Source organism: Poecile atricapillus, chromosome 2 (assembly GCF_030490865.1).
Source record: "Poecile atricapillus isolate bPoeAtr1 chromosome 2, bPoeAtr1.hap1, whole genome shotgun sequence".
NCBI classification, from domain to species: Eukaryota; Metazoa; Chordata; class Aves; order Passeriformes; family Paridae; genus Poecile; species Poecile atricapillus.
In genome coordinates, this window is record NC_081250.1 from 57,367,636 (window position 1) to 57,468,822 (window position 101,187).

Consider the following 101,187-nt stretch of genomic DNA (forward strand, 5'->3'; position numbering starts at 1 on the left):
ATCCATATCTCTAGCAAGAAATAAGTAGTTTTTGTTACTAGCTTAAAACCACAACAAATGTCAAGACTAATTCTCCAAGAAGTTTCTGATTAAAATAGACACAAGAATTATTTTCCAACTATTGTAAAATACTTGCTGGTCTCTATCATGGATACAGAAACAAAATATTTTGCATTAATCTGTAATTGTAAAGCCCAAATTTTATCTGATGAGTATAACTTGCATTTGTATTAGGGTTTATATTCAGGTAAATTGCCCTTAAGTATAGCTAGAGAGACAGGTAAGCTCTGCATGTGGTGGGAAGGATCACAGCGTGGCTCTTCTGCTCATTTTGCCATTTACAAAACTCAAAAAGAATGTGCATATTTAAGAGAACAGGTACTTTAGATTTTAGCACTTGCTACTCCAAGAGCAGTGGTTACTTCTCCACACCAAATTTTTCTCCCCAATGTAGTAAGAAAAACCACATTCAGCTCTTCAGGACATTTGGACAGGTTTCCACTTCAGCTCTGGCTAGTCCTTTGCCTGTAACAAGGGCAATCATGCCTCATTGTAGTCCAACAGTCTTCACTCTGAAATATTTGCATTTGCTAGCACTGAAAATTTTTCCAGCCTTTCAACTCCTTAGTTTTCTTCCACATTTGCTCTCATATCTCAACACCCATAGGTGCAATGACTTACGCTGGCACATGTCTGCAGGGACTGGCAGGTGACTTTGAAATATGTCTCCCCATCCCTGAGAAGGATTTGCTTTCCATGAGTGAACATGATTTTATAAGGACTCTAACTGTGAATATCTCCTGAAAACATTTAAATTGAAATAATGTTTCCCTTTTATGTTTTTAAGTTTTAGCTTTTGGCAGTTTAAGTATTTGAACCAAGCCAGATGTTAAATACTCTCAAAGGGACATAACCACATTACCTTGGATCTGGATTTTCTGAGAGAAAATATTTTACTGGACCAAGACCATAAAGAGGGACTTAAAGCTAAACTTCAAATATGAAATATGCAGTACAGATGTAAGTGGTGTTCTGATTTTCAGACAGATTTTGTAGTTATGTTATTGATTTGACTGCGTTGTTCTAACAAGACTGATTCTGGGTTTGTGTGCAATTGGAGGGCATATTTCACACAATTCTAACACTTCCTAGATAATAGAAAATTATAGAAATTCTGGCCTTTATTAAATTGTTTCTTGAATAACATCCATAGATGCGACCCAGGAGGAAGATATTAATGAAAATTCTTCTTACTAGAGGAAAGGAGGTAATTTCTAGAAAGTAACAAAGGAGTCAAACAGCTAAAAAATTCTCAGTTATACAACATACCTATTTTAAAACTAGGTAAAGGTATAATGTGACCACACTACATGTGAAATAGTTTCATAGGTATTGTATACCAACACAAATTTCTTCGATTACTTTTAATAATTTTAAGTTTTCTTTTTCTAAATAATCCTTCCTTCCCACATTGTTGATGATTTCTCTTTTTTATAGGTCCATTTAAAAAGCCTGAAAAAAGAGAAATAAAATTAACCAATTCATTTTGTTCCAGATTTTTCCTAAACAAATCTAATTGGGGGTAGCTATATCATTTGCATATATCTGATTTTAAGTGAAAGCTTACAGTTGAAATGAGGAGCAGAATCAAAGAATCAGTGCACCACCATGGTTGGAAGGTACCTCTGGATACTCTCTGGTCCAAACTTCTAGTTCAAAACTTGATCACCAGGTTACTGAGGACGAAGCACATAATCAGATTGTTTGATAACTATTTAGTTGTAGTTACTTGTAAGTCTTGCTTAACAGCAGACCAGAATTTACAGCTAAAAAGCTGATCCTTTCTAAAGAGTATAATCCTGAAATTAAAACATGGATACTGAAAATAGGAATTTGTTTTACTTTTTATAATCACCACAGTTGTTAAATGGAATACATGAATGCTCAAGAAGTACTAACTGGAAAGCACAAAGTAAATAGTCATGATTTCTTACATTTTAAAATGTGTTTACATATTAAAATCAGTTTTTAATGTGCCCATGATTTCGTTTTACCAAACACAAGGCAAGCTTCAAGCTGCAAACAGGAGAGAATCTGTATTTATTTTCATAGCCATAGCCAGATTATTATATTCACACTCATATATTTGCTGACAGTCAAAGTAACAGGTAATTCTCACCACAGAATCCATAGGCTAAATCAATCTATTAATCCATAAGGTATTGCTCTTTAAGTGGATCCCATTTATGAACATTTTGCATATCAAAACCCAGAGATTGTGCTGTATTTTGTAGCACGTGTACCCAGGCCATGGCAGTAGCAGGAGTGCTGTACTTGGGCAAAGAGCTGCCTGTAAGCACTCTCCATGCACTACTCAAAGAGCAAGCATTACTTACAGCAGCTGTACAATACAGCCATGGAGGAGCAGGAAGACTGTTTCTAATTTTAAAGACTGGAAATTTGGAGCTATAAACAATAAATGCAACAAATCTGGCCAACTCCTTGATTAGGAGAGGCTATGTAATTTAGACAGAACATACACTTGGATCTGTTGTTACTCAGGAAAAAAGAAGTCATCCTATTCCAGTTTAATTTCTGTACTAATCTTAAGTAGTAACAGCCATCTAAGATGAGGATATACAGGCAATCTATACAGCCAATATATGTAGAATCTAAATAATAAGGCCTCAAAATAGCCTTGTTTTGAATGCATTATATGTTTTGATACAGGGAGCTGACTTCATATACTGCTACAATAAGGCTAATCTGATTTCCACCACAGCACAAAAGTTATATCAGGTTGGAACCATTACAGAGTCTAATGATATCCTGGAACATCTACATTTACTGTAAAATCTGTTTTCACCTACAACAGAACAATTTTATGCTGTCACAGCTCTACTGGAAAAAGGAAAAAAATAAAAAAGACTGCAAGTGCAGCCATATGAAATCATGCTACTTAGGAAGAAACAGGATGGAAACCTCTAGAGATGTAGCTGAAAGTGCAGGGGTTTGTATTGTAAGAAAGTGAATTGAATCTTCTTATACAGCTTACTCTTCACCTAACTCAGAATAAATCAGCTTGTTCTGAGGGGCTGGGCCAAATTATCAAAATGCAATTTGGTCTTCTGCATACTCTTGTTTGCTGATCACCTCCTATAAACAAACTCAGTAAAATGGAAAAACCCTCTTGCCTACAATTAGTATTTTCTTTCACGAGTTCTCCTATTCATATTTTCACCTCCTGTTTTGCAAGGAGATTTGTTGTGTATTTAAAGAAAAAGAGAGACACAGAATACATATGTGTCTGGCACTGCTTCGCTTCCAGCAGTAAAAACAATAACTACAATTCTCTGTTACACGTTACAACAGAATTGTAGTCATTACATCATTTCATTATTCCATATCCAGTGATGTCTGATAAAGAATGATTTTTCCCACTCTATGAATCAAACATTGATTTAGGTCAGAAGAATTTGTTCTTGTTTGCATGTGTTTTTGAACAGAACAACAGCATGGCAATTGCTTATCTTTGCAACATTTGTTCAAGAGAACAATGGTCTTGGAGGTAATGCACAATCTATCTAACTTGGTTATACTGCAGGGAGCACTAAAAAAGAAAGTAGTTGTTTGAGTCTGATGAAGGAGATAATACATTGACATAATGGTTCTTTTGTTTCCTTACTTCCCTGCTAATTCAATTAGAATGTAAACTTCCCCTAGTAGTAACCTAGCACAGGCTCCAGTACCAGCAGCAAGTCTGGCTTTTCGAAGACACCATGTTGTCAGACACACAGAAAAACTGAGTATTACAGACAGGGATTCAATCCAACTGGATGTTTCTATCCTTATCTGTAAAACCAAAGATACTAAAATGATTCCATTTTGCAGAAGGTTTAATCCCTTTGGAATTAGTTTTCATACTGAGATAGGGACCTTATTTCTTTTCTAACTTTGTGCTAAAAGGAAACACCTAAGTTTGTTAGTCGTCTAAGAAGTATTGATTTTCTTCTCTTTTTGACAAGTTTCCTTACAACCACAAAGCTGTCCTTCCCATTTTAATAAAACCCATTGGAAATGTTATTCTGGCAATGCTATTGTACCACTACACATAAGAATTTTCCTGTGCTATTGTTCTGAACCTCTGGGATTAATAGGTCAGTTATAAACATTTGTTGTCAACCCCCACAGTCCTTAAAGTGGCTAAATAAATATGGGATACTGTCTGTTCCTGTGCTGGAGTTAAGCGCACACAAAAAATCTGGATGGTTGACAATGGATGAATGTATGAGCATGTCTCCTTTTGGGAACAAAACTAAACAACTCAAGAAGACTGAAGTTCAGAGAGATCAGAGATCACCGCTTTGTATCTACATAAGAGGAACAGCATCTTTATCATGCAGTAAACATAAAGTATTTTCATACAATCAGATTTTTCAGTTATTTAAATACACGTTTTTCCCTTAGATAAGGGAGAATAAAGGAGAAACTGTCCTATTCAGGATCATCCATTAATTGGGAAACTTTTGTATAATCTTCTTGCAACCTACTGAATCAATTTTAATTTCACTGACATCGTAAAATTCTATAAATTACAATACTTCCCCTTTATTCTTTACTATATTTTTTAATTGCTTTTACATTTTTGCCATATGGTCTTATACTCCGTATTGTGATGGCATGTACTGTGTTCTTTATTACCTCTATAATCCAATGCGTTTGATTTTGGTTTCTGTTCTGTTTTTAACTTGGGCTGTTTCCATTGCTCTTCGAATATGGCAGTATTTTGTATGTGTATTAAATACGATAATGTCATCACTTATACCTATACATTTGCAATGTAACCAAACATTCCCCATTCCTTATATGTTGCTGAATCGTTTGTTTTTGATTAGAAAAGTTTATTCTAAAGCAAGAGACAGGAATTCGTGATAAGGGTACATATGTCTATGGCCTCTACATCTGTTCTGACTTAATATCTACCCCTCAGGGAATCACAGACGTAATCAATTCTAAAGACTGTCCTGCCTAAAGATTAGATAGTGATGTAGTAATACAATGAGAATCAAAATATTATTCTAGAACACCTAAGTATCACTCAACCAAGAAAACTCAATGATTTTTATTGACTGGTACAGTCAGATACATTTTAATCCTGCAATTGAAATAAATTGAATTGAAGATACTAATATATCTTTTTCCCAACTTTACCCTGTAAAATGCTGTGCTTTAGTAGATGTCATATAGTAGAATGTTTTTCTAAGGCCAGATGAAATTGAGATAACTCATTAGTTCACAGAACTGACCTTTAAGACAGATCTTACCCTAAACTTATGATTCCTGCATTCAGCCTTTGTTTGTGAATTTTTAAAACTGAAATATTTTCCTGTTTCTGGAAAATCAGGATGTGATTCACAAACAAAAGTGCAACATTTCCACTCCTCATGTGATAGCTAAGAACTATACTTGGCCTCTTCAGTCTCACATAAAATGAACAGAACCCAAAGCCAAACATATGCTTGGATCCACATACTGGGCGAGCTGCTGAAAACCTTTCCAGAACGTAATGCTGTTCCTTGCAGACTCTATGACAAAATTGAAGTTGATCTATACAGCAGTTTTTCTATCCCCATGCAGCAGTCTGAGTAGAGGATTTAAAGCTTATTTTACAGCTACTTCTGGTCAACTATGAACTGAAAAAATAAAACAGCTGTTCTGTAGCATTTTCTAAAAGAGAATGGGTTCCAAAGCAAAGATACGGTAAACTCCCTGAGAACAGTAAAATATAGTCAAATTACATTTGGATCCAGCTTTTCCATTACAAATCCCATAGGAAATTATAGTTTGCAAATGGAAACTAAATGTCTCAATGAGATGTGATCTAAGTGGTCCAGAGAGGGGTTTTTATGAAAAGAGCAACTAAAAGAAATAACAAAGATATTATTGATTTTCTCTTCATTCCTGTTTCTCTCTCACACTCATTCAAAGTCTTATTCTAATTTATAAAGCAACCATTACTTTCCAGAGATGTTCTAATTACTATTTTATAAAACAAATGCAGTATTTTTTTATTAATGTGATATCCTTAGAACATGCCAAATAATATGCTTCATTTAACAAACTAAAATCCAGATGTGGAATGAATCTTTTTTAAAAGATTGCTCTACTGCTGTCTTCACAGATCCAGAAAAATCATCTTTTGTTGTTGGAGAAGTCATTGCGCACACCCAGCCACAGCAGTCAGCCAAGTCATGTGCTAGAATCCCAATCAAGTTGTCAAGAACTTGCATCAAAAATACATCAGGATTATTGTATGTGGAAGACCTTCAAATATTTCCTTCAAAAACATTTATAGGACTTTGAATAAATCAGATCTCTGCAAAGATCTGCTTTATTCAAAGTCCTTTAAATGCTTTTGCTCATGAATACCCAAACTTACTTCCTTTTGGTACCACCAATGATAAGAGTGGCAACAACTTCACTTTCCTTAACTATGCTCTTTATAATTTCTCAAACCATAAGCTCATGTTCAATGGCAGTTGTTGTATTCTATCTCCAGAGTTTCCAAACAACAACTTTTCTCTGCTAAATCAACATTTCTACAAATGTATATATCACTGCTCTTTGTTCATCACTTAGCTTCTCTTGATTATTGCAGCAATAGAGCAAGTACGTGTTTTTCCACACAATTACTCACAGTTATAATTCAATCACCATCCTAGGTATGCAACAAAGACACATTCATGAGCTTTTCCATGGGAAAAAAAAATAGATCAGGCAGATACAGATAAAGAATTCACCTCAGAAACTTCTAGACCCGACATGTCCTTATTACAGGAAGTCTATTGCCTTGCTTTGCTACAAGAGGAAGAGAGCACATGGAAGACTATAACATGGAGTAACTCATTGGTACACAGCATACTATATTCGCAGTCCCCTACCCAGGGTTTATCTGATGCAAGGAAAAGTCACAGTTTGCATACCAAACACGTTTTTCCAAAGTCCAGATAAATTTTGGATTATATGTCTTTCAGGATGAAGAAGCTGGCCATGTCTGTGCCCTTGTCAGGAAAAGGACTGCAACCCAAAACTCTGCTATCCAGGGAAGACAAAATTCGGTTCTGCCATTGACTGCAAACTGTAAATATCAGGATTCTGCACCACACACAAGTATAAAATGCTGAAGGATGGATTGCTCAACAGGTAACTAAAATGCTATAAAGAACTGGAACATGAACAAACCCATAAAAATCTTCAGCATGCAACAGAAGGGGGCATATTGTAGTCTAAATATTAATACAAAAACAGGATACATGCCCTGTAAGACTTACATTTTTAATTTTTGACACAAGACACTAATATTTTCCCTGTACAGCTTGCAACATAGATGTGGATGTTAGTAGTTCTATGTGTAGCAACGGAAAATATCCATTGAATTTTCCATCCAAGTCATTATAACTGTTGTTATCTGTACACAACACTTATAATTAATTATCTGGCACTATTAGCTTGACTTAAGTTTTCATATCTTTACTGATTCCCAGAAGATTACGCTGGTGAAACGAGACATATCAGAGTTCCTCCTCATACATGGCTATGGCAAAGAAGAGAATGTTTTGTTAAAACCATGCAAATATTATTGTTTTTTCCTTTTAATAATGTAGCACAGTTTGTTAACAGTCCAAAGGACTTTTTATGTTCCTTACATAACTGAATCCATACAGACAACTAGTAAAATACAGCTGTCCTCATTTGGGGGGCCACCTCAGTAGACAGGCCTACAAAATTACAGTGTGCTCTTTGGGTAAGCAGTGTAGAAGCCAAATGAGTGTCTCAGTTATTAAAAACACAAAATATCAGCAAGAGTCAATTGTCTTAAGTTTATTTGCAAAATAAAATTAGTTTTCCAATTGAAAACTAATTCAGAGAGGAAGCTGAGAAGTTGGTCAATTTAAGATAATAGGAAATCACAGATCACATCAGTTGATTCTGGAAGTTTCCTCTTTGCTTATGGGAACAAAGTATACCCAAGATACAGCTCTGAATTTATTAAATGTACCTCTTTCCCAAAAGATATATTCATTTATTTCCAAAGGGATCCAGAGGGAGGCAAGAACGTCAACAGCAGTACTGCAAAGCAAATAATTCACTGAGCTATCCAATCCAACCCATTACACTCTAATGCTTTTATTTTAACTGCTGCCAGGTTTGCATCTTTTACATTCATGGAAAGCATGTTTCCCCACATAACTACTCTGTGAAGAGCAAACTTTATTTACTATAAAACTTTTATATTCAGAAAATAAATTTAAAAAAAAATAATAATAAAAAAACCAATAATTCACCACCACTTATTTTTATTTCAGAGCTGCTCAGTCAAATCAGTGCAGAATATAATTGGCATATTTTGATGATGAATTAAACTCTTAGTCTCTGATAATTTCAGGTTATTTGTGCCCAGTGAAATGGCAACTGCTTACAAAATCACTGTAGCAATCAGTTTTTGACCTTGGTTTCTCTATAATTTGTAGCATGATTTAGAAGAAAAATCACAAGGAAATTTAGGCAGGTATTAATCTACTGGGAAATGAGAGTCTTGTAGATTAGGTTCTGTAAGCAATCCTGTGACCAGGCAACAAAGAAACAATCCTCACAATTCATGACAAAAAGAAATCAGTTGCCTTATTGAGTTTTGAAAATGGTAAATAAAAACCTTAAAAGGAAAGTCAATACCTGGCCCACAGTTACACAGGGTTTGCATTCCTTTAAAATTGTAAGCATGTTACCTTTGTAAGCGTTTTACAAACAGAGTATCAGCATAAATATCTTGGGGAATTTGGGAGTCTGCTGAAACCAACTCAGTCCAAGAACATAAATATAAAATATCAAACCACGTGATACACACACACCAAAAAAAAAAAAAAAAAAAAAAAAAAAAAAAAAAAAAAAATTAAGCCCGAAGAGACATAGAAACATAGAATCACAGGATGGTTTGGGTTGGAAGGGACAATCAAAGATCACCTAGTCCCATTTCTCTGACAGGTGAAGGGGTATCTCATCCTAGATCCAGCTTCTCAAAGCCCCATCCAACAAGACACTGAAAACTTACAATGATGGGGATGCACAATTTCTCTGCACTACCTGTTCCAGGGTCCCACCAGCCTCACCACAAAAAATTTCTTCCTTATATCCAATCTAAACCCACTTGCCCTACATGTAATTTCAAGTCCTCTCAAAGGCCAAAACACATTTTGTTTCCAGAGAACAAAGCGTATTTCTTAATGCAGAAAGTACTTCAGATTTACAGATCTAAGTGAGCAGTAGCTACTGGTCAGCAGAGCCACTCCATCCCCATCCTAGGGATACTTCACATACTCTGCAAACATGTAAAATGTTTCTTGAAATTAGCTCATTTGTAACCTGATTCTTCTGTAAGAATAAGCATTAAATGTCTGGCAAAGCAGACTTACACTAAAATACCTCAGCCAGCTACTTCACAGACAGACCAGGCTTGGATGTGTCCAGACGTCTTTTTGGTTTTGTTGTTGTTTTACTCTCAGTAGCTTTTCTTTTGGAAAAGCAGGGGAATGTTTGAGATTGTATTTGTTAAGAACTCTTTTCCCCTTCCCTAATCCTTCCTTTTACACCCACAGAAATCTGCTATGGCCAACGAGCTAAAAGAGTTCTTTTAGGGAAAATTTCACTTTGGTTTCAGGTACAATTTTCTCTAGACTAAATAACAGTTTATTATTTTCTTCTCTGAGGTCATGCTCAGGAAAGCTAGTACTTCTCCTAAAATGCCTTATCAATCACCAGCAGTGAATATATTTATTTGACTAGGTAAAAAACCCAAATATATTGTGTATTAGAAAGACCAAATGAAAGTTGAAAGTTATAAATTAATTACACAAACCATCCACACAATTATTTACTTTGATTTCAAATCCACTTTGCATTATGACTTTTTTTTATTTAGATTTTGGAGGTAGAAACCCACTTGGACTCGAAAATTACCAATGACTCTTGTATACTTTGGTAAAATTAATATTCTTGATTTCCATACAGTAAGTCAGTTTTGTTTTTGCTGCTGTTGTCTACATCAACAATAAGTTCCCACTTGGGACAGTAAGTTCCACAGATTAATCATAATTTTGTGTGAAGAAGCCCACTAGATTAGAATTTTGTATCTATTAAATCTATTTATATTTCCAGAGCTGATGTTACACACCAGGGAAAATGGTGTGATTAATTAAAAAAAAAAATCAGAAAACCAAAGACTCTTCACAGCATCTACTGTATTTCATATAAAATTATGATGTATTCTTTGGCACCACTCTGACATTAGTGGTTTAAGAAAACTTGGGCAGAAACATGAAAAGATATTTTTTTCTATCAGCAACATGAATATACTTCCTTCTAACTGAAAATAACTTCGTTTTGAACAAAATCAAGCAAATTATGACTAATTACTGCCATATCTACTGTGTGTTTTGTTTCCATTCAGCTAAGCTTACTGATCTATAACATCTCCATAATTCATCAAGAATAATTCCCAAAGACTACGACTGTGTAGTTCTCATCTTTTCTTCACCAATAAACTATCCCCAGAAAAACAAAATTTTGTTTTATTTTCATTCTACTGTGCCACTCTGGTACAACTGCTTATGTATTTGGTAAGTGGCAAATTACTTACTTCTGCAGACCTTTATTTTAAAATAATTATCATAGGCACACAAATAATTAATTTATTATTTAGGGGGTTTGGTGCAAATTTCCATCCCCTTACAGCTGTGTTTCATTAATGGATTATCTTTGTTCATCTCAAAATTCTCCAGTATTCATAACTGTGAGATTGTTTCACACACATACACATATAGGACACCAGGACTCTACTGCTCAACTTTTCAACCTTGGTTTTCAGCTAAATAATAGCAGTTCATTCTTTGTAGTAGCCATACCAGTTTACATGCATGATGTGAAAGCAGGTGAGCATGAGAAATGTTCCATGGCCACTTTTCTTTTTTTCCCTTATGTAAGAAATAATTTTGGAAGAGTATATAACCAGGGATTTAATTAGTTATCTTCACAGAGCATCCAAAAGAATTTGTGTGGCTCTCATAACATATGTACAGCTGCAGGACTCCCACTGTCCAGACCTATAAAGCCAATAGAAATGGGTAGGCTCCTCTATTCTATTCATTTGCCATGAGTTTATAACCTGGGTTCCACCCTTAATGTCCTTGATACTGACTGTATCAGCAGAATACCAAAACATGGTACCTTATTGAAAAGGATCAAACCACTCCCCTGACCTCAATAGTTCTATAACACACCTTAAAGCAAAGTACTTTTCAGGCACCACAGTGAATAAAGGGCCAAACATAGCCACCAGCCCAATATTCCCAACCCAGTCCACATGGACAAACTGGTGCATGGGAAACCTGGGGAGTGCCTGGTTTGAACTCAAACATCAGTGAAAAGAATCTACACCAAGGAAGGACTTTCACATTAAGTATTAGTGGAGTCTCTTATGTATGATATGGTCAGAACAACCTTTGCCTGGGATTCTTCTTCTTCTTCTTTGAAATCTCCCCCGGAATATAAGCCAATTCAAATAAAAATGACTTAACTTTCTTCTGCATTACAATTATAAACCAGCTGCAGTAAAAGTGACCCAATGCCATCATGTAGGTTTCTTATGAGCTGCACTGTCCTTGTCAAATGCTTGACTTCTTGTCAATCTATCCCAGTCTCAAAGGAGGACTATAAATAGAGAGCAGTTACTCCACACTTCTGATCCACTGCAGCAGCCAGGAACCCTGCAGTTTCTTAAGAGACAAACACATAACATAGGCACTTTTTCTCAGGCACTTTTTTCACCCCAGAGAGTGGAAATAAACTGAGGAAGCTGATCATATGATCCTGGGAGAACTGAAATTATTGCTCTGATATGAATAGTCTTTGGTGATATCCTAAGGAAGAGTATGCACTGGTGACATTAGCAGCAGTCATTAACTTTTGGTCTTGGTCATCGTCCCAGGAAATGTATGGTTTGCAGCATGCCTCATTTTTACTGCTGTTGGTCTGATATATGGTTTACCACTACAAGAAATCTTCCATTTTGGAAAGCCTGTGGCTGTTTCAGATACACCGTGTTTAGTGGGAGAATTTAACAGGAACTTGTACTCAGTTTTCAAAAGGGAGAAATGTTTGACACAGGTTTCTGTGATTTCAGGTGTATTTTCTGTTACTATCTGCAAAGCTATAAGACAAGGACAAGGACAATTATATTGTAAGGGACAATATAATTTCAGGGGGGTTTTTCAGGCCTTTTTTTTTTTCTATTACTTTAAATCTTATGTATTTTTTCTTTCAAAAACAGAACTTTTTAATAGGCTAGTGTCTACATAATGACAACCAGCACACAGACTAATAATTTCCACAGCGACTGATGACTAATGCAAGAAGGTATCTGGTTGAAAGTTCTTCTGCAGCTGGAAATATTCCCTTGCAATTCCCTTCAGTCACCAAAAAGGGCAAAATTTCTTCACAATATTTGGGGCTGAATTTGTGATGGCACTCAAAAGACCAAGTCTGGGTTACTAATGTTGAATCAAAAAATTCAACATCAGTCAAAGTCAAACCTTGTTTTGGCATTGCTCTTTCTCTTCCATCAGTTTCAGAGCTGGATCCAAATTTTGCTCATAGTTCTGGTATGATCCAGCCAAAGGCAGGTCAGCAGATCAACTCAACCGACTTCACTGGTAGATAAGTAGATTCTGAAGTCATTTAAGACCAAGTCTGGAAAGAACCATGGAAATGCACAAGCTTACAAGTAACTGAATCTAACAGAGATGCTAAAAGTGTGAGCAAAAATAAACAACTTCCCGGGTCAAGGATTATATGCCAGCCTAGAGTAGTAACTGATGGATTGCATTGTAATAGATTGTGCTTTAATGCAAGTTTGCTTTCTGGCTTCTATTCAATTAAAACACTCCCAGGTTAACCAGGCAATTTAGCTCTACTGCTCTTATTACCATTAACTTATAAACATTAAGTGACATTTGCCCTGGAGACTGTTCTTATGTTACACACTGCTAATGCATTCTTTCACTCAGATTTGTAGGAGTTTATTTCATGGAATGGAATGAGACAGAAGCGTCCCACTGTTGTTGGTAATCACAGGCTTGTGAGAACGTCATCATGCCCTTTTGAGGTATGAAAGTGTGTATAAAAAGTTAATCAGTGTTTCCCTGGTGTCCAGGTGTCAGGGAGCAAGGGCAAGGCAGTGCACCCTCATCCCTGTGGCACATAACAGGGTGTGGTGGCAGGGACATGCCTGGGATGTGACCTGGCTGGCAAGCTACGGTGGCAGGAAAGACCTTCTAGAGAAAACTTTACTCTTAATGTCATACTTGGTTTTTATCAAGGATGTATATTCTCTAGCCTGTCTATCAGTGAAAGGTGAAACTCCCCAGAAGTCATATTTTAAAAAATTACTTGGAAGCCCTAGTGCATGAATTTCAAGTGATAATCATCTACCCTAAGAAGCAGATTCATTCTCCATAAATAAAGTGCATTGCACAAGTGCAAAACAGAGCCAACTTTTGTTGGTTGCTCACCACAGTGTATTGTCTGGCCATTTTCAAATTCCACCAGACAGCTAAGCATCAATTCCCTTGCCTGTATCCTTGAGTACTGAAATAATGCTTCAAAAGAGACACCATGAACTGTAGTTTTTTTATTCCAAGGGTTTTACTTTGGATAGTACTTTACAGAAGGGTAAATGGTGCATTCCATTTATAACAAATATTTGGAAGAACAACAGCCACATTTTTCCCTCCAACTGCATATCCCCATGAGCAAGAATAGCATATATTCAACAAAGAGAACTATGCTCTATTTTTGTCTGTGAGCTGGGTGGTCCAATTGGTTACTGCATTGGCCTTTCTTCTCTGAACACTTTGATTTTAATAATAGCTTTGGGCACAACCGAATATGAGTATGACAAATTGATCCTACTTGTCCTGACTTCTGTTACAAAACCCCTGTAAAAATATACTTTAATACACTAGAGAAATTTAGAAACCAAGGGAAAACATCAGTCTATAACTTTTGTATAAATTAATTTCACAAATATAATAAAAATTTAAATAAATACTTACATGACTGTATTATTTTTGATGCCACAGTTGTTACAAGTACTGTAAAATGTCTGTCATGTGTTACATCACCTGGAAACTTTGTCCTTTTTCTCAAGAAAATATGTCTGTTACTTTTTACTTCTCCTTACATACATTTTTCTTACCTATCTAGAAGTCAAGATAAAGGGGAATAAATAATATTTTTCATTTGCTAGCATTTATAAATACCAGAAACATTTTAAAGGAACCTTAAATGCTGCTTGGTGTATTTCTGAAGGGCAAAAATTTTTAAGACTCTGTAGACTGCTCAAAAAATGAAAGAAATGCAGTGGTGGAGATAATGTTTGACAGCCATTTGTTGAAAGCCATTGAGCTAAAATGAAGGTTAACCTCATTAAAGGAGACTTAAGACAGGCACATTCTGTGGTCCAAAAGGCGAGTTCTTGTTCTTTGAATTCTCCAGACTGCAGCACATCCTTGTCACTGGACTCAAAGAAATTTGAGCCCAACAGAAAGGATGTACTGCTCTACATCTTGCCACAGTTCCCCCTGAAACTTCTCAATCTGGCAACTGGAGTGATAATAATTGCACAAAAAAGGACACCTTGTGTCTCCAGACAGAGAGCTGACCCTTTTTGTCACTCCTCTGAGAGCCAAGGAGTCCAACTCTGATTTACTACCATAAAGTACACTGGCAGAAAATTATCATGTTCATAACATTCTATAAATATTACACAATTACTACTTACAATTAGAGAATGTAAAGCAGAGTTTGGACCTATACAATTAATCCACCTCTAACCAAATGAAATCAAAACTTTCACATTTGCGAGCCTAAAGTGAGACACCAACATTAAAGGTAACTTGATTTTTAAGTACAAAGAAACTGCAATTCTTAACCAACCTCTGCTTCAACTGCTGATGGTGGTGTGCTCCTGACACAAAAATGCATCATCTTTCAATTGTATTACTCTAGACTTTAGATTTCACTTCAATTCAATATACATTCTGTGGTTAAAACTGTATTACAATAGATAACACTAGAATGTGACTGGCAATATACGTGAAAAAAATAAAAAATAAAAAACCCTAAATAAATAAAAAAAAAAAAAAAAGAAGAAAGAAAATTTAAAAATAGAAAAGACCCAAAAACATCCCAAAATCCAAAAAGTACCAACAAGCAATGTGGGTTTTTCAACACAGAATTGACTATCTTATAGTCTCTGGAATGCACATTATTTAAGTTGCACTGTTTTATAAATTTTACTTATTAGCTGAGTTTCTTCAATTTAATGTTTTTAAAACTTCTGGAACCCAGGACAATTAATCATAGCAATCCACAGCAGGGCAAAAACATTTGACAGACTCAAATCAAACACTGTTTACATTTGGGAAACTTCAGCAGCTGATGCATATCAGATTTGCTTTCCAAGCATTTATCTAATTGCTCTTTACCAGGGTTTGGGTTTCATTTTTTAATGAAAGCCTCAACTGGCATCATAGACTATATCATATTGCAACCTTTATGTAAGTAAATACTATAATGTTGATTTCTCCTCAGCAAAACACTCCTGTTTCATTACTACACCTTTGCAGTATTAGAAATATTTGTGACCTATTGCTGCCCTTGATTTGTATTTCTAAACTGTTACCCTAGAGTATACATTGACAGTACTGCATATTACACAAAACACCGTATCTTTCAGTCTTATAATCTACCACAGTATGCAGCCAGAGGCAGAAGCATTTTCCCTCACTTTTTTTACAGCTAAATAAAAATAATTTCATAATTATTTCAGATTATATACAGCATACAGATGAAGGGGATCCAGTGATCAATCACCACATCTCAAGTACTGAAATTATGCTTAATGGTTTGATTTTCTTATGCTCTTTTCAGGAAAACAAAGTGTATGTAGTAGATTTATCCAAGTATTTTGCATTAAGTATTAAGGCTTTAGTTATTAAAAAGGACTGCCAGTTCTGCCCCTTTGTTCAAGAAAGTACTCCTAAAACATTATTTTTGCTAGCAAAACCAAATTGTTGAAAGAGAAAAAAACAGATAGTCTGCAGATATTCTGCCAACATGATTGTCAAATACTGGTGTTTCTCCAAATGTTTTTAAAAGTTGTTTTAATGCCCAGATTAATTCCTAAAAAGGATAAAATTTGCTGGCACCGCTCTTCACTTTAAAATAAACGGGGATAAATTAGGCATCCCAAGAGAACTGGGATTCACTCCCCGTTGACAGAAAAATTCATTGCAACCACCTCATAAATGTTATACCCTAAGCAAATCTCTTTCCTTAGACACTCAAACTCGTGGGAATGAGTTCATTCCAAATCCCAGCATGGGGATCCCAGTACACAGGTCTCTAAGATGCTGGTTCTATAAATTCTCTATAAACTGTGACCTCGATTACTAATAGTTCTACTTAAAAATTATTCCCTTTGTCAAAACACAGCCAACTCAAGTCTTTCCAAGTGAGGCTTTTCAGTCTGCAGAACACTACTGCAGTGCCCCACTAGGACTAAGAAGGTTTCCTTTATAATCTGACTTGGCTATTCCTTCCGGTCTGCTGGCTCAGACCGTGACCCTGACACAACTGTGTCCAATATTTTCATCAAAAACAAAACACAAAGCAAAGCACCAGTTGTCTGCGTTAATTCCTTCATGCCTTTGAAAAATAATCCATGTTGACCTTAATAAAAGTAATGTACTTTTATACAAAGTCAAAATTTCAAAATAAACCACAGAAATAAACAATAATTTATTTAAATAAATTAGAAAAATCATTGATACTTCATAAAATAGTTTGGCAATTTAATTTTTTTTTCCTTACCCTTCTCTCTCATTCAGGTTAAAATTCATGCAAAGGGCAACTTAAAAATCAAAGTGTAACTCCACATGCATTATTTTATCAACAAATGAACACTTAGTTTAATTTGATTTCTACAACATTACAGTCATTTGAAATAAGAATGACTGAATGTGCTATTGTGTTCAAATCTAGTTCCTATCCAAATTCCTAACAAAACAACCTTTTTATTCAATTCTTGTAAAATACGTATCTTTGTTTTTACAACAATTGACCATTATCTATCAAAATCTGAATACTTTGGTGTTACAGGAGTATGATCAGACACAGGCACGCTCCAAAAGTGATGATCAGCTGGTCTCCCCAAGGGTCTTGGCTCTAATGAAACTTGGCTCTGTGCTCTCATGTACTCCAATGGCTTCTCATGCACATAAACCAATGGGATTTCCTCTTTGAAGTGACAGGCACCCACATAACTTTTTCTTGTTTATATAGAATTTCTTTACGCCTCAAATGTTGAGCAGATATACTCCTCACACTCAGTCATGGAGTTTCCATAATGTATACAACTATTAGCTGGAAAATAGTGGCACATTCCCCTTGCAGTTATGTTACAGTCTTATGGAAGAGTAGGGAGAAGAAAGGTACTTATTTGCATGTGAAATCAGGGTTTCTCCAGTTGTTTTTGAATTACAAGTGAAGGTTGTTTTTATGAGGTGAGCAATTAAATGTTATCATAATTTCCTAGGATCTAAAGTGATTTGTGTCAGTGGAATTATCTGTGTTCCCACTCACTGGTCTACACCTATGCAGTTCCCTGGTGTGTGCTCCAAGAATAGCTCAGTTAGTTTCCAAGTCACTCAACATATTTCACTTTTAAGCAGCTATGTGCTAAATAGCTTCCACTGTTGTCATTCTGAATCTTTAATGGTATTGAAACTGTCAGGCAAAAATTGCATTCTCCTGCTGTTCTGAGCAGCAGGAGAATGAAGACGACAAAAGACCCATGTTAACGTTAATCACAGATGAGAAATACAATGGCACTTTTCAGAAACAGGGCTCTGCTTTAAAAGGCACAGGCTCCTTATTTCCCTCTTCTAGCCCATTAATTTTTTTAAAAAATAATAACTTCAAATTTAAAAAATAACAAGAAAAACAATTAGCTAAATGGACTCAATCAGGAAAATTCTTCCTGTATGTATTTCCCAATGGTTTTCTAATTGCTGTGGTTTCGAATAATTAGATTGTTGTAAGTATGTTCTATAACTCAGTATTCTTTAAGCAACTGGTAATCAATCACTTTCTCATGCCCATAGCATCCTTCCAAGATTATTCCCTACTCAGGGCACTGAGGAACAGAGGTCTAAGGTACTTGAGAGCATGATTAACATCCTCTATAATTCAGATGTCTACTGCATCGTAGCTGAGGCTACAGTGAAACTGTCACTAGGATCCATTTGATGATTCTTTGAGAGCATTTCTGACCATTAATCTCACCAAAACTAAGAATGTCCCTTAGAATGTGATGAAAAGGAAGAATGAGACCCTATTCTCATGTAGATATCTACACCCCACATATAAAAACTTAAAAAGATATCCCCCCATGAAGGATTTAGACAGAACTCAGTTATATCTGAATGTCAAATCTTAAGGAGCAACTCCAGCTATGCTGCCGCCATCCCTGCAACTTCCAAAAAAAACCCCAATAGCGTGGTATATTGTCTGTATACACACACTTCCAGGAAACTCTACAAAGGCACATCTTCTACAAACTCATTTGAAGCTGTCTCCACTCCAGCAGTCAGGCCATCACATTAGCAATGGTTTCTGCCTAAGGCAAAAGAAGCACATCCCTCAAAGCCGAGTACAGCACCACGTTGATGTGTCTCCAGACACTTCCAAGCACAGTCAGCTCTCACAGCCAGCTCTAATCAGGGCAGTACCTCTGTACTGTCTGTGACCACCTGCCTTTGCCTCCACCCCTTGAGTGTTTTGGTACAGTTGGTGTTGACAGATTATGCCTATTATGCACCATTACTATCTGTGTCCTTTCAAAATGTTCTGCTGAGAGTTTAGCCAAAGACAAGGTAGTAGCCTCAATGCTCCTCAGGTTTCCTACTGTGCAGAAAATTTGCTTTTCTTATCAAATCCATAGAGCTATTTCAGGGTCTCAGCTTCTTATTTCAAAATTCTGTTAGAGTAGCAGAAACAGACACTTTCACTAAAATTCAATGGCTTTTTCTATATCCACTTGTGAGTATTAAAACACCACTGCATGCTTGTAGGTATTTCTATCAAAGCACATAGAGAGCTCCATTCTTCTTGTATTCAGAAGCAATGACAGTCACCAATTGTCCTTATCCTTCCAAACCACCCATGAGTTAAAAAAATGTTTTCTTTTTCTCCTATGGAACTCAGACTTTATAAATACAGCTCAGGACCTTTCATTTTCTGAAATGCCCTCTTGCTTTTGATGATCAAGGCTTAAGAAAATAATGTCCAGCACTGCAGCATTACATCTTGCTGCCTTACAAAATTCATACTTTGCCTAAGTTTCCAGAAGAGCCAATGCATTGGAGCAGGTGGACACCTGCTTCCAGGATCCACATGACATTTAGACAGGAAGAGACACCACCTACACCAGACAAAAAAAGGGGCACACCTGTTGAGCATTCCTATAAATTCATCTGGATGCTTAGTTGGTGTAGAAGGGCATTTACATCATTTACGTTCACTTAATTGTGGGAATGCCAGAAATGAAAGAGGCTGTTGATTGCCTCTGCATGAACGTTGGACAGATGCAGACATCACGCAGGATTTCCTCCCCATTCCTTACCAATGCCCCAAGGGACATTTGCTACCAACCTGCTTATGGTAAGGTCATACTCCTGGAAGAATGTAATGAAATTTTTTGTGTTCTTGACCATCTTTGTCCCTGCCCTGAAGGAGCTCTGTCCCTCCTCTGGCCTCCTGCTATTTATCTTCAAAGAGATGACAGTCCTCTCTGCCTTTGTCTTGGTCCTGCTAGTCATCATCTTCTTCTGTTAACTCTCTGATGAAGCTCTTATACCCCATGGAAATACATACTTCCAAAGTTATGAATGCAAAAAATCCCACAACTCGCAGCAATCAGCAATGTCGGCTAGCTGTCACTTCTCAATTGGCCTAAATATTGCTGAGGATCAGCCACTGTTCCAGTTCTAGGAAGGATTTTAAACAAATTGTTTTCTTTCCTTTTGAATATCTTTTTTCCTGAGACTCTGTTGTGATATCAAATTAATTTGCAATTAATAAATGAGCCAGATTCTTGGTACCAATGTGATTTTCTTGCCAGTGGAAACAGACTTTGGGGGAGAGATAGCAAGGTCCATGCAGCAGAAAACAACAACTAACTCTCAACACCACATAGTACAACCTGTGTCAAAAGATTCAACAATTGTCATTCTAGGTCTTTATTAGTGTTAAGACATGATGTAACAGTTAAGAACTAACAACTGCAGCTGCTTTTTTCCTAAAAACACTATAAATATTTACCAGATTTAAACCACTGAGACTTCATTAAATAATCAGTGTTGTTTCCCATGTTTCAACCTCTCTGCCCTTCTTCAGCTATATAAAAAGTAATAGATCACACTTGGATGTGGGAGGATACACAACAATGATTAAATTTTCACCTCCAAAGCACAGACTAGCATCAGAGCAGACTACTAGCAGACTACTCCTGCTCCATGGCACATGAAGTAAAATCTACTATTTCTATTTCTTTGGATTTTACATTTTTAAAGACTCTTTGAACTACTGATTTTAAACATGGCATTCTTTAAAAGACCACAATACACATCTGGTGGTATGAAGTCATCAAGCTTTCTTCTTCTTTACTTAGTACCCCAGCCAATCCATTTTATAAATTAAGTTTATGAATTAAGCTGACTTATATCTCTTAGGCAACCTGTTCATTAGGTGAGCATGATTTCAAATGAGTCAGAAACAGTCCAGAATTTGCCCCAAACATGACAATTATGTTGAAATGAATGTGTTTTATTAAAAGTCAGAATTTTTGTTATGTGGTTTCCAAACCAAAGTTTTGAAACTTGCCCTGAAGCTTGCTGAAGTTTAAGTCAATGAGGATCAAAATGAAACTCCATGCAGAATATAAGATTGTTTGATTTTGGCCAAACAAAATGCTTAACCAAACAATATTTTCAATAAAATGAATGGGGGGGGGGGGGGGGGGCATTTTAACTGACCACTAGTTTTGGTGGTCCAATGTATTTTAATATTGAAAATCAGATTGAAATAGAAAATTAAACAGAATTGTTTAATACATTATTTCATTCTCATTTTTTACAAAGAGGAATTTCAGCAAGCATATAGAGAACTAGAAAGAATCTTTTGAAAAACACAAAAACACACAGGAAACACTTTAGAAATTCAATCATTCCAACATCAGAGTAATGAAAAAAAAGTTGGTGCCTTCAACCCTTGTGAAAGGATGTGAAAATAAACCAGTACATCTTATAGGGGTTATTTATTTATCTATATACATACAATGTATGTAGATAAATAATCTAGTAAATTGAGCACTTCTAATTTGATTCAAGCATAGAACTGCTTCTCATATTCACAGACCTGAGTCTCAGACACAGAGCCAGAATCTTATAGGAGAAAAATCTAACTATAAAATATATAAAACACAATTACTTGTCCATTCAACTGTATTTTATTTGTGTGCATAAGGTATGATAAAATAAAAAGTCACTTGTAACAGACATTGCACACTTGTCATAGAAGAGCACTGGACTGAAATACATGTTGTGAAAGGAAGGTTTGCAACACAGAGAAGTTCTTTTGTTTTGAGCATATGATCTTTATTTCAACCATTACATAACTTTATAGAGTAAGACTTCTGAGTTGAATTTTTTCTCTTTCCTCTTACTTCTTCTTCCTTACTTCTATTCCAAGTTTTGACGTTCATACTTTAGTTCCCACACTCTTCACAGGACAAAGAACTATTTATGTACAATACTCTGAAAGGCACCTCAATCAACATGACACCTTTATATTTATTTGTAGGATATCACTTGCACAAATCGAAGTGAGAGTGGAGAATATGCAGTGAACACAAGTCATCAAGAATAGTAATTATAAAAGAGGAAAAATAAAGAGTCTGGCATATGAAAAGTTTCTTCATTACTCCATAGTATATTTATAATCAATCAATTTCCTCTCACATTTTCCAGCTCTGTAAAGTAAGACCTGTACATCCTCCCAGAGCTTGTTTGTAAGACATACAATTCCAAGCAGCAATGCTTAAAGGAATTTTATAAACTATTTTATAATGTGGCATGATAATTCCCCTGTACAAATAGACATTGGATACACAAATTGCTTCTTTGCCAGAAAAATACTTCCCAGTTTTGATAATGATGATTTTGATTAGCTTCTAGGAAAAGCTGCCATCTGGTTACATACATAATCAGTTTCTTTGCCAGTGATCTCTCCAAGTCACAGGGTTAACAGATGAAAGCCTTGAATGTCCTGCAGAAAACCTCAAGAGATATCACTTCCCCCACAGTCAATATTACCCACAATATTACCACAGCTTTGCAAAACTTTACCAACCACCTTTACCCACAGGAAAGTTACTTTATCCCTTTTGCAGACAAGGGGTCCATTTGCATGGGAACTCATTTTTTCTGGGAGTTGCCTGTGAATTCCATGCTGATGAGGCTCACTGAAAGTACCGTTTTCCACCAGCAAGGCTCATGGTCAAGACAGAAGCAGTGACTTGTAGCAGCAGCAGGCAGCTCTTCATCCACAGGAGCATCTCAGTATCTCACTGGTTCCATTTCAGCAGATCTGAAATCTTTATGCCACGTTCCTCTCTCTGTCCTCCTTTCTTAGTGTTTAGGGAAGAAAGAAATGAAGAAAAAGAAAGCCCAGAGGAAGAACTTACACCAGGATATCACTTCTCTTGCTGCACCATACTACCAGTGTTATCATGGCACATGTCAACATGACTGGGATCAAGATCAGTGTTATGAGAATTTCATCCGGCGGATCTTCCCAGTGAACCTTTTCTGAAGTACAGTTTGAAAAGAATTGTTTATGAATTCCAGTGATAAAGCCTTCTGCAAGGGGGTTTGGCCAAAAGCAACTTGCATTGTTGGCTTCACGTTCTGTGCACTGGGTAAAGTTGTCATAATACCTGGGAGTAGAAGAAAATTAAGAGAAGTTGAAATAGAATGTATATGCATATTACACTTAGAGAAAGCTACAGAGGGCACCATACGAAATCTCTAAGAGTGTGTCTATCATGTAGATACTCCGCTGAAGAACCCCTAATGGAAGCTGTGGCTACTCACTACACAGTGAGGCAGAAGGAGAACTGACTCACTCATACTAAGGCAACTGAGAGACGTCATGTGAAGTTCTGAGATCCCATACGGACAACAGTCAAACCTGACTACAGCCTGGACCTCCTAATGCCACTTAAATACAAACAGAACTCCCGTGCTAGAGACATCTACAGATTCTTTAAGAAACACACAAGCAAATGTGGGAGTTGGGCGGGCTGGGATGGACAGAGGGCTGGCCTCAACTGATCACACGGGAGACATCTTAGGCCGTGGGAAGCAGGATGCCAAGAGGGAAAACATCTAGCTAGGTTACAGTGAGAAGAACAGGATCATGGGAGTTATTATGCTAATGTTGTTGTTCCATATTAAGCAATGTTTCTAGTTCTTGTTTCTTACTGGCTGGTAATGTTCTACATATATGATAATGTAGTTGTTCATTGGTTCATGGTTCTGTTCCAAAGGTTATACATTGTTATGTTTCTCCCATTTTGGAGTCTTTGAGGATCACCCCATACCATATATGGCTTTTACCCCTTCGTTATTTTTGTTCCATTATTAAAGTCTTTATTTTCCGAGTAACCCTCGTCAAACCTGTCCCCATTTTAATTTTGCCATGCAACTCCCGACTGGTCTGGTCCTAATGTCGCAAACATCGAATCGCGACACAAAAATGTGCCAAGAACAGGATACTTCGAACAAAGTATGGATATCTCATGCCTCAACTGCCACTAGACATGATGTTCTGGGGAAAATTATGATGTGACACTAGGACTGAATCACAACATGCAGAACTGTGTAAAAACTTTGGTTCTGTTGCATCCCCATGCAGTAAGAAAATAATGAGAAAATAAACACACAGAAAGTTAGCTTTTGACAAAATTCCTCTTCTCTCCAACTCCAGCAAATACCTAGCAGGGAATAAATAAATAATTTCTAATTACATGTTTGCTTATGAAAGGCTGGGAATTCCTTGTAATATCTAACATGTGATTTCAGTGCTGCATGTGCTAAAATTTACCTGTCCAGGAATAGCTTATATTTGTGAGAATTGGTTACCCTTCAAGAAAAAATAATGAAACAATAAGCCTAAATAAGTAATCATATGTGTTTTCTGGTGTTAGAATAAGCCAAAGAAATTCAGGAAGTGAATGGATATGGGGGAGGAGATTAGAAATAAGGAAGGTGAAGAGTGTCTGGTCAGTGCATGAATAGGGCAAGAAAAAAGGAAGCTGAATTATTGTCTGTTGTGTTGATTTTAGTCCTGTGTGACTCAATAAACTCACTTCAAAGGAGAATTAAAAATAGAAAGGAGAGAGAAAAAATCCACACGACACCTTCAGGGACAGCATCCTATTATAGCATCTGAAGACCCTACTCTTCCTTACAGTCCATAAAAATATGGTAGCTCCTGATGGATGACTCGTTCTGACACTAAGTCCCTGAGAGGAAAAATATTTACTCAATCCTTTACTGTTAAAGACGAGGAGACGAGACATTCAGTGTTTGGGCCAAGACTGAAGTCTACTGTCTGCTGTCTGTCTGTCTGTCAGGGGGAATGTCTGCTACAGGCACAGAGGTTAGCAACACAGCCTGCTGAGCATCAAAATTCCCAGAGCTGTGCTCACAGAAGAAGAAAAAGCCTGACAGAAAGACCCTTCTACAAGTTCCTTGCAGTTCTCATTCCCAAGGAGTTTGAGCCAATAAGCAAACACATGCACAATCTAACACCAAACTCCGCCATGAAGATGCATACATGCACAATGTATGTGTATTTTAAGCAAAGCAACTAGAAAGGAAGCTTTTGTGACAACAGCATCCACAGGAAAACAACAGGAAATAAGCTAAAAATAAAATACAACTATCAGCTGTTTGCTATTTTAATAGTGTCATTCTTCTGTGTGACCTGACGGCATCCAGTCTTTATGTCCTTGGACTAAATTAGAAGCTGGAGATGTCTAGTTGAATGTGGGAGATACAGTCTCAGAGGACCTGAAGAGCAACGCATCTGAAGGCAAGGCTACAAGGTTCAGCAGGCTACAATGCAGAGATGGAGGAGCACCCAGCTGCCCCGACAGGTCAGTGCTCCACCTGGCACAGACTCCAGAATGCTGCATTCTGCTTCAAACTGCTCTGGGCCATGATCTCATGGGCACCCTTGTGCCATCAATAGCTGCTGTTACAGCCACCTCAGTAAGAAAACCAACAACAAATCCAGGTGATTTCTGCATGAAAATTCCCTAAGCTCAAAATTTGATGGTATAATTTTTTTCCCCCTCTATGTTTAAAATCCTATAGAAAATTCAGCATGATACCAAGAATTCTATATATATTTTTCTTAAATGTTAGATGGTGTGAACAAAAATATTTCCGACTGATTTTTGATTGCAAATACAACATAGCTAGAAAAAGCTGATTAAGTGTTGTCAAAAGTCCAGATAAAAGTAATTTGTGACATACAATGTATTTGAAATACTAAATCCCTAAGATCCAAAGTAGAAAAAAATGTTATCTTTAATAGTTGGAATGACATACAATTTTTCCTTAAAACCTTCTCTCATTAAAAAAAAAGGGAAAAAATTTCCACCTGCACTATAGTCTCAGTTCACACAATTTGAGAAGGTACATAAAGGAAAATCTCAGCTGCTGGAGAATTGCATGTCAGCCAGTAAAGCTGAATTCACTTAAATATTTATGTAGTTTAGTAATTTAGAGTTTATGCACTGCAACAGAAAGTTCACGTAACAAAAAAAAGATCCTCTGCATGGCACTGTGGAACAGCTGCCTCAGATGGGAGCAACTGCATCCTCATTTCTACAGCATGGATGTTTTTGTAGCTGATCAATTGGTTTGCAAGTTGTTGGCTTTTTCTAAGAGGGAGATGGGGGTTAATAGATATTTAATTCCAGTTCCATTTTCCTATGCTTAGTTATTTTATGCCTTATGTAATTCTCTTTATTTGAATGGTAAAGCCTGGAATAGGAAACTTTTTCACTCTGTATAATAAAATGGCTCTGACAAAGATGTCCTGGCCTCTGACTGGAGATACTTTAAAAGAAGTCCATTAAAGTTACACAACTTGTGAAAGGCAAGAATAAGAAATGATAGTTTCTACTTATTCCCAGAACAAGTAACTGGAGAGCACATTGGAGCTCAAGCTCCTTCACCTCTCAGATTATAAAAGGGTGTGGGAACATTATTATTCTTTGTGCTGAGACACATTTTCATCTCTTTCAGACTAGCTACAAGGGCCCTAGGTAGTACTCAGGAAAGGGATATGCACTGGGAGTCAGGCTGCAAGCTTTGTGACAAAGGGGCCAAAAAATTATTAGGAGTTTCAACTCAGCCAAGTGGTCCAATAGGAAAAAAAAGCATAGTTTGAGTAGCAGACTCAGCAAAATTCATATAAAGATGTGCTTTACACTGATAGGCTCAGGACAACTGTAGTTTCTATTGAAGAACCAACTCTTTGGTCACACTATACATTATTGAAAATACTTTCAGAGAACACAAAAAATAATTCAGAGCAATCTCTGAGCTATAACACATTTGTCATGAAAGACGATTTTCAATATTCTAGAACAATACTTCATTTTCAGAGCACACACACCTTTTCTTCTGTACTTTATCTTTCCACTAAACCAGCTAATAACAACCATGTCACTGGTTTGTTTTTTTTGTTGTTTGGGGGTTTTTTGTTTGTTTGTTTTTTATTGAAACTGTGGAAGATTTTACTTTGTATTTTACCCATGAAAAAACATATTTTTACATATTACCTATAACCAAGAACCTGGACAGTAGGCAGTTACTATGAGGCATGGTAGTGGACACATTTGCCTTAATGGGACAGTGTTTCATGGAGTGTCCACTCAAACCATTTAAATACACAGCTGGGTTTTTTACATCTCATCTGTCTTAGGGAATGCAGTTGCCTCTCACTCAGGGCACTTCTCAGTCTAAGTGGGGTTTGAATCTCATCAGTAGTTTTCCACATCTGCAGGGAGGAATATGGAGAATTCTTGCTCTTTCTTCCTCAATATCCCTGCACAGGAAAACTGCAGAGGTGATTTGTTTACAAAAACACAAAACCCACAACCTCCTCCTCACATTTTTGTGAGACTAAGAAAATAAATAGATTGTTTAACTAGGAGTTTTAACAAATAAGCATTTTCCAATGCAAAACTGTTATTTGAAAGAATCCCAAACAATTCTCAGAAAGCCTAATACCATACATATGCTACCTAAGACAAACATTTGAGGGCATTTTCTGTCTGCAGCCAGTAGACCCACTGTCAGTTCCAAAAGGAGAATCTTTCCACCTCTCCAGCACTCATGGACAGACCACCACAGAGACATACAGCACATAAGCAGTCAGGAATGTTTTGCAATTGCTTAATGAGGAGAGCCAGGATTTAAAAACCAAACTTTCACTACCCCATTTTAAATAAAACAGTTTCATGATTACTGATACAATTATAGAAGGGTAGTACAAGATACATATAATACACTGTAATTTTTGTTCTTTTGAGTCCACTAAATACTCAGAATACAGTGAAAAATCTCTCTAGCATAACTGAGTCTTGATGCAAACTAGCTAATAGATACACCAGGGACACTCACTCCTGCTGTTCTACAATCCCAGACAGAAGTCTAGAGACACTGTTCCAGGAAAGTACAAGTCATGTGGTGTATTTTAATAAAGATGCTTTAAAACTATTTGCTTTCCCCCAGATTATTAAACCAAAAATTTCTTCATACACAGTCAAATATTAAATTGAATTATCATCCTTGTAACCTCCACCCAGACTAGAATAACAAGAAATCCCACATGATGAGAAAGGGTTTTCTTACAGCATTTCCAGATGAAGTGGAGGCAGGAAGCAGCAAAAAAATCTCACAAAAATAAAAAGCCTATTCTTACGTGAGATGCAGCCAGACTTCAGGGTGCAACAGTCTGGATGAACTTCAAATAAGGATCCAAACCTTAAGATGATTATTTCCTGATGTTTCACCACTATGTTAAAAGGACAGCTTTAATTTCATAGTTTGTAGGAGCCTATAAATATGGTGGAATATTTCTGAGATTTTCTCACTCAACATCTCTCCAAACAGATTTGTGTCAGCATCTCACCATTCTTTTAATCACATATCTTCTGCCAAGATGAGTATTCTCACAGTCCCATTTTTACCTCCCTAATCAGATCAGCTCTACTGCTGTGCAGCTCCGATACAGAATTCAGCCTCAAGAAAATAATGTGCTACAAAAACATAAGGAAGGAAATTAATGGGGGATGGGGGAAACTGGTTTAATGACAAAGTTATGAAGTATAGTTTACTCTCATGCCACTAAATAATGGACATTGTGACAGACATACTCACTTGGGTCGAAAATAATTAAGAGATTCTGGTATCCTTTGAAGTAATTACAGATCTCCACCCTTAGTTTCACATCAACAGCTGTCTGGAAAATGCAGAATGGTTGAATAAACCTAAGTAAATACCCAATAATGCACAACTATTACTACACTGTTGTTAATTCCCTAAAGATACCACCAGAAAATATAAAGAGCAACGGTAGCAGTTACTTTATACACTTAATATCCATGTCTAATGAGCAACAGAAACCACTACATTATGCAAATGTAGAACAAGGAGGTAAACATAGCCTGACATCAGGTACTACATCATTAAAATCAAATATTTAGTAGCAACAGAATTTTACCAAGCCAGAAACTTCGACTGGCAAGCAGGCTTTACCTTCCACCACTCCTGACTCAGATTTTAGTGACTATTTAGTTGTATACTCAGCCCATTTTTGGAGAACACCTAGTAAGAGGGGAAGTAGTGTCTCTGAAGCCATCACTACATCATGTCTTCAGAAGCCAATCCTGTAACTCCCTTGAATTAGACAAAAATCAAAAGAGTAAGTGAAGGCAAATCCTAAGCCCACGAACACATAAGCATACATATCCACCGGCTTATAAGCACAGTATCTCATAAGTAACCGTCACTGACAATGTGTGGAAGATGTCCTTAATAGCGTGAATAGAATCATTACACACCTATCCTTTACAGTCAAATACATCATACTTTTGATTCTGTCAGGGAAATGCAAATTTTAAAACCTCTTCAGGTTTTGAAGCTTTTGTCAAGTTGGTCAACTAGTGAAAGCCCTTCATTTTCTTAGGCTTCTCACCAAAAGAGACAGTATGCTTCTGGGTGCAAGCATTGAAACATGCCACATGTTTTTGTGGACATCAATATTTGAAATTTCACAAGTAAAATCTTAAACCTTGTACTATAACTTGTGAAGGGAAGCAGGAAGCATTCCAAAATTCAAATCCAAATTGTAAGACCATCTTTTGATTTTCAGTAAGCACTTCTCAGTGCTGAAATTGGCAGATGCACGTCTGCTACCTCATCTACTTTTTCTATTATAGTCAGTTATTTCTCTATTCAATTCAGATTACTTCACAATGACAGGGCAACGGCAATACCTGACTAAGATCAGGATTTTTTTCTTTCCCATCAGCTGTGCATCTCCCCTCAGTGTCATCAGGAAAACCATTAGCATTTTCTGGTGCATATCCTCCTTCAAAGGCCAAGCATGAAAGAGATGAGAGCCCTGAAAGCATATTCCTACTATTTATGGTCATCAAAGTTCAATCAAAGTTCTCCATACTTGGGAACAGTCAGTGGAAACACTGGAATAATTGTAGGGCACGATGCACAAGACAGCTTCCTTCGAGACTCCCCTGCCAAGGAAGGGAGTCCAGAACAACTAGCACCTTGTACAGACAAGTCCCACACCTCTTCTGCCCAGCAAACAAAAAAATGCATCACAAAAAAAAAGGAAGCTAGTAGAGCATTACACTCAAATCTGCCACAGCAATGATGGAGAAACATGCGAGCAGTACACTATCCTTGTATCTATCTCAGCTTGACTCCCTCCCAAAAGCATTTCCACCTGAGTCACCATGGATATGCACAATCCTCCCTCCAGTCAGTGAGAGTGCAAGTGCTCATGGTGCATGCAGGCATTTGGCTCAGACACTGACACAGCCATCTGTTGAGGTGGTTCTGCTTTTTCCCAAATACATCAGTCACCTTTTCATTCACCTTGTGAAGTTTGCTACAAATAACAGCTTATCTGTCTCCACTCTTCGCATAATGTTCCAACTCCATAATAAAACCATCATTCCGCCACTGCTTCCAAAATTAAATGCTCTGCCAGCTTCAATCCAATCTTCCAACACCTGGGGAGGAGCCAGAGTAAGGAGGGAAGGTGCTGGCTAAGAACCATTCTGAGCTCATGCCACATTTCAGGAGCTCAGACTTTTCTTTCCATCTCAATAAACGAAGCTGACAGGTGAACAGAGAAAATGTGGCTCAAATTCAGACTGGTCCTCCACAGCTGGGCCTCCAGACAGCCACTCAAAACAAGCAACCATGAAGATAATCATTTTTCTGACCAACAGACAAAGACTCACAGGAAACGAAAGAACAGAGGGCCCTTCTCCATTCCAGCTGACATCTACAAACAACTGCTTCATATTCCATTTTTATGAGGATATTAAAGAGTATTAAAGTGTCACCTGCTGAGTGGAAGCTGTCATTAGATTCCACTTAGTCTGAAGCAGCACAAGCCTTCTATAATACCACAGCACTATTTCTTCAAGTGGAAAGAAGGGAGAGAAATATCTGCTAATAAGCAGCTGTGAAATAGAAATCATCAGTCTATCAGGCTTACACTTTGAGAAACACCCACTGTAGCATCTCCACAGATTGAAAAAATTAAAAAAACCCCAAACCCAACAAATAATCTGCTTCTAAGTTGAACTTTTCATGATCATCATCTTCATAACCCTCATACCATTTTTATGAGCATGTAAAGAATGTACACTTTTCCTGATTATTTACTGAAAATGGGTTTTACATAAACTTTAAAATATTCCTGTAATTAAAAAAGCCACTTGCCTTTTTAGTGGAGGAGAGTGGCTGTTGTGTTCTGCTCCAAGCAGAGCGCAAATAGTGGGAGTCAAAAATCAGTCGACTAATTACAGATCTTAAGCTTCACATTATGTCAGCTACTGGATTAGTTAAAGAATAAATCCTTTTTGCAGTCTTGCATAATAAATTATATGAAATTACAATCTAGGCATGGACAGTTCACAAACGAGACCAAAATTGATGAAAAAATAACCACAAAATCAGAGGAACAGTAACAAACTTAGATTTAAATTTTTTGGTTTAAAATTAAGCATAAAGATGGTTAGGGAAGAAGCCTGATATTCTGCTTATCTACTATTCAAGTACATGATTATGCTTCAGCATGGCTTTGACAGCACAGCATGCTCACCATTGAATGTGGGGTTTCTTCCTTTCTTATGTGTTCTCCTCTTACTTGTGATGGAAAAGACAGATTCCCTCTCCTTATGTAACTTCTTGTTCTGCTTCATGGCTTCCCAAGACTGTTCCAGCTTCTCATACACACAAACAGAAGCAAATGGTGGACCAAAGGGTCTTACTCCTTATCCACAACTGTGTGTGAAAGACTTGAGTGTTCCAACACTCCCTGAAGCTGCTTAGGGGTGAGCCAGCAACCTCCCAAGCAGGTGCTTGACAGCACTGTGTGAGGGGATTTTGGACAATGTCCGGCCAAACTGTCTGCAGATCAGAAGCAGAGGGACCCAGCATCCTGAGACTGTCACCTGGGAAAGGTAACTGCTTCTCAGCTCCTGGATCTGCTAAGTTTACTCATCTTCTGCTTGGGACCAGCTAAATTCTGCCTCAGTTTGAGGAGGGACAATATAACATGGCACATCCCCCATAAAATGTTACAAACCCTTGATATAAGAAAGCTGTTATGGGGTCTGATAATACTTAAGCACTGTGAGTAGCCAAGTAGTAGGGTATTTTCTGAGTCTTTATCAAATTCCTCTTTGGCTGATGAAAACAAGACTTATTTTCACAGTGATGGTTAAAAACCAATCTGTTTCCCTGCATAGAAATAGCCAACAGCAGAAAGAACCTCACATTTTTGCAAGTAGTAATACTAATAGTAATATCTTACCCCTGCATACTACATCCTAGACAGATATTTATACTTCCCAGTAACAGGAAGCAAAAATCCATGGCAGATTACAGTGAAACGTGATAAATTATACACAACATAGATCATTGTGCTTCTTAAGCTACCTTCCTGTAGGTAAAAATTGGACTCACTGATAACTCCCAGTCCCACAGGCAGACATAGAACCCAATTCTAGATGCCAGAACACCCAATTTAACATTTCTATGTTTATTTCATAATGATACCTTAATATGAAATGGCACATTTTAGCAGTCAGTGAAATGTATGAAAGATATTTGTGTATCTGAGAGAAAGGCAAAGCATCAGTTCCTTGAAAGCTGCGAAGAATTGTGCTCATAATTGTGCATCAGTGCACTATGCCTTGACAACCTCTGGATTCCACTCCTTCTATACTCAGCATTTATCTTAAAGAAAATTTTTAATTTTACAAAGCTGCCATATCTCTAGTATTTTTTATATGCACTACAGGCATCTCATACATTGCCTTCAAGTTTGTCAATGCAGCCAGCAACATGCATCTGCCTTTTGCAGATTATACAACAGGCTGAAGAAGGTGCTTAAGAGTGCAGAAGACTGCATTTCTTGTCTTGGAACTACTTTCCAACACTGAATTATATACTATTTTGTAAAGATAAATAGAAATCCCAGAGTCTTGGAAATTAACCATGTAAAATACTATTTTTTTATTTTGAAGTATTATTACATAATAAACTTCTGTAATTGAAACAAGACCCTGTGTACAAAGCAAATTAGTATTCATTCATACCTATTGTGTTGCCAACAGTTAACCACATGAATAATACCACATGTAGCCTGGAGCAAGAAAATCTATTTTATTTTCTCTGCTGAGTTAATCTCCATTATTTTATGTTCATGGTTGATCCATTTAGAAAACAAGAATGTAGAAACAGTTTTGCAAACCAGAAGTACCAGAAAAGTTTGCATTAACTTTTCCTTTTCATAATACATTTATATTTTCATTTTCACTGCCTCTAAAAATGTCCATTATATATGCATTGCATATATATGCCTCTCTACAGTCCACTATATATTCATTGCATAATTCATACCAGTCTATCAAGTCATACCATATTATTTTGCCACCAAGCAACTTTATGCAGAAATCTTATGCAATGTTGTTTTGTTTTTTTTAAATGCAGCCTTTAATAATAAGCTCCATGAAGACTGTTCTCAATTATTGATCTTACCACAATAGAATTCAAAAAGGTCATGAAAGGTGTTGAAAGGCATATCAGCTGACAGTCCTGAGATTTAACAGCAGACTTTCTAACATCACCTCTAAATTGCTTACATATTTTTTTTTTATAAGTGACTTAGAATTATTATATTTTTATATCTTTTACTATTTGTTAGTTGACTTGGAAATATGAGCACTGACATACTGATGCCACCATGTGAGTGTAAGCTACCACCGTTAGTCCAAGGCATCAACTGAAGTACACATCAATTTGACTCACAGCACCCTTGCTAAAATACTGTTCCTGGGGTCTTCAGGTGGCATCAACCTCACCAATGTTGAAAACTCTTCCAGAACTTTAAGGAAATACTGATATGTATATCAGTGACCTCTTGGCAAATTCCAGATTTCACTCCCTTTTTTTTTTTTGTTTTTCCAAAAGACTCAGGACAAATAAATGTAACAGGTGCTAAAACTTCCTGAAAAAAGCACTTGAGAGGCTGAAATCTGACATTAAAAACTGAAAAGTTTTTGGGTCTTGATAATAAATCTCTTCCTACTTAGCAGCAGATGCAGAAGAGCCTTCTCTTTTTTCATACTAACAGAACTTCCACAAAGATTTCCAAAATTATTGATAAATTGAAGAACAGAAAGATTTGATCTCTTAAAAACCTTGAAAAGATGGATAATAGGTTGAAAAAGCACATTATTTTGGCATGATAAAGTCATGAAACATTTTCTGTGGGAAAACCCAATGTCTCCTGTGGCTTAACAAAGAAAGAAATAGTTACCAATGACAAATAAATTATTGTTGTTTTATCTTCTTCCTATTCCAATGCACTGGTATCCCTGAATAGTGGCTCTCATAGACTGTAATTACAACATGTTTTGTGGTATAAATAACATAGTTTTAGTTCATCAAATCTGAGTCCTTGGTAGTCAGTATACATAATTCAGCAGCCTCCCAAAATACTGGCAAATTTCTCCTAATCCATTACAATAAACCCATTTACCAGTGTCAAGTGAGCTCTTCAAAGCAAGATTTTGTTGCAAAAAGCAATTTTTTTCAGTGTCTAAAATGAAAACACAAGAAATCTCATCAGATGAAAAACTGATAAGGCTTTGCTAGTTTGTAGCATAGCTACGTGTTATATGCTGCAGAACAAACTCAACAAACTGATGGCTTTGCATTTATAAGCAAAGTGGTCTGCAGGTCATCACAGAATTTATAAATGCCAATGTTCTTAATTTAGCATTACAATTCAGAAGTCAGAGTAACTCACTAAAAAATTCAACATTCATGAATGTTTTTCACCACCCTTCTGCATCATGTAAGACGGCCACAGCCAACAGTTTTAAAATGCATTTCTGTAATTCTGCACTCAAGAGAAAAAAATTATTAGAAATTAGTATCCAAAGCATTTCCAATACCTTACTTGTAATTATCAAATACAGACTTTATTTTCACAGCCATGTATTATATAAAATGTCTGTGCCTCTTCCTTATAGTAAAGGTGCTAATTATAACTGCACTGAAGAACCATATTGCAGCCTCTGCATCCATCAGAAGGAAAGCAGTTATAAGGGAATGAAGTAGTCCTGCCTCATGTAGAACCCTGGTGTATGATTTTAAACTAAACCACTTTATTCATATTCATCAGGACATATTCTTATCTACACAATATAAAAATAAAGCCAGTACATTTCATATGAAAGTATGAGCTGAAATACAGATCCTATGGAAGATATTCTACTATAGCCCCATTAAGGGACCAACTGTGCCTCTGCATTAACTTCAGAGCAACTAGGATGGCTGATCAAAAAACAGCATGTTTGTACACATTCAGCACAATCCTGTACCTGGCTACTCCATGAGATTTTACAAATTTTAGATTTCTTTCATTCCCAATGTTTTAAATAATAGATGGCAAGCATTATTATTTCTCCAATGAAAAATTGCTATTGCCAGCTACCAGCATGATGGCAACACAAGTGCTCAAACACAACATTCTTTTCCATTATCTTACTTCCTCACACCTAACTGATTTATAGGCTGCTTTGCTTTGCTTTTGAAAAGAAAGCCATGAGTCACAGAAGGAAAATAGTATGCTCTTGGGGTAACAATTACCAGCCTGGTTTTGTCATTGCTGCCATGACCTCTAGGAGTTTTAAGATGGCTTTTTTAGCACAAAATTACTGAAAGTTTTGATATGTAAAGAGATGAAAGAAATATACAGGTAAAAAAGATTAAATATCAGCATCGTCTTCTCAGCTTTCACTCAGAGCTTAATAAAAAGCAGTAACTGTATCTGTATGAGAAGCTCAAAAGAAGACAATCCTACCAATGAAGACCAAATGCTGGCGTCTACCACACCAGTCCTTTTTTCATACTCCACTGAATACTAAACTGTAAATCAGCTATACTGACACAATGAGGCAACACAAAGTGCACGTTTACTCAACCTTCCTTCACAGAGACACTAAACTGACAAAGAATATTTTCTTCTATAAAATCTGTACTAACAAAACTGGGAGGACTTACAGCTGGCTAACTGTGGGATTTTTATCTCCCTTCTCGTTTTGATCTTCAGGGAAAATAAATCTTACTCTTCAGACGCATACAGAACTTTAGGCAACACCACTGCAGAAAATTACCCAAAGACCAGGCAATACAATGGCCTTTTGCTGTGCAAACACATTTGTGATTTGCAGCATTCTTATCATGCTTTGCCCAAGGTAAACCATAACCAATGTACAAGTCTGTCTATAGGGATATGAATCCCAACACAAATACAGACTCCCCCTTCCTACATGACACAAATGAGGAAGGGTGGGACTCCCTTTGATCAGTACTGTTCTGGATCTAAAATTACATGTGCTAGTCACTCAAACATCCAGTTTCCAGCAGTCCCAGATTGCCCTTCACATGAGAAAATCACATGCAAAAATCCAGAATCAAGACTTCTGATAATATTTATAAGAATGAACTAAATGTTGCTTTTCTAATTGCAAGACCATTACCATGGGAACATTAGCTCACACGAATCAGTGGCTCACCTCAGCTGCAAAACAAACCCAGCAATTTGTCTGAGATTTTCACTAGGTATTTGTACTGAGATTTGATACTAGGGAATATGCTGACCCTATCTGGAAGGAAGCAGAAGAGGTGGTTACCCAAGAAATGAGAAGGCTTTTTTTTGCCTTGGTCTTCACTGCCAAATGCTCCAGTCAGACCCCTCAACTTACAGCAGGCAAAGCAGGAATTTGGAGAATGAAGAACTACCCACAGTAGGAGATCAGTTTCAAAAATATGTAAGGAACCTGAAGGTCCACAGGTCCTGATGAGAGACATTTGCAAGTCCTGAAAGAACCAGCAGAGGAAGTAGCTAAGTCACTATCCATCACATTTGAGGAGTCACAACAACTCAGTAAAGTTCTCATTGGAAAAGAAGAAACAATCCCCATTTTGCAAAAAGAAAATTAAAAGAAGCACCTCTCCTCTGAAGACAGGCTAAGATGTTTAGGGTTGTTAAGCCTGTAAAAGAGAATTTGTAAAGTTCTTACAGCACCTTTCAGCACCCAAAGGGGACTAAAGAGTGCTGAGAGGGACAGTAGTGACAGAACAAGGGGGAATGGCTCTAAACTGAAAAAGAGAAGGTTTGGATTAGACATTGGAAAGAAATTTTTTACTATCTAAAACAGGTTTCCCAGAAAAGCTGTGGATGCCCCATCTCTGGAAGTGTTCAGGGACAGGTTGCATGAGGCTTTGAGCAATCTTGTCTAGCAGAGGATATCCCTGTCCACAGCTTGGAACCAAATGATCTTTAAGGTCCCTTCCAACCCAAACCACTCAGCAATTCTAAGGTTTTCACAGTTCATTTCTCTTCTGTAGAAGTTTTGTCATCAGCAGCTGGATGCAATCGCTGATCCGTGTCTATATCAGGCTTCCTGTAGCAGTCAGTGGGGAAGATGAAAAAACCTAGATAACCAACCAAGAAAATTACTCCATTTGGAGGGTTTTAAATGCACACTTACCCAGGAGAGGTTCTTAGTTCCAAGCTTCACAAAGTGTGGACATATAATTTCATTTTGGGCTGCACAGGTTTCTTCCAGAGTTTGCCTTCCCATTGATCCTAATGTGGTCTGGCTTTCTTACACTTAATATTTTACTAAGTTTCTTTAAAAACTAGGCACTTTTACAGTTAGCTTAGTTGGGCCAAATTTTAACAGGCAAAACTCCCACTGACTTTAAAATTGAGCAACAAGATCACTTTTCCAAATTACATCAAATTTAGTCATAGATTTTTTTCTTTAAAACTTTTTTCAAATTCTCAGCATCTGTACAGAACATGGGTGGACTCCCTCATCATCTTCAATGGGACTGAAACTGTTTATAGAATTAATATTTCATGTAAAGTGATATGGGAAAACTACACTAAGGCTGAACAGAAAAAGAAAATTATTATTTACAGTGGCACAGACCTTGGACCTTGCACTCAGCAAAGCAGGGAATTTTGTCATGTACACACATACCTGCAATGAATCTGCTGCAGATGTAGTATTACAGAAAAAAATCACCCTCTCCTATTCTGCTATGAACTGAAATTTAAAGCATCTGAAAATTTAGACTTTTAACATCTTCCAGGTGCTGTAGAGCAATGTCACACAGCCACTGCCCCACAGCAAATTAGGGACTCCTAGAGCTGTGAAAACAGGTAAAAAAAAATGTTGGGATTGGAGGAAGAAGCTTGTTACAATCAGTTCTTTTTCTCAAACAGAAAATCTAGATCTGATATGTGTTAAATGCACTACTTTGCTAGAAGTCTCTTCCAAAACAAATTGCTATTTCACCCTTGGACTCTAAACCCACAGCTATTCTTTGGCTGGTAAAAACAGAATGACTGGCTGGGAGCTCCCAAAGTAGCAAGTATGCAACCCTAGACAGTTGTGAGACGAGTGCTTCAACACTACTATTGGCCTGAAGTAAGAGTGCCTCACCTGTACCAGGTGACACAATCTGTTTATAGACATAATGGATCAATACCCATCTTTTAAATGAAGCTTTGATGCCTTTCCATAATATACTCACTCACTCTTACAGGGTTTAGAATAGTGACTACTGGGCAGATTGCATGGCCTGTGCTACGCAACAGTGCAGACATGGCCACAGCCATCTCTCTGGCCTCAAAATTACTGAAATGCTGGTAACTACACTCAGAAATATTTGGAAAATGGTCATGCAGAAGAGAGAAGACTGGTGCTTGGGAGCAGGCCAAAAGCTTAACCAGACACTAAAAATCATCTTTAGTACATTTTGGCCCCACATTTCCATAGGGGTTAGGCCTAGGAGACACACACAGATTTGTTTAGAGACTGTTTGTTCTAGCTAAATTGTTTCCAGGATCCAGTTAGAAGTATTTGAAAAACTGTTTCATGAACTAAGAATAGAAAGTAATCTAAGCAATGACAATAAAGAACATTTTTCCAGGTTCATGTAAGACAGCTCTGGGCACTCCCATCTTCATCTGGCCACTTGCTTCAGGAATTAGTCATACCTGGCCTCTCAACTGCAGTCCTACATCAGGATTTATCACAGCACACTAAAAAAAAGTCTGACTGTTAATAATGAATTTTGGCTTGTGGACAGTAGTCGATCTTACATATTCAGCTGTAGTTGCTAAATATTAAGAAGACAATACAGAAATATAATGCATAGTTATTATATGTAATGCAGCACTATTAACATGCATGTTACTATAAGTAGACATAACAGAAATATTACATGAAAAATAAAACCTTTCCTGCAATTTCCAGTCTTCTGGCAGATGAGAAGCATATTTGCTTTTGTTAATTCCCCATATAGCTTTCACCCACACTTTAGTCTCTGCTTAATCACTTGCCATGTACCATAACTTTGGATCTTTTAAACAACCTCATTGTATTTTCATCTTCAGAGCTCTCTCTTAATAATCTAAAGGTCTCACCAAAACTGTGACTAGGTAAACTCCTGCTCTTCTGTCAATGAATACCCATGGCTGTATACTGAAGGTTTTGCCTTTCTTGTAAGATGTTTGTGGTTGGCCTACACATTCTGATGTCCAAGCTAGAACCACTGAAACCCACTACATAAACCCTCATCGTATTTAAGCTTTCAAATACCTTTGGACAATTTGACCCAGAGTACTTGTACCCTAACTAACAGTGAATCCTCACAGAAATATGCAAAAAATTAAACTTCCATCTAATAGTGCTTCTATTAAAAAAAAATAAATTAAAACTTCATTAAAACTTCATCTGAAAATTTACTGTTTATATGTGATCCTCTAACATTCCCAGCAAGATCAATATCAACTGTGGAGGCTAAAACTCTCATATTGGTTTGCAGAACCAGCTGCCACACACAGAAGCCTGGTCTGTTCAAAATCAGTGAAAAGGCTGCTTTTTAAAGAACACAAGTTTGTTAAGAATATCAGCAATGTCAGAAAATCTTTCAGTTTAATTAGGTTACAGCAAATTGGAGTCACTGCAAATTCTCTCACAAATGCCCAGCCAAATGGTGAAGCACTACAGATAATTGCTATTTACAATCCTATAACCAAAGGACAGCCATTTACAATCAAGTGCTAAAATGCCTCCACGAAACAAGGAATTTAGAAAATTAGCAGATTTCCATTAAGTGCTACATTTCAATATAAATTACAAAGATTTATTTATAAGAGCACCATGTAGAAGTTACTCCGTGAAGAAACAGTTTCCTTCATTCAAAACTCACAGTTTTAACCCACTACCTGGTCCAGGCTGATTAACTGTTACTGGTGGAGGCTAGATATAAAAGCAGCACAAACTAATACTACCAGGTTTGAACATCTGAATTTTAAGTGCTCATGGCTAGATATACCAGTTTTTCATTAATTTGTCAGATTACTCCAAAGTAAGAAGTGTTTCTGTCCCATCTCCCAGGGCTCCTCTAATGAGCTGGACTAAATCAGCCTGTAGGTGTCCCTGAGCACGGCAGGGGGGCTGGAACTAGGGGATCTTTACAGCCACTTCCAACCCCGGACATTCTGTGATGTTATATGCTTCTTGCAGAATGCATGACATCAAATAACAATGTCTACTCTCAAAAGAGTAAAAATCTTAAAGGTAGATGCACATTTGCTATTTGCTGCTTCTTCAGTGCAATGAACCCTTATAATAAGTTTGCAATCAGACATCTAATGCTTGATTAATTCTTGATTCAGGAGATAAATTTCAAAACAAATTCCTCCTGCTACTCTCTTCTGAAGTAGAACTTGATGCATAAAAAATAAGTTTTTTTTTAGAAAATGTGTATTATGTAAAAATGTAGAATTTTCTTTTGGAAGAGCCTTCAATTCTTCTGGTACTGCTTTTGAGGAAAAACAAGCAAAGCCTCAGACTGACCAACTTCTTCAGAAAAATTGTCTTGTACAGGGAATGAAAACGAAACCAAATAAAGTGCACAACTGGAAAGGATAATATCAAAGTGGATTCTTAACTCTAATTAACAGTCAGGAAAAGGTCTTGCAAAAAGCTGCCTGTTTTTTCACCTGCATTAATAAAGGCACAGTCTTATATTTTGGCTTCTATACATACTTTTCACTTCACTTTTCAAGTAATCCCATTAGTAGAGGTCACTTATCAATTCAAACAAGATATCAGCAAAGAAATCTTATAATTCTAAAACAACTGTAATGAAGATAAAATGGAGAAAAAATACAGCGTTTCCTTCAAAACAAATAGAACATCTTGTACCTAGATGAGTTATAAAATTAAATTTATTGCTCCATAACGTACAGGTATTTGTAAAATTTAGCAGTACCAGCACTGCAAAGATTTTGTTTTTCTTTGTATACACAGAGTATATAGAGAAGTGTTTCTCTGTCAGATTTGACTACAATTTCTGCAAGCTCGTTTAGGAGAGCTAGCCTTCTCTTGCTCTTCCCCACAGCTCGAGAGAGCTGCATGAGTGCATCTTTCACTCCAATGCCATACGATTTAAGCATCTACCTTTTAACAGATTGGATGCTTTTAAAGTCATCAAGGTTTGCCAATAAATGTGCTAAGAAGGAATAGCACAATAATAATAATAATAATAATAAATAGCTAAATTGATAACATGCTGTCAGATTATGAAACATTATCAAAAGGCGGGGCATTTCAACACAGCTGTTGGCACTAAGGGAGTCATGGGGAACTGCTGCAACACAGCACTGCAGTCCAACATTACATTATCTGCTGATAACATTGGTAAGGAGCTAGTTAAAGTCTTGTACCCCATGACACAACACTAAACAGAACACAAGACCAATGATCCTAAGAGAAGATACCTGGGGCTCAATGACACTGTAACATAACAGGTGTAGTGACAGCTGGCTTGGGGCTACTCTGCCTCCACAGCAGCCTCCAGAAACAGCACCAGCACAGTTTCAAACGCAGGAAGACGCTCTGCTTCAGGCTGGCTTGCACCATACCAGCTCTAGCTCACTTGAGTCTCGTTTCCTGAAGTGCTGAACACCTGCAGTTTCCTCTGATTTCAGTTGATGTAGAGGGTACTCAGCGCTTCCGAAAACCAGGCATTATGCATGAGCAGACATGGTCTTAAGAAGCAGATGCTCCATAAAGCCAAAAATGCCACCAATTTCACAAACCCTGTGAATTTTCTCCAGATCAGAATTTGAAGTGTGCAGCTTTATAGAGAGATGTTTAAATATCTCCAGTAACTACAGAACAGGAAAAGAGATTAGAGAATAATAATGCCACCCTCACTGCTGTCAGTCTTGCCGTATTTTAGACATCCAAACAGAATGGGTGGTGCTCACTCTCTCCATGCTAGCTGGCAGGCAAAGAAACATATGACAGCAGGTTCAATAGGACAAATCACTTTAAATCTGGATTTCACGTGAGGTGAATTTCTGAAACAGTGTCATCTTACTGAAGAGAAGGAAATCAGAGGAGAGAACTGCACTGCTGTCAAGAGAGAGAACAGCATGACTCTGAAAGCATTATCGCTTTTGTGGTTCCACAAAAAAATAAATTACTTAGGGAACATTTGCTTAAAAGGCACAGAAATATAGATTAAATGTAAACACAACTGTCTGAGGTAACACAATAGCAGCTAGTATTAAATAGCCCATTGGTTAGTTTTCATTAAAGTGGACTATTTTGCACTCTGTTTGAGTTAAGAGCTGGGTGTCTCTGTGTGCACATGGCCTTACTGCAAGGCTTAACAGCTTAGCCCTCTGCCAGTGGCAACAAAATACACAGGGTTTTTATTTTCTGGAACAGAAATATTTTTATGTATTATGGGAGAACTGTTAAAACCAAAACTAACTCTTACATGATAAATTCTGTCAGGTTGCACCACTTTTTTGAGTCCACTTTCTTCATCATCTCTTCAAAGGATTTTCCACAGGCAGGCAACTTTTCTAACATGAGAGATTCATTGCACAGCTCAGTCTGTTGACGTGCACCTAGGAAACGTCAGAAGCACCTTTAATCACAAACACTGAAATAGAAGCACAAACACATCACTCAAATTTGTTCACGGAGTCAAACTTGCCACTTACATTCTCATAAGGTTAGCATTTAATTTTCTAAGCAACTTTAGAAAACAGACAAAACACATATGTACATAAATAATTTAAAAACATAACTTGGTATAAAAAACTAAAGGCTACCGTATATAGTACTGCCTTTTAAACTAGCATAGAGGAACCTATCTAATCACTTTTCTAATCTTACTCATGCTAACTCATTACCACCCATTTGCATTGTTAGTTAAAAGCTACCTGGATCTCCAAATCCCACATTTCAGTGTAGAAAGCACTTTTCAAGCTTACACAGATACATCACATTCAACTAATTATACTACTGTGAAATTACTTTAACATTGGAAATATCTGTATGTCTTACCAGCTAAAGGGGGTGGATTTCTACAATCGCAGCTTTTTGTTCAGTATAGCCACTAATGGAATTGTCTAGAGATCAGGTCCTATGAGGAGTGGCTGAGGGACCTTGGGGTTGTTTAGTGCGGAGAAAAGAAGGCTCAGGGGAGACCTTATTGCTCTCTAGAACTTCCTGAAAGGACGCTGTAGTGGGGGTTGGTCTCTTCTCCCAAGTAACAAGTGGCAGAACCGCTCAAAGTTGTGACAGTAAAGGTTTAGATTGGATATTAGGAAAAATTTCTTCACCAAGAGGGGTGCAACTATCTACAATTATCAAATACTGCAATTACAGCATATAGCTACTTGCAAAGAGTTAACCTTGATTTGAGCAAGCCTGTAACTTTTTCAACCTATAATGGCAACTTCCAGTATATTTAGTCAGTCAAATGTTTTTCTCACCCAGCACATGCCTGCGTTGGAGTACAAAGATAATATTTTGATATTTCTTATAAAACTGAAATTCTGAAAAAATTCTCTTCAGACTAATGTGATTGATTTTGATAAGCCTGAAACATTTTGTTTTGATCAAGCCATTAAACATTTCTTGCTTTACCTCTATAGATGCCACTATTTTGACCATTCTTCTGTATAAAAAAATTACTGAATATTACCAGTAAATATATGTATATAAACATCTTTAATATAAATGCCGAAATTAAATTAATCAGAAAAAAAAACTATGGCCATTTTTCCCTTCACAGAAGTTGAAATCCAAGAAATGTATTTACCTGAACAAAACTGCAACCCTAATAAAACTGGTATATCAGGGAATCCCCCGAGAACTCTGGAGGAAGAGTTTTTTAAGAATAAATCCACGGAGAACAGATAATTTAATTCTAAAAAAAAATTCACTGAGACCATATTTACACCAGGAAGAGGAGGTATTTCTTTTGCTTCTATTAGTTACTTTGAAAGCAGGATCCTATCACTGCTGAAAAGATCTGGTGGTTCTAATTTTATGTGGTGACAGCCAAACATATTTTCCATGGCCAACTGAGGTCAAAATAGTGCAGGACTTGGCTTGGTAAGAAGAGAAGTCCTCATGGCCCCATCTCTTACTATCTAGTAAAGAAAACCCAAACTCTAAGGCAAGATGACTGGTCTCAGGCTTCACTTCATAAACCGGCCATCACTCAGAAGTTTGAGAATCTCCATTTGGAATAAGGCATGTGATTGTAAAACAGGCTTGAGTGAAGATCATTTCACCCAGGAAGGAGCTGGCTCCTTTGGAGCCTGGGCAGTAGCACCTTGTAATTTTAACTCTAGCCATCACAGCTGACTCCTTAGCTGGTGGTCACTCTCTCTGTGATGCTGTATGACAAATAACTATCTCATCTGGCCAAATAAACACTTTGCTTTCACATATTTGCCAAGAGCATCAGGGCCATAATGGGACAGCCTATGCTGCACCTGAAACCATAAGTCTACAACTTTCTACAAACCACAAACCTCTCCAGGTGTATGGCTCATTCACTGGGACGTAATCCTTACTCCTTCATCATGTCTGACTCTCAGTTTTCTTACAGCTGACATGAAGCCTTCATCCATGTTGGCAAAAAGTCAGAACAACAATTAATCACCAGTGATAGAAATGGTGAAGATTACCAGCATAATTTTATCCATGGCAAATTAACACGGTCACATGGATCCTGCCTACTTAAGTGTTCTGTCAATTGATCTGGCAGCTACAGCAGTTACCAGTTACACGTTCCACAGCTAAACCTGCAGATGAATGCTAAAACTGTGCAGAATTCAAAACCAGATATGAAAGTTGCATAGCTCGCGACTTAAATCCTGCACTGATGCTTTAACAAAAGTTACACAAAGCTGCTTTTTCTGACAGGGTATTCTAAACAGCCAGTCATCATTTGATTTATAACCAAATCCAACAGAGTGTAAGTTTTTCTTCCACTACATCACGTGTGCTGACAATTTACTCCAGCCCCTTTCCAGCAAAGTGTTTGAACGGATTTTCCATGCCCTTGGTATTTTTGGTTGTCTGTATTTAAAACTTCAATGTTTTGCATGGTCATAGAAAAAAAACCTCTATCAGAGTCACTTGAGCACAATCTGATGACACGAGAGTTTCTGTCTAAATCCCTGACCAAAGAGTTCAAAATCATGGATAATTCTGCAGTTTCACCATCACTATCGAGAACGACCTTTACAAAACACTACAACACTCTCTTTGCATACAGCCAAAGACAAAAACCAGTTGAGAAAAACGCATGACAGTTGACTAAATGAGATGAGATAGGATGGAAGTGTTTCTCAAATGCCAACCATTAGCAAAACAGAAACAGCAGTTTGAATTTTTGAAGTAAAACTCACCTGCAAATCCAAGCGTCATCAGACCATTAACTAGGAGGGAAAAAAAAAAAAAAAAGAGATTAATTACAAACCTTCACAGTCTTATATAAAAGGATTAGTGCAACTACGAGCCAAGCAGACAACAACTACGTTTCAACAGAATATTCAAAATGCTTATTCAAACATTAGTTCCAGTTTTCTTAAAGAGTGTGTCTGAATGAAATAATGAGCATTTAGAGAACATTGTTTTTCAATCGCTTTTTATCTATCCTTTAAACGGCTGAGTCAGACTTGTTATGGGTCTGTATCTACCACTCCTTCCTCTCATTTCTAATATTAAGGATTAGGGACAAGGCAATTTTTACTTCAAGCTTCTTAAGGGTGAAAAAGTTCAATCAGATAACACATACACTCAAAATATAGGTGTACTGCACATTCTAACAGTAGAGAAATAAAATCCTTCCATTGAAAAAAATCCAACTATAAGTGTGCACTCTCCTCATTAAAAGTATATTTGTGTTTAAGTCTCCAGCTTTTGCACAGTGAAGTCACACATTTTTGAAAAACATTACAATCAAAACTTACAAGCTTCTTACGCAGAAGTTACACTAACACAAGTATGTCGGAAGAGCATCTAAATGGAAACAGACTATACCAATGGAAGAAGCCTTCTGATTAGTGATTTGCAGTATATCCAGATGGATGAAATTAACAGAAGTCCACTGTGTTTGCACAGCTCCAGCCCCACCCAGGATTTTTTAACAGCTAATGGGGACATGGCTTCAATTATTTTTGATGTCCCATTGAAAAACAAAAATTGCTGACAAATCTTTATAGAGTTAACCTCACATCAGAAATTAAATGAATGATTTCACACAGATGGGTGCCTCCCTGTTTGTACATAGCACCCCAGTAAAATGAATCAAGATATACATAGCAGAGTATCAGTGCCAATCATTAATCTAGACCATGGTCACTGGGATGTACCAAGCTGTCAGCAGAGTTAACTGAAAATTACTGTGTACATGCATGCAAGAAGAATTTAGATCCTTCTAAGGAACATATTTTTCTTCCAGAAAAGCATTAATCTCTGTCTTATTTACTAACGAGCCAGAATGTACTGTGAAGAGCAGGAATCCACACATCGGAAAATTGTCCTGCATCCAAACACACAGAGATGAAACTCCATAGCACACTATGATGGCTGTATCTCTTTCACAAATAGAGCATTTTTCTTTCCAGGCTATTAGCAGATGGACTAATAAATATACTTGATTCCCTGGGTAGGTTTTTCTTGAATCCTTATTTGAAAATGTGCCTTACTGACCGCAGAAGGCTGAAGATCACATTAAAAGAACCCAAACCCACCCACTCTGGGTAAACAGTGTAGAGCGCACATAGTTACTCCAGGTACTACCCTGGAAGATCACAGACTGCACCTCCAGTTCTTATTCTATCAATTCCTATCACTATGCTCTAGATCTTTCATAGTTATGGCTGCAGTAATCCTCACAAAACCACAGCAATACAAATACAGGGTTTACAACTAGAAGGAACCAGACTGCCCCAAGTGTCAATGAGGAAGTCAGTGAAAAACCAACTACTGAAAAAAAGGCTTACAGGTTAGCCCTCACAAATCCTCCTACCCACAAGAAAATGTGTTTTTGCAATTTTTGATCTGTTCATAGCAAAGTAACACAGGATGTTTTTCACCTATTCTCAACCAAAAGAGCCCACATACCTTCAGAGAAGGGTAAAACAGCCATTCAGATTACCATGCACCACCCAAGTATTTTCTTTCCTCTGAGATACTCAATTCATAACAAAGATTTAATCAGGAGACTACAGAATGCTGGCCATGATCGTTTCCATAAAAATGTACCAGTAGCTCTCTTAAGATGGGGAAAGCTTAGCTTTTTTCTGGAAAGGCTGATGTAATGACACCTCTCATTAGAAGATTCACAGAAGAAGCAAAATGGGTCAGTGTTGAAAGGTGTTACAAAGACCCCAAAATAAAACAGTTGGCATACTCTCCTACCTCAACTAACATTTATGGAGAGAAAAGGGGGTTCAGCTTAACTGTACTAGCTGCCTGAACTAGCTGCTCACTTTTTTGTCTCCATACACAGTAGCAACATGTGTAATCATCCCTAGCATCAGCTGAATCAGACAGGAAGGGAACAACCAGGTTAGAGCCAGAGCAAGAGGTGAAGCAAAGTATCATCAAATGAAGGATGAGGAAAAATAGCACTGAAGAGCTTTTGGAAAGAAAGATAATATAAAGTAGGAGAGAGTAATAGAAAATAAGAAAACTGAGGAAAAAAAAACATTTTTTTATTCACAACCTTCTTCAAGATTTTGTATATGAAAAATCTCACCCTAGACCTTCACTATAACCTCTCATTATCTACTCTCATTTTGCAAAAAGACATCATTCTGACACTAAGAAGAGAGCTCGAAATGAGATTCACAGCCATATGTTAATTCACAACTGGGATACATGACAGGGTAACTGTCCTGTAATTTTGTATATAAGCTTTTTCTGTGAAATGGAAAAATATTTCTCAATGTTTATTTTCCTTCTATACTGTTATTATTCACTGATATTTTTCCTGGAGGCTTAAAAGAAGCACTAAATGTCTGTCTTGAAACTAATAAATCTGAAGCGGCATATGAATTGCTATGTGTTCTCTCTACTCCACCTTTCTCCAAATATGTTTTAGGAATGATTCTGAAAATCTTGTGTAAATGTACGACTGAACTGTTACAATTTTCTCTTGTCTGAATGTTTCTTCAAGATGCTATTACTGATAGTATAGTAAGATATTTTGAGTGGCTCCCATACTTTCTCAGAATAATTCTTATTTTAACAGATAAAACTGCTGTACGCACCTTTTAACCAGCAATTACAGCAATGTAATACTGTGCATATTCTTCAAAATTTGTGATGTTTATTCAAAACATCATTTGTATCAATCATAACTTTCAGAAGTAAAAAGAACATATAAGGACCTCGAGTTAAACCTCATGTAAAGAACCTACCTCTGTATCTCTTTAAAGGCAATCCTGCCAATTACCATCATCTAATCTTTATCTACATCAGGATGGATCTCCATTGGAAGCTTTGTACTAACCAAACAGCTGCCCCTCTGCAGAACTTGAAGTTCCACTGACAGCAGCACATTACTGTGCAAGAAATGTCCTGACATACAGTCCATAAAGGCAAGTAAAACCAAAGTCTGAAATGGGAACTGCTGCTCTGCAATCATGCACATATGATTTGTGCACAGGTGAGAGATAAATACACTTATTAATATAATCTATATATATATCTATATAATTTTGTCATACTGATCAAATCTCAATACCCACATTTTTTTTATAAACCTGATTTTAAATACTGAATAAGCCAATCTTACAGCAGTCTAGTGTTTCTCCTTGTATTTAGATGCTGAATAAAGCTACTTGTTGCACAGGTACTGTTAAAGATCATGTTAAATTCAACAATCTTTTATGCAAACCCCAAGTCATACATTACAGGGGCTCTAGCAGGAATGCAGACACAACAGGGTATCTAATGCAAAAGAAATTCTCTGTGGAAATTACTTCTCCCATGCTCTCACACAATGTCAAGAGGCATCGTACTACATCAAAAAAAATAATTGGTGTAGAGTCTCTTTATTATCTGTTTCCTGGGCATTCACAGTTTTAAGAGATTCATTTCACTAGGGTCTGTCTGAATACAGAAGGACAAGATGAGCTAACACAAGCATCACATGGCTGCCTTTCAAAGCCTTTTCTAAAACTCCCCTACTGGGGTCAAGTCAAATGTACATGGCCAAAACATGACTGAATAGGCTAAGAAATCCTACAACTTGATGGGAAAGCCCAGAGGCCACTATAAAAGTGGAAGGAAAGGAAAAATAACACTATTGGTTCAAAAACTAAACCACCTGTCACTCTTTAAATAACCCTCTGCACAAGATACATGTCTCAGAAAGTCGTCTTTTGTTCTTGGCTACCAACTGTCCTTTTGACACTTCTTCTTAAGAGGAGTGGGATGGGGAGAGGGGGACACAAGAATAACATCACACAGTGTGAAGGCAACCAAGGAAATGAGGCAACTAAAGTTCACAGAGACAGGAACTCAGCACAAAGGAAGGATGCCAGGAATAAACAGAAGCTTGCAATAAATATAGTACTTGAAAGAAGTGTTACACTTGCATTCAAAACTGGCCCAGAAAAAAATGTGTCTCAGCATATGGAGTGGCAGGAGCAAGGTAAACCTGTTGGCAGGGTGCACTGATCTGTCTCTGGGTTCAAGAAGTTTTCTTGAGAGCTAGCGTAACATGGAACTCAGCTTTGCATTATCTCCTGTTTCGATGCTGAATCCTTTTTAATGCTCTTTTTCTTCCCCTGTATCAATGGTATGGAAGATGCATATATAGTCATATAATATCCAAAACTAAAAGGTCAGCTCAGTGCTTATTTTATGACAGTTTGAGACACTACATTATTGTTTTTAAATTGTGAAGGTAATTTCAGACTGTTAACTATTTTGGACATTAGAGTCTTCCTCCTGCAGAGCCAGAGTTCCCGAGTTGAGTGACTGCAAGAAAATGTGACCATTATTCAGAACTCACGCTTCAACTAAGAATCTTTCAGACTAGCAATAAAAATTGTATAGGACAATGTAGAGGACAATTCCTTTACATTATTTTTTGAAGTTCTTAAATCACTGCTGGCAGCATATTAATAATGTAACAGAATTCCTGAACAGTCCGTCTACTTCCAGAAGTGTTGGATGGGTTTTCTACTGCTTTGAAACAGATATGCTCTATTTAAATAAACATATAACCAGTATTTTAAATATAATATTTCTTTATTATTAATTAATCATTTATCAAGTAAATAATTAAATTAAACATACCAGTTCAACAACTAACTTGTGAAGGGATTTCTCAGCTGTACAATAAGTTCTGCACTGGAACTTGCATGACTCAGCCTGAAATTAAACAGTGTTTTCTTCAAGCCTTTTCTGTCCCATTACATTTTTGACGAAGCAGTATGTAACTGAAATGTAAAATACTTTTTTTTTATAGCCAGTGACTTTCAGACAGTGAATAAACTAAATATTGCAAGAGCAGAATTAATTGCTTGAAGTAAACTTTTTTTGCACTTTTACAAAAGTGGCATACACAAATGTGATCCTTGACTCGAGATCTATTCTTCCAGAAAGTAAAACCAAGGAAGGGTAAGAGCAATACATTTGTTTCTAGGCTAGAAAAAACAATCTGTGTCATTAGAAACAGTTTAAAGATGATATTTAGCAACAAGCATAGCATCACCAGCCGGTCCAGGGGGGTGATTGTTCCACTCTACTCTGTGCTGCTGTGGCCTCATCTCAGGTCCCGTGCATAGCTTTGAGTGCCGCAACATAAAAAATACATTAGCTATTAGAAAGCATCCAAAGAAAGGCTGCAAATATCATAGAATCAGTTAGATTGGAAAAGACCTCTGAGATTATTGAGTACACCCTATGACCTTGTCAACTATACCACAGCACTTAATGCCACATCCAGTCTTTTCCCAAACTCTTCCAGGGACAGAAGACTGTGACTCCACCATCTCCCTGAGCAGCCCATTCCAATATCAAATCACCTTTGCTGTGAAGAAATTCTTCCTAACATCCAACCTCAGCCTCCCCAGTGCAGCTGAAGACTGTGTCCTCTTGTCCTGTCACTGATTACCTGGGAGAAGAGAGTGCCCCTCCTGGCTACATCCTCCTTTCAGGCAGCTGCAGAGAGTGGTATGGTCTCTCTTGAGCCTCCCTTTCTCAAGGCTCAACACCCCAGCAACTTCAGCCAGTCCACCCAGGACTTACCCTCTAGACCCTTCATCAGCTCCACTACACTTCTCTGGACTCATTCTAGCTCTTCAATGTCCTTGAAGTGAGAGGCCCAAAACTGCACACAGCACTCAAGGTGTGGCCTCAACAGTGCTGAATACAGGGGGAGAATTGTTCCCCTACTCCTGCTGGCCACACCCCTTTTGATGAAGGCCAGGATGCTACTGGCCTTCTCAGCCATTCTGGCTCATGTTCAGCTGCTGGCCAGCACCCCTGGGTTCTTTTCCACCAGGCAGTTTACCAACCTCTCTGCCCCCGCCCTGCAGTGCTGCATGAGATTGTCATGGCCAAAGTGTAGGACACTTGGCCTTGTTGAACCTCAGACTTATTAATCCACCCAGTCCAGATCCCTCTGCAGAGCCTTTCTGTCCTCCAGCAGATCAACATTTGCACCCAACTTGGTGTCATCCACAAATTCACTAAGTGTGGACTTGATCACCTCATCCAGATCATCATTAAAGATATTAAACTGGGCCAAACACTGATCCCTGGGGAATCCCACTAGAACCAGATACCAACTGGCTGCAACACTGTTCACCACCACTCTCTGGGCCCAGCCATCCTTAACCCAGCAAAGTGTGCTCCTGTTCAAGCTTTGGGCTGCCAGCTTCTCTGGGAGCAATCTATGGGAGTCAGCGTCAAGGGCTTTGCTGAAGTCCAGATGGTGAGGTGAAGCCACATGAGGAGCTGCTTAGGTCACCTGGCTTGCTCAGCCTGGAGGAGAATGAGAAGAGAGCTCACTGTGGACTACAACTTCTTCATTAGTGAAAACGGAAGGTCTGGCACTGATCTCTTCTCTGTGGTGCCCAGTGACAGGACCTGAGGGAATGGCCTGAAGCTGTGTTAGGGAAGGTTTAGGTTGGTCATTAAGAAAAGGTTCTTTACCTAGAGGATGGCTGGGCACTGAAACAGGCTCACCCAGGAAGTGGTCACAGTATCAAGGCTAAAAGAGTTCAATAAGCATTTGGGCAATACCCTCAGGTACATAGTGTGATTCTTGGGGCTGTCCTATGCAAGGCCAGGAGTTGGATTTCAATGATCCTTGTGAGTCCCTTCCAGCTCAGGTTATTCTGTGATGTAAGGTGGAAGGAAGAGAGTTCCAGATGACTGCACACATCAGGAGGTGCCTGTGGTTAGCAGAGGCAAGCACTACATTCCTAACAAACCCAAATTCACTGAATTACCTTCTGTGTGTGTTACCTAGGACATAAGGCAAAGACCATGTATCTATGGGCCTGCCGAAGGCTTTGTGCTCTTTGTTTTCATCTAACTTCTGCCTGCAAGACCTGGTCTTCTGGCCCTCTGCACACAGTACTTGCCACAGAAGTGTGTAGCATCTAGAACAACCAGACCATAGCTCTTCATGATTTATGACTACAGATAAATACACTTCAAGCAAATGGAAGTGAAAAATCTTTTTTTCACTCCCTAAACATCTCTACTTCAGGTTCACTACAGCCTTGTGGTACTGCTACTGAGGCCTCCATTTAACATGAGCTATGGAAATAATGACAGAACTCGTGAGAAGTCTAAGGTCACAAGCAGAAACCAGCAGAAGTCTTAACTAAAGTGTGAGCTAGCAGCACTCTGGTGCCAGTACCTATTTCACCATTACCAAAGCAACTGAGGAACATAATCTCTCTGCCCAAAAGATAATTGTGAAATGTGTTGGCTGTGCAATTTATGGGAAAGGTACGTCACCTAATGAAACAACATAATTCTGATTCACTGCCCTCAACAGTGAGATAGCTTGCAATTACTGTTGAGAAACACACACCCCAGACCACATGAGAACTGTGACAGCCCCTGAAGTTGGCCATCTGCATCCAGGTCCTCAGCTTGACACTGTATCACCTGATTACCAGGAAGCACATATTTGATCTAATGGCTAATTGCATTATTGCAACCCAGATGCTTGTCATTAGCTGAAAAGGCAGGAAAACACAAAATCTGATGTCACGTAAGGCTTCCCTACAATAAGGAAAAAAGTCAGCACAATACAGACATTATTCCACCTGTGAAAGAGTGTGAAACACCAGTCCCTCAAGACCAATAGAGGGTCCAGTTTGCTCCTGTGAGGTAGCCTGAAAGAGCTTTCTTTTTTTCTTCCTTTTCTATTTTTTTTAATAACTTTGGGAAGGGGAAATGACCCATGAAGATTTCACAGACAAGGGTCACTGCACACTCCCTCCTGAGGAAGTGTTTAAAACCATGGGATGCTTGAAGACATTTCAAGTTCCTTCTTCCCTTGACAGGCAGAACATTTAAATCAAGATACTACACTCATAGAAGGCCTGGGAAAATTATTTTTTTCCTTTTCTGACCAGATGACAAAAATTCCCATCCTGCACATCCAACTTCTCTTGATGCTGCATGTAGTCCTCTCACAGATTCCTAATGCTGTTACATACAATGTGGAGGCATTACACCAAAGGGATTCCAGTGAAGTCATGTCTTCTTTCAATTCTATGCCTACTATGAAATATTAAGTTGGCCTGACCATGCAAATGTGGGTTGTTTTTCTTCAGCATCCCAGCTTGACTACCAGGGTTCCAGAGCCCTGGATACCCTACCTACATAATCACAGAATACTTTAAATGACATGTTGCATGAAAAACTCACAAGAACAATGAAACACTAACAAAATTTCAGAGCTCCATATGTCTACTTACACTGCTGTATATGTACCTGCTCACAGGTGTGCTCACAGGTGTGAGCAGCTTTTTACAACATTACCCTTGCTCCAAGGAATAAGACACTAAAAACAGATCCTTACATGGCACCATGATCCCTGCACATCATGACTTTTCCTAGGTGTGTATATAGGAAACTGAAAAGCCATGGATTCTGACACAGGAAATTACTTAATTCATTCCACCAGGTACCTATCAAGCCACTCCATTACAGCCCTCCTCAGCTGGACAGGAGGATAGAAAACGTAATGAAAAGCTCATGGGTCAAGGACAGGGAGAAATCACTTAACAGCTCCTATCATATGCTTTGAGACTCAATGTGGTAAAATTAATTTAATTTATTGCCAATAAAAATGAGAATAAGGTAATGAGAAATAAAACCAATTCTTAACATACCTTTCCCCTACCTCTCTCTTCTTCCCAAGCTTAATTTCACTTCTAATTTCTCTACCTCCTCCTCCTGGAGCAGTGCAGGGGGATGGGGAATGGGGGCTGCAGTCAGTTCATCATACATGGTTTCTGTTACTCCTCCCTCCTCAGGAGAATGACTCCTCACACTCTTCCCCTACTCCAGTGCTGTATCCCTTCCACAGGATACAGCCCTCCACAAACTTATCCAACATTAGTCATCCCCACAGGCTGCAGCTCTTCATGAACTGCACCAGCATGGGTGCTTCCACTGGGCCTCAGGTCCTGCCAGGAGCCTGCAAACTTCCCATAAGGTCACAGCCTCCTTTGGGCATCCACATGTTTGGGAATGGGGTGAAACTCTGCTGTCACATGGTCTTCCATAGGCTGCAGGGGCACAGCTGCCTCACCCTGGTCCTCAGCACAGGCTGCAGGGGAATTTCAGCTCTGGCTCCTGCAACACCGCCTCCCCCGCCTTCCGCACCCACCAGAGTTGCTTCTCACACATGTTCTCACTCCACACTTGCAGCTGCTGTTATGCTGCAGGCTTTTTTCCCCCATCTCAACTATGTAATCCCAGAAGTGTTCCCACTGCCACTGATGGGCCAGGCCTTGGCCAACAGCAGATTGAACAATATTGGTTATTCTCTATTCATCTACAGATCAGGGTTTGTTTAGCTCCAACACTATCAGTGGGCCTGCAAAACAGGTTAGCTAAATCTGCCTGTTTTCACAGTCTCAGAGATGTTCTAAGGCTGGTATTTTCTGTGGCTTTGCTCCCATATGGCAGCCAAACTTTTTTGCCTAAAGCCTGAGGAAAATCCTCATGCAAGAAATAAGTAGAAAGGAGAGTAGCTCAAGAATGAAGTACTCCTGGCCCTCTAGTTTTGCAAATGTGTCAACAATACTTTTACTCATGAAGTTACAGAGAGTTTAATTTATTTATAGAGCTGAGGAGTGGTACACTGACACCAGAAGGAATCCCTCACATCTTCCAGATCTTTTGTAGAATGAGGTAAAGAAGGTCTTACAATAATTTCTGGACCAAGCCTGGAACATCTACTCAAAGACAGATATTCTTCATAAAGATTTCCAGTGTACATTTCAAGACTGCAAGAATCCCCCATTTCCTACAAGAGGTGTTTCTTTAACACTGTTCCTACCAGCACTTTTTATTTCTTTGACAAGTTTTTGTTTTATAATCACTGCATGATAAAGTATGAAGTATCTGGAAGGAAAATTTTGCACAGGCATATTTGGCATGGAACAGCATAAGCCATTTATCATCAAGCACCCTTATGGTGTTGCAGTGCACATTCCACCTGTTCTGTACTGCTCCATCAGAACGGTAAGACAAAGAGGACTTAGAATCTACTTTAACTAAAACTTACTGAAAATAAGAAGTCTAAAATGTCACATTACTTCACAGAGATTCCTCTCCCCATTTTGAAAAATATTTAAATCTAAGAAAAGAGATTTCCTTCCAAAAATCTTAAAATACAGAAAGAAAACATTTTACAATACAAACAAGTATTTTGAGGAGCTTAATTTTCTTTTGACCTTTACTTTGCAATGCTCTGGTTTTTTTGCTGCTTCTGGTTTTACACTGGAGCCAGTTAAATAGAAACTGGACCAATGGCTATTCCAGCAATATTATCTCTACTTAATTGTGCATCACTGTTTCATGGTAAAAAATTCCCACCCCAAACATAGCCCTGCAAGTATGTTCAGCAGCCACATTTACTAATGACAAACATTACCACTCCTGAATGCAAATTTATCTAGGTTTACTGGTCAAAAATAAGAGATTTACATTATTTTTTAACACGATACAGTAAGTTCTGACTCTGCATTAGCTTGAAATACAGACATAGCTTATAAAAAAACTAAATATTGATCTGCTTTCTAAATATGAAAAAGGAATAAAGGAGGTTTCACACATATTGAATGACAGTTGATGACTCCATGGAAATAAAGGCTTTGAGCATCTCTTCACTGAAAGCCAAAACAAATCTACTTTTCCTATTTCTCTTGAAAACACAAGCTTAATTCTTTTTTGTTGTAAGTTTACAATGCACATTGCTAAATATATTTAGAGAAACCTCTTCTAATATTAAATAGGACAAGTCATGTTCTTGGTACATGTTGATGCTTGAGGAGTAAAGCTGGAACAGCTCATGAACTCGAAGAAGACATGTGGAAAGACACTTGTAGTCATTTGTCAAAAACAATTATGAAGAGAAAATCTCTCCCACAGCCCTATGTGGCTACCAGACAGCAAAGCCCTGACATGAAGGCTGAGGTCCCCTTCAAGCAAAGGGCCACCTCCACCCCAGAGCTACAGAGGGTATATCTGGGTATCCCAGAGACAGCCACAGCTCTTCAGACACCACCAAGTGCAAGCATCCACACGCCCTTCATACTCTCCATCAGGAGAACAGCCCTGAGGACACTCTCCAGTCACAGAGCGCGAGCAAAAGAGATGATTACAGATCAAAGCTTAAGTCCAAGTGCTGAAGTCTGAGAAGAAACCTGAGCTTTGTGTCCTATTGATGACCACTTGAATGACTTCCACAAGTTTCCATTTCCTATTCCAGTATTGTCCCATCTCCTCAAAACATTTTATAGCTGTGAAATCTCTTCCCCTTTCTGCTTACAGAAAAAGGCTGCACACCCTGCCAAATCTCAAACTACATATTTTGAGACAACAACAATGTAATAGTATTTCATAACAATTAGAGTCTCTAGAATGAGACACAAAAGGATGCAAAAGGAATCTCTGGACACAAAAGGAAGCTGTCAGTTGTGATGTTTGGAAACAAATAATTTCACACAATAAGTGACAGTCATTACAGGCCAGTGTTAATTACACTACTTATTCTGACACTGCCCACAGATAATGCTCTGCAAAATAGAAGCAAATTAGTCACATTTATTAGAGTGTGAAAATCTTAAGACAGATGCTTTATTGTAGGCCCCAGTGCTTCTGCACAGTCCTTTGCTTAGCCAGCTTAATCTGGTCAGATGCAAAATAGATGTGCTTTCATCAGCCTGGTGCTCTGCTAGGATCTCAGCAGTGCCTAACACATCTTCCTCTTCAGGTGAGAGTCCTCCTGGCTCAGAGCATGGCGGAGAAAGTGACACCCCATCTGCAGAAGGCCATCAATCTGTCTCCATACAGGCAAAATTCTGTATTCCTGGAGACAAACTGAGGCCAAGGGCTGTTATGCAGGCATGCCCCTTGTCCAAGACAATATGATAGATCATGTTAAGCTGCTCTGTAGACAACAAGGGATCCTCTCTATCCTTTGGATCATTTCTAACAGTGCCACTGGATTTTCTTTTGAGGTTTTTAGCAAGGAAAAAAAGCTGTCTCCTCTTTTCAGACTGGTTTCAAGGAAGCCAACATATGAAAGGAGATTAAGCCTATAAACTTCTGAAAGGGTGCCTTTCTCCTATTCTACTTTGCTTCTCCTTTCTTTCCTCATACTTGCACATTTCCACAGAAGACCTAAGACTCCTTCAAGCAGCTTTCAGGTTGCTCTACATATATATTCATATTAAAATAATGTCACTTTTTTCCATTTATATTCTCCAGTTTATCTCAATGCAAGCCTGACTCTGAAGAGATTCTTATTTTAGAAGAGACAGGCTGTTTCCATAAAACACAAAATAATACACTTCTAAAATTCTGTTCTGAAATAAAATGGTTCATGTGACAGCTTTCATGAAACTAAAAGGGTGCGAATTGAAACAGGTTTCATTATGGTTGTGAAAATTAATCTCTCTGAGCCCTAAATGAAAGCACAGTTTGCTTTCTTCATGCGTCTCTCAAGTACTAATTTCAATAGCCGAGACACAGATGGTAGCAAATGGTGTTTTGTAAGGGACCACTCCTTGCATTTTTTCCCTTGGTAAGGCAAACTGGAAATTGATTCATTTGTCTGCAATTCAAGCCATGAATCATCTCAGTTACCAGCAGATAGGTGGGAGAAACTGAAACACAAACGGTACAAAAGCTACTGGTGGTGCAATGCTTAAACACAACTCAACTGACAAAACCTCCCATAGCTCCCCTTGAGCTCAGCTCAAGACCCTGTCCTTCAAACCATGCAGTTTCTGTGTATCTGCACCTACAGCAGTACCTGTCTATCTCAACGTAAAATTCTGGCTCCACTTCATAGTCTCTTGTGATTTGCCTCACAGGCAAAATAAACCTATAGGGAAAGCCCTGAGACACCAAAGGTATTTAAAACCTTAATGAGGATGTAGATAGCGAGATCTTACTAATTTAGAAGCAAGAGTTTACTAGCTAAATGGTTTCAGGGTTAGATCTCATTACTGTAAATCAGGGTTTAAAAGCCTGTTTTCTCCTCTATACTTTCAGCCTGGAGCTACCTTCAAGAACGGAATGCCATTCCTCCCGAGGGCTGGGACCAAACATTCGATGTTCTGTGCTACCACCTGCAGTCCACTTGCCTCCACAGGGACAGTCCTGCCATTCACCCTCTCAAGGGAGCTGGCATGAACCTGTCCCCTGTTGCACGTGTAGATCAAAGGAAAGAAGTGACACCTTCCCGAATAAAAGAATCAGGAGACACAAACAGGGTGAAGGGAGGTAGGAAGAATGCCTGGATCCTACAGCAAATGGGAACACAGGCTGCATTTACACCAGATGCTTTGCTTTCAGAATGGATGTTGGTGGGGTCTGCTGCCTATTTTCCCGCTTGCCTAGTGTGGAAAATCCTTAGAAAATGAGGCATCATTTCGGTAGAGAAGTGTTTTAGTTAGAACTCTGTGGTCTGTCTCAGAATAAGATGTTCTGTTTTGCAAAGGTTTATTTGTTTTACACACACACACGCTCGCCTGGGTCTATTAAACTCAGAACTCCTACGACAGTATTCCCTTTCTTTGTTCCACCCTTTGCAGCTGCAGAACAGCATGATATTCATAAGAAAATAATGGGAAAAAAAAAAACCTTGATTTGGTTTTCAAACTTTAACCCGCTAAAATTGTTTCCTGTTGGGTATTTTTTTTTTCCCATCATTGGAATCCAAACTCTCCAGGACTTACATATGCCATGTTTCACACAAGGGGAGCTCAGGACCTTACAGAATTTGGACTTTTATACACAGCTTTCTCATTACTGTTTGCAGATGAGCTGTAGTCTTTAAAACAGAAAGTAAAAATATAATTGGGACCCAGGTGTTTCCAACTGTCCAGCTGCTCACTTCTGACCAAAGCACTAAGCTTGGCTAACCCCTAGGAAAACAAGATTATGAAATGCAAAAGCCAACTAACAATCTTTGAAATCTGTATACAAGAGCTGCTCCAGATAAGGATCACACCATCTCTCTTGATATGGGTATTTAAAAGTACCCAGCTTTACTCTGGTATAGTCTTTTAACGCAAATATAAATAGTACCACTGAAATGCAGATGTTATGTAAATAATGAAGGAGAAACGTTTGGGCAGAGACTCCAAAACAATGACCTGTGTAAAAACCCACTTTGTCTGCTGAAAGTCTTGGTCAGGCCCTAATGTTTCTTCTTACCTCAGTTTCCATACACAGAGGTAAAATAAGAGAATTTAGCATGATGGTAAATACAACATTATTTCTTGGATTATTTCTTAGGTGTTTTGATTCCACAGTCGGTGTCTTCTAAGTATCTACAGTTGTGCTAGGCAAATCAGAGGGATTCACCTGACAGCTGGTGTTTCCAGCTCTTCTTTCCCACCTGGATGCTTATCAGCACTTCATAGCAATAAGCACATGCTTGTGTACGAAGTACCTCAGCTGATGCACTCTGTGATACACTCCACACTCGGCAAATCCAACCTTTTCTACAATCACTGAGTGAACACACTGCCTTTTTTGCCATCCTCGCTAAGGACAGGCAACACAACAGGTAGTTATGCATAGAGACAATGTGTGAAGAGTCCTAGGCAGAAAGAGACAGAAAGGAGTAGTCTGAGGTTACAGAAGTACAGTCCCACACCCCACCCAGATGGGCTTCCCACTGCCTTCAGTGAGCTCAACACTGAGGATTGGTGGTTTCACCTTAATGACAGAGGTCACAGCTCTCTGCCTAATCAAACGAAGCCATTAGGAATGACCATTCAATTAAAGAAAAAATTCTTCCAAAATAACTGGTTTTAAACTGTGTTTGTATTCCCAAGGAACAAATTTAGTTTTCTACCACTTTAGGCTTTTCTCATTAAAAAAATTGATTTCACATCCTAGAACTCTACGGTTTTTCTACTAGGAAATTAGTCTCATTTCATCAGTGCTTGATTATACCCTTTCCAATTTCAAGCAAAAGTAATGGATTATCAGTTAACAGATATTCTTAAAATATTTTGTCTGTGTGTTATTCTATTAGGAATGGAACTAGCACAGTTAAAATGTCTAGCATAATTCATTTATCTGTACCTCTCTGGTAAAAAATGTCCTTCTGTAGCTTCCTGAGTCACAGGGACACTGTCCTTCACTCTAGTAAATCCCTGAAAATAAATGTCCAGTGGGCAATTTTGCTTTGCAAAAATCACAGTAACATTAAGATACCTTCCCATACAGAAAGATTATTGTCTAGTTCCCTAAGCTCAAGACTGCATAAATCTTTCATGTGTCAAGACAAGTGTTGGCCACCTTTTTATTCCTTTTCAGCTGAGGAATAGCAGAAACCTGAGCAGCTGAGGTAAAATTTTAGAAGTCCACAAGCCACAGAGAATCAGAAGCTTGTGCATGTGACATTCTTTTGACAGACCAGCTAATGATGATGCTACTGAACACTGTCCATTTGTTTGTGGGTCTTTCCCCAGAAATAAGTGCAGTGTTTACCAGCTTTTTACTTTGGAAGGGGTCTAAAATAGCAAACAAAGTTCTGAAGTCCTCAGATACATCTTCTAAAGGCCTTAATTTTTGTCCCTTAAGTGTGACTCACAAAGAAATCAACTACATCTCTTAGTTTACTATTGAGTGAAGACGATCAGAGCCGACCTCTGGCAACTTTAGATGACTGCAACACATTAAATCTGAGAGCCCTAAAACAATCTACCTGACAAGGAACAATAAAACAGCTTTTCTAGCAGCCGAGGCACTCTAAGTGAAAGATCTGAAGGATACCTGTGCTTGATAACTACGTGCTTGGAACTCAACTACTCTAACAGCAATCAGCCTTTCAGTCTTCAGGGAAAAAACCTTCCCCAACAGCCAAATACACCTCCCCAGAATCCATGTGGGATCCAAGAGGGAAAGCCTACATAACGCTCGAAGTTTGAGATCGTTTTCCCCGGGGCCTGGGCGCCCTGTTCGGGGACTCCCCTCGGCGATGTGGGCGCGATGCTGAAGGGCACCACCAGCCGCCCCGAGGCTGCGCCCGCCCGGCGCGCCCGGAACGCTCTCGCTGCGAAGCCGCCGCTCTGCTCGGGATGGAGAGCCGCGGAGGGAAGGCGATCCCTGCTGTGTCACCCGCCGGCAAGGGACGCCCGGAGACCCCCTCCCAAAGGGATGCTCCGGCCACAGTGAGGGCGCTCCCACCTTCCCCGAACTTCGGCCCCACGCCCCGGCAGAAAGCAGCGCCCTCGGGGACGGCGCACACAGCAGGATGCTCGGCCGCTCCCGGTGCAGCAGTCCCGGGGCGGTAGCGGCGAGCCCCACCGCACAGCGCCGGGACGCCCCCGGCCAGCCCCGCCAGCCACTTACCCCAGAGCAGCAGGACCGGGAGCTGCCGCCGGCGGCTACCCTGCGCCTCCATCCCGGAGCGGGCGGCAGCGGCGGCGAGCGGCCGCGGGGGACGGAGCCCGCATGGGGCGGCCGGTCCGCAGCCGCACAGGGCCCGAAGCCGCCTCAGCCCGCCCGCCGGGGACGCTCCTCTTCATGCCTCGGCGTCCAGCGGCGGGGGCGGGCGCGCAGGGGAGCAGCTCGCCCGCCCCCGGGTGCTCCCAGCGCCGGAGGGGCGGACCCGGGCCAGGCACGTGTGAGAGCGCTCCGTGTGCGGCCGTGCCGCCCGCTCCTCCGGCAGCCGCGCCGGGAGCCAGCCCACCGGGCTGTGTGGCTTCCGAGCGGGAAGGCACCTACCCCGAACCCCTACCTTAGGTGTCCGAGGGATTCAGGGACTCTTTACCCCTTGCCCCGGGAGCCAGAGCAGCTTCTCCCCTCCTATCACAACATCCTGGTGGTGGGGGTGAAGGCATGAGGAGCTGGAGGGCCACCTGTGTTAGCCCACCTGCAGCCCTTGCAGGGCACCGGCGTGTTGGCGTGCTCAATATTTACAGCTGAACATGGGCAGCGAGCTGGACTGAGCCCACACGGACCCAGAGCAGCCTGAGTTCTCAAATGCTAAGTGTATTTTTATGTTGCCGTTTCATCTTTGCTTGTCTCTTTTCAGAGACGGTACAGCTCCTGATTTTCATCAATATTTAAAGGCTGTTTTCGTGGAGCTCTCTCTAGGAAATTAGCATCTCCATCAAGAAACACCAGACTGGGAAGCTGCTAAAGGCAACTTTTCTTACCTAAAAATAATAGTATTGCTCAATAACAAAGACCCAGAGTCTTCTAGGTACATGGACACACCACCCCAATAACTGCGTTTTAGTAGAACAGTAAATCACTGCCATTATTGAAGGTCAAATGTACCATAAAATTTCAAGAGATTTTCTAGCCACACACAAGAACAAAGGGTATTCTTAGGTATCAGTCAGGTTGTACACATTGACTTTGATTACTTGCCTAGTTTGTATGCTTCCAAACACTTTTGGAGAGTGGGACCCCAGCACAGGAGCAGAGTTATGCATTGCATGTGCCTTTGTAACCACTGTTTTCAGTACACAACCTTTGTCTGATTTGTGCTGTTATGGAGGCTGGAGGAAATGGAAAACTTTGGAAACCACAGAGAAGGCTGGGAATCCAGTGCTGAAGCAGCTCTGCAGACATTTGAGTGTGTCAGTTAGAATGAACCTCCTATCACTTTTGTGCTGCTTCTTCCACTTAGCTGGAAGCAAATCTTGTAAAATACCATAAACCATAAATAAACCATAGCTCAGGGAGATCATCCTTCAGCAGAGGGGCTGCCATTTCTGCTTTGTAAGGAGAGTTTGCAAGCTGCCCCTGCCAGAAGGAACTGCAGCGAAGTGACAAGCGTGAAGGCACACACACACCACAGACTTGTTATACCATCTATAGCATCTTTCCTAAGAGTAAGATCTTGATTCCCATCACAAATTCTGTTTCTTGCAAATCTAAAAATACAGTTAGTATTTTCAATAATTTAGACTGATCTCCAGGAGGCTAGGAATCATGCTTTACGTGCAATATTATATGTTCAAAATGTTTCAAAAGTACTGTATATTATACAGTATAAAGGCAACATTTTTTTGTAACACACATGGAGACAATGCTGACAGGTATTTTACATCAATTAATTTGTCTTCTTCACCTGTTTCAGATGAAAAACTAGCAAAGTGAATGTCACTTCTTCCAAGTCTCAAGATTCAGCAAGCACTTCCCATTTTGTGCTTGCAGCACATAGTTTGAAGGTGCAGTATATCTCAGGTAGAACAAATAGACAGAATTTATAGGTAAATGCAGTAATGCAGCATCTTGCATTGGATCAGAAGCCAGCTATGCTAGGTGATACCTTCAGCAATGTGGTCTAAAATGAGTAAGTCTGATTCACATTTGAACAAAACTGTTATTAAAACTGTCAGCAAGATGGTTCAAATACTTAGGCTGTTTGCAGTTTTTCAGTAAGACTGCCCCCTCCCCCCACCCCCCTTGTATTTCAGTAATGCAGAGTCACTCCAGAATGACTGCAACCAACCTTTTTTATTCTGCAAGTCTGCCTCAGTAGCATCATATACCTACACCAGCAACAGAAATCCAATTCACCTTCAAATAAGAAATATTATAAATGCCCTTTGCTGTACAAAACTCTGAACCCTATCCCCAACACACACACTAATAGTGACTTCAGAACCATAGTCTCTTTTAATTTTCAGACATACAACCTCCAGAGATCACACTGACACCTTCTCAGGTACCCTGAAGACAGTGCTGCAATCACATTACTTCAGGTATTTTTTAAAATTATTAAACCTGCTAACAAAACACTGAGTAAAAGAAAGTATAGGTACATGTGGTGACATGTATGTAGTTGTTTTAGTATGGAAAGTTCCTGAGGAGTCCATGGTGAGAAGAGATGGAAGAAGACAAGCTGCCCAGGACAGGTATTATTAAGTGTTCAGAATGGTAAGATAATAAACTTTCCTGCTCCAGAGTTCAACTGATTCAACAGAAACTGAAAAAATAATAAAATAAATTAAGAAAAAGCTGAGGACATTACACTACGGAAAACAACATTGTCTTTCCTTGTCACCTCAAGAACTGGCCCAGAGAGAGAGGCTGCTTGCCTGTATGGAGAGACTTTGCCCAGTGTCAGATGAAAGCTTTCTTCACCTCTTCCTAGCACAGCAATTTTGTATAAAAGACACATTAAGATTTCAAGACCACGTTTTAATGGGATTGCTTGCTGGACTGAAGTTTGAAAAAGTAGGTTCAGTTCGCCTGTGGTTTTAAACTAAAGTAGGTCATCCTTCCTATTTAGTGCTCCTAGAAGAATGCCATTCCAGCTCCAGATATTAAAAATAAAAAAGGATCTGCAGGTTATTAAAATAATTCCTCTCTTTTTACCATCAATAGGGGAAATGTAAAAACATGATAAACCACACCCACCCCAGTTAAAAAACACCTTCTTCCTATGAATCAAAGGCCCCACTGTGGTTTATTGACTGCACATAATACCCAAATTTAGTTTAAATCAGTCAGATCTCATGAGCTGAAACTCTTTATGCCTATATTACTTGACGCGAAGGAGGAGAAAAAGAACAATTTTTTTATGTAAAGATCTTAGACTTTTTTACACAACAACACTCATGGAATACAGAAGCACTCAAATATCTTGCCAGCCTTCTAAAGCTTAAAATTTAAGCCATGTATGGATGTGCTCTGTGATTTCAGCAGGGTTTCCATGTTCAGAGCAAAAAATCTAGGGAGTGTTAACATGTTCCAGATTGCACTCTATTTCAAAAGTGCTGAGCTGTGAATATTTAGCACCACTAAGACCTCTAAGCACCTCTTATTTTGCTCTGACATGACAGCCTTCCCACGGCACAGCATGTGGACTTTGTTTGAAGGAAGTGGAATTCAATTACTTTGTTTCCATACTAGTTTCTAGTACAGTAAATTGGCATGATTAACAAAAAAAAAAAAAAAAAAAAAAAAAAAAAAAAAAAAACCAAGGAACTTCTGTACCCTATGACATCAATACCAACACCTACCAAATCAAAATCGAAAATTTCACAAGTGTCATGATGCATGTCAAGGGAAAGCAGAAAGGTTTTATGGAGTGATGGCAAATGCCTCTTCCCTCTCTCTCTGGAGGGAAGCTCCCCAGTCATGGATCCTCCACCAAGGCACCCACCCCTTGTTTACAGACAGCGTTGCAAAATGCTCCCATCAAAGGAACCGAGTGCAAATCTGTAGGAATTGGGATGTCTAGCTCATTCTTATCTGTTGTTCTTTTACCAAAAAGAGTATCCCAAGACCACTGGTGACTGTATGTCATGCACACTGCAATCTTCTCTTCCTGTTGTGAACAGCTATTCTTTTTCAACACCAGCCAGAAGCTTTGTTATAACAGACTATCTTTGTAATTTGGCTCAGGAATGGGAAACAAATCATGCCTTCATTTTTAATGTGAATATAAACATAAGCAAAAGGCACGCAATGCTCTATTCCTTCAAGACTAAATAAAGCCAAAACTAATTTAAAGGATTTTAAGCACTTCACTGTCAGTTATGTTCTAGCGGCCCTGATTTTCTACTCAGAAATTAATTTTGTTTTTCTTGACAGGCTGGCTGAGCAGTTTGGAAAATGCCAGGAAAGAATATATAGACTGTCTCCCATAGATGGTTGTGTCTCTGAGAAATAACTCAGCTTGGGAAATCAGGGAGAAAGATACAAGAAGAGAAGTGGAAACACACACCATTAGGTTTTGGAGGGTTTTTTTTTCCCTTTTAGAAATAATAACACTGTTAGAATTTATTTGCATACAAAATCATGCAGAGCTGAAGGCTGACATATATCTGAAGGAACATTCAAGGATCACTTCATAACCATCAGAACTCAGCTGACTCCATGGAGATTGGTGAGATAGCAACATAAACCTACTGCAAGAGAAAGCAGCAAAGCCTCTTTGAGTTCAGTCTGAGCACAGGATATCTGATTCCACAGGTGGGCTCTGATCAATGCAGATCTGAACCAGCATCTCCTAACATGAAAAAAGACTAATTGTCCTTCCCAGGTGCATGAATGACTGAGCAAAGGCTGAGCAAGACAGATCCTAGGACACTTCTTAAATGAGAAATTCCATAAATCTCCATTCCATGGGAAAATGCAGCATTATATAAAATGGAAGATATTACTATAGTAAATAGAATGTTATTTGGTGGCACAAACTGAGTGCTAATTCATTTGTTTCTAATTATCCAGTCCTAATTCTTAGTATAGTTGTCCCTCTAAAGTAGAATCGAAAATAAAAAAATAAGTTATAACATGTTTTCATTAAGGCTGAGTTCAACCTGCTATTGCATTCACACATCTTCCTAACATAGCAAATCATCCTATTTTAATCTTGTCATCTTTACAGGCCCAAGGCAACCCCATTTCATGCACAGAACACTCACACCTCTTTCACTGACACATCTCACAGCATTTGCTACAAATTGCATAAAATGTGAAAGCAAGCACAAACATTGCCTCGCACAGTTCTACTAGACCAATTTCCCTCGGAGTGCCATGGTACAGAGCCTCAGCGTCCATTACTTGAGGAGAAGACCCAGAGAGCTCCCCATTCATCATGCATTCACTTTATTAGTACTACCTCCCTTACTCCCGACTGGGAAGAAATTCACAGTAAATACTTTCACTTATTAATGAGAAATCTGGAGATAATTTGTTGGCAGCGTGCCTGAAGAGCTGATCGCTGATTGTCACTGCCATTTAAAAAGGAGAAGGGAGGAAAGAAAGGTGGTGTTTTAGAGACACCGTTGCTTGTGTTTTCCATCTCTTTCATAAATCTGTCCAGGGTTTGTAAATGTGTCCATTCACAAAGGCTATCTCACTATTTGACCACATACTTTCATGTCTTGGGATTCCCTTCAAATGATCTCAGTAAAGAAGAGCAATTATTTCCCCCACAAAGGAATGAAACTACTGTTTGCATTTGCAAGTGCATCAATTAAAGGTTTATTTGAGTTTATTGCACTTGCAGAAAGGAGAGCATCTGCTTAGGTTCTGCTGACCTCAAATGACAGGGAGTATCTCAGTGTGACAAGTGACTGTAGCTCTCATTTGAAAAAAAATGATGTTTCTCAAACATCTGGGGAGAGAAAATAATAAGAAGGAGAAAAATAATAACAGGACACAGGTGGGAAAAGTGGGTTGATGATTTATCCTGGTAGCACTCACTATCTTTGCCCTATATCAAACAGCTGTGTAGGCTGCAGGGACAGGTGTGCTCAATCTCTGATTCACAGAGAACCAACTTGAATTTTAAGGAAATTCCTATTATTAAGGAAAGTAAAGTGTATATGTTTATGCCTTAGTTAACATGAAATAATATCAATCCTCAAATGAAAGTATAAATTATAGAAGAAAGGAAATATTATCTTTTCAAATGTTTACTTTTTATGAAAGGCTTTGTTCATCAAAAATTTCACTTTACAGAATATATAGCCCTTCATATTTAATTGATTTGCTGTGAACATCTTTCACTATTTTTGATTCTAATAGTAGAATGATCTCCATCTCATGGAATTATCAGTTAAATCTTACTCAGGATCTCTTCTTACCATCATTTCTTTTTGCTTTATATTTAGAAAAGATCAAAAACAAAAAAAAATGCGATTACAACAGCTCCCATAACAAATTTACTAGACACTAAATCTTTCCATGTAAGGGGAGTGAACAAATAATATAGATGAGCAAAAGTGCTTTAAATAATCTAGATTAACTGACATAGGCAGCTATTTTGTTGGTAGACGAGATATAAAATATTCCAAAGGTGAGCTATCTTTGTCATTGTCTCCAGAGATTTCTAAATGGGAGGAAGGATGTAAGTGGATGACAGGACAGCAGCTAGTGTACCACTGGCCCACATCACACTTGCCATTTCCAACTACCGTATCAGCTACTGAGTTGCAACTCAGTGATTTCAGGTGGAATTTACTGCTTGATCTTAACAGGCATAGTACAATGCTGCACTAGAGGAAGTGAGACCTATCAGAAAATATGGAATCTCCCCCAGCCCAAAAGTCAGACCAAGATTTCAAGGTCACAGTAAAGTCAGCGTTGAACACATCAAAGGTAGGGGTTTTTGCGCTGCTGTTGCAAGAGTGTAATTTACTTTAATCATATACTAAAGGTTCAATTCAATGTGAATTTCAAAACCAACTCCAAACAGAAAAACCCAGAACAAAAACAATTTTAATATTACATAATTAAAATTCCCCAAAAGTGCTTAAAGTACATGTTGGGGGGAAAAATAATCCTAAATATTTAACAAAAAAAACTGTTTACACTGTAAATTAAGCAACTACTTTTAAAAGACAGTATTACCTCCAAGTATTAGTATTTCAAATGTGCTCTGTCTTCTATATGTATGTCCCAACTCTTCTTCTATCAGAACCATCACTGTTAATTTTTTGTCCACTCTTCAGAACGCTGCTGTTCTAACTCTGAATAAAGAATTATGACTGATTCATTTATTTATGAATAAAGCCTATGAATGAGTTTGTGATGAAAGCTGGGTTCATAGTTTGAGACAGAAAGTTAATTTCTTAAATGAATAAATTTCCTTTAACAGATTCCTTGTCATATTTCTTCCTTTCTGGAAGAAGTAAATAAAAGGATCTGTCCTGATTTCAGCTGGGATAGAGTTAATTTTCTTCTTAGCTGCAGTAGTGCTGTGCTTTGGATTGAATGTGAGATTGATGTTGATAACACACCGATGGCTCAGTCATTGCTCAGCAGTGCTTACCCTGAGCCAGGGGCTTTTCAGGTTCCTGTGCTCTGCCAGTGAGGAGCTGCACAAGGGAGGGAGCATGGCTGGGACAGCTGACCCAAACTGGCCAAAGGGATATTCCAGACCACAGAACATCATGTGCAGTTTTTAAACTGGGGGAAGTTGGCTGGGAGGGGCCAATTGCTGCTGGGAGGGGAGGGGGGGAGAGTCAGTCAGTAGGTGGTGAGCAATGGTGTTGTGCATCACTCATTTCAATTAGGTTTTATTGCTCCTTGTCTCTCTTTTCCATTACAATTGTCAGTAGAAGCAGTAGTATATTTTATTTTTTTTCAATTATTAAATTGTTCTCATCTCAACCCATGAGCTTTGCCTCTTCTTTCCAATTCTCTTTCCACTGGGGTGAGGGTAACGAGGTAGCAGCTGCATGGCTCATACTTGCTGGCTGGGGTTAAACCACAAGAGGCATTTTTGGTGCCAAATTTAGCGCCCGGAGGATTGAGATAACAGCAGATCTGATCAGAGCTTGCTAAAACAAATTACTTTAAGGAACCGTTGAATTGGTTTAATTGTTGCTGGTCACCACGTAGTTTCATTTGTTCCCTGCATGTGTGCCCACAGGCGCATTACAGAACACTGTTCTTCATGCACATGTTCTCTGTGGTGGTGCTGATCGACAGTGGGGTCTGGGCTGAAGTTATAACTCTGCTGTTCATTGCAGGAGTGGTTTATGACACGGTAGAGTTGCTGGTCACGAACCACATCCTGTCTGTGTGCTTGGCACTGCATCACCCCTGAACCTCGGGAGCCATCTGGTGGGAAATGTTCACAATCACACCTTTTAGATGAGGCTCGTAGCGTCTAGAGGACCTTAATTTCCTGAACATCTCTTCAATTTGTCCTTTTTGCTGAGTATGAATATGACAGTTTGCGAGATGAGCCCAGAAAGTCCAAGTGGGAGATTGTTCTTCAGGTAAACACTCCCAAGGATTACATCTGCATGTGTAAGAGATGGGCAGGGATGTTTTCTGCAATAATAACGCATAATTTACTTTTCTCAAATATTTTTTTTCCTGTAACCTAAAAAATGTTAATTGATTGATAGTAGAGCTTCTATTAAGCTCCAAAGATGCTGATCTTCCTTAAGAAACTATGGAATAGTGTGCTGTTCAAACAGTAAGTGAGGAGACTTAAGCAGGAAAGCATTAATATTATCTAGACATCATATTAATGAATTTCCTTAATCAAAGAAATCCTTTGAAGAGAATTTTCTTCACCAGATAAGAGAAAGTAATTATCGGCGGGGAGAGGATGTGGGTCAGAGCAGAAAGGATGCCATGCTCTGCCAGGGAGAGACACCCCGTGGTAACAGCCTGAAATGCCATTCCTGCAGTCGCCTGCAAAGAAATGGCAGAATGAATCATATACAGTGATTAAACTATTGCTTATAAAGCCATCTCTTTTAATAACACAGGTAACAACAGGACAGATCTGATGTAAAAGTGGCAATTTCAGTTCCCAAAATCCCACTTACAAGTTTAAGCTCATCTTTAAGCTCACAAATCAAAGTGTTGATCTTTTTCGTGCCTTCCTCTCCCCTTGCCTGAGGTGTGACTGTCCATGCAGCTAGAGCTCTCATTCTGTCACTTCCTCTATTAACTCAATTCACCATAAACACTTTTGCCATCGGTGCCAGGCACCCCCACCATCTCATCACATTAAGAAAGTCCCATTGCCTACAGTTTCTTTCAAATTTCTTTCTTCGCGTAAAAGATCCTTCAAAGCCCTCCACGACTCTGCCTTTTGCTGGCAATTTTGTACGCTTACATTTGTACATTAGGCCTCCTAATTCCCAAACAAAGGATATGGAGGAAAATCAAGGCTTTCCTGACTGTAAGAGCCAAAAGAGCTCAGAAGTCACTGCTGTTTTGGTCAGGTGTGATGACATACCCAAGCTGCCTGTTGAAGTCTCCTCAGCTCCTGTGCTCTGCTCTCCCACCCAGGGGAGGCCATGCAGCAGACATGCCCCAAGAGGCAGCATGTTAGCTGGCCCTTCTCTGCAATTAAGAAAGAAGCTGTGCCCCAGCCAAATTGCTCAAAAGACGTTCTGACCTCAGCAGAGCAGGGGTGTTGTTCCATGCTTCTTCTGCAGGTATTCAGAGATGCCCCAGGAACAGGAGGATCAAGCAGGGCTGCTGCAGGGTAGGGGGTTTTTCTAATACAGTCAAAGTACAGTGAGGAAAGTTGGGGATTTTATTCTTCAGAGGGTTTCCTGATTCCCATGTGTGTTGGAGATAAACACTGATTGAGGAGCTTTTCATTCCTTGTGCATGGTGCCTGTAGCTCTGGGAAGGCAAAAAAAGATTACACTGGTTTACATTTTCTTCCAAATCTACCAGGCCAGCTAAATATGCAGCCACTCCCTTGCCTGGTTTTATCAAAATGGGCTTAACATAAATAGGTTAATCTAATGGAGATAGGAGAAGGAGAGGTTAACCTGGACTGTGTTCACAGAAACAGGCTCAAGGACAAGGACATGTGCTTTTCTATTGGGAGCTCCACTGGACTGAATCTTAGACTCAGCTGAAACCAATTTGATGGCAACTGAAATACACAGAGAAAAAAACTTAACACATATTTATTATTTAATTATTGTATTTATTTACTTTATTTACTATTATTTGTTTTAATAAAATATATTATCTATAATATAATGTATTTATTTGAATTATAATTTATTATTTATTTTATATTCTTTAATTATTTAATTCTTTAAGTATTGAAAAGTTAACTGAAAAGTAACTGAAATGTATGTATTTAAATTTTTCCATTAAATGAGTATTTCTGAACATAAATAGCATCAAGGTAAGCTGTAGTGTAATAAAATCAGATCAAAGCATGTGGTTGAGCAGCCTCTGCTGTATTATGTTCTACATGGTAGTGCTTTCAGGTAAGACCATTAACACCACTGACTTAAAATCATCCGACCCATTTAAGTTACTGGCTTGGAATAAATGTCCACCATCTTCCTGAGCTTCAATGCTAAAACCTCATGCATTATTCCACCCACATTTCTCATCTGTACAGGCAACAGTTACACAATGAATATATAAACTTTCAGCTCTCCCCCCTACTGTACAAATATTAAAAATATATAAATAAAAATAAAAAGGGAGTAAATAAATTTAGCCCAGAAATAATGTAAGGAAATACTTACAAGTTAATTTTTGTTTCCCCCCTGTTGAGGAGCTAGATTTTGAGCTTCTTCTCTTCTGATATCCAGGAATCAGGCATTATGAACCTAGTCTTGAATTACCCTAGAGCACAACATCACAATAGAGGACGTGGCCAAGCCTCACTGCATATTCCTTTAAAAACTGAGTAGAATGCACTGGACTTAAATATTTAAAGAACTTCATGCAGCAGTCACGCTGTGGTGAGGCCACATCGATGTGCTTCAATGCACATGCTGCGCTGGTGAACGACTGCCCCTAGATACACCACACCAAAATATCAAACTTCCGCAGAAAACAGCTCCAAAAGCACTTTGAAAGACACAAAGTATTCCAAGTGGAAACAGGACTTTATGTTGGTTTATGAAAGAGAATAAGAACTTAATGAGTGGGGATCAATGCTGACCACACACAAAAGAAGTGTGTGGTGCCATGGGGTGTTTTTAAAAGTAGGTCATGTATCAATGACAAGCACACTTTTTGCCTTCCAAAATGTGCTCTGCCACTGTGTATCTTGGCCAGTGATGCATGAAAAGCACTCACTCTAGTGCTTGCACTGCGCTTGTATTGGACACAGGGAGCTGGGAAGCAGCAGCAGTGAACAGTGCAGAAAGTTGGGAGCCCTTCCAAGCACAGGCTCTTTTGTACAAGGAGGAACCTCTGGGGAAATGGAGCCAAGGGAATAGCTTGTTTCCATTCCAAGCTTTCAATGGGAAAGAGAGCCAAAATATCAAACCACCGCAGAAAACAAAAAGAAACAAACAAAAGAAATAGAAATACAACTTTTATTAAGCATTAACAAAAGCTATAGTTCTGCTTCATTAGAAGCAGGTTAGCTGGTGCTCAGAATAAAAAGTGAAATAATGAGAAGCATAGCCAAGGTTGTCTTTCAGTCTGTAAAGACTTCTACAGCAAACAAATAAAACTCTAACAATTAAAACCAGTGTTGAACTTTGGATCTCAGGCTAAGAGAAACCTTCAGCCCAGTGAAGAAAAGCATGGAAAAGGAAAAGACAGCAGCTCAGTGCATGGTTTTCCACAGTTCACAGCAGAGGCAATAGGAGCAAAAAAGCCCTTCTGAATGAAAGACTGAGAAGGAAGAAAAAAAAATTACCACTACATTCATTATGAATTCCCAGAAGAGATATGTGCCTTTAGATGTTTGAATATTCTCAGTTCTGGAATTTAAAATATTTCAAAGTTGGATACAAGGTGGAGATTTGCTCATCTTCCACAGAGAGAAATAATTTATCTTTTTTCTGAACAGACAAGCGGTGTTCCCTTTAAAATCCTGTGATCCTATGTTGCATAAAATCTGCTTATTCTACTTGAGATTAAAAGTATCTTTAGGATTATTTTGTAAAAATTCCTTGAGTAAAATTAAGCAATATCAGTGCAGCTGTACCTTAGACAGGAAACTATCTTTAACCTTAGTACCTGGAAGAATTATAGAGAAGGCCATGCTGGGTACTATTGAAAGATTTTTTAAAAATAATGCTATCATCAGTCACAGCCAACATGTTTTCTTCAAAAGTAAAGACTGTGTAAGACTGTTAAAAAAAACCTTCAAAATAATGCTTACAATTGCTGTTTTTAGGATTAACCAGAGGCAGCTTTGAATCTCTGGCCTCACATTCGTTGAAACAGGTGTTAAATCATAAATTTATCCTACACACAATAATTTTCACACTGGGTACTTTTACTTGAAAGCAGTATGGAGAGAAGCATCAGGTACAATGTTCCTTCCCTTATTCCTTTTTAAGGTAGTTCATACAGTCCTGCTCTGTTGTTGACTGATGCATATTTTAAGGAGAGAAAGAGGAGCTTTGTAAGCAAAGTTCATACATGTTCAGAAGAATTGACCTGTAGTCCATAACCTTTGAGTTTTGGAATATTAATTTAAAAGGTGTAGGACTATATTGGGAAGCTTGTTTCAGTTTCATGTATGACAACTTTCTTGCAAGAGTAGTGTTTATTTGCCTTTTTCTACTGATAGGCTTTTATGCTGTTGAGAGAGCTGTCTCCAAGTCAATTGCTGCTGTGCTGCTTCTTCCACAGTAAAAATCTTACTGTCATCTTTTTTCCTGTTGCTTTTTTCAGCTGCTCTGTGTGTGGCTGAAACATAATATGAGACTTAAATTATGAAGAGATCAGATGTAGCAAAGGTAATTTATAAAGACTTCTTACCTGTTCTTCATCTTCATGAACTTTGTCAAAGGAGAAAATTTATTTCCTTTGTACTAGGTATTTCACTGAACGTAGTGCAGTTACTGAATAGAGGAGTTTAGAAATTTTAACAGCAGAAAGCTCTTCTGGCAATTCTAACCCTGCAAGAGAGAAAGATTTGCAAGCAACTGGAAAAAAATATGTCCCAGTAAATGAAATTAAAATATGGTAATGAATAAAAAATACAATATGGTGAATAAAACAGGGTACTGAATAAAACACGGTGAATAAAATAAAAATTTAACAGTCTTTTTCTTTATATTGGAACTAAAAATTCAACCTTTAGCTTCTCTGTGATACTCATTATTGCATTTTGTGTTTAGAATATTTGTTTGAATACGGTGAGAATGATTTCGGTTTTTTCCTGGTTTTGTTTTTCAGGGCTTTTTTCTACATTCATCTCTTCTGTGTCTTTCAAAAATAAACCTCAAGGGACTTAGAGTATTCTTCTTCAGACACTTAAAGGAACATCATGAGCAGATGTGGTAGGAGGGACTACAACTCCATTCACAACACATCAGACATCTTCACTCTATTGACAGCTGTGTGGTTTCACTGTTGTGGTAACTCCTGTCCTGTCCTGTCTCTGTCAGGGCAGCCTTACCTGGAGCTTAGAAGACAGTCTCCACCTCAAGGTAGTATGTAGTTACGGTTTTAGACAGCTTTCTGGATAGACAATGCAACTGGACTTGGATCCACCCAGGTCTGAACCCAGTGAAGCTGACAGTAGTCCCATAAGGAAGAAAAGGGAACACCAGACAGGACTCAATCAGTGTTTGTACTTGCAAAGTATGAGGTAATTTTATATGGCTAGGTCATCATAGGATTAATCCTTCCTCTCCAATAGCTGCATTCCAAGTACCACACGCATGGAAAAAGGAAAAAAGAGCAGGTCCAAACCATAATCACACTGCTGGGGCAGAAGACATGCAGGAACCCTCCTGAGAGAGGGCAGAAATCCTTGTTGCAGTAAGTCAGGCAAACACCAAAATGCTAAAGCTTGACCTGTATTTAAAACCAATGATAACAACCATAATTAAGAAAGAAACTAAAGAGAAGAAGGCGGGATATCTGAGAGTTCAAGCTCTAAAATAGTCATAGTGGTGATCCTCCCTTTGCACCAAAACAAAAGCTACGTACTTCTGCTAGCCCAGGAGACAGCACATAGACATGAGACTGAAAATGGAAGAAAGGCAGGAGTTTGTGGGGTTCAGAAAAAGGAGGAAATAAAGTAAAGGAGTGAACTACGGCAAGAAGAAAACAGAAGGAGAGCTCCATAGACACCAGACTTTATAAGTCATCTAATTATTTTGAAATAAGAGCTGTCTATTTTGTGTTGCCTTCCAAAGAAGGCAAGGACCAACTGTTGTAGCTTGGAGCAGCATGTTCCAAAATGGCCAGCCTTCACCTCCAGGTACAACCTGTTAGATTGGAGTGGGGAAGAATCAGTACACTTTTGCACCTATAGTACTGTGTCCTCTCCCAGCAAAAGTGCCACTACTCATCCCAAAGCGGTAGACATTTGGCATAACAAAATTCAAGTAACTGATGTCTGATAGAGAAATCATGGGTCAAGTGTGGGATGGAAAGAATGGCAAGGTCAGAGGGAAGAAAAGGTAGAGGCAAGGATAAAGGACGATGTGGAATTCTGTCCAAACATAAGCAAGGTCATATGGAACCCAATTCTGTCGTTTACTATTCACAACTCCTTAGCTTAGGAACTTAGATTACCTTTTTATTTCTTAAGTGCTCTGTAAACATAAACAAGTCATGACGATTCACTTTCAATTTTACCATCATATGTTTAATCAATAAAACATGTTAGAATGTAAGCTGACATCAAAAAAATCATTTAAATGCATGCTGTGGAACCTGTAAGCTCTGCTTAGTACTCTTTCTATTAATTTTGGGGGTTTTTGGGGATTTTTTTAATAAATTAGGTTAAGAGTTGCTTGCATATTCCTACTGTAGATAAACAGAAAGCTTGACAAATCAGCACTGCCTAAATGCAGAAAGCTTTTTCCTTATCCTCAGATGATGAGGCCCAGTATTATTTCAAATAAACTGTCCTTAATGATGATCCTCAATATTACAATGACACTTTCAGCTACTGCTACAAACATTCACTTTCAGTCCTGTTTGATCAAGTTTTCATGAACTGTTAAAGTATATTTAACGGCGGAATATTGTGCATTAACCTGAGGTTTTTTGGGGTTTTTTGGGGTTCTTTTTAATTACCTAGCACTTGTTTACCTCTCAGGGCCCAATTATAGTACTCTCCCCAGATGTGTGTCTTGTGGCCTTTACTGTCCTGACATCCTGGTGCCTTTACCTATGCTCCAATGTGTGTGAAGTCTGGGATACTGTTTACTCTGTCACTCTAATGCCTTCCTTGCACTAAAGCTTGACAAATAAATGTGATTTTTCCTGATAGTGGTTGAGAAGCTAAAGTAGTCTGTAGAGAACACACAGTCCTGACAGAAGGCCAGCAGTGTTTTACACAGGTGAACATCTAGTTATTCAGCAACCAGCCTTGTCTCTTTTCCACTTTTATAAATTGGCATTGGATTAATTTTTTTCATGTCTTTTCAACACTAGTCTTTTTTTCAGTATTACCACAGTCCTAGACTTTCCTTAAAACAGCTGAAAGCAGCAGGGTGTACCCTGCCAGCCATGAAGCTGATTCCAGGAAGGGAGTATCCTGAGACACTGTCTAGCTGACATGAGAGGCATGTGCAGCACTGCCCTGGTCCGCCTTTCTAAAATACACATTGCAAGAACATCAGCAGAGACCCCACAGACTGCTTAATATTGCTGAGTAAGTGGGATGAGGTCCCCTGCTGCCAGCCAACCATTTGGTTTGCTGCCTCCTCTGTATGGAATTTTACTCCTCACCAAGGGCAATGTATAAGACAAATTCTGTTTATTGCACTTGCCTCTGCAGAAGAAAGAGGCACAGGGATATGAAGGCTATTACACATCCTCCATTACTGGGAATATACTGCATAAAACACAGATTGGTGAATTCAGGTCATGAGCAGAAAAAAAAAAAATAAGTTTAGGCAGCTACACATGAGGACATGTGCACAATCTTTTGAACATCCTGCTGGACTTGGGAAAGGACTTCCCTGTTTACTCTGCAGGGCTACCAGACCAGCTGACAAATCTAAGGGTACCTGCATAAGAAATCAGCCAAGCTTAAACACCTATTTGATTTACTGATAAAAAGTACATTTGTATAAAATAATGCGCTATTAAGTGTCCTCTCCTCTTTTGTGAGCAAGTAGTGCTTGTGTAAGGTGTATGCAATAGATACAGCATGAGTTACAATACCTCAGGTGATTAGAGGCTATTCAAACAATAGTAAACTCAGATGAAAAATTAAAGAAAATTCACAACTGATGATTGAAGGTGCAGTTCTAGAAAAGACTAATTTAAGTTCTGATTTGGCAGATCATCTTATCACCACTTAAGAATTACAGATTTAACTCATTTTGTTAAATGAAGTGGTGAACTTCTCTAAAGTCTCTTTGAAGGACTTGATCAAGTAAGCTCCCAGTTCATTGTTTGTCTCCTGAACAGCTGCATCATAACTCCCAAAGAGCGGCGTTGAAGCCTTCACATCCTCTCTATTTGCTTGGAGTAAAATGAGATTAAGCTCCTCTGCTACCCTTTCATATTTTTGGTGATCAAATCTACAAAGACTGGCATCATCAATGGGGTAGGTGATGCCAACAGGGTAGCAATCCCTTGGAACTGGGAACTCCACATTTTTCAGCATTGGCAGTTCACAGAGAAATGTGAAAAGGTGTTTAAGTGCTTGGGATGACAGTGGATTTCCAATAAACTTAAACTCCTGTAGTTTCTGACATGGGCTTAAACCTAAAATCAACATGTTGACATGAATGTCTTGGATGTTACAGTCCTCCAGGGTAAGACTCCTGAGCACTGAAGAGCAATGGCTGAGGAGCTTAAAGAATGTTGATGGGTAAAGTTCAGGTATATCGTGACCGCTCAGGTCCAGGGCTTCCAAGTGACTGGCATGGGAGCTATTGGCTAAAAAGGCCATATCAGCATGGTTCAAGGAGCAGTTAGAAACATCCAGCATCTTCAGTGGAGTTTTTAGTGGGCTGCAGAATTAAAGAGAAAAAAAGTTTTATGGTACAAAATGTTGAAAAGCTACATTTACAAGATTTCATGCATCTAGCCACGTTATGAATGCAGCCATCTACCACATTATTTTTTCAAACCTCTCTTGAAAACAGAAGCATGTGCCAAAAATAGCAAGTATATTTTCCTCCTGAAATTACTTCCATTAATTATCTCTTTCTTTGCATGACTCCACTGTGCTATTTTAATGGGGATTAATTTATTAACATTCTGTGTACCTATTTTTTTAACCAGTTATGTGTTGTCAAGTGTCTGACTTGCTGAATTAACAGCAGATCACTACTGCCATAAGAACATTGGTCGCTGTTTCTTGTAGAAAGCTTCTATTATTCCAGAGATTTAGATCATTTCCATTGAGGAAGGATTAATTGCAATATGAAAGCTGATCAGTATTCTGACAGGATATCTGCTTTTGTTTCTAGCTGGTTTTTCTCTGTTATATTTTTAAGTGCCCAAGAGGTTCACACATTGTAGTGTTCTGGAGTTGCAAAGAGACCTTCTGATGAGGAAGACTGGAAAAAGTGTAACTGAGATTATATTCAGATATTCACATTAAATATAAAATAGTTCTGACAAATGAAAATCAAGAGATCGCTTTCATACTTAATCTTAGTGAGACTTCTGCCACAGGGCTCAGCTGGATCAAGCTTAGAAACTTGCAGTTCACTTCAATTGCATCAATCAATATATGTAGTATGCTACTCACAAATTTTAAATAAAATGGCTTCTTGTATGGAAAGAATTTTAGATCAAGGTGATTTGTCTGGATGAAAATTTTATCTGCCTTTTTTTTTTTTTTAAGATGCTCCAAAAAGCTCACAATTTACTTATTTCCTGTTCCAATATGAATAGTGCTTACTAGTAGTTTGCTAAATTTCTGCAAATTGCCAATTTTCAACAGGAATTCATAATGAATATTCATGTATCAGCTTAATTTGCAGTACAGAAAAACATCAGATCTCTCTTGTCTTGATATCAAGAGACACAACAAACAACTGAAATCAAAGTCTCAAATGAAAATCTCTTACTCCCCTGCCCTCCTTAAAATACAGTATCTGAGGTTAAGTATATTTATTGTCTGTTCTTTACAAGACAAAAATTCACTAGATACTCTAAAAAATACTTGGAATACCACTCAGGACTTGCACCAAAGGCCAATGCAAGCTGATTAATACATAAGTTCAAATAAAAAATGTGTGGGTATACAAGTCTCTTATGTGGTAGCTAAAAGTATATTCTCACCAGATGGACTCTGGAAGACTAATCAAAACAGTCCATTTTTCAAAGTGTTTTAGGTATACCTTGGCTGCCAATTCTCCCCAACAAATAATCTTTCCTAGCTTCCTGCTGCCCCTTCCCACACACACTGCAAGATTTTCACTTCCCTTACTCTCAGAGATTCCCAGCTTGCTGGTGGCACAAAGTACTCATTTTTTACAGCGTATCTGAAAACAGGATGACCACATTACCTGAGAAGGTTCTGTATTCTTCCCGTGAGGACAGAAAATGACATACTCAGCTCAGTGAGCTGTGACATTTCACCCATCTTTTCTCCAATGTTCGTAAGCATCTGTTCATCTGTAGCCGTGAACCTCCACACGTTAAATGTTCGTGCTGGCAAGGTCAAGGACATCAACACGGGGAAGTGGATACTGTTGAAGAGCATTTCCAGGTGTTCCATTTCCAAGTGAACATTATGGACTATTTCCAGTTTGCGCAACAAGGAGGGATCAGTGAGCTTTATGATATAGAAGAATTTCTGCAAGGTCAGGTTGTCAGATCTGAATGCCACACAGCAGATTTTCAGCGGACAACTGCATTTCTTCAACAGGGCCTGCACGACCAGCTCATAGTTCCGCTCTGTAACAAACAAGTCAATTAGCACATTGATACTGATTTCAAAGGTACCTGGGTTGCACTGTGCTTGTTGCAGGTAAACCAGCAGTTCTGAACAAAGCTTAGAGAGCAGCTGTGTCCTGGCCCACCTGCCCATCGTCTTCTTGCACTTACAAAACTGAACTTCAACATCTTTTATACCCGTCAGGTCGACCACTTTCAACTTTTTCATGTAGGGAGAAGACTGATTCAGCACATAGTCTCTCAGCCCTGTCAGACAGCTTTCCAAACACACTGAGCATGTTCTATGGCTCAGATCTTCCTGGCAGTCCAGAGTAGCTCCCAAAAGTTTTCCCATGTTAAAATCAAAAAGTGGCCAGTTCTCTACCAAGTCGTGAATCACTTCCCCTTGCTCCAGTAAATAGCTGGCTTTAAAAAGAAGCGGAAAAAGATCATGGGCAACAGCACCGAGACTCTTCCTGGCAAACTCTGCATTTGACACGAATGCTTCGGCGCTAATGAATCGGAGAGACTTCATTGTTGTCCTGGAGTCCTTACTGTCATGGAGAGTGACTTCTATATTTAACTAAAGATCCTGGTTGCTTACGACCTTCTATTTTTGTCTGCAGCTGCTGTTTGCTGCTAGTGGAAGTCAGAGTGAACAGTCACATGCTGCTTTCTATTTTAGAGCTATACTGTGAGTCTGCAGTAATCAACTGTGAGATCTTTACTCAGAGAGCTTTTAAACCCCCATATTTATATCAAAGATAACTCAGGTAAATACAGACTGCTACCCAGAAGGAACAGTAAGGTCAGTGCATTACACATACATGAGGATATTGCTGTCTCTTTTTTATGCCATACAAAAAAAGCACTCAGAGTTTCACTTAAACACATGACATGTTAGGCATTTCGTTTTTTTTCCCATGAAAGATGCTATGCTGGGGATTCATATGCTGATTTCCCAGAGTTAGCATAGAGCTTCTCCTAAAAACTACAGCCAAAAGGAAAGACTGAGGCACTACAGTCATTGAACTACAACAATGTCCCTCCGTTTTGCCTTTCCTGTCAACAAGGAATAGCTGATACAGTTGCTGCAGTGGAAAAGGCAAAAGACTCCAGAAAAGCTCAGAGCCTTGGTGACCAGGACACTTGCTTGTGGTAGGAGACTGAAGGTTGATTGCTAAACAAGCTGAACAAAATAGAGCTCTGTTAAATCTCTCTCATAACTTCCCAGGCCATCTTTTTATTGTTCTTGCTTTGAGCAACAGATGGTCTTTTCTTTCCTGTTATTTGAGAAATTATGGTTCCATTGTGATACTGAATGGGAAAACATTCAAAATCTACCCAGGCTAGGGGAAAAACCTCTGTCACTCAGCTATCACAAGAGCAGAGATGCTGTTTCTTTCTTTCAATCTGGCACCTCCTCCCAGAGGAAGCAATGATGGACACCTCCCTTACCTCTCATGTGTTTTGCTAAGCAGCCAGTGGGATGGAGACTTCTTTCAAGCTGTGCTGATTCTGCTTTTCCAGATAATTTCACATCTGCTTTGCTGTGAAAAATTCGCACCATACTTCAAAGATTCAGGTTTGGTTTTTTTTCTTTTCAAGTAAACTCCTTATGGAATATTTGAATATTTTATTGAAAGCAAAAGAAAAATCCCAAATACACTTTAAATTACAGGGAAGGAACATCTTTATTAGATTGTGTTATTCTGAGGAAGCTTTTAATTTTTGGAGACTTTTGGTTTATATTTTTTAATTTTGCCTTCAAATAAATAAGTGGTAAAAAACATGCAAGGTGAAATAGATAGAATTTGACAACGTATTAAGTATTTTCCTCTGTTTTTCAACTCCAGTTCATGTGTATCAAATGATGATGATGTAGGTATTACAGTATTTTGTGCAACTTTATAAATGCTGAAAATGGCCAAGAAAAATGTAGAAATTGATTGAAAGTTTTGTCAGTTTAGTTTTATTGTCTTTCAAAATTGAATAAGCCAGTCATTGAGGTTTTATCTATTTACCTAGATCTGGACCTCTTTATCTGCTTACCTGGTATATTTGGACTACTGGTCCAAAAGTTCCAAGATAAAGTACTCTACTATTGTCCCAGACTTTTATAAAAATACAGCAATAGGAATTCTGCCTGGTTGTGTAGGAATGGGGTCAGAAAAGCCAAGGCTTGGCTGGAGCTGCACTTGGCAAGGGAAAGAATAAGAAGAGCTTCTATAGGTATTTCAGCCAAAAAAGAGAGGTCAAAGAAAGTGTACTCCTCTGATAAACAACTGAGAAACTGAAAATAACAAACTAGGAGAAGGCTGAGGTCCAGTTGTTTTCCTCAGTCCCCACTGATAAATCTCTCTTCCCACATCTGTCAAGGAAGGAACTGGGAGAGCAAAGTCCCTCCCATTGTAAAAGAAGATTGGGTTTGTGACCACCTAAGGAACCTAAATGTCCAGAAGTCCATGGAACCTGATGAGATGAATCCCAGAGTCCTGAGGGAATTGGTTGATGCAGTTGACAAGCCAGTCTCCATGATACTTGAAAATTCATGGCAGTCAGGTGAAGTCCCAGGTGACTGGAAAAGGGGATTGTACCCATCTTAAAAAGGGTAAAAAGGATGACCCTGGGGACTACTGGCCTGCCAGCCTCACCTCTGTACCTGGGAAGATCCTGGAACACATCCTCCTAGGAGCTGTGCTAAGGCACATGGAAAACAAGGAGTTGATTTGGGACAACCAGCACAGCTTCACCAAGTCCTGCTTTTCTAACCTAGTGGACTTCTATGATGGAGTGACTACATTAGTGGAAAAGGGAAGGACTGTGGCTGTCATTTGTCAGGACTTCTGTAAGGCCTTTGACATGGTCCCTGACAAAATCCTTCTCTTTTAACTGTAGAGAGATGGATTTGATGTGTAGACTGTTTTGTGAATAAGGAATTGGCTGGACAGCTGTATCCAGAAAGTATTGGTCAAGAGCTGAATGGAGAGCAGTGAAAAGTGGTGTCCCTCAGGGGTCCATATTGAGACAAGGACTGTCTCAGTCAATGACATAGTGGCAACCAGTGCACCCTCTGAAAATTTGCAGATTACATCAGGCTGAGTGTTACAGTTGACATGTGCAATGGATGAGATGCCATCCAGAAGGACTTAGAAAAGCTTGGAAGTGGGCTCATGGGAGCCTCATGAGGTTCAACAAGACCAAATGTGAGGTGCTGCACCTGGACTGGGGAAACTCCCTGTATCAACACAGGCATGAGATGATTGAGAGCAGCCATGAAAGGAAGAACTTTGATTGCTGGTGGAGATAATTCAGAAGGTGCACTCACAGCCCAGAAAGATAACCATATCCCAGGTTCCATCAAAAGCAGTGAAACCAGCAGGGCAAAGGAGAAGATTCTCTCTCTCCCCTCTGGTGAGACCTGGCCTGGAGTCTAGACTTTCAGTATTTACCTGTCTAGGAGCCCTTACATACTTATCTAGGCATTTCTATATGAAAAACTATCCAGCTTCAGCAGCCTGTCTAACCTTTTGTTGTGGTTTAAATCCAGATGGCAACTAACTCCCACGTGGCTGCTCACTTGCTCCCCCCTCCCCAGGGGGATGGAAAAGAGATTGTAAAAGCCATGGGTTAAGATAAGAACAGTTTATTAATTGAAATAAAGTAAAAAGGGGGAAAAAAAGAAAAAAAAAAAAAAGCAATTAAGAATCAAAACAAAAGATAAAACTGAAAGCCCACCTCTAAACAAGACCTGAACCACATTCATGGTTCTTAGCAAGAGGACCATGCTGGTTTCAACATCCCAAGAGTATTCAAATTTTTCAAAACTCCCAAATGCCGCTGTAATTAGCCAAGAGAAGGGGAAGATACGGGAGAATATAGTTGTGATTGTTTAAAGGTCCCACCAGATGGCTCCCGAGGTTCAGAGGTGTTGCAGTGCCAAGCAGGCAGACAGGATTAGGCTCGTGACCAGCGATTCTATCACCTCACAAGCCATTAATACAAAGTACAACAAAATTATAACCTCAGCCCAGGTAACAAAGGTGATAAACACCACACCAGGGAACACATACTGCAATAAGTTATTACACAGCATAACTCTGAGAACAAGGGCGATAATCCTGAGACCAAATTAGGTTTACATATGCAAGTACATTAGTAATATTGTTAATTGCTTCCTAAGAGTTTATTGTGAAGCTCAGAACCCTGCTACTTTCTATTTCTCACTTGTCAAGTTGCCATGAAAAATTTGACAAGTCCATGAAATTTGTGGTCTTAAAATCTGATCTGTGTAGATGAGATTTTACATCAGCTTCATCTACAAAGAGCTAAGGAAGTTATCTTATTATGGCAGACATAGTTGCACAGGACAAGTGATCCTATTGATTAAAAAAATATTAGATTTTACAGAGTATAACATGAACATCATAGCAATTACTTTACAAATGTAGTAAAATAACTAATACTTGCTTACTAATAAGTAAAATAACAGTTTTCACTACCAAAAAAATGCAATTAAACTTATTACAAAAAAAAAAAGAGAGAGCAATTAAGTACACACAGTCACTTATAAAAATTGGGTGTTTTTTTTCAGCTCAGTCTTCCTCCTCTCTGTCAGAATGATTATGTTTCTCAGGTATTAATCAGGTATTTGTAAAAGATTTGATCTTTTTCTTCCATATTTAATGAACAATCATCTGGCACCGGTTGCACTCCTCTTGTAATACTGATGTTAGGGGAGTGCATCTAGTTTTTTTAATAGTGCTCTGTTGTGCTGGGATTTTTAGTCTGGATTTGGGTGGGTGTAGAAGGAAAGAGAACATCACATCTGCCTTGCCAATCAAAACATGGAAATCTTCTTGCAGCTTTCTCACTTCCTCCTTGATCTAAAAAGCCAAGATATTTTTCTTTCTCATTTACAAACTACAGTTTTATCGGCATAAAAATGCAAAAAAAATTGTTTCCACATTCAGCAAGTCAAACATACACTATTTACAGATAAAGTGCATAGAAATTAGACAGTTTGTTGAAATTAATTAATATACTAAATATATTACCTCATGTATATTTCTCTCTTAAGAAATTCTGTCTCTTTATATTACAGCTGAATTGGGCCACCTTGACACATTGAACTGATGACAATAATTTGTTATGCATGCTCATAAATTGTTAATATTAATAGCACTGCACACATATTCTCTGAGCAGCACTACACAATATACAGCAATACATGTAAAGTCAGATAAATTCCGCTATTTAAACAGAGAAAAAGAAGTTTAAAACTGTGGTTTGTTTAATACAATTCCTAAAAGGTAATGATGACCTGGTCACAATCTTCCTCAGATTTTCATGCTTCTTCAGGATTCCCCAGCTGCCAAAGACATTTATTGGACAACAACAACAGTCCACAGATTTCTTCATCTACTTGATTATTTGATCTGGTTACAAACTCCATGGTATCTTTTTTAGATGAGGAGGAAAGATCAACAGAATTTATCTAAAGTGGACTTTGTCAGAGGATAAACTTCATCCTTCAGGAGGCATCAACCCCTATTTTTTTAATGAATGTCACTGCAAACAAACCAGTAACTACAAAATGTACTACTTTATTCAACTTGTCAAATTAAAATGTACCTCCTCAGAACCACAGTACATTCATTACTATGAATATCTCACTCTCTTTCATTTGCTAAGACGCAACAGAAAGAAATTACCCTGTCTGTCACTCAGAATAAAATCAAGAAAGCAATTTAGTTCACCCAAAACATCTTGGTCTGTTCGGTACACCACCTCAGCCCATAAATTTCAGGTAAATTCCATAATGCTAAAATAATTCCCACTAAAATTATGCCCATTTATGGAAGTAAATTTAAGTTTTACATAAATTCATTCATTCTAAAACATAATTAATATTTATTATTTCAAAGTACCTTAGAGTATCTACTCTTACAAATTAAAAAAAAAAATTACAATCTCTTAATGCAGTCTTTAGCTTAATTTAAATACTAGTTAACATCATGAAAAAAATGTCATATTAGGAACTACAGGTGTCTCAAGATGCATCTTACTTACCACTATTAATACTATCTTTAATACTAGTTTTCTGTAAACACCAGTGTTACTGACACCTTAATAAGTACTTTACTTTCCTTGAAATAACAGATATTAATAACCAACACTTTCACCCAGTCCTACATGCATTTAATAACATAGGAATGCCATATAATGCAATTAGTAATACAAGAGATGTTAAAAATTATTCATCAACAAAATGTGCAGTAACTCTCTGGGTATATCATGTTTGGATTTGTTCAATGTCATACACTTCCATCCTGTGATATGAACAGCTATACTAAATATTTGCAGTACCCAGTGTTCGCAAGCCTCTTTAGAAAGCTACTCTTGAGTTTCAAAAATAAGTATTTTAATAAAATGCAAAATGTAAAATAAAGTTTGTAAACTAATAATTTCATGGATATCTCCAAGACCTTATTTATTTTTTCACCTACCAATTATATAGTCATCTGGATACAGTCCTGAGTAATGTGCTCTAGGGGAACCTGCTTGAGCAGGAACATTGGACTAGATGACTTCCAGAGGTCCCTTTCAACCCTACCCAGTCAGTCATTCCAGCATTCTGGGATTCTGTTATATAGTTACATATTCACATATTCCTACTTGTTGCTTTAGAGATAAATTAGACTATGACCTATTCTTATGGAATGGCACAAGAACAGACAAATTCCATTTCAGATCAGGAGAGAATACTCTTTCTTCCTTAAAAAGAAAAGGGGAAAAAACAGTGTAAATGCAGGAATGTCACTTTGTTTATTAACAATAAGACTCCAATTAATTCATTCTATTCATCTCAACAACAATTACTAGTGTATTTCAAACATTTCTGATTCTGTAAGCATTCTAAGCTTTATAAATCTCCTCACATATTGGTTGTATAAATCAGTGAAGAGTCTCTGAAGGAGTCTGTTGCTCTGGCATTAATCCAGCCACATATTAATCAGTGGTAAGTCGGGGGCATGGAGTTTTCTGCTTAGGAGACTTAAACCACTGACCTGAAACTTTGATTTTGTTTGTTGTTGTTTGGTTGTTTGGTTTTTTGATTTTGTTTTTGGTTTGTTTTTTTTTTTGTTTTTTTGTTTGTTTGTTTTTTTCTTGTTTCCATGTACTTCTTCATTTGGCCTGACCATCTACTGGGAATTTTACTGGTTGTTTTCACAATGTCACTCATAACTGATTCATAACTGATGCAACAGCCCTCCAGAAGAAACCTGAAGAAATCCTTTTGCCCTTTAAAATCTATTATTCTCAAAGTGCACCAGCGTCTGTCTTTCTTACTAGGTTTATTCAATAGTTTCTAGATCCTGTATCAATCTTGATGGCCCTGTTGCAATACATACTAACACTAGAGGGTGACAGCTACACGTAGCATAATCGAAGATAATGCTGGCCACTGCAAGCAGGCTGTGATGACACCAAGGTATTTGTAAATCAAAGTAAGCTACTGAATAAGGATGAGAAGAATGTGCCGTAAAAACTGTTACATTCCATCATCAAGAGAAGTCTCTTTTTGATCTCTGAATGGAGACAAAGTTTACCTAGTTTTCACAGAGAAGGAAGAGGACTGAAATATGCCTGCAGCTTTGCAGTTCTAAAGTCAGTATCTCAGAGTAAGGCAATAAATACTTCAGATTGCACTGACAACATACAACTCCCACCATAGCTGAGGAATCCTGCTACGTTTATGCAGCCAAGAGACGGATTATCTAAAATACATGATACATGATATAAGCAACACCTGTAGAAAACCAGCCCAAAGAATGTCTGTATCCTTTGTGGAAATGTTGGCAAAGATGACAGTGTACAAGAAAAACTCTTTCCCATTAAGCTGAAATACCAAAGAAGTAATAGCACTTTATCTATGTACATCCATAGAAAGAAAAAATGAAAACTGAATAGTTAGACAGAATCTTTACTCCTAATGAAGCCTTGCTCCTACTGTTTATGCTGGCTAACCATAGCCAGCAGCTCTGAAAAACCTAAAAGCTGTGCAAAAATAAGATATCTAGTCAGGTCTCACATAAATGTCACATTTCTGAACATTTTCATTCCAACAATAGTCTCTTATGCACTAACTAGAGCCAAAAACTAGATCTGCAGTACTTTACTTAGTCTCTTTTTCCTTTTTTCAAAAACCACTCATTCCTCAGTTACATCTCTATATTAGCTGACTAATCTTTTTCTCTAACATTTATTTAAGTTGGTTAACTTGTCTTACCTGCACAACAGGATGTGGCTCCCTTACAGTAAGAGAACTGACAGAGAGCTCATCTTTCCTGATGTACAGCTGTGTATTTTAGCTGGCACAGGAATATTTGAGTGGGTGTGGTTTTCAAACTCAGGAAAAAATGCTTTTCCATATTCAGTGGACATAGTAACTTCTCCAAAAAGTGCACAGTGCTCCATTTCCAAGTTACTAGGTGGTCTGGGTTGCTGCTTCAGTGCCAGTCAGCAGAGCAGCTACATTTACTGGTGCTCCACAGTCTTATCCTCATATTCATGGTACATGGTTCAGAGATCAGTCTTCTGCAACAAAAGGAATCTGAGCATAGCAGTCTGTAACTCTTCAAAGAGTTCAGGGCAAGAGTCTCAATAATGTATTACTTTGACCACTATCTTCTCTCCTGCTTTGAGCTCACATGAGAATGTGCACTTCCACATCCTGCCTCTTTTTGGATCATGCATGAATTAGATGCAAAAGAACACTAAACCACTGACACTGAGCAACAGAGGACAGGTGAAGGACTGAAAAGAGTTTTTCCTGGAAGTGTTAATAGAGCAAAGCAAAGAACACAAAGAATCACAGCGCTTCCCTGATTGCAATGTTTTGCTGTCTCTGGGGTTTTTTGGGAACCTGTGGAATGAACTGTCTTCTCATCTAGGCAGTGGGACAGACATTGAATAGTCTGATACACTGGCTGATTACCTTGAACTAATTTGGCCAGAAAAACTTGTTCCATTTCATGTTCCAAGGATCAAAGAGAGAATGAACAGATGGGCTGTACAGGATCACAAGATTCCCAGGCTCAGAGCTGGTAAGCCCAAAAACAAATGCTGAAAACATTTGCAAGGGAAAAAACTCTGAAAGATTTAAACTAGTTCATCATCCATGTATTTTATTTTGTCTGAAAGCATATGGCCTAGGCTTAGGCTGTTAATAAATGTTTATAGCCACTAAGTGTTACCACCAACTTATTAAAAAATCTGTATTCCCACTTACACTGTCAGCAAAAGATGTCCAATGACATGTCAAGCATGTCAATTTAAAAAAGTTCTCTTCAATGAGATTCTACTTTTAAAGGCAATACCTGTATATGGCTTTGTTCTGCATCACAAACAATATACACTTTGAATAGTTCCACACAACTTTCCTAATATAATTTATATATTAACATAGCCATAACTTTTCCTCTCATTTGACATACATATGATTTTTAACACCTATTTCCAATTACATCATTGCTTTATCATACTGGGAAATTAATCTTAAATAAATCCAAATAACATGATACTTTTATCAGAGATTTTAAAGTTTGTTTGCAATGTTGCACATTTATGGCATCTCCTAATGCTCTTTGCATCCAAGTGAGAGCAATGAGTCAAAGAATCATAGAATCATTTAGGGTGGAAAGGACTGTAGGACTAAGTACCATGTCCAGTTGTTTCTTGAATACCTCCAGAGAGGGTGACCCCAGTACCTCACTGGGAAGTCCATTCCAATATTTAATGACTCTTTCAAGGAATAACTTCCTCCTGATATCCAACCCAAACGTCCAGTGGCACAGCTTGAAGCTATGTCCCCTTGTCTTGTTGCTGGTTGCCTGGGAGGAAAGACTGACCCCTACTCTCCTTTCAGGCAGTTATAGAGAGCGATAAGGTACCCCAAGCTTCCTTTTCTCCAGACTAAACAACCCAAGCTCCATCAGATGCTCCTCATATGACTTACTCTCCATACCCTTCACCAGCTCCACTGCTCTTCTCTGGACACACTCCAGCACCCCAATGACTTTCTTGGAGTGAGGGGCCCAAAACTTCACATAGGATTTAAGGTGCAGACTCACCAGTGCCAAGTGCAGGAGGACTAACCCTGTCCTGGTCCTGCTGGCCACACTATTTCTGATACAAGCCACACCCTCTTGACCTTCTTGTCCACCTGGGCACACACTGGCTCATGTTCAACCCACTGCCAACCCCAAAGTCCTTTTCTATTGGGCAGCTTTCCAGTCACTATTCACTCAGCCTGTGGAGCTGCATGGGGTTGTTGTGACCAAGTATTTGTTCTTGTTGAACCTCATAAAATTGGTCTCATTCTATCAATCCAGCCCATCCAAATCCCTCTGGAGGGCCTTCCTACCCTCCAGTGCATCACCACTCTCACCCAACTTGATGTAATTTGTAAACTTGCTGAGAGTGCACTTGATCTTCTCATCCAGATCATCAGTAAAGATATTAAAAAGGACTGACCCAATACAGAGCCTCAGGGAGCCCCACTAGTGACCAGCCACCAGCTGGATGCAGCACTGTTCACTACCACTGTCTGGGCCTGGCCATCCAGCCAAGTCTTGACCCAGCAAAGAGTGCTCTTGTCCAAGCCATGGGCTGCCAGTTTTTCCAGGAGTGTGCTGTGGGAGACAGTGCCAAAGGCCTTGCTGAAATTCAAGAAGAGAACATCCACAGCCTTTTCCCCATCCACCAGGTGGTCACCTGGACATAAAAGGAGATCAGGTTGGCTAGGAAGGATCTGCCCCTTTTAAACCCATGCTGGTTAGGCCTGAGTCGTTGGTTGTCCTGTATGTGTCATGTGATTGCACTCAAGATGATCTGTTCCATAACCTCCTGGTTCCCTGATTCTTCTTCTGGCCCCTCTTGTGGGTGGGAATCACATTGGCTCCAGTTGTCTTGGACTTCCCAGTTGACCAAGACTGACAGTAAATGATGGAGAGTGGCTCAGTGAACCTTCCGGCAAGCTCCTCCAGTATACTTGGATTAATTCCATCTGGTCCCATAGACTTATGAGTATCTCAGCAGGCCACCTGAATAGTAAGGAAGTTCTTATTCACATTCAGGTGGTGGAATTTCTGGTACATCCGTTTCTGCCCATTGCATCTTGTCCCATCAGTTGGCACCACTGACAAGAGCCTGGCTCCATCTTCTGGCACTCCTCACTTAGATACTGATAGACATTGATGAGGTCTCCTCTCAATCACTTCTTTCTAAGGCTGAACAGGCCCAGTTCCCTCAGCCTTGCCTCTTAAGAGAGATTCTCCAGACCCTTGATCAACTTTGTATCTCTCCCCTGGAACTGCTTCAGGAGCTCCATGTCTTGTCCTGAGGAGACAGAAGTGGAAACAACACTCCATGTGGCCTCACTGGGGCCGAGCAGCGGGGAAGGATCACCTCCTTGACCTGCTGGCAATGCGCTTCCTAATACACCCCAGGATCCCATCGGCTGCCTTGGCCACAAGGGCTCACTGCTGGCTCATGGACAACTTGTTGTCCACCAGGACCCCCAGATCCTTCTCCACAGAGCTGCTTTCCAGCAGTTTGGCCCCCAGCCTGTACTGGTGATCAGGGTTACTCCTCCCCAGATGCAGGTCCCTGCATTTGCCCTTGTTGGATTTCTGAAGGTTCCTCTCTGCCCATCCCTCCAGCCTGTCAAGGTCCCTCTGAAGGGCTGCACAACCCTCTGGGGTGTCTGACACTCCTCACAGCTTTGGGTCATCAGTGAACTTGCTGAGGAGGTATCTGCCCCTTCATCCAAGTAATTGACGAACAAGTTAAACAACATTGGGCCCAGTATAGAACCCTGGTGGATACCACTAGTGACAGGCCTCCAACTAGTCCCTGTGCCACTGTTCATGACCCTCCAGGATCTGCTGTTCAGCCAGTAATGAATTCATCACTTCCAGGTCAGGCTGGAAGTAGTGAATTCTCCAGCCCAGCCTGTGAAACATATTTCACAGAAGAGCAAGCTTGGTCTGGCACTGTAACAATCCAGTAAGTCATAGAAGTCCTGTTTTAAAGTCAGAAAACTGGACCACATGAAGTAGAGTGGCCCAGGGTTGTGTCCCCCAGAATATTTTACAGCACAGAGAGTATGCCAAAATCTGTTTCTCTGTTCAGCATTTCTGGTTTAAAATATAAAGGGATAGATGGTGTTATTCGTGTGGAAACACAGAGCATAAAGAGCACCTGTTCAAGAAGCAATCATCTCTAAGCAGCTCCTAAGCTTCAGGATCTCTCTTCCTTAAAGAGGAGCAAAGAGAGGATCCTGAGAGTGGTTCCCGCCTCACAAAGAGTTACGGGAAAAGATAAGAATTTCTTTAGCTCACTGTCCCACCAGCTCACTCATCTGGAAGCAGGAGGAAAAAGGAGACACAGACCTCCCAATTCCTTTTGGTACATTGTATTTACTTTCATTGGCATGCATGCCAAAGAATTCCACACAGAATTGAAGTGTACTGATTGGAGATAATCATACAAGATTATGCCAGCCTCAAGTTTCGATAAAAACCTTTATAGAACATAGACCAAGTACTAGTCAGAGAAACACTTGCTAGTGTTGCTACATAGACTTAGCCTTTCTCCAAGCACAGTGCTTCAGATACTTCTGACCCCTTGGATCCATCTCCTCATCAGCTGCATTTCAGAGCCTGTGTTTATCTCAGTGTAAATTCTAATTCTGTGTCTTTTCTAGCAACAAAGTCATTTTTGAACCTTAAAGCCAGGCTTGATCTTGAGATAATATTTTCCAAAGGAAAGGTCCTTTGAGGCAAAAGAAACAGTTTGATCAGTTTTCTAGAGTTAAATCTTAAGTCTTTTTTACAGATATTTCAGCACATTCTTTGAACTCTGGAAATGTAAAAAACAGAAATAATATTTGAGAGAGAAAATTAGTTTTTGATTGCCTGACTTTTTCAATCCACTTAGCCTCCATTCTGTGCAGATGTCTAGTTGTTTCTACCTGCTAGCACCAAAAAGCAGAAAAAACACTCTGTCAAATACAATTCACTTGAATAAGATTCACTTACTGCCCTGAGAAGTCTCTATGTGTCAAAGCAGTAGGAATTAAACTTCGTTCACCTACTGACTAAAGCTCAAAGACAAATAAGACAAATAAGGTGGTAAGTTCAGTCTTCATAGCAAGACATTATGGAACTCAAAAAAAAAAGCTCAAAATGTTCCAATTCTCTCTTAATCAATCTACTGAACTTTAACTTGTTCTCCATGGTGAACTGATTTTGAAGAGGGCTCTCAGAGTATAACCACTGAACCAAGTATAGCTATACCTAGAATGTTTCTCAACAGGTATGACAGACAGATTTGTTAAACTTGCTAAATGTTGTCTTCCCCACTGTGTACTAGATGAAGGTCAAAGCTGCTGAACTTCCCTGTGACCCCACAGAAGAGCACTACAGATATTCTTTGCATTTTTATTTAATAGAAATTTGCTTATGCATAAAAGAAAAGCCTGAATTTTCCTCATGGCAAATATTGTATAGCAAAAACATATGCTGAATCAGGCTTCAATTCACTACTTATGTGACAACAAGTTTTAAGCACTGAACACTAATAATGTTTTGTGAATTATGGGAATATAGCAACAGAGTTGCACTACAAAGCCATTCAAACCACTTTACTGATTAACAAATTTGTTCTTTAAAACTTCCTCTTTAATAGCAATGTTTTTCAATACTACCAGCACTTTCTTGTCCTTTCAAGCATTTTTCTGGCATTATTTTTGCTTTCATACTTTATGCACAAACTTTAGAGAGAAAAAAGCATGTACTTTTCTCTGACAAACATCTGTAAACGCATCTGTTCTTGTATTCCAAATTTGGAATGCATATAAAATATTGTTGATTAGCTATCTTCATTTACCAAAATGTCACCCAATCAAAGCCTTTCTCAAAAACCTGTATGCAAGTAACACTGTTGTATTGTTCTGCTTCATTAAGTCATACCTGTTTGTTAAGCCAAATGCAAATTACCCTAAATAATAAAACACAGTGGCTATAACTGAAGTGTGAAAATCTCCATTTTCTTTTTTGATAGTGAGAAGCAGCCTGTTGAATGCACTCAGTTCTAAAGCTAAGGGAAAAAGGCATAAGGAAGGAGGTCATGTTGCCCCTTCCCTCATATCTTACACACAGGGACCAAGTTAGTCTTGAAGACTGTGAATGTTTACTCATATTTATTCCCCCATAGGAGAATGGAAACCTGGATACAAAACGCAGGATTTACCAAATGCTACCTGAATCTCTTAATTACTTACCATAATCATAAAATCATCACCTGCATCAAAACACTTTTTGTTGTCTCAAGATCTTTTTAATGGGCACACACATCTGCTAGCACTTCCCGACTGCACTTACATTCACATTCAACATACTTTATGCTTTGACAGCTTTGTCTTTGAAGCTTGGGTTTGGTGATGCATCTTGAGACTTCCTCCATCCCAATTTCAATGCAAAAAGTGATTGCATAAATGGTACATTGTCAAGACAATGCAAAGCACTGACATCCATGTCACTCTGAATTTCACTTGACATATCTTTCGGCTTACACCACCCTTCTTTATGTAATTTTATAAACACTAAATGCTCCCAGGTAACATTCCTCATTGCCTGCCACACACGCCTCCACTAGATTAGAGTAACTGCTTCTAAATACTCCAAAATGCTCTTCTACTGCTTCATGATGCATGCTGCAATAACTTTCTCAGTTACAAAAAAACTCAAAACAAACAAACAAAAATACACCACATACAAGCAAAACCAAGAAAGCAACAACAACACAGCAAACAGCTGTACTACTGCCTGCCCAGGAGCTAACCATTGGGGGATGGCTAAAGGTATGGGAAGGCTAAGGGCAAAGGGATGGAGAAAAGTGGAGCATGAAAGAGAAAGGGCAGGGGAAAATTAAGGGGAACGGGAAGGATAAAAGAATCAGTTTGTCCTTGAAATGCACATGTACTTGAAATGCACATGCACATGCATCAATGAGGTGCAGATGTACAGGAATTCGCTATTGAGACCTTTGATACCCATGGCCTCAGGTGAGAATGATGCAAAAATCGTTCCATGATCCAAGAGCAATATACCAATCAGAAAATGGAAGATAACAGTTTTCACTATCACTAAGCCTGTGATTTTGCCCACTTTACAACAATGACTATTAATAAAGCACAACGTGGCAAGTTGGACTTTATAATATCAAAATATGACAAATTTTCAGCTGAGAAATTATAAACCTGTTATCCAGTCTACAATCTGAGCAACTTGTCTATACATCAGTTTCATTTTTTTTTTTTATGTGAAGGCATCAAAGTTAATCAAATTTATTTTACTTTTTTTTTTAGCTAGAAGCTTGATGTTAGAACATAGAAAATAAATCCACATCACATCTGTAATCTACCACTGAAAATTTATTTATTCTAAAATTCTGTTAGTATTCCTCCAGAATCTCCACAAACACTATTTGCACATAAGAATGGTTTCTTCCCTTGCACATCTAAGTGACAAAGGTAACTGCTCTTTTAAACTGTTTAAACTATGTAACATGTTACATCTACATGTATCACATTTTCACTTTGTAAGGAACAGCTAAACTTCACCCTTCATCAAAATTCTTACTCTGTTATGACATAAAAAGTACCAGACACACAACATCCTCTTTACATGTCAATGATACGGAACAGAAACAGATTTGCATCACAATATAGCCTCATTCTAAAAATATACATCAAATTAGTCTATGAAGTTTTACTTTTTAGAGAAGGAAATTAAAATTTTCTTTTAGACTATTCATCCTGTTTACAGGGTTTTTTTAAGAATTTGGCAACAAATTCAAAGCTGTTGGCAAAGTCAGGTTTGAAGATTAACATTCAGGAGCCACAGGTACATTATCATGTAAGAAGTAAATGTCTGAGAGTTTTAAAAAAGCCTATTGCAAATCAGCACATGAAATTATATTACACTAAAATTAAATACTCTCTCTCCACACCAAGTGTGTGAATTAATAATATATAATTACCTCTTACAGTTCCTAGCCTGGTATCTTATTCCATTAATCTGATTTTCACAATATAGATCCTCTATTTGGTCTTTCATGCTTTCACTGCTCACTACTTATTACCTAAGATTACTTCAAGGCACTTTCAGGTTTTTCAGATCATACCCATTTGTTTGTCAGTCACTGGACATATTTGTTTCACAATACAAAAATCTACAAATGCTTGCAGTTTTTGGTTTGTCTCTTGAGTTAATCTGTATACACTAAATCTTAAAGCTCAGTTGTAATTTAACAGTTCAAACTTATAGATTGTTTAGCATATTCTATAGTTACTTTCCAAGTAACTAGAAGACACTAAAAATAAAAAATTTATTTGAATGAAAGCAATCACATACGTAGGATCCCTTATTACCTGGAAAGAGGTTATAAAAACTGAAAAAATCCAAAAGAAAAAGAGGTGTAAAAGATGGGAGGAAAGCGAATATCTCCTAACTGCATCACTTCAGAATGAAGAATGAAGCACTGTGATCAATAAACTTCATTATTATCAAGACAAGGACAGTTTAGAATGAGCTATGGAATGCACAAGCTTTGGACAGAGAAGTTCTTGTAGTGCAGGAAAGTCTTGTGTGTCAAAAGGACCTGTGGTGTTCTGCTGACAGCTTAGTAAATTATTAACACCCTGGTCTGCTGCTTAAAAATATATTATCTATTTATACTAGTTGAAGGTGTGTGGTCTGCAGCTTCAAAAGAGGTAGCTCCGATTCAACTGAAACCTCTGGGCATGAAATGTAAAGAACAGGTAATCTGCTAAAGGGGAAGAAATATTAAAATTAAAATAACCATGTTATAGAATATAGAAAAATGAAGATATGGCATGCTCTGATTTCTTGATTTTCACAGTTTAAACGTAAGAACTAACAGCCTTGAATCTGTATGTCAAACTTGAGGAAGGGTGTCTGAAGAAGTGCAGTGAAATTGTTTAAAGGTCTTGTGATCAAATATGATGAGTGGGTGAGGGAGCTGGGATTGTTCAGTCTGAAGAAAAGGAAGCTCAGGGAAGATCTTAATCACTCTCTATAACTATTGAGCAAGGCAGGTGTAGGGCTCCTTTTCCAAATAAGAAATTATAGGATGTCAGGAAACAGCATCAAGTTGCACCAGGGGAGGTTTAGATTGGATATTAGGAAAAAATTACTCACTGAATAGATTGACAAGTCCTGGAACAGGCTCCTCAGGGAAGTCAGTGGTGGCGTGGCTGTCTCTGGAGGTATTTCCAAGATCCATAGGTATGGTGACATGGGGACATGTCTTGGGACATGTTTTAGTGGAGGACTTGGTAGTATTAGGTTTATGGCTGGACTCGGTCTTAAAGATCTTTTCCACTCTGATTCTATCATTCTAAGGGGAGAAAAAGTTAATGTTATTAACTAACAGTTGGTGAGCAATGTTTTTTGTAGAACACAGGATGTTAATTGCCCAGAGTATACCTTTCAGGAGCTTATGGTATGAAGAGAACTTTGTTTTCTATAGTGATGGCAGCATAAACATTGGAGGTCACGTTGTTTGTACATGTAAGTGGTATCATAATCATAGCATGTGGCTCTACTTGAACATTATAATTTGAGGCCATTTCTCCATTCTTTCTGGAGCATGAGAGAAAGGTGTGCCCTTATTTTATTTTTTTTCTCCCAAACAAAAAGTCATCATACCATAGTGCAAACGGCTTCCTAAAGATGTCACATGAAAATGTAGCTGGCAGTGAGGTTATGTCCATGCCTGTGAAAGAAGACCTCGAGAAAGCCTAGCAATTGGGTGTGAACACAGCTGTGTTCAGGACTCTAGGGAGCGCGGTTTAAGCAGGTGATCTTCGGAAACCCCTGGAGAAGGCTGGCTAGGGAAACTGCTACGGAACACAGGGGCCCTGGGAGCCCTGCCATCCTTTTTTCTCTCAGAGCTTCGCAGGTCTGAAACTGCCAGCTAGGACAAGACTGTTTCCTAAAATTTGTTAATCGCAACCCTTCCAGCGCCTTTCTCGCGGAACCGGCGAGGGGCAGCCGCAGGAGCCCGAGCGGGCTGCGGTCAGAAGCGAGGCCGGGCCGGGCCGGGCCGGGCCGGGCGCTGCGAGGCCCGAGAGCCGCGGGGCGCAGGGCGGGAGGCGGCCGGGGCCGGCCGGAGCCCTGACCCGAGGGAAGCCCTGACCCCCGGGAACGGCCGGAGCAGCCCGGAGCGCCGGGAACAGGCGTGGGCCCCGGAACAGCCGTACCCCGCCCCTGGCCCGGCTCCCGGAGCCCAGCCCAATCCGCCCGGGACACAATAGCGCCTCTCTGGCCCGGCGGCCGGTCCCGGGATACAGCCCAGGCTGCCTGTAAGGCTCTTTTTATTAAAGAGTTCGTCTCTGTCGGTGAGCAGGTCCAGTAATGCTTCTAGCCAAACCTAACGCAATGTAATTTATTCCCACGGTTTGGATGGAAGCACTCTTTGCTGGGTTCAGAACTGGCTGGATGGCCGGGCCCAGAGAGTGGTGGTGAACGGTGCTGCATCCAGCTGGGGGCCAGTCACCAGTGGTGTCCCTCAGGGCTCTGTGCTGGGGCCAGTTCTGTTCAATATCTTTATTGACAACATGGATGCAGGTATTGTGTCTTCCATTAGTAAACTTATGGATGACGCTAAACTGGTAGTGTGTGTTGATCTGTTGGAAGGTAGGAGGGCTCTGCAGAGAGACCTGAAACGGTTGGATGGATGGGCAGAGTGGGATAACGTTTAATAAATCCAAATCCCAAGTCCTGCATTTTGGCCACAATAACCCTCTGCAGTGTTATAGGCTGGGGGCGGTGTGGCTGGGCAGTGCCCAGGCAGAAAGGGACCTGGGGGCACTGGTGACAGCCGGCTGAACGTGAGCCAGCCCTGTGCCCTGGTGGCCAAGAAGGTCAATGGCTCCTGGCCTGTTCCAGGAATAGTGTGGCCAGCAGGAGCAGGGAGGTCATTCTTCCTCTGTACTCGGTACTGGTGAAGCCACACCTGGAGTGCTGTGTCCAGTTCTGGGCCCCTCAGTTTAGGAAGGACCTTGAGATGCTTGAGTGTGTCCAGAGGAGGCAACAAGGCTGGTGAGGGGCTTGGAGCACAAGCCATGTGAGGAACAACTGAGGGAGCTGGGGTTGTTTAACCTGGAGAAAAGGAGACTCAGAGGTGACCTTATCACTCTCTACAACTCCCTGAAAGGTGGTCATAGTCAGGTGAGGGTTGGTCTCTTTCACCAGGCAGCAACCGACAGAAGGAGAGGACACAGTCTCATTCTGCGTCAAGGCAAATGTAGGTTGGATATTAGGAAAAAAAATTTATGGAAAGAGTATTAAAATACTGCAATGGTTTGCCCAGGGAGGTGGTGGAGTCACCATCCGTGGATGTGATTAAAAAAAGGTTGGATGTGACACTTGGTGCCATGGTCTAGTTAAGATGTTAAGGCGTGTGTTGGACTCAATGATTTTTAAAGTCTCTTCCAGGCTAGTGATCCCGTAACCTAATCTAGTCTAATCTAATCTGATTTTGTAATCTAATTTTTGTAATCTAGTTTTTTTCATATAGTCTCCTGTAGTGAAATTCTAATTATTTGCAAGGCAAATAATAAATATATATATAATATTAATAATATAATA

The 101,187-nt window shown here is 39.0% G+C and overlaps 2 protein-coding genes across 2 annotated transcripts; both read right to left on the minus strand.

Annotated features, from left to right (window-relative positions):
* Positions 1-21,638: 21,638 nt before the first annotated feature.
* On the minus strand, positions 21,639-62,810 carry RAMP3 (receptor activity modifying protein 3). Its single transcript, XM_058832825.1, has 4 exons — positions 62,600-62,810; positions 45,907-45,936; positions 42,969-43,101; positions 21,639-23,170 (listed from the first exon to the last, which is right to left on the minus strand). Exons 1-4 carry the CDS (start codon positions 62,649-62,651, stop codon positions 22,915-22,917), a joined length of 471 nt encoding a protein of 156 aa, XP_058688808.1. The 5' UTR covers positions 62,652-62,810; the 3' UTR covers positions 21,639-22,914.
* A 13,634-nt stretch (positions 62,811-76,444) lies between these two features.
* LRRC14B (leucine rich repeat containing 14B) lies at positions 76,445-82,019 on the minus strand. The gene is made up of 2 exons (XM_058831856.1): positions 81,073-82,019; positions 76,445-79,563 (listed from the first exon to the last, which is right to left on the minus strand). Exons 1-2 carry the CDS (start codon positions 81,975-81,977, stop codon positions 78,918-78,920), a joined length of 1,551 nt encoding a protein of 516 aa, XP_058687839.1. The 5' UTR covers positions 81,978-82,019; the 3' UTR covers positions 76,445-78,917.
* Between the last annotated feature and the right edge of the window lie 19,168 nt (positions 82,020-101,187).

Bases quoted from the DNA above. Each gene is read 5' to 3' on its own strand.
- RAMP3 (XM_058832825.1), bottom strand. From the start codon at position 62,651: ATGGAGGCGCAGGGTAGCCGCCGGCGGCAGCTCCCGGTCCTGCTGCTC. The intron at 45,937-62,599 runs GTAAGTGGCTGG...TTTCCCTCCTAG, and splicing joins CCCGGTCCTGCTGCTCTGGG to TTAATGGTCTGATGACGCTT. The intron at 23,171-42,968 runs GTAAGAGTTAGT...TTCTACTCCCAG, and splicing joins AACCTGACAGAATTTATCAT to GTATTATGACAACTTTACCC.
- LRRC14B (XM_058831856.1), bottom strand. From the start codon at position 81,977: ATGAAGTCTCTCCGATTCATTAGCGCCGAAGCATTCGTGTCAAATGCA. The intron at 79,564-81,072 runs GTAATGTGGTCA...TTAATTCTGCAG, and splicing joins AGAATACAGAACCTTCTCAG to CCCACTAAAAACTCCACTGA.